The 144179-nt window shown below is 41.2% G+C and overlaps 4 protein-coding genes across 5 annotated transcripts in view; 2 read left to right on the forward strand and 2 right to left on the reverse strand.

The window, feature by feature from the left end:
* LOC111219559 (S-adenosylmethionine synthase-like) overlaps window positions 1–1696 on the forward strand; it is an 8095-nt gene extending 6399 nt beyond the window's left edge. Inside the window, exons 7-9 of the mRNA XM_022742277.1 lie at window positions 504–686; window positions 1364–1497; window positions 1594–1696. Coding sequence (XP_022597998.1) covers window positions 504–686; window positions 1364–1497; window positions 1594–1696 — 420 coding nt within the window. The remainder of the gene's footprint in view (window positions 1–503; window positions 687–1363; window positions 1498–1593) is intronic.
* A 1916-nt stretch (window positions 1697–3612) lies between these two features.
* On the reverse strand, window positions 3613–37297 carry LOC111219560 (transmembrane protein 150A-like). Of its 2 annotated transcripts, XM_022742279.1 has the most exons (8): window positions 37077–37297; window positions 35558–35641; window positions 30453–30500; window positions 24836–24922; window positions 17757–17824; window positions 13079–13206; window positions 5138–5315; window positions 3613–4797 (listed from the first exon to the last, which is right to left on the reverse strand). In XM_022742279.1, exons 2-8 carry the CDS (start codon window positions 35620–35622, stop codon window positions 4547–4549), a joined length of 825 nt encoding a protein of 274 aa, XP_022598000.1. In that variant the 5' UTR covers window positions 35623–35641; window positions 37077–37297; the 3' UTR covers window positions 3613–4546. The 2 variants fall into 2 exon arrangements, with proteins under 2 accessions (XP_022598000.1, XP_022598001.1); XM_022742280.1 differs by lacking the exons at window positions 24836–24922; window positions 30453–30500; window positions 35558–35641; window positions 37077–37297 and adding exons at window positions 20474–20560; window positions 22686–22727.
* Window positions 37298–47349: 10052 nt separating this feature from the next.
* On the reverse strand, window positions 47350–58136 carry LOC111220434 (elongation of very long chain fatty acids protein 6-like). Its single transcript, XM_022743522.1, has 4 exons — window positions 57864–58136; window positions 53149–53280; window positions 50112–50263; window positions 47350–48174 (listed from the first exon to the last, which is right to left on the reverse strand). The coding sequence occupies exons 1-4, from the start codon at window positions 57956–57958 to the stop codon at window positions 47744–47746; spliced, it is 810 nt and encodes a 269-aa protein (XP_022599243.1). The 5' UTR covers window positions 57959–58136; the 3' UTR covers window positions 47350–47743.
* Window positions 58137–87538: 29402 nt separating this feature from the next.
* LOC111219578 (PH and SEC7 domain-containing protein 1-like) lies at window positions 87539–142377 on the forward strand. Its single transcript, XM_022742296.1, has 18 exons — window positions 87539–88521; window positions 89119–89782; window positions 91491–91608; window positions 92503–93055; window positions 93366–93833; window positions 97663–97806; window positions 100086–100277; window positions 101231–101311; window positions 102436–102548; window positions 103866–103924; window positions 105314–105403; window positions 124956–124999; window positions 131889–132085; window positions 133934–134004; window positions 135733–135890; window positions 138117–138261; window positions 139702–139845; window positions 139962–142377. Exons 1-18 carry the CDS (start codon window positions 87539–87541, stop codon window positions 140223–140225), a joined length of 4488 nt encoding a protein of 1495 aa, XP_022598017.1. The 3' UTR covers window positions 140226–142377.
* The last annotated feature ends 1802 nt before the right edge of the window (window positions 142378–144179 follow it).

Raw genomic sequence — 144179 nt, forward strand, 5'->3', positions numbered from 1 at the left:
TGCAAACGGGGCTTGAGCCAATCAACCAATAGAAACGACTCATAACCAAACCGGATGTAAAAGAGTCCTTTCACAATTAAATCCACATTTCCTACTTAAAGATGCAGCATTGTGTTTTTTACACTTCTTTTTAGACTTTTTTTTCTCTCTCTCTCTCTCCAGCCTTTATTGGAAAACATTCAAATATACATACAATGCAAACATGTGCTACAAGAGTAATGATAGTAAAATAAATACAAGTTGTAAAAAATTATAAAAATAAGTATAATGGAAATAAGAGGATTTTAAGAAAAGTGGATAGACTCAATGTGCTGTTTGACCTCCTTTGTGAAAACCAAGAAGTTTGACTCTTTACCTGTAAATTTGTATTTGTAAATATGAAATTAGGCCAGTAAAATTAAAAGATGAATTCATGCTTCCAGAGTAATATAACATTGTTATAAACACTTCAGTTGCTGTTATTCCAAAAAAGAAATTCTCACACGTTCGTCGTTCCCCTGCAGGGCGACGCTGGAGTGACAGGCAGGAAGATCATCGTCGACACATATGGTGGCTGGGGGGCCCACGGTGGCGGGGCCTTCTCTGGGAAGGACTACACCAAGGTGGACCGCTCGGCTGCCTACGCCGCCCGCTGGGTGGCCAAGTCTCTGGTGAAGGCCAAACTGTGCAGGAGGGTGCTGGTGCAGGTGAAACCACCCCCCAACAAATCTTCCCACAACTCATAAGGGATCATGTTTATCTGATGTGGATCTTGGTTTAATGTGGCTCAGCTTTCACATCTTCTTGGTGATTTTGGAAGATCAAAGTGTATCTGCTGTATTTGCAAATGCCTTAAAGTCTCCAGTATTTTATCCTCACAAGATAATGTTAACCCCTGGAGCTCATCTTAGGATAACAGAGAAGTATCTCAGCTGCTTTGTTAAAAAAAATCTCACCTACACCCATTGACTGTAAATGTACTTTGGTCTGGGTTGTTTTTTGACAGATGTTCCCTGAACACCTCTCCTGCAGGCAATGGGTAGAGCTAGCTACAGCACACACCATCAGGGGCAACACTTGGGGCATTTTTGGGGCAGCAGCAGTGAACTGTATAGAGTCTTAATGGGAGGTTTAAGGGGGTTTATAGTTGTCATTGCAAAATGTGCCAATATGAGGGACCATCAGGGGCCCTTTTACCCCTTAGGGGCCCCAAACATTTGCCTGGTTTGCCTTTCCTCTGCCATGTGCACAAAGCCATCTCCATACAGAAATGGCTTCCCCAGTTTAGTGTGGAAGATCTGGTCTGCACCTTTAGGATGACCTGGTGCGATTCACAGATTCACTGATTCACTGATTCACTGTGTCTCTTGTCTTTTATTTTCAGGTGGCGTATGCGATCGGCGTAGCTCATCCCCTGTCCATCTCCCTCTTCACCTACGGCTCCTCTCCGAAGACGGAGACGGAGCTTCTACAGATCGTCAACAAAAACTTTGACCTCAGACCCGGCGTCATCGTCAGGTCAGTGTTAAAGTCATGAGGTTCGATTGGTGTGTTGCATGACAACACTTCACCCTGGAGAGCTGAACATGGCTTTGTTGCTTGTTTGGACTTTAGGGACCTGGACCTGAAGAGACCAATCTACCAGAAGACGGCCTGCTACGGACACTTTGGCAGGAAGGAGTTTCCCTGGGAAGTCCCAAAGAACCTTAACTTCTAGTGTATCTACTGTATGTACCAGTGTGTGCGTGTGCGTGTGTGTGTGTGTGTGTGTGTGTGAGTGAGTGAGTGAGTGAGTGAGTGAGCGTGTGTGTGTGTGTGTGAAGAGAGTGTCAGTGATTTATAGACAGCTGTCCTCGCGCTCCTGTAACCCAGTAAGAGAAAGGCAGCTGCCAGTGAACAGGGGAGGGGATGGAGGGATGGGTCGGGGTGGAGGTGCAGATAATCTCTGGTCTTGGTTCACCTGGGAGTGGACAGTGGGGAGGGGGAGGGAGGGGGAGAGGACAGGAGAGGGGGGGGGGGGGGGGGGGGGTTCATCTGTAATTTATGACTCTGCAGCCCCTCAATAGTAACAAGAAATATGAGAGAGCTACTTGGTATTTCTGTCCCGTAGATGCAGAGCTCAGTCACATGGCTGCAGGTTGGTTCACACCTTAACAGGTTTTTCTGTCCAGAAATAAGTGAATGACCAAAATCTGAAGGGAGAACAGCCACAAGTACTTCAACAGAGACATTTCACCGTAACGTCTTAAGAACAATCTGATAATCTAGTATTTTTATATGACAGATCCTGGACAGTGCGAGTGTCTGCAGGCGTTAGTGTTAAACTGGACGATATAAACCTTTCAGACATGTAACACACCATAACTAAAGTAGGTTTTTTTTATCAGTCTTGGTGTTTTGTTTCTCAGCATGAAATCAAACCGGTAGCCTGAATCTACTACTTTCTTATGCTGTTGTTTCTTAAGTTTAAGATTAAATTGCATACAAACCTGATCTGCAGACACTTCACCTACACAAACCACCTGCAAAACAAAGATGAGACAAGATCCTAGAAGGAGGAGAGGAAGATTCCCCAAAGAACTTAGAACCACGAGTTGTGAATCATTTTTGTTTCCAGAGCTCTTGTTGTTTCACTTTTCAGTAAGAAGTCAATGCACAAACGTGTGTTTTGAATAAACTGTCATAGCTTCTCTAAAGCCTCCTCCAAGCTCCATAAAATATTGTTTAGGTTTCATATTATTTTGTATGAAAACACAATGAATTTCCTCAGGACCTGCAAACACTTGATCTGCACCAAAGTCGACTACAAATCAAAGATGAAATTTTTTTTTTTAATCTAAAACCTTTAAATTTATTACATCCGGTACAAAAGGTCTTAATGTTTTCTTTTTCTGTAAGAAATCAATGCACAGATCTGTGTTCTGAACATTGTTCTTCCAAGGTTGATGTTTGAGGTGACACTGTCATGAGTTTTCTATGATTTGTTACAAAAACATCATCAACACCTGCAGACAGTTTTCAGAGGTCTTCATTCAGAAATAAATGCATAAACCTGTACTATAACTGTACTACTATACTCCCTCTAGAGCTTCCTCTAAGGTCCATGTTTAAGTTCGATATTGGGCGTTCAAATGGTTTCAAATTTTTATAAAGACCTGCAGAAAAAAGCAAAGATGAGATGTGATCTCAGGAGGGGAGATGAAGACGCCCTAAAGACGCTGTAGATGTCTGGCTGCTGGTAAAGTTTCTGCAGGATGATCTAACGTATGTTACAGTAGAAAGTCTTAATAGTTTTTAGAGCTGCGATGTTTAGTTTTCCATAGGAAATCGATGCACAAACCAGTGGTCTAAATATACTGTTATATTCCCTGAGATGATACAGCTGTTTCTCAGTTTACATCATTTGGTACCAAAACAGGGAGAATCTATAGAGACCTGCAGACACTTAGAAAAACAAAGATGAGGAGTGATCTCATTAAATGTCCCAAAGAAGTTTAAAAAAAAAACAAAAAAAAAAACTGTGAATCTATGACTTCTCATTCTGTTCATGTCATTCGTTCTGGAAAATGATGTAAATATGATTTTTCAACAATAAAACCTTTTAACAACAGCAAGTGTTTCATTTTCCCTGAAGGCTGCAGATACACGATGAAAGAAAACCACAAGTAATGTGAATTTTTTTTTTACTTATTTGCTTTAATTTGCTGTTTTCTGCTTGTTTACACTGCTGATCTTTATTTTCTGTATATAATCAAACACAGCGTGTTCACTCCCTCCTCTGTAGTTTGGTCACATTAAAGCTGTAACATGTCAGCGTTACTGACTGTTTAAAGACATATAACAAAATATACAGCAGAGCTTATTTAGACAATATGAGACAGAAAATGTTTCTGTGGATAATAAAACTTGAATTACAATTGAGATACACTTAAAAAAAAAAAAAAAAACATGACACATTTCTCAACATGAGGGCAGATACTCCTGCCGTTCATTCTGGGCAAAAACAACAGTTAAACCACTTCAAAATCAAACACATTATTCTTGGCACACAACGACCGTCAATCTATTGTCAAAAGGTTTCTGGAAAACTTCACCTTATTATTGAGGTAAAGAGCAAAAAGCTGATTATGTAACAAAACTTCCTGAGTGGGAACAATACGGAGCTCGATGTCTGAACGTCCAAACATGAAAACAAACAGCAGCTTGGCGAGGAGCGGCGTGTGAGGAGGCACTTCCTGGACGTTCGGTCTGATAAAAGGTCCAGAAATCAGAGGCCGATTGTTTCATTAAGAGAATTAAAACAAACACAGAGGACTGTGTGTGTGTGTGTGTGTGTGTGTGTGCAGAAAGGCACTGACGATATTGTGCAATGTTTTGTAGTGTTAGCCTGCAGGATCTGTAAAGTCTTTGGTCACTGCTGAGGAGAACAGCTTTGGCGTCGTGGCTGTGTGCAATAGTGAGCGTGCTGATATGCAGGATGCAGCTTCCAGGCTCTAGCTTTTTCTTTTTTTTTTTTCTTTTTTTTCCAGAGTGGTTCATATTTTTGCCCTTTTGACCTCCAGGTCAGTTATAGGATGGATAAACTCTCCGGCTGATGGTGGTTGGACCCCGCGCCCACCACCTCTGTCTTGTGCTCGGAGGCGGAGAAGCCCTGTACGCCCCCTCCTCTGGACAGGACCATCAGCGTGTCCCCCGACATGCCCCCGAACTCGAATGCGAACGTCCCGTAGAAGAGCATGATGAGCGAGCAGTAGATCCACTCGAAGATGGCGGAGGCGTGCTGCAGGGCGTAGCTCTCCTGGCAGAAGAAAACTCCACCTGGGGATCAGAGGTTAAGGAGAAACAATGGCAGGAGGGAGACCAGATCAGAGAACACATAAAAAAAAAAACTAAAATATCTGCTTCTTAGGAATCCAGAAATACCCTCAGACACCTGCTTTTTATTGATTATCTTTTATCTTTGCTGACTTAATGGGTCAAGATCTTGGAACTGCAATCAATATCACGTCTTGTTATCTCCTCATGACCTCTGCAGACTCCCAGAGGTTGGAGAAGATTCACGTAAAGGGGTGTAAAACAGTCTTTTCTCCAGCAGGGGGCCACGTGTCACATCACTCTTTACATGCATTAACTGACATGAGCGTCACAGGAAGGATACTGAGCACCAGGGCGATCAGAGCCAGCAGGGCCATCCCCACCCGCAGGTGACCCACTCGGTACTCCTCCTGGGTCTTGGCCAGTCTGTAGGTCAGAGCCGACTGCAGACACACAAACAGCATGCTGGACGGGAAGGCCACTCCAGCTCCGACGTAGTGGAGGACTTTGGCAAAATCCACCTGAGAAATAAAGAAAGAAACACAAAACAGGGTCTATTTAAACTCAGGGAGAATAAGTGATGTTGGAAGGTTTCATTTTTCCATTTAGGACAAAAACACCTCACGTATGTCATGATGCATAAACAGCTGTAGTTTCTGTCCCTCACTGTACTTTGGTTACTCTTGTTATTTTTAATTTCTTCCCTTTTTTCCCCATCTCATATTTCTTCTGCTGGTGGCAAACAGCATCTCTATAGAAGGTAATGTTGCTCAGTCCACCACTGCTGCCCAGGCTCAGATCTCTCTATTAGATATTAATGATGCCCAGAGGACGAATCCCAACCCCTTGACTTTTCTCCTAGTGCCACCAGCAGATCAAAGTTTCCTCTTACCCTGAGAAATAGCCCACAGCATCTTCTATGGGTTGGAACTAAAGTTTGTGCAGAACATCGTGGTTTCCAAAGAATGGATGCAACTTTGGAAACCACAAGAGCCACATTTGCAGTTTTGAATATTTTGACAACTTGTAGATGGATTTGCCATGAAAATTCCTAAATGTTGCCATTTTTGTTTTTTCGAGAAATGTCTCAACACGTAGATGGATTGCTACGACATTTAGGGCAGCAGCTCATGATTATTACCATTATCAATTGATTATTTATATATCACAATTAATCATTTTGACTATAAAGTGTCAGAAAATAGTGAAAAAAAACCTTCATAATTCTCCAGAGCCAAAGTCAACGTCTTCAAGTGTCTTGTTTTGTCCAAAACTCTAAGACTTGCAAATCCTCACATATAGGAAGCTGGAACAAGGAAGCATTTTCAGATTAAAAGGATTTTTTGATTATCAAAATAATTGCCAATAAATTTTTTTTTTGTTGATCAGCTAATCACTACAGCTCTAATGACATTTGGTATAAACATTCATGTCCCCGCAGAATTAATCATAACGTCTTCGATGATGATCTGACTTTTCACGTAGCGCCATCCTCAGGCCAACATGTTCATTTATTTCATTCCAGTATTGGTTTATGACCAAACACCAACAGAACTAATGACATTCCCATCATCCTCTGCTGCTCTTTGTGTTCAGAGATGGTGAACATTATACCTGTTTAATATCAGCATGGCTGTGGATCTCTTAATCTCTTTTCACAGAAGTATTAGCCATGAATTCTGATGCATATTTTTCCTTCTTTATCCAAGATAATTGTCTCACATGTATCTGACTATTGATAAGCTATTGATCTGGCTCTGATGAGAAGCTTTCCTCACTGATAGGATTCTCTTCACAAGCATTGTCTAAACACATTTTTAACCCTCAAACACATGTGCCAATAAGCTTCCCTCAACCTGAAGTCTGAATCTAAAAGACGCTAAACTACTTTTTCCTCATGAGATCCAAAATAATCATCACTTACATCAGAGCATCATTTCTTGTGGGAACATGTGGAAACAACACAGCTGATATAAAAAAAACAAAACACAAATGACACACAAACACGTATACACGGGTCATGGTGACCTAACACTGGAACTCTGGGTAATCAACTGTTGCAGCATCATCTAACAGACAGCGTCACAGGACAGGACAATCTGCACCAGGAAAATATCAGAGAGAGGGGGGAAAAAATTATGTGATACCAATTTGAAAAGGCAAAGAGCGAGAGGTGCAACACAGTGTCAACTTGAACTCAGCAGCTGATCAGCAGTGAGATAACTGAGGAAGTGAATTAAATCCTCCCTGCATTTATAGTTTTCAAAATAGTTCCTGTAATCTGCGCACAAGCACTCACACACACACACACACACGCACACACACACGTATTTTGAAATGCAGCAGCTGGTATGATGATAACACATCCTGCACATGGAGTTGAGTGAATGACAGATGCATTGCGAGGGACATCACAGCTGTTTAAGAGGCGTAATTACAGGGAAGAGACACAAAGAACAAGCGAACTGACTGATTTACACGTAAAAGTGAGCTGGGTGTGCAGGAGAGAGATGAAGTACTTTGCAGTGAGGAGGCTGCGTCTACAAAATGTCACAACACTTAAATCCAACATGGACGTTGGCAGAAAGAATCTACGTGTTCACCACTTCCTCCAAAAGAAAGGTTCAACTGCAGACCACAGGAAGAAAGTCAAAGTGCTGATGTGTTTATTTTTTTTTTTTTCTGAAGTGCTTGTTTCCGCCTACAGCCACGTGCCCGGCTTCTGCAGAACTCGTGCACCAGAGTTCAAGCAGCGAACCCTACCTAGCAGGGTGAGGAGTCGGACATCTCCCTCTGCGCCCAGCGTCTTAGTACATGGTGGAGTATGTGGAGGGGGCGGAGGGAAGGTCACAGCCGGTTATCATAGATGATGTGTGAACAATTCTGTCTGAGAAGTGTCCCCTCTCAAGAACGGTTGTATTACTGCAGCTCACACTAACAAGAAAACACACATATGCTAATCTCACTACACTAACCTTGCGCAGGAAAGCAGCTGAAAGCAGGGAGAGCTCCGTTTTTCTTTTGTTTCACTGGAGGAGAGACCACCTGTTGATTCAACATCTGTCTCTGAATCTCTTTTCTTTTAATTCTTCCTGTTGCTAACCAGCTATCCATTTTGATACTCCAGTTTTTACTGTGGATGTAAATTTTTTGCGCAAAATTAGACCGAGATAGAAAGTTGGAATTAGAGCTTCAATTATTTTTTGATGAATATGTTTGTGATTTACAGAAAATTAGCCAGAAACAAGTTTGATCATTTTGATCATTTATCAAAAAATGTCAAACACTCTACATTTAATTCAGCACTGCACTTCAACAGCAACACTTCATCTGGGATGTAAACGCTGGGCCTCGTGTGAGCGCGGCTGTTTACCGCCCGTTTATACAGTAACATCAGCCGCTCGATACCGTGTTTACTCTGAGGCAAACACCGAGGTTCATTATGTAAGATGGAGCGCAGACAGGGAGGAGGAGGGCACCGCAGCCAATCACCAAACCCCCCCCCCCAACCGCTGGTGTGTGGACTGGATGAAGGACCCTCAGACTGGATGTAGCTGAAGGGGCCGATAGAGCAGAGGGAATCTGAGACAGCCGCTTCACACAACCACACAGAGGAGAGGGCCTCCCAACAATACTGACCTTCAGCAACTCAAACACACGCACGCGCATACACACACACGTGACTGAGGATAAGCATTTATATCTGAGTGTAGTTCTGATGGTTGTTACATCACACACACAGAAAAACACATGGCACAAGTATTCAGGAATTTTTACTTCGAGGTCCCATATTGTATAAGGTGAGATTTCCTTGTTTGTATTTATCTTTATTATATAGCAGGTCTAGGTTCTAAATGAATACTGTGAAAGTATAGTGTTAAAGGTCTGTATTTTCTGTATTGTATTGTCTGTATTCAGAAACTGAGCCTCAAAACGAGCCTTCAGGACTTTATTAACAACACAACACTAAGCGGTCATTCCATCGTAGCAAGCTACAAGACAATCACTGGACGTCAGGAAGCCAGTATATCACTGCACAGCATTCCCAAGGACAGAAACATCAGAGACCAATGGCTAAAGTGAACTTTTATGAAATACCAGAGCATTTTTAGTCTAAATTTGACCGTCTGTTCAGCTCATGTTCAGCGTCAACTGACCAAGCTACAGCAGTGGGCTACACTCCTTTAACTATGTGGCCAGAAAACAGTAAGCCAGTCCAGAGAGATGCTCAGAGGCTGGTTGCTGGTTGCTCCGTAGAGAAGAGCGAGAGAGGAGATGTAAAACTACACTGAGATGGTTTTTGGTTCTTAAAACCACAAATATATCTTCACATCACAACATTTCACATAAAATACTGGCGATAACCCATAATTTTATAATAACAGTTTATCAAATACAATGGGTCACTCACAGTGATGAAACTACAGCTGAACCTGAAGCTCCCTTCAGCTTCACCCGGCTTTATAGTGAGATGCAACTCATTGTTTATGTGTCCGGCCCACACCTTTACTGTTCTGGCTCACTCTCACTGCTCTTGTTTTTGGCTGCAGCAGGCATGTTTTCATCTGTAAAAAGCCACAGTCCATGACCTGCCCAGCAGCAAACAGCAGACAGACTAAGTTAGAGATGAACTGGTGAACACAGTGGAGCATTTAGCAGCTAAAGAGCCAGATATTTCCCTGAAGAGCTGGAGGAGACCAAAAACAGAGCTATAAGAAGGGGGAATATTGGACACAAACAAATGAACCATGTGTAAATAAGCAACTGTACGCTAACACGTTCATCATATCAACTTCAAAATGTACTCAAGTGAAGCACAAATACTTTTAAAGTGAAGTGTAATACTTGAGTAAACGCACTTGGTTTCATTCCAGCAGTGCACATGTCTAAACACATAAATGTCACTGTAAATTTGAGGCTACATTCCTGGCAGAAAGCCCCACTGTCAGAACATGTTCAGTGCCAGATTAAACTCAGTCAGCACCTGAGGCCATGAAAACTCCCAGCACTGGAAGGGATGTGTGCAGAGTTATATGCTTGTGCATGTGTGTGCTTGTACTTACAGCATGTTCCTGTGCATTTAGTGTAGAAGCATGCATGTACTGAATGTGCATGTGCTGTCGCTCCTCTTCCTCACAGTAAATCTTTATCACAACCTACAGTAGTTACAACTACTACTATTAAATCATTCTGAGCCTCTTTTCAAAATAAATGCGCCCTTAAACTGAACTTCTCCTGAGCGTACTGATGGCAGGAACTCCAAACCTCTTGTTTTTAAGATCACACTACCACAGAGAGGCGGCCAGACGATTTCCAGACAGAACAAACGGAGCATCAAAAGAAATTTGCTTGGAAGGTCTATAAAGTGCTGAGAGGCTGCAGGAGAGAAGAACATCAGAGAGGCTCAGCAGCCACGACACCGCCGAGCCTTATCCAGCCAGCAGAAACAACACATGCTGTGCACATGCGCCAAGGAGGCGGCCTTCAAGACGCTAAATCCATCATCTGTGACATAATCCGGAAGATTAAGTGATATAATCAGATTATTTTAGTATTAAATTCAATTCTGAATGGTATTTGGGCTTCAAAGCAGGATGTAATAAGACTAAAGTCGTATTTATACTTGCATTAAGTGAAATGGTCCCAATGGAGCTGATGGAGCTCAGAAATACATGTATGTGCACCTTGGTGGAGGTATGCGCTCCTCAAGTTTGCAGTATTGCTTCATCTGTGTGTCTGATGAGGTATTTTCTTATGGTGATGGCAGCAGCAGGAGAGAAACAAATAAGAACTCTCCTCCTCTGGGGATCATGAATATAATGGTCCAGATGTCTCGCACACAGACGTACAGACTCACCAACATCAGCATCAAGAGGCCCTGCTGTCAGTTGTAACCATAGCGACCGATAATCTGGAAATAAAGCCTAAAAGGCATTTGTGTGTGTGAGTGCAGCTTTTATGTTTCATTCTCGCTTTCAAAAGTAGAAACCATCCTCGTCCCATGTTACCTCCATACTGTTTATATTAGACCACTGAGACCCTCTGCTTCCTGTTGCCATGGCAATGACCCATAAATCATGTGAAGTCTTATCTAAGCACATTGTGTTAAAGAAGAAAAACATTAAATGGGGAATAATTTAATATTTTTTAACTTGTACTTAATTCTAGTAGCATGTGGGGAAAAGCACAGAATTTAATTGGTATTTTAAAATCTCTGTTTCCAGTATAAAGGCCACATGTTGCGCTGCTACAATAACAAAAGGCCTGCTGACTGTTATTAAACCAGACCTGCAGAAAAGATCAAACACCCACCTCGTTTTCAGACAAAGTTTTACAATTGCCGGGGGCAGAGATAATCACAGCAGTGAGATAGCATCTCTCTGTGTGAATGAATACCATTTGGAAATTATGTAAGAAATTATGTAACTTACATTTTGAAAGTGCTGCATTTTTGGCAGGGACAAAAAATTCAGGTGATTGTTTTTATGAAATCAAATCCTTGATTGATGTTTTTTCAGTGTGCTCCAACTTAAAAAAAAAAAAGGTCATTTAAGTGATGTAAGAAACATTTCTTCTGAATACATCACTGCATTTTGTTTTGTCAACCTTTCTGTCCGACATTTCTCTGTCATAATCCCAGTTTTCTCTTTGGATCCCTGATTCTTTTGATTCTTTATCTCTGATCCTTTGGAAAAACAAAGCAGGGCTTTTCCACAAGAAATGCATTGCTATATAATTAGAGCTGCAGGGCAACAATGAACTGACTCTCTTGTCTCTGTTTATTGTGTATCTACCCAGTGCTCATCATGCACAGCAGACTACATGTAGCTGCTTCATTATATTTTGCCCAGAGACAGATAAAACCAGGACTTCTGTAATTATCCGGTTAATTAGAAGAAAACTGATTAAACACAAACTTATTTAGGAATATGCATCACATGAGCACAATATAAACTTCAATAATAAATGTTTGAAAACTATAATTGGACAGATTAGATACCAAAACTGTAGAGTCTACATTATGCCAGCGGCTCTGTGACGCTGTGGTTGGAGCTAAACTCTGTGTTTGGCAGGTGTAGTGTTTACCATGTTCACCATGTCAATTTAGTGTGTTATCTTGCCAACATTTGCTTATTGGCACTTAACACAGTAGTACAGCTGAGGCTGATGGTGTCATTGCAGGTATTTGGCACGGACGTACTAAGAGAGGGTAAATATACGATTCAGAGATAACTGGTTAGGGATGAAGCCAGGATCAGGTCAATGGAAGGGGAAACAAACAAATTTCCTCGAGGATCTGTTCCTGAGTGTTACAATCTGACACCAACGATCAAGAGAGCTGGATACGACGCTGCCACTGAGCCTCGCTGCCAATTTCCCCAGTGGCAGCTTGCGGTACTGCAGGGCTTTGTACTTGCAGAACTTTCCCAGAGCTTAGAGAAGTGATTTTTCTGTGTCTGACATCATCCTAATGCGAAATACTGATGCACAACATGGAAGCTAGACAACTTTTTGGGGTTATTCACTCCGTAAGCAATCTATGTTCAAGTGAGTAGGAGCCATTTTGTATGCAGTTATGAAGATACTGCCTTGGTATTTGGTCATGAACCAAAGTATTGGACAAACAAGTTTTGACCTGATGATGCTGCTAAAGGAAAAGTTCAGCAATGACCAAAGTTATTACAATTCATCCAGTAATTCAGACGAATTCAATAAAAATCACAAGAGTGAACCACAAGGTGGCGCTAGAGGGGAAAGTCACTTCATCCTCTGGAGAACCTGACTGTCTGTTCAAAACTTCATGACAAACCATCTGATAGTTGTTGAGATATTTCAGTCTGGACTGAACCACCCATTTTATTATTAGGCTATTTATAGGTGAATCTGGGACCACTGTGGCCCCCGAGGATGTGGGGCCCCAGACAGTGGCCCATTTGGCCCTTGAATACACCTACAGAATGTACCTGGGTGAAGAAGTTAACAAGCTGTTGCATCAATCAATATGAATCAAAATCAATAATAAAAGTAACACATCAGCTGAATAACCAAAGTGCTGCTATCACTTTCACTACTATCACCCCACAAAGTGAATTATTACACACACACAGTTTGAAGCTGTGTGCAAAGGTCAGTCTGAACACACACACATTTGTTCTGTCATTGTTTTTCTTGTGTGTGTGTGTGTGTGTGTGTGTGTGCGTGTGTCAGCTGCTTCTGTGAAAGTGGTTGAGCTGATATAACTTCCTCTAAACCTCCTAGAGCTTCAGTCACACTGTTGATTTACCTGGAAGTTTCCCACCATGATGAGACCAGCGGCACAGATCCATCCGGTGGAGAGGCCGGCCGTGTTGAGGACACAGTTCTGGTGTTTCTCTATGACGTGAGCGTAACGCAGCAGACCGATCAGCATCACTGCAGGGACAGGTACAACAGACATAAGGAGAAAGAAGTGAGAGATGAAGATGGAAGGAGGAGATTCAGTTTGGCCCAAATGTGCTCTCTTCCAGGAACCGTGCCCACACGACAAACTGTAACTGAGGTGTTTATAGTCTGAGTCTCTTCCTGCTTTCTGTTCATGTTAAAGGAGTTCTTTCTCTAAACAGAAGGAAAACAACCTCAGGGTTCCTGATGCATCCACAGACAAACACGTTTTGTTTCAGCAGTCACTCTTTACACACAGTCCACCATTCATCCTCTTTGTTTACTTAAAATTACCTTTAACAAGCTCTGGTTTCTTCCCAATTACAGTGATTCTCTCTGGATACAAAGGTGTAATCTCTACTGTCCTCCTCACCCACAGTCCACGTCAGAGAATGTCATCTACACCTCTGCTAACTTTTTCTCTTCACTCACAGCAAGTTGTTTCACAAGCAGCTGGAGATTTTCAAGTATTTTTTGCCCTAGGTTTTTACTCGAGGAAACCACATCTACCTGAATTTACTATAAGGTAAACTGGTTCACCCTCAGAGTTAAAACAGTTTGTTAAAGTTCACATTTTATGTGTTTTTATCTTTTTGTAATGCAGAGGAGAAAAGCCAGAATTATGCTCCCAAGATACGTAATCTAAACCTACGCAGAGAAGGGTGTTATGGGTAACCGCAGGTCACATGTACACCTTCTAATTTTCAGCTACATGTCTCGGAGATCAGAGACTGTAAATAGAGATGGAGGTAGCCTCCATGACATCACCCACAGGTTTCTGATGAGCGGTTTTGAAGCTCAGAGTGAGCTGCTCCACTGTCGCCATCTTGGCAGTGCCTGACTCCACCAATAACTCCCAGCTAATTCAAAAATGGTCAAAGAGGAGGGGCGTGTGTGGTGCTCAGACTTCATGATGCCAGTTTGTGGCAAGCATATGCTCACCCACCTGTCACTCAAAGAGGCCAAGCCCTCAATTATGTATAACTTTAAGCCTTAATAAAATGTAAACAGGTGAGTTCTATAAACAGTTTTCATGAAGGAGGAAATGAGCTCCAGAGACCAAAATTGTTTTTGTACCAGGCTGTAAACACGTTTATTTCGGCTGCAAAGTTGGACATTTTAACATGTGAGTCTATGGGGACTTTGTTATGCTGTGTATGTGTTGTCAAATTGGTGAAAATATTTTCTTCATTCGCTTGTGTTTTATATATTTGCAGGTGTTTTTCTAGTTGCAGTGCATTGAGCTCTCAGGGCCACCATACTTTTACATCCTTTACTATTCATAATGAATGCAATTCTCTTATTGTGCCTTTAAATTTTTATGCTTTGTCTTTGTACAAAGTTTCAACTCCAACCTCTCCTGCAGTTTTTTTGTATATATTGCTAATGCACAAACAAATAAAAATAAATTTACTAAGATTGACTGCAACCATGCTAAAACAGCTGAATAAAACTATTTCATAATTGCTGATGCTAAAGGCAAAGAGCTTTAATCTTTCATATCAGGCCGGTGAAGCAGCATCAAAGCCACATCCTGATCAGTGGAGCGATGATGCTGCAGATCTCTGTGTGAGCAGATTCCTGATGTCTGTTTACTGAACGCCTCCATCAAAGCTTCACAGCAGTTTCACACCGCTGTAACATCTGCTGCTCATCACGCTGCAAAACTGTTTTGATGCTCATGTTGTGACTCCTACGGCGAGCACCGGCGGTCAGTTTTTGATCGTCAAGCGTGTGTGACGATAAGACTCCATGTTTTTGGACTCTGGGTTATCTGCCTGCAGCACAGCCAGGGAGCAACTTTCTCTACAATCACCATTCTTCTCATCTCGAATCACACCACACCTCCAGGTTAAACAAACTGCCTCACAAACAAAAAGTGTGTATTGTTTGTGAGAGTGGAAGAAAAAAAAAAAGGGGGAAAGCTTTTGATGCTGGGGAAATTTCCAGAGTGTGAGCGTACACAAACCAACACCATGGCTTTCATTTAGAGCTGAAAGAAAGAAAATCTATCGGCAACTACTGTGGTAATCGATTAATCGTTTCAGTTGGTTTTTAAGTAAAAATACCATGTATTCAGCTTCTCAAGTATAATGCTTTTTGTGTCACGATTTTTGGATCAAGTTCCAAGTTGTTAAAATACCCAGATCTGTTAATCTCTCTTAGATCATCTCTTTGGCCTCTACAGACATCTGCAAAGAAAACAAGACCAGGTCCAAACCTAGCATGTGGCTGGACCGTGTGTGGTCAAATGTGTGAAACTGATGATGTAGTAGAAAACTATTGTGGAAAGATTGTAAACAACTACTTTCCATGAAAAGTAAAAAGTCACCAAATGCCACTCTCCTCCTCTCTGTGCTCACATGTACAGTATTTGAATACAGCTGAATTCACAATAAAGCTGTTCTCATTGACATGCCATTCTGTTCCTGTTGTCAGACAACGGAACAAGTATGAAACAGTGACGGAAGAACAGGCCACTAAGACTACATGTCAACCAGACGTTCAGCTGTGTTTACCTGTAAAAATGATCACTCAGAGAGAAACTCAGAAGCTCAATCACATCTGCTGCCGTATAGAGAGGTATGTCTGTGGAGGGAAAGCCCGACATCACGCTCGTGATGCAAAACTGATGACTCCCTTCTACGGAAAGTAGCTGAGGTTTGTCCTAAGAGTTGCTTGATTTGTTGCTAGATGCTTTTTTGAAAAATAAAAAAAAAAGATGCTTGAGGAGCCGGTAAGTCAGAAAATTTAGCATCAAAAGTTCAAAAACTAAGTTGACAACACAGCCTGTAAATGCCCCCTGGTTACATAATGGAAAGTGTTTGCACCAATTCATTTTGAAAGAGTAACAGCCGATGGTGTAACTTCATCACTCAGCCACTCAGTCATAACAGACATTTGTGTTTCTAAGGCTGGACTCACTGTTGTTGTCCAGGCAGAAAAACTCGTGATTTATCCAAACACATTCCGACTCACTGACACCGACCACCTTCACTTAAACTTTCCAAAGTGTGGATACAAACCAAAGTCAACAAAACAACTGTAAAATACAATATCTGTGGTTTGAAGGAAGGAGGGAACAACAGTCCCTTCCTTACCTACTGGTCATCATGTTAAAGTAAGAAATTTTTTGGTAACTTGAGAATGACAACTGCTCAGTCTCATCCTCCCACTGGTGTTACAACATCCATTTCACCTAACGTCAAGTGTATTGTGCATGCAGAAGAATTAATACAACTTCTATCATTTCCACTGTGTTGTTGAACTTTATTCTGCAGCTTTTGCAGAAACATCGGCCTGTGTCTTGGTGTCTTGGTTTTGTGAAGTCATGAAGGATGACGGGGCGCTCAGTGGTGTGTTAGAAGATAAATACCACACACACAGGAAAAAACCCCTGAGCTCAGACAAGTTAATGGGCTCGTTAAACGTCCGTGGATTCCAGCATTTTCTCAACAAAACCTATGAAAACCAGGTGTGTTCTGGTGATAGGTCGAATAAATGACACTGAGCAAATACACAGCTTCAGTCAAACAGTTATTGCAAGATAATGCATCAAGCCAGAGATACTGGACTATATATTTCCTCAGTATTGTACAGTTTTAATCTCCTCTCCTGTTGATGTTAGTCTGCTGTTAGCAGTGTGTCCTGCAGAGATGAGCCTACGTGATACGCAGCACTTCACGCTATATTCATCTAACAAACCCAGTTCCTGTGAAACACTACATCAAAAAGTTGGACAGCGCTGCTCAAACAAACAGATCCACATGAAGAATCACAAACACTGACTGTTGTTACCTAATGATGCCACTTTCTCTCTTCAAATGCAGGAGCTGAGATATCACTGCACCGCTCCCAGGTTTGAAGCTTTTTACTCTGCACAAACACAAAGGCTTTATACAGCTATAAATTTGTGACATGATCGCCCAACACATCATGCAAACTAGTTGTTTAGTTAAACTTTTGCTGCAAAACCAGGTGTAAAATCAATGTAGTGAGCTCCACTCTCCACCTGAGAGAACACGCCGCCGTCTCCAGTGTTGGTGTAGAAGACCCAAAGTCCTCCATGTTAAAGCTCAGTAGACTAAAGTTTACTAGAGCGCAAATTCTCAGAAAATTTTATTTAGCAAATAAAGGAAAAAAAATCAAAAGGCGCTCCGCACAGCGAGTGATGAACCCTGGGTAAACCACCCAAAATAGACGGTTCAAAGCAGGACTGGCACACAGCGGAGCAGAGCAGCTGCCCTCATGGTCAGAGGTTGAATGCTCGTGGGTCATGTGAGGCATAAAAATGCACCATTCATGGCAAAGGGTAAATTTTCTCCTCGGTGAGAGGGGGGGGGTGAAGCAGTGAATTCTGGGGGAACGGAGACTTGGCTGGAGCCACTACAGCTGAAAAAACAAGTCTGAGGTCTTGAGCGTACAGCAAAGAGCAGCATGTCGGGTAAATGTGTGTGAAGATGTACTAGAGCCACGTTCTGTGTACACAAATGTCTAAAAGTGCGCCTGACTGAATACTTTTACTCTGTACTGATACTCACCCATGAAGGAGCCGGTGCTGCATATGAGGCTGAAGAAGCAGCTCTCAGGTGGCAGAGTTCCACATTTACTGCAAAGAAAACAGAGGAGAGGAGGGTAGTTAGTCTGGGCTGGCTTCCAGGCTCAGTGGGCTAAAGTTCAATCAGGTTCTCAGAGTTCAAACCAGATCCTGCATGTTTCCCCACTTTTGGTTTTTGGTCCTATGTGTTTTACCGTGCAGCTCTCTCTCAGCCAGGAATGGCTTAAAAATAGTCATGAAAAAGCACAAAGACCTTATATGAGTCCATAGTTACTCTGCGGTATTAAAACCATGCCAGTGTTTTGTTTTTGTTTTTTTTCCTGGATAGCAGAGAAACGCTTGTCTATAAATGGAGAGCGACAGTCTCAGTGGGAGGTCGAGGACAGAACGACACTGAGATCTTTATCTGCAGATCAAAAGCTGCATGAAAAATGCTCCGCAACTAAAACATGAGGACCTAAAACAAGTACTAAAGACACGCTGACGACCTCTTCAGCAGATTTTTTCTTTAGTTGCAACTAAAGAAACGAGAGCTGTGAGTTTGTCCTGTTTGCATTTTGCGTCTCAGTGTGGCGACGGATCCGCTCCGCTCAACAAAAGCTCTTCTTCCTGTCCAGGTCAAGAGGTCATCCCTCCTGACTGTGAGCCTCTGTCGGGCAAGTGTGGACTCATCTCACAACAACTCGCAACTCTGCAGCTGCTCAACAATCAGAGAGATGTGTCCAGCAAGAGCTAAACTCAATCTGGATCTTTAAACGTGTGTCGATTTGACTTATAATACGTTTTTCTTCAACAGTGTTGACTGTTCAGACGTGGAGTATAAAACACTTTTCTCATTCAGACAGAGATGACTGTGAAAGCACATCCAGGTAAAGAGACAAAGTTTGCGTGATAGTAAGTGAACAGCAGTGAGGTAAAGTTGATATAATGGTAAAGAAGAGGAAGAGCGTTTTCTGTTTTTGCACCATTAGTGTCAGTTTCTCCCTCTTTGGATTCCTTCAGTGTCAGAGGTTCAGGATGTTTTTACCTGGAGCCGAATTATCCACAGAGGTCTCCTCCTCTCCAAAACAACCGCTAAAAACACTAAATAAAGCAGTTTCATGTTAAAAAAAATCTGTGATTCTCTCAGTGGAGACGGGACGTTCGGAGGGGCTGGGAGCCGAGCTGTTGCTCACCTCTGCTCAGCTTGTTTCTCTGATGTCCCATGACTAAAATCATTCATCTGGTTAAAACAGATTAGAAATAGATAGAAACTTAATTCTAAAAATGTATCTTCAAACTGGATAAAAAGCCAACTTGGAGCTTGTGGCAGACAAGCACAATGCCGACGCATGCACATAGGAGACTGAATGACAAGACGTTAGGTTGGGACTCTTGCTTGACGCTCACATGGTGTGTGCAAAGCATTTCGCTGCTGTTCATTTATTCATTTACGACTCTGGTGTGAATGAGCATAAAAATGAAGAGAGGGAAAGACTGGCGGTCAGATTATTACTATGGTTTTTTAAACTCTTCTCCAGGGAGGAGAAGATTGTTTTTATGGAGCAATCTGATATGAGAAGACGTCGACATTGGCAATATCATCGTTTATTGAACTGATTTTATTTTCTTTGTGAATAAGAGATGAAGATTGGGAGAATAAATGTGTTGCAGTGATGTTAGAGGTAAAAGGTGTTCGTTTCTCTCTATCTGTCTTCATGTTTTTGCTGCTGCAGCTTTTACCTTAATCTGAAGACATTCAGTTCAGTGATACAGGAAGTGACACAGAAACATAACTGGATTGCCATCGTACCTTTCAGGTTAAAGCGCTCAGGGTACTTATTCAGACATCAGGCCGATTTGTTAACTTGCCATCCGATAAAGGTAAAGGTTTGCATGTCTGACTGTCTGGTCTCGTCCAGCATTTTTGTTGCTTTACTTCTTGTTTTATTTTTGTGTTGCTCACCTTCACTTCTCATTTCAGATCCCTTCTTCCTGCCTTCGTGTGATTGTGTGCCCAGCCCTGAGGTGTTTCACCTGTGTCCCATTATGCCTGCCTCTCTTGTGTATCCAGTCTGTGTGCTCCAGGTTCCCTGCGTCAGTTCGTCTGTGAGTCTGGAGTTAAACGTTTCAGCTTTTTCCTCTTGTTTAGTGTTTGAGTCCATCTCTGTGTTTCGTCACTGTCCACAGATATTCCAGTAACAAAGGTGCATTTGGTCCCAGTTTTTCTCTCTAAACACAGGCGATACTGTGTGTGTGTGTGTGTGTGTGTGTGTGTGTGTGTGTGTGTGCGCGCGCAAACACAATGTATAAAACACAATGTGCTCTGACATCTGTCCTGTTGCCGTTTGGGTTCAATAGAAGAGGGAAAAACGACAAAACCAGACATGGTAGAACTCATAAAAATGACTGACGGAAACCACGGACCGCTGCTATTTCACGTTATTCGATACCCGTGGTCACATCGTGTGTACAGTGTGTGCTCTGTGGCGCTTCAATGAAATTGTTGTTGTTTCAAGAGCAGAAAGAGGATCTTCAGTCACTGATTTACCACCGCGGTTTCAGAGAAATCGCACTTTCAGCAACTCGATGTCAACTATGGTGATTGTTTGATTCACGTACAGAAACCAGATAGCTGTGACCTATGTTAAACACACAGCAGCAGCTTTGCTAAGTGAATAAAATGCCTCCTGTAGCACCTGCAGAGGTGGGAACACTCACCTGATGAGTGGTATGTTGTCCAGGGTGCAGCACAGCACAGGACCCCTCTGCAGTGGAAGCTGCTCCTCACACGACTCATTATAAAGCCTGTAAACACACACATGGACACGCTAACTTCATACTGTATGTGTGATTATAGACACTTCAATGATGCAAACACTCGTTTAAAAGAAACCCGCTCATCTTTAAAATAGTTCAAAGCTTAAAAAAATAATCCCCCATTTCAGGTCAAATTTTTACTTCTACCCATTATGGTTCATAATGAGCGTCTCATGATGCAGGACGACCAAAGTAAACAAACTCTGTTAATGGTTTGAGCATCAAGGGTCTCATGCGGGGCATCACGGCTCCTGCTCTACGCAAACCACGGTAGAAAATTAACCCAAAGTATTTTTAGGGTGAAAGGTCTGTTAAATGTTAAATAACACATAGTGCTAAAAGCTGAGTTGTGTGTGTTGTTGTGATTAGAAAACTGTGAGGATCATCTTTATAATATGAGAATCCCCACATCAGAATGCATTAATTAAAAGTAAATGAAAAGAGGCATTAATAAGCACATAGATGGGAATCAGGGTAAATAAATTGTGTTTTTGTTTTTTATTTTCTTTACATTTCTGGTCGATGGATTCATTTAAATATTTGTATCTCTTACACTGCACAGATTGTTTCTTGTTTATATTCTCTTATAACAGCTGCTAATGCTAACTTTAGCTTTGTAGCTCCTTTAAAGCCAACTGTATGCTCTAACAGTAGAAAATAAAAGTAACTTTGTCTTTTTTATTAAAACAAAAAACTAAATATCTTCATACCAATGGAACTAAAACTCATCATCTTGTATTTTAAAGACGAAGAAATACATCACGTGACTAAATCTAGACGTAATAATCTTATAAATCACAGATAAGGGGATAGTAATCTAATATTTTTCTTATATCATAACATAAGAGCTTTAACCTAAATTCACAAACCTTTTCCCCTTAGAAACTCTATGTTCTTTACACAGGTTGTTGCAGGGGTTTTGCAGAGGTTTTATGGTTCTGTACCAGCTGGGAAGGTGCTTTTATCAAAGAATCCAGCATGTGATTTTACTCCATGTTTAGGTTTCACATACCACACAAGTCACTCCACATCAGAGATGATACCTGACATGAGTTTGGATTCCTCCTCTTTCTATTTAAACCGATGTGTTTGTCTTTATCTCTGCAGAAACCATCCAAACTCCCACTCCCCCATCCCCCCCCACCCCCTCACCCCAACATACGCTTCTACACGTTAACATTTGCCCCTGCAGCACTTTATTTTCTTAATGCACCCCCCCCCCGTCTTGATCTCTACGTTCTTTCTCCGTCTCGTGCCTCGTCGTGTTTGAATTAAGACGGACGGACTTGGCAGGAAGTGGTGGAGCGGGGCCTCTGTGATGTAGGTTGAGAAAAGATTCCTTGGGCAAAATGAGCCTTTTCCTGGATTAATGCTACATAAACACACCAGCTGAGAGAAGTGGTGGTTTTCCTTCTACGGTTTTCACAGTTTCACAGCAGGCATCCGTGTGGTGATCACTCATGATCAATGAGCGACTTTTTTCTTTGTTTGGTCATTGTTTTGAGCTTCCCTACCCAAAAACTGTCGGGTCCTGTTTGAAAATGAAGATACGAAGAAAACTCCTCACAAGTTGTTTGTTCAGCTTATGTTTGAATCAGAATATGTAAATGAGAACAACTAAATCATGAGTTTGGTATATTTAACTACAGGGGTTTCACCAGCAGGGCACACTGGGGTGCGGTTGAGATGAGGATGAAGATATTTAGCTGTTTGAAGCATTAGTGTGGACACTAAATGATCAATATTGTGGTTTGAAATTTAGCCTTTTTAGCGTGGACATATTCTGAGGATTAAATAAACTTCAGGATTAATTGTGTCCAATTTAATTACTGGCGGTGTTAGGAAGTGTTAACTTTATGTTAACACTTGGAAGTGGTGACAGTGAACCAGAACGGTAAAGACGCGGTCCAGATAAACAATGAGCTGTGACTCACTGTAAAGCTCTGTAAAAGTCAAGGGGAGCTGATAATTCTCTGGAATAAGCTGGACAAAAAAAAACCACTTAACAACAACAGAGTCAGTCTCTGTGTGTGTGTGTGTGTGTGTGTGTGTGTGTGTGTGTGTGTGTGTGTGTGTGTGTGTGTGTGTGTGTGTGTGTGTGTGTGTGCTGTACCAGTTGTGCACAGGGCAGACATGCTGGTTGTACAGGGCCATGGCATATCTGTTAAAGCAGAGAAGAAGAAGAAGTGAACAATCAGTTGAACAAGAAGGAAATAAAGAAAATAAAAAAAGATGATATCTTGATTTGGTCTGGACACAAACTTTCACTGTCACAACAACCTCTCTAATGTTTAATAAAAATGATCTACAGTAGAAGTGAAGTTCTGTTTTACATACTAAAATAGAGTACTTGACAGCACCGTCACATAAGGAATCAAAGTTAATGTCAGTCCAGCCTCTGAAGTCACATGAATGAGCAGCGTTTCTTTCACAGACTGAGGACACTTGTCTTCGTCATACTTGTCCTGTGTGCAGAGGCTGGCTGTATTTTAACCTGAGCTCTGACGTCATAGGCTACATACCACCCCCAAGCATACCGCGATGTCTGCTCTCTCTCGTCCATAATTGTCTGGCAGTAAACCATTGTGCACGAAACCACCTTCCTATTCTCCTCCTTTCGGCCCCCCCCCCCCACATAGTCTGACGTTGTCATTACATTCTGTATATTTCGCCCCTCGGGACTTCAGCTCTTATATTGTTGTCTGTGAGATTGCATCCTCTCGACATTAAGACGGACGGACCCGTTTCTTGGAGTATCGGTACGTTAACTTGTTCAGGTTGCTACCGCTGCGTGCGTCGCTCTGTTGCGTCGTATGGTTATGTGAATTTAGACGGAGAACGAGATATTCTTGGTTGAAGGGCACAAGTAGATTGGCAAGGCGGGGTCCTTTTTTCTCTGTGTTATTCCGTATGGGTGGTAGTATAGAATTACTGATTCCCTATGTGGACAAACACATGAGCTCTCCATACGCCTGCTAGAGAATATAAGTATGGGTGTGGTACTTTCAAGACCTTACTAACCAGATCTTGAGTACAGCAAAGTTGGTTCATCAGTTTTTACGCGTCTAGTCCGCGGTTGTTTGGAGACAGTGGTGTATTCAACACCACGCAGGCTATGATCATGAGTGAGGCGTTTTGAATCCTATATTTCTTTCATTTTGTATCATTTGGGTTCCGTGATGTGTGTTTTTTGTATTGCTTCCTTGGTCTCACCCATTGTTTTCGAGAACATATACCCTGTACGGGTCCTGTCTTGAAACACAATAGAGAACAGTGATAACTACGGGTACCGAGCATAGTTATGCAATCAATCGCACAAAATCACGTAATTGAGATTCAAAGACTTTCTCAACATAGCTATAGTTAGATAACTATGATATTTCAGAACTTTATAATGGAAGATAATAATTATAAACTACGATGAGATATATAGTGTGATAAATGAGAAATATATTTAAATACAGGGAGGTATAACCAGGCGATGATAGGCACACTGGTGGACGGGTGTAGGTCGAGGGTGTGTGTCTAGAGAAATGAAACGACAGCAAGTGGAGACTAATTATCACGTGGGGTGCTGTTGGTTGTGAAAGACTGTTAGAGTGAGTGGAACAGAGATATTAAGCATGTCTTATAAGAAGTCGCATATCAGATTAGTGTGAGTCGCAGTATTGAAATGATAATGCAACTACTTTTGTGGTTAGCGTTGAGAATGTACTATAATGTCCCTGGTGTATAGGATTTATAGTACGTAGGAACACTATTCTTGAGGCAAATATGGAAAAATTTAATAACTTTTGTTCATGGATGTGTGTGTGTGTGTGTGTGTGTGTGTGTGCGCGCAAACGCAATGTATAAAACACAATGTGCTCTGACATCTGTCCTGTTGCCGTTTGGGTTCAATAGAAGAGGGAAAAACGACAAAACCAGACATGGTAGAACTCATAAAAATGACTGACGGAAACCACGGACCGCTGCTATTTCACGTTATTCGATACCCGTGGTCACATCGTGTGTACAGTGTGTGCTCTGTGGCGCTTCAATGAAATTGTTGTTGTTTCAAGAGCAGAAAGAGGATCTTCAGTCACTGATTTACCACCGCGGTTTCAGAGAAATCGCACTTTCAGCAACTCGATGTCAACTATGGTGATTGTTTGATTCACGTACAGAAACCAGATAGCTGTGACCTATGTTAAACACACAGCAGCAGCTTTGCTAAGTGAATAAAATGCCTCCTGTAGCACCTGCAGAGGTGGGAACACTCACCTGATGAGTGGTATGTTGTCCAGGGTGCAGCACAGCACAGGACCCCTCTGCAGTGGAAGCTGCTCCTCACACGACTCATTATAAAGCCTGTAAACACACACATGGACACGCTAACTTCATACTGTATGTGTGATTATAGACACTTCAATGATGCAAACACTCGTTTAAAAGAAACCCGCTCATCTTTAAAATAGTTCAAAGCTTAAAAAATAATCCCCCATTTCAGGTCAAATTTTTAACTTCTACCATTATGGTTCATAATGAGCGTCTNTCCCCCATTTCAGGTCAAATTTTTACTTCTACCCATTATGGTTCATAATGAGCGTCTCATGATGCAGGACGACCAAAGTAAACAAACTCTGTTAATGGTTTGAGCATCAAGGGTCTCATGCGGGGCATCACGGCTCCTGCTCTACGCAAACCACGGTAGAAAATTAACCCAAAGTATTTTTAGGGTGAAAGGTCTGTTAAATGTTAAATAACACATAGTGCTAAAAGCTGAGTTGTGTGTGTTGTTGTGATTAGAAAACTGTGAGGATCATCTTTATAATATGAGAATCCCCACATCAGAATGCATTAATTAAAAGTAAATGAAAAGAGGCATTAATAAGCACATAGATGGGAATCAGGGTAAATAAATTGTGTTTTTGTTTTTTATTTTCTTTACATTTCTGGTCGATGGATTCATTTAAATATTTGTATCTCTTACACTGCACAGATTGTTTCTTGTTTATATTCTCTTATAACAGCTGCTAATGCTAACTTTAGCTTTGTAGCTCCTTTAAAGCCAACTGTATGCTCTAACAGTAGAAAATAAAAGTAACTTTGTCTTTTTTATTAAAACAAAAAACTAAATATCTTCATACCAATGGAACTAAAACTCATCATCTTGTATTTTAAAGACGAAGAAATACATCACGTGACTAAATCTAGACGTAATAATCTTATAAATCACAGATAAGGGGATAGTAATCTAATATTTTTCTTATATCATAACATAAGAGCTTTAACCTAAATTCACAAACCTTTTCCCCTTAGAAACTCTATGTTCTTTACACAGGTTGTTGCAGGGGTTTTGCAGAGGTTTTATGGTTCTGTACCAGCTGGGAAGGTGCTTTTATCAAAGAATCCAGCATGTGATTTTACTCCATGTTTAGGTTTCACATACCACACAAGTCACTCCACATCAGAGATGATACCTGACATGAGTTTGGATTCCTCCTCTTTCTATTTAAACCGATGTGTTTGTCTTTATCTCTGCAGAAACCATCCAAACTCCCACTCCCCCATCCCCCCCCACCCCCTCACCCCAACATACGCTTCTACACGTTAACATTTGCCCCTGCAGCACTTTATTTTCTTAATGCACCCCCCCCCCGTCTTGATCTCTACGTTCTTTCTCCGTCTCGTGCCTCGTCGTGTTTGAATTAAGACGGACGGACTTGGCAGGAAGTGGTGGAGCGGGGCCTCTGTGATGTAGGTTGAGAAAAGATTCCTTGGGCAAAATGAGCCTTTTCCTGGATTAATGCTACATAAACACACCAGCTGAGAGAAGTGGTGGTTTTCCTTCTACGGTTTTCACAGTTTCACAGCAGGCATCCGTGTGGTGATCACTCATGATCAATGAGCGACTTTTTTCTTTGTTTGGTCATTGTTTTGAGCTTCCCTACCCAAAAACTGTCGGGTCCTGTTTGAAAATGAAGATACGAAGAAAACTCCTCACAAGTTGTTTGTTCAGCTTATGTTTGAATCAGAATATGTAAATGAGAACAACTAAATCATGAGTTTGGTATATTTAACTACAGGGGTTTCACCAGCAGGGCACACTGGGGTGCGGTTGAGATGAGGATGAAGATATTTAGCTGTTTGAAGCATTAGTGTGGACACTAAATGATCAATATTGTGGTTTGAAATTTAGCCTTTTTAGCGTGGACATATTCTGAGGATTAAATAAACTTCAGGATTAATTGTGTCCAACTTAATTACTGGCGGTGTTAGGAAGTGTTAACTTTATGTTAACACTTGGAAGTGGTGACAGTGAACCAGAACGGTAAAGACGCGGTCCAGATAAACAATGAGCTGTGACTCACTGTAAAGCTCTGTAAAAGTCAAGGGGAGCTGATAATTCTCTGGAATAAGCTGGACAAAAAAAAACCACTTAACAACAACAGAGTCAGTCTCTGTGTGTGTGTGTGTGTGTGTGTGTGTGTGTGTGTGTGTGTGTGTGTGTGTGTGTGTGTGTGTGTGTGTGTGTGTGTGTGTGCTGTACCAGTTGTGCACAGGGCAGACATGCTGGTTGTACAGGGCCATGGCATATCTGTTAAAGCAGAGAAGAAGAAGAAGTGAACAATCAGTTGAACAAGAAGGAAATAAAGAAAATAAAAAAAGATAATATCTTGATTTGGTCTGGACACAAACTTTCACTGTCACAACAACCTCTCTAATGTTTAATAAAAATGATCTACAGTAGAAGTGAAGTTCTGTTTTACATACTAAAATAGAGTACTTGACAGCACCGTCACATAAGGAATCAAAGTTAATGTCAGTCCAGCCTCTGAAGTCACATGAATGAGCAGCGTTTCTTTCACAGACTGAGGACACTTGTCTTCGTCATACTTGCCCTGTGTGCAGAGGCTGGCTGTATTTTAACCTGAGCTCTGACGTCATAGGAGCCGCTGCTGCTTTTTAAAACCCCTTAAATGTGTCGACTACACACTCACCACGAGCCTGAGATAATTCATTACACACACAAATACACAGTGAATCACAGTGTGGGAGAATGAGGCTGAGAGTCTTGTTCAAGGAGTAGGAGGGACCGAGCAGCAAATGTACAGAGTCTCAAACTTGATTCTCAGTGGATGGTTAATATTGGTCTGTTGGTCCAGACTGTAATATCTCACCAACTATTACATGAATTTCCATAAAATTTTGTACAGACCTTCATGGTTTTCAGAGGATGAATCCTACTGACTTTGGTGATCCTCTGACTTTTCATCTCGTGCCATCATGAGGTTTTGTGCGAAAAAGTTCACCAAATACTCGCTTGATTGCTATGAAATCTGGTACAGATGTTCATGTTTCCCTCAGGATCATATGTAAAAACTTAAGTGATCCTCTGACTTTTCATCCAGCGTCATCATCAGGTCAACATTTTTTTCAAAAAAAATACCTGCAAAACTAATGTTTGCAAGGCTAAAGATGGAGAACATTAAACATTATAAAAAGCCGAAGTGAAACCAGAACATCCAGGGTCTGTTTCAGATGTAAGAACATCAAACAAAGCCATTCTCAGTATGTCTTGTGGCTCAAATCATGTGTTTAGATCAGGACAGAAGTTTTTTTGAAAGACTATTTAAAGGTCCCATACAGTATAAAGGTAGCTGTCCATAATCTATGAGTATTAAAATTAAAAAAAAAATAATCCCCCATTTCAGGTCAAATTTTTACTTCTACCCATTATGGTTCATAATGAGCGTCTCATGATGCAGGACGACCAAAGTAAACAAACTCTGTTAATGGTTTGAGCATCAAGGGTCTCATGCGGGGCATCACGGCTCCTGCTCTACGCAAACCACGGTAGAAAATTAACCCAAAGTATTTTTAGGGTGAAAGGTCTGTTAAATGTTAAATAACACATAGTGCTAAAAGCTGAGTTGTGTGTGTTGTTGTGATTAGAAAACTGTGAGGATCATCTTTATAATATGAGAATCCCCACATCAGAATGCATTAATTAAAAGTAAATGAAAAGAGGCATTAATAAGCACATAGATGGGAATCAGGGTAAATAAATTGTGTTTTTGTTTTTTATTTTCTTTACATTTCTGGTCGATGGATTCATTTAAATATTTGTATCTCTTACACTGCACAGATTGTTTCTTGTTTATATTCTCTTATAACAGCTGCTAATGCTAACTTTAGCTTTGTAGCTCCTTTAAAGCCAACTGTATGCTCTTACAGTAGAAAATAAAAGTAACTTTGTCTTTTTTATTAAAACAAAAAACTAAATATCTTCATACCAATGGAACTAAAACTCATCATCTTGTATTTTAAAGACGAAGAAATACATCACGTGACTAAATCTAGACGTAATAATCTTATAAATCACAGATAAGGGGATAGTAATCTAATATTTTTCTTATATCATAACATAAGAGCTTTAACCTAAATTCACAAACCTTTTCCCCTTAGAAACTCTATGTTCTTTACACAGGTTGTTGCAGGGGTTTTGCAGAGGTTTTATGGTTCTGTACCAGCTGGGAAGGTGCTTTTATCAAAGAATCCAGCATGTGATTTTACTCCATGTTTAGGTTTCACATACCACACAAGTCACTCCACATCAGAGATGATACCTGACATGAGTTTGGATTCCTCCTCTTTCTATTTAAACCGATGTGTTTGTCTTTATCTCTGCAGAAACCATCCAAACTCCCACTCCCCCATCCCCCCCCACCCCCTCACCCCAACATACGCTTCTACACNAGCATGTGATTTTATTCCATGTTTAGGTTTCACATACCACACAAGTCACTCCACATCAGAGATGATACCTGACATGAGTTTGGATTCCTCCTCTTTCTATTTAAACCGATGTGTTTGTCTTTATCTCTGCAGAAACCATCCAAACTCCCACTCCCCCATCCCCCCCCACCCCCTCACCCCAACATACGCTTCTACACGTTAACATTTGCCCCTGCAGCACTTTATTTTCTTAATGCACCCCCCCCCCGTCTTGATCTCTACGTTCTTTCTCCGTCTCGTGCCTCGTCGTGTTTGAATTAAGACGGACGGACTTGGCAGGAAGTGGTGGAGCGGGGCCTCTGTGATGTAGGTTGAGAAAAGATTCCTTGGGCAAAATGAGCCTTTTCCTGGATTAATGCTACATAAACACACCAGCTGAGAGAAGTGGTGGTTTTCCTTCTACGGTTTTCACAGTTTCACAGCAGGCATCCGTGTGGTGATCACTCATGATCAATGAGCGACTTTTTTCTTTGTTTGGTCATTGTTTTGAGCTTCCCTACCCAAAAACTGTCGGGTCCTGTTTGAAAATGAAGATACGAAGAAAACTCCTCACAAGTTGTTTGTTCAGCTTATGTTTGAATCAGAATATGTAAATGAGAACAACTAAATCATGAGTTTGGTATATTTAACTACAGGGGTTTCACCAGCAGGGCACACTGGGGTGCGGTTGAGATGAGGATGAAGATATTTAGCTGTTTGAAGCATTAGTGTGGACACTAAATGATCAATATTGTGGTTTGAAATTTAGCCTTTTTAGCGTGGACATATTCTGAGGATTAAATAAACTTCAGGATTAATTGTGTCCAACTTAATTACTGGCGGTGTTAGGAAGTGTTAACTTTATGTTAACACTTGGAAGTGGTGACAGTGAACCAGAACGGTAAAGACGCGGTCCAGATAAACAATGAGCTGTGACTCACTGTAAAGCTCTGTAAAAGTCAAGGGGAGCTGATAATTCTCTGGAATAAGCTGGACAAAAAAAAACCACTTAACAACAACAGAGTCAGTCTCTGTGTGTGTGTGTGTGTGTGTGTGTGTGTGTGTGTGTGTGTGTGTGTGTGTGTGTGTGTGTGTGTGTGTGTGTGTGTGTGTGCTGTACCAGTTGTGCACAGGGCAGACATGCTGGTTGTACAGGGCCATGGCATATCTGTTAAAGCAGAGAAGAAGAAGAAGTGAACAATCAGTTGAACAAGAAGGAAATAAAGAAAATAAAAAAAGATAATATCTTGATTTGGTCTGGACACAAACTTTCACTGTCACAACAACCTCTCTAATGTTTAATAAAAATGATCTACAGTAGAAGTGAAGTTCTGTTTTACATACTAAAATAGAGTACTTGACAGCACCGTCACATAAGGAATCAAAGTTAATGTCAGTCCAGCCTCTGAAGTCACATGAATGAGCAGCGTTTCTTTCACAGACTGAGGACACTTGTCTTCGTCATACTTGTCCTGTGTGCAGAGGCTGGCTGTATTTTAACCTGAGCTCTGACGTCATAGGAGCCGCTGCTGCTTTTTAAAACCCCTTAAATGTGTCGACACTCACCACGAGCCTGAGATAATTCATTACACACACAAATACACAGTGAATCACAGTGTGGGAGAATGAGGCTGAGAGTCTTGTTCAAGGAGTAGGAGGGACCGAGCAGCAAATGTACAGAGTCTCAAACTTGATTCTCAGTGGATGGTTAATATTGGTCTGTTGGTCCAGACTGTAATATCTCACCAACTATTACATGAATTTCCATAAAATTTTGTACAGACCTTCATGGTTTTCAGAGGATGAATCCTACTGACTTTGGTGATCCTCTGACTTTTCATCTCGTGCCATCATGAGGTTTTGTGCGAAAAAGTTCACCAAATACTCGCTTGATTGCTATGAAATCTGGTACAGATGTTCATGTTTCCCTCAGGATCATATGTAAAAACTTAAGTGATCCTCTGACTTTTCATCCAGCGTCATCATCAGGTCAACATTTTTTTCAAAAAAAATACCTGCAAAACTAATGTTTGCAAGGCTAAAGATGGAGAACATTAAACATTATAAAAAGCCGAAGTGAAACCAGAACATCCAGGGTCTGTTTCAGATGTAAGAACATCAAACAAAGCCATTCTCAGTATGTCTTGTGGCTCAAATCATGTGTTTAGATCAGGACAGAAGTTTTTTTGAAAGACTATTTAAAGGTCCCATACAGTATAAAGGTAGCTGTCCATGTGTTGTTTAATATTAAGCAGGTCTAGGTTCTATATTAATACTGTGAAAGTATCAGACACAGCCTGTATTCAGAAACTGAGCCTTAAAACCAGCCGTCAGGACTTCTGTAACTCTCAGCCATGCCCCAAGCCCCGCCCACCTGGACCCACCATCCAACCTTGCAGGATTTGGTTTCTCTGAGTGCTTTCCTGAAATCTGCTAAATTTTTATTTGATCACTCAGCCAATCAGAAAAGAGGCTCAGAGCCTCCTCTCTTCTGATTGGCTCACCAACCTGTTTTTACTGGCGCTCCATGAAAGAAGCCTGAGAGAGGAGATGTAAAACTATATTGAGATGGTTTTCGGTTTTTAAAACCACAAATATATCTTCTTATGGATCAACACTTCAAATAAAACACAGGAAAAGTGTAAAATATGGGACCTTTAATATAATTGTTTATTCAGTATTTCTGTTTTTAGCAGCCTTTAACAAGCACAATTTCCTATAAGTCCTAGATGTTCATGGGGTAAGTGTTACAGCTCAACAGAAGAGATGAGTCCATGAGTGAGTCGAGCTTTCACACAGCAGACTACAACTAGAAAGTTGAAGGAGTTGGTGAGTTTTATGATTATTGACAAAACTAAGATACAATGACATAATCAGCCACTTTGCAGCACTTGTAAATGTTCATAGTAAATGTAGATTTTTTTTTCCCCGTACTCACAAAGTAATATTTGTTTAACCTTGTTACGATCATGAAGGTTTACCGTCGGCTGTGGTGGAGTTTCAAGTAAACCCCAGGAACAGGCTTGATTTTTCCAGAAAGGTCAATGAAATGCTGCATGAGAGATTTGCACTGCGTTACAGAAGGTAGTGGGACAGAGGCTAGTCCAGACTCTTAGTCACTGCATGTAAACATGTTATCTGATACTTAAACACACAGTGGGTAAAAGACAAGAGATTCTCAACCACTGACACAGACATGTTGAGCCACAGATAAGATACTGACAGGAATCGAGAAAACGAGCTGCTTAAAAAGTGAAAATCAAACATGTGATGGTTGGAGTGGATCTACTGATCACTGATAACAAGGGGACTCTCAGGTCAGAGAAACTGATCTGTGTTTGCTTGAACAAACAGGAATCACGGCACTTTGGTCTGAACTAGTGTTTCTGTGCAGTTTCAGTTATTTACTTGGATTTGGATCAAATGTTATTTTTGTTTTCAGTCTTTCCCACCAAAACTTCACAAGCCTCAGTTTCTGTTTCTGGGTCAACAACAGCACTCGAAAGGCTGAAGCAGGGCAGGTATCGACATGTATGAAGAACAACGGGACTGACAGAACGAGGGGGGGGGGGGACCACAGACTCATCTCTGACGGGCAAATCTTCAGAGACCTGCCGTGAAAAAACCCCGCGTCCACTTTAGCGAAGGTGTGAAAAGCTTCTCACAGAGCAGACTGTGTCGGTCCGTTCACACCGAGGAAGGAGAGGAGGAAGAGGCGAAACGGAGACCGGCTGACGTTAAACTTAAAGAAAAAAGTGAAGCATCTCAACATCCTAAATCTGCAGAGGGTGTATGAAGGTGTTGTTGTCGCGTGCAGCCGGCTGGGTTTGTTCAGGGGTTTAGCTCAGTGGATACAGTCTGAGTCTCTGGTTTGTAGTTTTAAAATCCCTGAGAATTAAATGCCTGAAACAATAACTGGAAAAAGTGACTGTGAGCAGCCAGGGGAGACTTTAAGGCGACTATCTGATTCTGTGGGACATGTATGTTGTTTTTGATAATTAGATTATCATTGTCCCGGCCTTTCTACTGCCCCTCGAATACACACACGTGAGTTATATGAATTGTAAATGAAGGTGTGTAAGATAGAGGGTGACTCCAGGACTTTAGTACTGAACTTCCATTAATGAAGGGGACTTCCAGAGACAGATAAAAACAGATAACAGTCGACAGTGATGCAGCAGAGACGGAGGTAACTTTGACTTCATGTCCCCCGGGCTGAGACAACATTAAAGGAATAGTTTTTCCAAAACAATGACGCAAACCCAGCCCAGAGTGTGAGGGGCTGCGTGCCACAGTATCAGTGAAGCTATGAGGATAACCTTCATAAAATACAATACAGCTGAACACACAGCAGAGCTCTCGTCATTAACCTATTTACGTCTGCGCCTCTTATCATCAGATGTTGGCTGTGAAGCAGTGTTGTGGAAGATTTAGCAGTCTTCATGTTGTTCAGGTGTTTCACTGTGGATGAAGGACCCGATGAAACCAACTTGAAAAGTGTGGACGCAAGCTGTTTTAATTTAAACAGCTTCATGTGGACATAGTCTCAAGGGGTGTTGAATGAGTGAACGGCAGACACAGCTAACCTGGCTCTGTCCTGTCGTCACTGTATGGTTGCTAGGAAACCAGTGGAGACTTCAGGAAGTCAACAGCCCAGCACTGAATTGTTACAACTCAGTTTATGCACAGGTTATTAAACAAGCATCATTTGTACTGATGATATTTTCTTACCTTTGGAGACAACCAGGCTAGCTGTTTCAAGTCAACGGATGATAATAGAAATCCAAACTCACATTACCTCCTTTATTTTTTTGTGCAATTCAGGATTACGGAGGCCTTTTCAGTCGTCTTCAACAGCTCTTCCAAAGGTAAAGATGATACTGGATGTGTAAAATAGCTGACAATAACTTCTTCTTCTTCAGTCTACCATCTCTCTCTTAAATCTTCTGTTCCACCTCCTGGAGAGTGGCAGGATTTATTACTGTTCTTGAATTTAAGTAAATGTTAAAGGTCCTGGAAAGCAGCCATCTTAACTGGATATTTTTATGTTATTTTCTGCAGAGTTTGACAGTTTTCTTGACCTATTTATGTCTGTATTGTATTTCTTGCCATAACCCTGTTTTTACGCTGCTTTATGGGGCATTAAATGAGCTATTTTTAAGCTTGGTGTTAGCAAGCTCACCAGGAGTTGTCTCCAGAGGTGGAAAGCAACACCAATGTTAACTCTTGTTTCTATCACTTTTTTTCTTCTGCTGAAGTTAGCACGCTAACAAGCTAGCTCGTCACTTCCTGATAGTGACTCACTGTAGCCTCCAGTCTGCCCTGAAGAAGTAGTGTTGTTCAGAGGGCATATTATAACCTCTTGTCATCTAAACGCAACAATGTCTGAAGCTGTTGTCAAGCGACAAGTCACCACCACCTGCTCCCGGCAAGAAACCATGTTCAGCGGCAGAAAAACTTACAAATATCCCCTTCAAAGTGAAATGTTTATCTCCATGAAAATTCTATATGTTTAAAAAAAGGAAAAGCAAATGACACAGAGCCAAGCTGTTTCCCCTTGTTTCCAGGTTTTACGCTAAGCTACGCTAGGTTTTACGCTAGAGTGGTATCAACCTTCTTGTTTAATTCTCCCAAAATATCAGACTCTTCCTTTGAGGATGTTTTTCTTTAAGATATCTCCCCTTGATTTTGTATATCAATTCTTGCATTACATTCAATTCTGTAGAAAACTGTTACAGATGTCGTTCATGTTTCCTCCAAATTGGCACTAAAGCAGCTCCCACCACCTGTTGCTGATGCTGAATGACCCTGTCTGCTCATTAGGACCACAGAAGAAGCAGCTCTGACTGAGTAATGCTGCTGCCATGTGAAGAGCTACAGATGGGACTGCTGTGTGTGGGCAAGTCACTAAGTTTAAAGCACAGGGACACACAGGCCAGACCAGCCAGAAGGAATTTCAACCATGACTGTTCTCCCACACAATCGCAGAATAAACAAGCTGTTGCTGTTTTCCTTCCAAAAAAGGAAACGCTTTTACATATATGAACTTCGTGCAGCCAGCAGAGGTCATCGCCATCAGTGCAGAGATAACAGGTGCTTATGTACAGACAACTGGAGCTCTGAGCTGCAGCACTTTGTACCTTGAATTTTGTCTACAAATGTTGAACATGAAAGACAAACAATGACAAGCTGATGTATATATTTACATAAGTCAGAGGTACTTACACAACCCATATTCCAGTGATGGTGAAAACAGGCAGGCTGACAGGAAGGATCATCCAAACGGACATGATGACCACCCGGAGGTCGCTACGGTCAAAAAATAACAAACACCACACACACGGTAAGTTCACCAGGGTTTAATCAGCACATCCTGTCAGGGGGGGTACAACCTGAGTTCAAAACTGAAATAATGAAGGCCTACAAAAGGTCATTCTGACTCAGGGACCTCTGATTCTGTGGGATCACAGTAGGCCTACATGGAGGCCCTCGTAATGTCAGTGGCTGATGTGTTTGAGTAAGTAAGTAATTTTCTAAGCAAAAATGGAGCCAAAGTTTCTTGTTCCAGTTTCTGTGATGTGCAGATTTGCTGCTTTTCTTTGCCGTAAATAACAGTCAAAGAATCTCTTTAAGTTTCTAGTTGTTGGTCGAACAAAAAAAACAATTTCAAGATGGTAATTTTCACGTTTTTTGACCAATTTTCGGTTTATTAATAAGAAAATTTTGTACATTAAAGGGTAAAATAATGAGAAATTCACTTCTCAAGCTGCCAAAAAAACTGATGCTATATCTTAAATTTGCTTATTTTGTCTGGCTAACCCTAAATTCAACTTAAAGTCCTATAAAAAGAAAAAAAAAAACTCATATTTGACAAGCTGACTTATGTTTGGTTTGAATTTGATCAGTTATTTTCTTAGGTTATTCTCAAACCTATCGTAGATTAACTTTCCATAATTTTCCGCTTATTATTTTCTTGATCAATTAACCATGTGGTCCACAAAATATAAAAAAAATTGGGGAAAGAAATGTGTTTTGCTTGACCAACACCGGGAAACTCAAAAAGATTCAATTCACTGTTTAAGACAAAGAAAAGCAGCAAGTCTTCACATCAGAGAAACTGGAACGAGAACATTCTGGACATTTTTGCTTTAACAATTAGTCGATCATCCAAAACAGTTGCTGATTTTCTTACAGTTGACTAATTGATTAATTGACTTTTTGTTTCAGCTCTCTTATATATGTTTAAAGCTGCATCTAGCTGCATAATTTAGTGTGTTAAATGTCAAATAATGACACATTTTCTATTCACACCCCCAGATCCTGAAGTGATGTCCTAATTTATTTTTATTTTAACAAAAACATTTCTATTTAATGTTGTATAAATGAAATATTATTATTCGAGAAGCTGTAGCATAGTGATATGTAGATTTACTTGATAAATTACTTAAATAACTGAATATCAAACCTGCACTAGATTAATTTCCTGTTTTCCAACATGAGGATTAGAACAGAGAAAAAGAGAAACAACCTGTTTTCCTATTTGTTCATTCACAACTTTCCATCTACCTCAATCTCTGTCCACCACTTACAAAACCGCTGCTAAAAATATGCTGTTTTTAAACTTTTTTAAAAGTCTTTATCTCCTTTGATAACACTGGTATTAGCTTACTTTGTTTTGTATCTGTAATGACTATAAGCCCTGCAGGTAAAGCAGCTGCAGCGGGGACTCATGTCTGGTCTTTACCTCTGGTTTCCTCAGTGAAAAAGCTTCAGTGTTTCATCTCAGCTCCTCCAGACTCGAAGGAAAGTTGTAACAAGTCGCTGCGGGTCCGAGCTGCTGTGTCTGAGCTGGTTTCATGGTCCAGATGTGACAAATATGATGATGAAGAAGATGATGATGATGATGATGATGATTTATCACATCAGGATCGCTCCCCTGTTTTCATCCATCCCACTCTCCCCCGACTCTCCCCCGTCTGCTCCTAGCTGTAATGATCCGGTGTCGAAGGAGCAGCTGGAGTCACTAACTTACTAACTTTTAACTCCTCCCAGCAGAGAGTGTGACCCCACCACCCCCACCCCCTTATTATAATATGACAGTGTGATGGTTTAAATCACGTTTTCATCCCATTATAGCTCAGAAATTACTCCATATGAGCCTGTGTGTGTGTGTGTGTGTGTGTGTGTGTGTGTTTGTGTGTGTGTGTGTGTGTGTGGACTCTGTTTATTCTCCACACACTGTTGATGTGGCCTGTGCGGGATCAGTGTAGCTGCTGCAGTTGTTGTTGTGGTGTGTTTCGGTCATTGTGTTCTCTGTCTAGTTCCTGGAAACAGGTTTCACCACTGAGCAGCAGATAAATGCAGTACGTCTGTGTGAGTGTATTCTGGGAGATTGTGTTTCATGTGGGGTTTTTTTTTTCTTAAACAGCTCGAAATGTTTCCGAGAAAACTACTATGCTGCCTTCAGGTGCCCTTTGTAAACTCCTGTTGCAAAGGTGGCAGTAAATTCAAGTCTGTGTAATGTGGGGCTGGAAAACTCTGCAGTAACTAAGTACATTTACTGGAATACTTGCACTTTCTTCGAGTATTTCCATATACTGCTACTTTATAGGACTTCTACTCTGCCACATTTTACTCCACTATATTGATTTAACATCATTTTCACATTAAAATCTTACATAAAAACATCAAATCCATCCATCCATTGTTAAAGATGGAAGCTCTTCTTTCATCTTGTGGCTTCTTACAGAAAAGCTAGACCTACCTGTGTCTCCTTGTCATGACTCAGATGTGTGTAAGTTTCATTTCACCTCTAATTCCTTTCAATAACTGTTGGAGAACAAATAGGGAAAATTGTCCAACTGTTTTACCAAAAAGCAAAGATTAGCTAAAAGTAGAAATAAAAGTTATATATATACTTATATATTATACACTGTTTATGTATTTTACTATGTATAGGCTACAAATCAAAAATTATTTTGGGATGAATAAAGTTATATCTTATTTATTTTATTATAATACGGTATATAATATTCCATCATTGTTCAAACAACATTTTACTGTTGCAGCTGGTTAAAGCGGAGTCCATTTAAATGAATTTATATTCTGTTAATATACTGTTTTATATGTGAACTTGTGTTTTATGTGCAACTATAGTAAAGTAACTAGGCTATTAAATAAATATAGTGGAGTGGTATAAAGTAAAATGTAAGTAATTGTAACCTGTACTAAAATTGTACTTGGGTAAATGTTACTTTACACCAGTCTCATTACAGCTCAGGTTTAACATATTAACACTGAAACTCTCCTAGAGCTATTATTGCTCTTTAATTAATTGATGTATCTCAAGGTCAGAGTTACCCGTTTTTTCCATGGGTTCCTGAAGGCAACCTCACGTGGTTGGTCGCGTGCTCCCCCTGTGCAGAGGTCCCCACAGCTGTTTCCAATTAACTGCTGTCGAAGTGGGAAATAAATGGAGTAAATGGAGTATAAATGGAGTGAAGCTGCTGTTGCCAGAGTTTCTCTGTTACAGTGAACCGCTCAGCGTCAACAACAACAACAACAACAACCTCCTCCTCCACATGGGGGCGCCACAGGCTTAATTATGAAGTCACATGTTAGTAGTTCAGTAGCAGCAGTGGTAGCTAATGACTGCAGCTGCCAAATGAGTGACAATGACATGAACTGCAGTAGAAGTATAAAGTGTATGTACCTCATATTTGTACTTATGTACAGTGTTGGTATGGAAACGTGTTTGAAGTATTTTATTGTTATTTATTATTCCATATTATTATTTATAGATTTATTATTATTATTTGAACTGCATAAATGTGTAGTGAGAATAAGTATCTGTAGTCAATGTAAACATGCGTAATACAGGAGCATGTAAAGGGAGAGTGGATACTACCACTTATACTAACATTACAGTGTGTAATCTTTTGGTATTTTTCGTAAAGTGTGATTTATAAATTGTGACAAAACATGAAGTATGAAATTATTACTCAATAATTGCAATACACTTTTTCAGTCAACTTCATTCCAGCTCATTACTGCAACTTTTACACTTTCTTTTGACCTCATTTGCATAAAAAAATACCTCATAAATGACATTTTGAATTTTGACAATAGTTACAATCAGAGGAACATACCGTATGTTGATGGATTATCACAGACAAGTATATGTCAAAGTTTAGTCAGGATACTGTCGAAACCATTTCAGTAGTGTGACCCATCACCCCATAGTGGCCGGATCACCACAGATGCTATAAATTTGAATAAAACTTTAATTAATTACATTTGCAAAAAGTGTAACAAGGAAGCATCCGTGTTGTTTTCAGGCAGTTACGTGAAAGAAAACCATATTTCTGATTTAAAAACATTTGAAAATGGGTCAAATTTGACTGGAGGACAACAGGAAAGTTAAGTTGTTCAAATGATTTCATGATTTAAACACCTGTGCGACTTATATTAACCCGTTGTTTGTTAAATACTGGAATTTGACAGTTTTAATTTGTTCTTCAGTCCATTACTACACTGATGTACGTTTGTATGTTTGTACTGAACCTTTTCATTAAGCATCTGCTCTGCTGCAGAGGTCAGACTGAACAAAGACATCAACGGTGTCACCAAGGTACCAAAAACACTTCACTTTAACACCTCCCGTGTGACATTTATAAGCAGTTAAGTTGTTTACAATACACTTCATTACACACACACACACACACACACACACACACACACACACACACACACACACACGAGAGCGTGACAGTTCAGTTGCTGGGTTCTTTCAGTGAAGTAGCCTGAGGCTGTTTGGATGTTAATTGGTCCAGACTGAAAATATCCAAACTACCATTAAATGGACTGGCAGGGAATTTTGTACAGACATTTTTGGTGATTCCCATAATGTGCTGCATGAAAATAAAACATGTTAACTCCTATATATATATATATATATATGTGTGTATGTGTATATATGTGGATTACTTGTACCATCATGTTTTACACCCCGGACACAATCTTCATGAGATTTTGCTGCAGAGAAACAGACTGCAATATTAAATATGATCATAAAAACATGGTTTCATGTGGAGAAAACCTGCAGTCGTGACCCTCATCCTTTAAATTTATCATTCAGTTCAAAGCTTTAACACTCAGCTCCTCACAGTGTGTCCGTCCTCCATGTCCTCTGGTGTCACCACCCACGGCTGCAAAGACTAATGTGCTGAGCAGAGCAGAGCTTTGTCCTCTATCAACCCACCGCCCTCCCAGCACTTCATATCTCAGCCCAGGACCGGCTGTGAGCTGGGGGAGCGGGGCGGTGGAGATGCTTGTTTTAAGAGCGCAGGAGCCTGGTGGGGTTTTAAACTGTGTCACCGAGACAAATTCCTGTAGTTTTACTGTTACTCTGGGATTTAACTGGTCGTGACGGTGGAGGACGGTGGTTATCAGAGAGATGGATTTACCACTCCGCAGAGTTCTCGATCTATTTATCCTCAGCACAGAAGATAATCTCAGGGGGCAGGGATTTCTGCTGCAGTGCACAATGACACAATGCTTCCAAAATACCACAAAACATAAACGTAAAAAAAAACTACCGTTCATCAGAGGAGCTTCAAGTCTGTTAAAATGCTGCAGGAAGAAGTGGAAAATAAAAGTGACATCACTCACTAAACTTCAGTTTAGATTTTAACAGTTTAATGAGTGTAGGTTTGTTCATGCTCTTCTCATCTGTGTGTGTACACTGCATTTGACTGAAACAATGGTTTCTCTGTGCTGGGAGACACATTTTAAAGGCCTGAACTGAGGCGCCTGCTGTTGGATGGAAGCCATGAAATTTACAGTTTTTCATCTTCCCCTCAGGGTGAGCTGTACCACTTCTCATCCTGCACCAAAGTTGTTGTTTTTGCAAGTTTAGGATGTTTAAAAAAAAAGAAAAAAAAAATGTATTGTGAAAATATCACACTGTTGATGTAATATTCCAAATTTCATTTTCAAATTTCCGGATCTCCACCAAAATTTAACAGGTTCTTTCCTGGTTCATGCCACATCCCTCCACTAAGTTCAGTGCAAATCAGGTCAGTTCTGTGAAATGAAGACATGCATGAACACGTAACCTCCTTGGCTAAGGTAATAAAATAAACATGGTTTCAGGAATCCCAAATCTTGAGTCTGAGTCAAGTCTTTTGAGGATGAGTCTCAAGTCACTGCGTGCGCGACTTAAGAGCGACCGGAGTCCAAGTCTTAAACTGAAGTCCCCATCTCTGGTTTACAGGAGGGGTGAGGGGCGTTGCCGCGAAATTTGCTTTCAAACCGTTACCAAGTAACATCACATCATCGTCACAGATACTGATACAGATTCATTTTTTAAATAAAAGTGTATTTTATCATTAAATAAGAGAGAGCCACTTCTGAACCGGTTTAAATGACCACTAAATGATTTACCAAACATTAAGAACAAGTTTTATCACTCTCTGTTGATTGCTTTTAGCAACAGTTTCTGTGGTAAATATGAGGAGAGCAGCTACTTTTCATCATCCTTTCTTTTTCTGCATCAGCTCCAGATCTTCCTCTTCCTCTCTCTCTCTCCCTCTCTCTCGTGGTTTTTGTAACCAGCTTAAACTAATTTGTGGTGTTACAGTCACCAAAGTACTACACTGTAGAGACAGTGGAACAGATATCCTACTGATTTGTACCCAAAACCAGATGTGGTATTGGCTGCATCAGGACTTTAGTCTCAGATCTGCCTGGAAAACTATAGAACCTAATGTTCAAACATAGTTTTGATCATTGTAAATTGAGTTTTTGAGTTTTGTTAAACCTTCTAAGGTCAAATAAAATATTTCTATTAATATCTTTGTGATAAGACAGCATAGAAATGTGGTTTAAATGTTATTAGAATTAGTAGACTCTCCAATCTCTGATTCATATTCTTGCACGATCATATGTGACTCACAGCCGGAGCTAGAAGGCCAATAGGCAGGCCTCTAACATTTACTTCATTTTAGGCATTTATCATACATTATATGTATTTTTAGAAATCTAAGACTTTGATAAAACCCATTCCAAGCACCAAAACAATTCAACCACATCAGTAAAGGTTCGTTTTCATAAGAGATTTGAAGAATTTCAAAAACTGGGCTTCAATTTTTCAGCATTTGGGCCAAATGATCTGTTCACACAGTACTGTAGGACAAGAGGGAGCCTCATTATAGAAGGAGCTGAGATTGTTCTGAAAATTGTGATATAAAACACTTGGGTGTTATGCTGTGGTATGTTATGTAAGTACTTTTTAAAAAGGTGAATTAAAGAGAATATTTAAAAATCAAGAAAATACCCTGCGACCTCAGAGGGTTAGTAAAAGTTACAAATAATTGAACTTTTAAGGGATTTTCAGCCAAAATCTTCGGTGAGGGGAGGTGCAGAGTAGATTTGCCTCCTGGTGACTAATGAGACTCATAAACATGATATTTCATCTCAGACACAACGACCGGAGACATTTTAAAACCAGGATGAATTTATTGTAACAACATTTTCAACATCAAAAGCCCTTTAACTGTTTTTTCCTTCAGCTGCAGTTGACAGCAGAATCCACAGGGGTGAAATCGGTGTGGAGACTTAATGCACAGAAGAAGAGTGCACTCACATTAACCCATGTTAGCAAAAAAAAACAAAAAAAAAAAAACATTGTTTGGCACACAACAAATGACTCATAAGTTCAAGTTTAACAGCGTCACGAGGAGGCTCGTCAGCTCTCACATCCTCTGTGCCGTCTTAAAATGATTTAACCGTAGCAGTGAGTCGTACTGAAACACCAGTGACCTGTGGCAACATGTTGGTGGTGATGATAGTTCACATGGGAGAACTCCTTTTTTATTTCTATTTTTATTTTTTATTTTTTTAAAAGGTCCCATATAGTATAAAGGTAGATGTCCATGTGTTGTTTGATTATAGATCAGGTCTAGGTTCTATATTAATACTGTGAAAGTATCAAAGCCTCAGTCCACAGAGAAATGCACACAGCCTGTATTCAGACACTGAGCCTTAAAACCAGCCGTCAGGACTTCTGTGACTTTGTGATGTCACAACAGAGAGAAGCCTGAGAGAGGAGATGTAAAACTACATTGAGATGGTTTTTGGTTCTTAAAACCACAAATATATTTTCTTATGGATCAACAATTCAAATAAAAGCGTAAATATCGGACCTTTAAAAGCCACGCCTGCAGCAGGAAGGCGAGTCTGAGACAGATTCTGTCAGCTGGAAGCTTAAAAAAAAAAAAAAAAAAAAAAAGATCCTAAACAACCTACAGTAATTTCAACTACATCACTGACACAAACACACACATAACGATGACTGCGAGAAGACGAATGTAAACCACAGCTCCTCCATGACAACGAGACACAAGAAGCTGCCACGGATTGAACAAACAGTAATAGTGGTTAGAGCCGACGGCAGAACAAACTTCGATGTGCATCTGTAAACTGCGTCTTCTGAACTTCTTCTGAAATGAGCATGAGGACATAAAACACAGGACATGAAGAAAAAAAAAAAAAAAAAAAAAAAAAAAAAAAAAGGACAGTGTGAAGTTATACAGATTAAACACATCACCTAAAACCTCTCCAGACATTGAGTATTAATGGCTTTTGGAGTCTATCTTTACAATTATCCTCCTTCTCTTTAGATTAAAGAGGCAAAATGGTGTTGGTGTGGAACACAATTAAGCACAGCTAGAGTAGCTACACGTCCTAACTAAAAAATATCTAACATCTACCACATCAGATGAGCTGGAGAGTGTTATATATTAAGAAAATAAATAGATTCTCATTATTTACAGCGGTCACACTGCCTGGTTTCTTCCTTCTTAGCAGCACAGATGATCACAGCAGCTCCGTTATTTCCTCTTTAAGCTCATCGTTTCAGAGTCAGTACCTCAGAGTATGTGAAGCACATTAATGCAGAAGTATCACTGAATCTCTTACAAGAATATTTGCTGCTGTAATGTTCAATTTTTCTCACATTTTGAACCACGTCAGCTGATCAACCCCGCGGGAATCTACAGCATGCTGGGTGAAAGGGAGGGGAAGGGGAAAACATGTGCTGTATGTTGCTGTTGTTTTAACACAAAATCCAGGGGCCAGATGTAGAAACAACACGTACAGAAACCCATTCCCAAAGTATCCTGACATATATCTGCAAGGTCTGAGGAAGATCTATAGGATATGAAAAGAAAATTTAAAATTTTAGCTTCTTTTCCCACTAATTTTAGCTTCTTTTCCTGTGTTAAACTGGACACTTCCACCTCTTTTGAGCCTCTAAAAAAAATCCTTCAAATGAAACCATCTGAGAGGGAAAGTCACTGTAGAGGAACTACAGTTACAGCCTGTGATGAGGGGACACACACCGCTGCTTCACACCATGAGTGCATATAGTTTTCTGGACTGGAGGAAGCCGAGTGTAGTGCGATAAGATGGAGGTTAGACATAAGATCAGACAGAATCAAAAGACACAGCTATTTGTTTAGATTTGGTCCAGTTTCACTGATGACAATCTCCAGGTCATTCCCACACCTCTGCTGCATGTCTGTCTGTCCAAAAATGGCATAAAAGGCCCAATATATACATATGTATGCGTGTGTGTGTGTGTGTGTGTGTGTATATATATATATATATATCTGCTAACTGAGAGCCTGCTGATCTGAATCTACTGCAGATAAATACACCAACTACGCATGACTACCTCATACAATCCCACGTCAAATAACCCAAACTACCCCTTTAAGACATAGTTTGATTCTGGCTGGAGCAAACTCCTCTTCCTCTCTCCCTTCATTTCCTGTCTGTCTCAACTGTCACTTGGCCAATTACAGCAAAAAAGCCTAAAACATGATAATAATAAAAAAGAGAATAACAATTATGTGGCTGAATATATCACGTATTAACTCAATAAAGTTGATGTCCTGTTAAGTTGCTCTTAGGTTTTGGTTTAGTGCTTCTTCATTCTAAAATGTATTTTTTATTTACAGTGGCTTTTTATCCTTCATTTCAAAGTCTGTTTTAATTCATGTAAGTGCTATAAACTAAGTCACTGATTTATTTCTGATGTTTTATGATGTTTCTGAATGAACTAAAAGTGTTAGAAATAAACACAGCTGTGTGTACTGATCACACAAAATGACGACTTCTCTGTGATAACCTCCTTCTCTGCTGTTCTTTTCATTGACTGGTAAACAGAGGTATTCAGGTGCAAATATGTGGTTCAGGGTGTGTTTGCATCTATTTATGGATCATCTATTCATGACATGAGATTTATAAAACAGAACCATGAGAGTGTTACTGTGTTTGTCTGCACACAGAGGTTTACACACCTGGCCCCTGGTGTGTACGACCAACACTATGTTTGCACCACCTCCTCATTCATAAAGGTGGAGACGCAGACTGGTGGTTGTTCAGTGTAAATTCTCAAGCGAGGCGAAGAAGGCAGAATGTGCACAGTGTGTAAACATGAAGATGGGGACCGGAGGACGTGTTCAACGTGTCTCAAAACCTACTTCATGGACGTAATTAGCTGCGGGACGGAGGAATGTGTTCGTCACTCAGCCTGTAATTCATGTCCTGCTCATACCACATGAGCTCTCTGTGACATGATAACATCTGAGTTCAACTGATGTGTGTGTAGTAAGTGTAAATAACATGCACACACATACACAGCATTTAAAATGTGCACTTCTTTGGTCATGTCACATCACCCTCCCTCCCTACACTGCTCATAAACCACATAGTACGTAATATTTATCAGGGTGTGTGTGTCTCCAGCAAACCGAGACATGTTAACACACACAGTGTGCACATTTTAAATGCTGTGTGTGTGTGTGTGTGTGTGTGTGTGTGTGTGTGTGTGTGTGTGTGTGTGTGTGTGTGTGTGTGTGTGGTGAGTGCTAAAACTAAATGCGTGAAAACATCTCTCTGTTGTTCAGTGCATGTGAAGTCTTCATTCCCTTTTGTTAATCCTAGAGCTACGATCCTGCAGGTTACAATTGTGCTAAAGGCTAAAACACACATGATTTTAAAGGAGTAGTTCAACATTTTGGGAAATAAACTGCGTTAAAGTATGCAGCTGAAGTCAGGGTGTGGTTCAAACTCAATATAAAGGCTGGAGGCAGGGGAAGACAGGTAGCCTGGAAAAATATAACAACCAAGACCTCAAAAACTCACTAATTAACATGCCATATCAGCTTTACACAAACATTGATATGAAGAGAAATGTAAAAATGACAATCAGTGCTTGAACTATTTCTTAAAAAAAACAACAGCTGTGAATGTGCAGTGACCCGCACTATATCTGCAGATACCACAAAGATGTCGTTGGCAGATAGATAAAAGTGAAGAAATAGTCCCTCCAACTGTTACATCACAGTTCATGTGCAGGTGAAACAAATAGATATAGCATTTAAATTAGTCAGCTTTATAGGTGTTGCACAGAACCAGGTTAGCCGTTTCCCCTTGAGTCGTTATGCTATGCTACGCTAACCACCTCCTGACTCCAGACATAAGACCGATGTGGATTTTCTCATCTCACACTAGGAAAGAGTGCAAAGAAGCGTATTTCACAAAATGTTGAAGAAATCCTTCAAAGCCATTTGTAAGTTTTGCTATTGCTACATAGCCAACATTAGCATCAACAGCTGTTTACTTACCAGTGTAGAAGAAACGTTGGGAGGTCAGCATCAAACATCACATCTTGTCTTCTACTGAAGTTAGCATGCTAACCAGCTAGCCCAAGCCAAGTCGGACTCTTATGGCACTTTCCGATACCGAGTCACTGTAGCATCCAAGCTGCCCAGAGGAAGTAGCGCAATGATCGGTGAAGCTCTTGCCAAGACTGGTAAGTAAACAGCTGTTGATGCTAACGCTAGCTATGTAGCAAGAGCAAAACGTACAAATAGCTCCTTTAACAATTTAAAATTCTTATGTACATTTTTCTAGTTCAGAGCTTTTAGATGCACATACAACATACAAACATTTGCTAACCACCTCTGACAAATATTTGGCCCTCATATGGCGGTTTTTTTTGTGAGCGCAAGTTGCCAAGGCAATAAATTAAATGAAGTGAGTACTACGTTAGTCAAACACAAACATGGTACTCGCCCTTATGCTTCTATGATCATTTTACATTGTGTTCTCCCAACTAATCACGAGATCATATTAAACTGTGCTGAGTCCAGACTGGTCTCCTCTCTCCAACTGTGTTTTGAGCTACAGATGCCGATAAAAAGTCAGGTGAGAACGTCATAACAAGAGGAGGACCGAGCAACCGGGTAACTAGCTGTGACTCACACCCTCATGGCCCCTTACTGTTGGTCATTTCTGCTTATGGCACACTTTAATACGACTGTCGAGCACAGTGCAGACGTGCTACTCTGCCTTGGATCCCTTGTCCCCAGAGGAGCCTCTGAGGTAGGTGTTGTAGAAGAACAAGGCAAACAGGATCAGGTAGCTGAGGTACATGAGCGAGCCCCACGTGATGTTGTCCAGGTTGGATGGACAGCGCACATCGTGCATCCAGTGGTACACCAGGCCCAGCACGGCCAGGCCCATCACCATCTGAAGGATCTGGGTGGCCGTAATGACCATGGCGCAGGGACGGGGCACCCGCAGGCCGGCCGCCCGGGCTGCGTAGTAGGTGTACATGAAAGAGTGAACCATGTAGTTCATGGTCATGAACCAACCGCCGCCCGCCACCTGGTCCTTATAGGAGTACCAGGAGTAGAGCAGCACGGTGATGTGGTGGTACCAGTGCAGGAAGATGAGGCGCTGCTTCCGGAGGACGATAAACACTGTGTCACCTGAGGGAGACAGTGGAGGAGGGGGAAGTCATTCACAAGGGCTGGAAACTGAACCTTCATACTTTTTTTTGTATCAACTGAAGCAGGAAATTGAATGTCTGGTCGGAATTACAATCTTGTTTTCTTCTGAGCAGATAATACGTAACTGAAATTACAACTTCGTTAACTTTTAAATGTGCCACCTTTGTCTTATTCTGTTAAATGGCCCTGTTCAGACCTGCATTTACATCCGTCTTCATGGGTCATGGATCATGGGTGGACAGCTCTAAGTACGTCAGTTCATACCTGGCTTTAAAATGCGTCTCGAGTGACCGTTTGTGATCACATATCCTCATTGCATCTTGGGTGCGTTCACACCTGTACTTAAATCACCCGAGACAGATGTTAATACCAGGTCTGAGCAGAGCAACACATAAGGATTTTTTTTTTTCATGTTTTACATGTTCATATTTCTCGATGACAGGTTATTGTTGACGTTTGGGGTGCGTGTATTTGATACAGTCTTTATTGAGCAGACTGGGTTCTGGTCATGACGTGATGGATCCAGTTTCTGATATCAGTGACAGTCATTCAGTCACTGCCAGCTGCTGACCGCAGTCCTCATGTTTACATTAGATAAACTGATTCCAATCATTGTTCCAAATCTAGTATCAGTTCTCTGAATCAGCTGATAACCTGAGTTCAAGTGTTTCATTTTTAGCATCAAAACCTTTTAAACACTATCCAGGTTTTAGGTTTGCTAAACTTCTCTGAAGGAGAAAATGCAAATAAACAATAAAATTATTACCCAAACTATCTGCTGTTAACATTCCTCACAGTTAGATGTCGACAGCTTTGACCTGCTGCATTTACCATAGTTGTGCGTGTGCAGTTTTCCTGTGCCGTGAAGAATTATTATAATCATCTAAGCTGCACTTCCTTTCAGTTTTACCTCCAAATAAAGTGGTTTCATCCATACATCTGAATAAAAACTGTCAGTCTGTTTACAACCTGTCTGATCATGTGACTGCTTGTTTTTCTTTGCGAAGTCTTTGTCCTCAGTGAGAACAACGTTGGAATGAACAGAAACCTATAAAAGTAAAACAGAGGTTGTCATAAATAAACTGATGTATAAAGCTCATATGCACAGACATATACACAGCGTGTGTCCTGCAGTAAAGTGAAGCCCTGACCAGCAGGGGGATGAAGACACACTTCCTGTCTGCAGCTTCAGGAAATGTTGTCTGTATCCATCATACACTAATAGAATTTTCCTGCCATCTCAGCATCATTTCCCAGAGCGATTGGCCTCGGTCTGTCTGACAGAGACCACGGAGAGACGAGATTAACCGCGCAGACGCAGAGAAAGCATCTCCATCCAGAGAGGCAGCTCTTAAGATAATTGCTGATAAATTTACTGGAAGGTTTAAGAGCTCCGAGGAACATACCTCAAGACTGAAATGATTTGGTCGTGAAGTTTATGTCTGGAGTGAAGATGCCTGTGAAAATCCAGGACGTCACTACTGTTTCTTCTGCTGCAGGAAATCTAATCTTTAATGGATTTCATTTTAAATCAATTTGGATGAGGGATTCAAGAGACATACTTAACTTCTTTACCCTTTACACAGAGAGAAATATAAGCATTGCATCTTAAACTGACCTGCTGATTTGGTAAAAGTTTTTTAGAACTCTTTAACACCATTTAAATGCCTCTATTTCAATGTGCAATCAGGACCTGTTTGACTTTGCAATAATGTAGTCTTTTAAAATATTTTATGACAACAGTTAAATGTAACCTGCATCTAAAAAAACTAACATTTCACCTCAATTCAGCCCAGTTTTATCTGAGACATCTGCACTTGAAAGTTTTTGGTTAGGTGCTGCAGGAGTGTGTGAACTGCAGCTTTCAATCAGTCATCACAAAGGGCTGTATCAGGACAGGTTTCAGGAGGACTCACCCAGCTCGGGGGCCTTGCTGAGAACAAAGGCGTAGGCCCAGAACTTGGTGACGGGGGCGCTGTAGAAACTGATGTCACACACCGACTGTCTGAAGCCGCTGGTGGTGAGGACGTGCATCATGTAGAGTCCAGTCCTGAGAGCTCCGATGATGCTGCAGCGAGACCACACCACATGCACACACATTAGTTTAAACCACACTCGGAAATCATACAATTCATAAAGTGTCAAAACTGATCTTTCAAGAAATCAGGACATCAGGACACAGAAATTTTCAGTTGAATGACACTCCTTAGAATCTGTGCCCTAAATAAATATGTATATTGTCCTAAGGGTTATGTATAGGCTGTGATTCCTTCTTATCAATGGTACAATTTAAATTTTCTTGGTTGCATATTTTGGTGCATTAAATAATAGTGAAAACTGTTTCCATAGAATTCAAAAGCTCCAAAAGGTTTATTTGTCTCTTATACCAGAAATATGTGAAGGGAAAAGCAATGCAACAGGCTCCTGTGGCTGTTTAGTAAAAAGAAAAAAAGGGAAAAAGAAACACAAAGGATAAAGAAATTGAGATTAAAAATGATAAATGTGCGTATGTCACAAGTTCAAATATGCAATGTGCACAGGAGGATTCGCTGAAGACAACATGCCAGACGAGGGCGTGGATACAGAGAGGATAGAGTTCACCAGCAGTAATGAAAATAAAAATAAATCCCTGCAGCACATTTTATTTAAAAAGTCTCATCTTCCTTTTCATTGTTGCTATTTAACAGCCATTTTCAGTCTTAATGTTCTACTGTTTAAAGATAATAGACACCAAGTTAAAACACACAATTTTATCACTATCAAGGCATCTTTAAACATTTGTCATTATTTTCTTGTTGAGACCTGATGTGTAATTATTCAGTCAGTGCTGATTACAAAACTATATTTTATATACTATATTTTTCTCCAGACGAGAAAGAAACCATTTAAATTTCAAACAAATCTTGAACTTCAGCCTTAAAAGCTCCAGTTTTACAACCCATGACGTAAAAACATCCGTGGACCAGACTCTGTGCTCCACATGTTCATTGTTCCAGCCCTGCTGCAGCCATAAAGACTCAGTGTTACTCATCTCTGTGACGTCAATAAAAGCCTCTCAGAGCTCTGCAATTACAGTATAGTGCCATCACACATTGATCCAGAGACTGCAGGAAGGAATAACAACACTACCACACACACACACACACACACACACACACACACACACACACACAGATAGGCAAGTTTCAGTTGGTATTTGTTTTCCATATTGACTTTAAAATGTCTAAAATATTCATTTGCAGGAGAAGTCGCTCCTCTGTTGTGCAAAAAACATGAAAATCTCATCATCTTCCTCGTTATGTTTTCTAATTCATAAGGCTGTGTAAAGAGTTTTGTGCTAAAGGAAGAAACAAATGATGTTCTAGATTTTTGTTATTGTCAACAAATCCAAGATGGCGGCACACACGGTTGCAGGAGCTTTGAACTCGCCTAGACGACGTCGTTTTCTTATTTTCCTGGTAGTTTTAAGAGTTATGTTTTGTGTTGTTTTACTCAGGGAGCTGCTTCGTTGTCTTGTTGTTTTTGACAATGACAATAAAGATACTTCACTGTCTGTGGAGCACCAAACCCGCGGGTTACTGCGGATGTAAATCTTTAAAAAAGCAGCTCATAAATATGTAGTGTCAGTTTTTAAAAAGGGGTCAGTAACTTCCCAAAACGGCTGCTCCCTCTACTTTTTAGCAATCGTTACTCAAACAGGAGTAAATAGTGCATTTACTGGGGACTATTTTCAGCTGCGGATGAATAAATATTTAGTGCAATATTGAGTGTTACTACAGTGTGTGTTTAAGTGGTAAAGGAAATACATGGGACTGGGTATCCGGTTACCGTGACACCCAAAAGTCACACTGTCATGCCCTGAGTGCAGACAGCTGAGGGGTGGAGAGGGCGGGTTATACCCACTGCTCGGAGGGATTAAGATTAGAGCGAGGGCTCAGTGCACCACACATCCACCGGTGATGGAGCTCTGAGCTCAGGACGGCAGCACCGCCCGCTGCGACCTGCCAACTGGGTCACAATCTCTACAAACGCTCCTGGCAGCGATTACAGACAGAGTAGGCACCATGTTTGGAATTTTTTTTTTTTTTTCAGCAGTGTAACACTTTGAGTTACATATAGCAGCACAGGCTTTAAATATGTAAGTGTGGTTTTCATATGGTAATTGGATTTCATATAAATGACATAATTCTCCAGGGTATTACTGTAATCTACGATCTCTCATCTAATGGCATGTAAATAAAATGTGGACATCTAATTCAAAAGGGCTTAAGTAGAGGCAGAGAAAAAGAGGAAATCATGCAACAATAGAGATGCACTAATGTTTTTTTTTTGTTATCGATTAATATTTTCTAAATTACCTGATTAATTGTTGGTCTTAAGTGTCAAAAAAATATGACAGAGGATAGGGGGTTTTAGCTTGTGAGGTGTAAAGATCATTGTCATCTTTCCTTTGAGGACACGGCACACGGCTTTAATCCAGTGAGGAATGTGTTGGTGATAGTTGTGTCATCCCACTGGTTTCAACGTTTTGTAGATGTAATCGCGCTCTGTGAGCTCAGTTCCCTCCCTGCACTCATCCAGCAACCGCCTCCTGCAGTCTGACTCCGGGCTGCGTCTCAGTAACTTTAAACGTCTCCTCCCCGCATCTCAGTCAAAACATGAGGAAGGGATGAAAGGAAAAGATGTCGAGTTGAGGAGACGCCATCAAATCAGCTGCCAGTCTATCTGCACAGATAATGTGATGTATTACCCAAATAATAATAATAATAACTACAGCGAAACGAAGAGATGCAGTGACGTCCTCCAACATGTGAAATCTAGATAGATAGATACTTTATTTATCCCCTAGGGGAACTTCTCTGACTCTAAAATGATCCACGACACAGGTTAAAATGGGAAAATGACCAATCATGAAAAGAAAAATCTTTGTGATGTATTAAAGTTGTGACTCACCTGAAGACGGCCAGGCTGAGTGACCACAGCACTAACGGGCGTCGCAGGTTCAGCTTCGGCCTCTCCCTCATGAAGTGCTGACCCCCGAACACGAACGCAGCATACAGGCCACAGAACATGAATGACTTGCTCCTGTGGAGGACAAAACACAATAATGCACTAATAAGCAACGGTGAATAAAGTAGAATGGACTTAATTAGCCAGCCTGATAATTAACACAACTCACTTCACACTGTGCCACCTTAAAAAACATGTACTATTTATAACCTACAGCACGAAAATAACAGGAACACTTGAGCTTTCAATGCTCAGTATGTAAATTTGAGAATGTAGTGTTGTATTACATTGTGTGGTGTTACTATTTTTTGGTCCAGGTGTAATAATATCTGTCTGTTCAATAAATTTAAAGTAAAAAAAAAAAAGAGAGAAAAAAGATCTTCATGACATAAAATCATTATGCACAGAAATACACAAATACAGAGAGAGAAATGAAACATCAACTCTCAAATCCAGGATCTTCAATATCATATGTGGACCTGATCCACACTAACACCAGCAACAGAACAGGGACCCAAGTAATCTGGATTTCTGCTGAAGAGTTTCTAAAGGCTTAAAAAGTTTCACACAGAAGCGTGTCAGAGAATAATAGAATATACAGGTGTGCTCAAACTCCACCTTCTCCTAAAGGAGAACATCTGTAGTCAAAACTCTGTGAGCAGTGTGCAGGTTTTTGTTTTACTTAAACCTTGAGAAGTGAAGGATGTTGTTTTGTGTGACATTTAACAGCCGCTACTTTGGGGAAATTTCAGTGTTAAACGTTTGATTCCACCTGTAAAGTTCAACTGATAAAGAGGAGAAAAACTCTCTTTAACATGAAAAGTGTCCAAACAGCCGATATCTTAAAATCAGTATTGAGCTTCGCTGAGTGAAATAACCTCCAGCGTCACCAGCCCTTCATGTACTTCGACCCCTGTCAGACGACAGAAAGAGGAAGACAACGACTTCCCCTGACAAACAGCATGGCGGCTAAACCCTGGATCACCTCATCAGACCCTGAAACACAAGATGATTATACAGATGTGCTGTGTGCTGTTACGTAAAGATGTTACACAATTAGGGTGAACGAACCAGACGACTGCAATTAAAAACAAATGACATGACTTCACCGTCTGCTTCGTAGGGCTTTTTGGCAGGTCAACACATGATGTGGACATCATGGGTTTTTCAGTTTTATACAAACCCCTCCTTCACCAGCTCAGACTTATTTACTCTGATCATTAAGACTGCAGGTCTGAGTGATGAGGCAATTTTCACTGGGCTCTGCTCCACCTGGCTTATCAGCCCCCACTGCTACAGGTTCAATTACAGCCGGCAGCATGAAATGATGACAGGACAGAAAAGGTGACTCCTGAGCTCAGGCAGAAACAGCTGAGCTGAAAACTGAACACTGGAGGGAAATATTATATTCCTGCAACAAAAAAAAAAAACACACACACACACACTGACCCTGCCTGATTTTTTTGAAATCCTGTCTGTCTTTACATAAATGAAGAGTCTGTGGAGGCGTGACATCTGTGAGGCTGTGTGCGTGTGTCTGAGGTGGTTTGGGAATCAGCCAGATGACAAATCCAGATTGGCACAATACATATTAGGCTGAGTGGATGCTGCTGCTTGACCCAGTTAATGCTGCCGGGGTTTCTGATAATCGTCCCTGGTGGATCCCAGAGTGGCAGAAAAACCTGCATCTCTTTGCATTTAGTCAGTCTAGCTCTGCTCGTGACTACCTGTCTAAATAAAGGATTATACTGTATCTATAATACTAGTTATTATAGCAGACTCCGGTATCTCCTTGATTGATCGATTAGTCTATAAAATGTCAAGAAATGAAGACAACATCTTCATTTCACTTGTTTTGCAAATTCTCACATTTGAGAAGCTGGAACCATCATTTCTGCTTGATAAATGTCTTAATGATTAATTACTTAAAACAATTTTGACAATTAGTTGTCTGTCAATCGCTTAATACTTTTCCCACGCTGTTCTGAACTTTTGTCCTCAGGCAGAGTGAGCAGCATTTCCACAGGGCTGCAATATACAGGTATGTTCATTTTTGGGGGTATTTTTTGTCTGTATTGTGATAGCACAATGAGAGAGAGACAGGAAAGTCAGGGAGAGAGAGAGGGGATACCATGCAGCAAAGGCTAGCAGGTCGGACTCAAACCCATGGCCACTGCGGCTAGGACCAAGTCCATGTGGCACGTGCTCTACCAGGCGAGCCACCGAGGCGCCCCACAGAACAAAATGTCAAATGTCAAAAATTTGGCAACCAAGTTAAATAAAGCTGAATGGAATAAGAGCAACATCGTCAAAGGAAATAACTGAATTATAATTTGCAGTATTTCTGGGGACACCTGAGGTTCAGGTGGTTTGAAACAGACCACTTCACCTCCAATGAAGACTCTATCGACCAGATGTTACCAATCCACATTAAATACAGGTACTTTGACAATGTCATAAGATTGTGTTTTCCCTCTCAGTTACATCCAGCTGTTAGCATCATGGCTACGCGAGTATACAGAGCTAAAACTCAGGAGAACAGGGCTCTGGTATCAGATCAGTACTCTTTACTCTCTACAGATACTCCACAGAGTCGAGGTATCAGTATCAGGAGAGAAAAGGCCGAACTGGTGTGTCTCTGATAAAGACCACCTGAACTGAAAACTGTCAAAATAAAATCAGATAACCATCAGATGATGCTGAAGGATTAAAGGAATCTGACTCTGGTGTCCAGCAGCTCTCAATACACACACTTCCAAGAGCAAGTGCACTGAAAGAGATATGTGAGAGTGTGTATATATGTGTGTGTGTGAGAGCCAGATAAAAGGAGGAGAGCTATTGTTGCAGGCTAAAGGTGTGCAACTCATTAATACTGCCTGAGAACAGGAGCTGATACAACAGAAGACGCCCCTCTCTCTCTGCAAACTGCAGCACCACAATGCAACACGGTGCATGTTTCACTTTAATTACACTCCTGTGTAACTGCGTGTGTGTCCTATGCAAAAAAAGGGGAAATTGAGGAGAGACAGGTGATAGTTTGGGCTGAGTATCAAACCTTTATATGTATATATTTTTGTACTGACCACAATGAGTCAAATCTGAATGTCTGATCAGATTCATGATCTTGTTTACTTCGTCTCAGATCCGAAGAAGATTTCAGAAGATTTTGCTTTTTTTGACTAATTTTTAGGCAAAGTTCAGGTTGCATTTAAACATTTAATATTTGAGATGTTTGATATATGTTGTTAAAGAAAACAGTGTGGTTTACTATCAGTTAGTGGATTAATCCATCAGTGGAACAACAGAAAATTTATCTAATTAATCAACGATTTTCATAATTTTTCATTTAAGTCATTTATAAAGCTAAAAAGCTCCATGCTCTGCGGCCGTTAATCACTTGTTACTCTTGAAGGTGTCTATATTTTTCATGCTAAGTGCAGAGTGTGCAGCTCCTGGACAGAGCAGAGGAGGAGGAATGGGAAGCATTTGGCTGCTGCTGCACCTTTTCCTCTGAGCTTTATGACTCTTCATTTGACAGCTCACTTGCCTCTGTGACAGAAGCACAGCTGTACAACGCTGCGGTCATGCACGGCTACATCAAAGTGAGGCTAAAAAATGCAGTCTTACTAGGTTTCCCTGGTGGAGTTGCTCAATGACGGATCACTCCCTCTGTTAGACTTTTTATTGGGCAAGCAGAAAGTGTTTATATGAGAGGTGGAAAGTTATTAAATACAGCTGCTGCTGCTACTGCACAACAATTCAATTTAAGATACTAGTTAATCTGCAGGTTCAGACTAATAACACAAAAATAAATTCTGATGCATTATTATGGGTTAAGATAAGGAAACAAGCTTCCATGTAGCATATAACGTGGTAGTTGTTTTTGTCCAAATACCCAAAAATATTTAGTTTGCAATGATATATGAGAGGAGAAACAGGTTATCCTCTCATTTGAGAAGCTGGAAATCAGAGAGTATTTGGCATTCATTCAATATTTTAGCATGAAAAGTGACTGAAATTAGTAATTGTCTTATAAAGTCTTTAAATTTTCCCATCTGCACTATAATACACATTATTCTGAAAGGGACTACTCTGCAAAATTACTACTTTTACTGATATTGATGCAAATACTTTTGTACTTTTACTACATGTTTGTACTAAATGTTGAATGCATGAATTTTGCTTGTAATTGAGTATTTCTACACTATACTATTTCTATGTTTATTTAAACAGCTGTTAATTAAATAAAATCAAGTCCTTCATTTAGACCATGCCTGGCCTATGGGAGCACAGATGAAGTCATTATCATTGCATCCTCAAGGACATTTGAATTAAAGCGGGTAAAATTGGACTCTTCCGCTTCTTCAGATAACTGCATAATATTAATGAGTTTCAGGCTAAACTGTGATGCATCAATGTGCATTATAAATCATATTAATGCAGGAAGATGTGACCAGTTTTTAAAAAAAACGGGAGACACCGGCGGGTCCGCATGGCCAGCAGCCCTGACAGGACATGAAGTACAGACAGAAGCCCACCACCCACCACAGTCTGCCGCGGGAGAGGAGGGAGGAGGAGGAGGAGGTGGAGGAGGAAGGCGTCGACATTTTCAGTTTCTCTTCTGGTATTTCTGTAAGTTAATTTTCTCCTCTTCTTACCAGTTTTCCTGCATCCATTCCAGGGCTCGTCGTTCGTCGAAACGCCGCTCGAAGTCGTACTCCGCCAGCGGGGAACTGAGCTCACTCTCGTTCATTTTTAGGAGCTTTCTCTTCCGTTAAATTCCCGGGCTCTAGAAGTTTCTGGAGGGAAGGGACGAACACGACCGCGCTGAGCTGGTCGACTGACAGGGAACAGTGTGGCTGCTGCTCGTATATCCAGCTGATATTAGCTGGATTATCACCGGTTAGAGTCCGGAGCGATGGGAGGATGCGGCTCCACCAGATGCACTTCCCACAGTCACTTTCGTCAGGGATACAAGGTACCTATCATGAAACGATGAGCTTCCGCTTTAAACTTTCAAAATAAAACTTGTTGCAGCTAAATAAGTTACTATTGTTTTTAGCCTCTTTGTAATATTATTTTATTTATTCATTTATTTAACAGCCTAGCATATGTCTGCTTCCTGTCTGAATAATAATATTAATAATAAAAATTAATTATTATTATTATAATACATTAGCTGAAGCTGTATCACTAAGAATAGAGTAGATGTAGTCATTTATTTAGTCATATTTAGTAAATTTAGTTATTATTTGCATTTGAACTTCTTATTCTTCTACTCTTTTATTTTTTGGCATTTACCACAGCTAAAAGCTGTGTCTGTAAGGGTCTGCACTTGTCAGTGTGGCACTACATTCTCCTTATTACATGATTTCTCTGACGCATCTCATCTACTAAGAGCAGAATTTTGATTCAATTTCAGACAATTTCCTATTATTTCTTTCTTATTTATAGATTTATACATTATAAGCATATTCACTTGCAGTTAATTTCACATTCTAAGTAACGTGACAAGTCATTTTATAAATTAAAGATAGATTAAAATAGAAAAAAGCCAATTAACAAAGTATTGAGAAAGAACCAATAAAGAACTCAGTAAATTAATTAATAACTGGAAAGAATAATTTAGCACACTTTGCAGTCCTAACTTTTATTGTGAAGGTAAAAGCCGTGATTTCCGCTATGTCTCACTCTGTCAGTGAGCGGGTTGACGCAGCGGGAGCACGTTCTCGGTCTCGAGCATGCAGTGATGGAGGCAGAGGGGGCGGGGCTTGTGTGTGACGTTTAGCGTCAGGTGGAATCGTGAACATTGAGACTGTTTAACCTCTGAAGAAACTCTGAGACCAGTCTGAGACCAGTCTGAGGCCAGTGCATGCTATTACTGGTTTGTTTTATATGTTGGAAATATAGCAAACTGGTAGTGGTGGAAAGTAACTAAGTACATTTTCTCAAGTAGCCTACTCTTCTTAAATACAGTTTTAAGGTACTTGGACTTTACTTTTGTATTTCCATTTATATTACCGCATACTTAATTGTACTTTTGAATTCACTATATTTATTTAGTTACTAGTTACTTTGCAGATTCAATTTAAATAAAAAAAAAATAGAAATATAATAAACTAATAAATTATTAGTAGGTCTATAGATAGATAGATAGATAGATAGGTACATACATACATACATACATACATACATACATACTTTAGTTATCGCCTAGGGGAAATTCATGTGTCCATTAGCTCATGAGTTAATAAATGAACAATAATAATTAGATTGATCCACTTCCTTTGGCTGAGGTGCTGTTTAGCCTGATGGCAGTGGGAACAAAGGATCTCCTGAACCTCTCTGTCCTGCAGCACAGTGAGATGAGACATTTGCTGCAGCTGAAGCTGCTTCTCTGTCCTGCCAGAATATTGTGGAGAGGATGGTTGGTATTGTCCAAGATGGCCTCCATCCAACAGTCCTGAGTGAGTCCAGACTCCTGCCAAGCACAGACCCAGTCTTTCTGACAAGCTTATCCAGTCTTCTTGTGTTCATGTCTGACATGCTGCTGCCCCAGCAGACTGCAGCATAAAAGAGTACACTGGCCACCACTGACTGATAAAACATGTGCAGCATTTCACTGCAAACGTCAACGGACCTGAGCTTCCTGAGGAAAAAGAGCCGGCTCTGCCCCTTCCGGTAAATGGCATCCGTGTTCAGGGACCAGTCCAGTTTACTGTCCAGGTGCACAGTTAAGCTACCAGGCAGTAACCTACATGAAGTAGTTAAAATGAGCCCCAACTTCACAGGCTGCAACATTAGCAACTTGGATCAATAATTATGACCTAACATTATAATATATAGAACTGTACAATTTTGTGTTATTGTGTGAGAAGAACATCTAAAACATTTGCACACTATTTACAATATTCAGGGCCAACCTGTATAATAAGTACTTTTGCTATTTTTGATAATACTTTATTTTGAATGCAGCACTTTTACATGTAACTGAGTTTCTCTGCATTAGGCTATGTTATTGCTACTTTTAATTAAGTAAATATCTGATTCTTCTTCCACCACTGTCACCAGGACAACGAACACTATTTTACGCTTCAATTTTATGCACAACACCTATGTAGCCTAAGGTTTATCTTATCTGATTTTACTTTGTACAAGTGTGTAATGCTGTATATAGGCTGGTATGCATTTTCTTTTAAATAAATCAACAACTAGGCCTACTTTGATAACTATTCAATCATTTAAGTAATTTTTTCAAGCAAAAATACTATGAAAAAAACAAAACACTGACTATAGCTTTTTTATTTCTGGGTGCTAATCTGAATAGATGCTAGTTTTAATAAACTGAATATAGGTTTTGGACTTCTGATCAGATAAAACAAGATATTTTCTAACATAAAGCCCTGGTTAAATATGTTCAAAAAATATAGTTGGTGAATTTTATAAAGTAATAGTTTCATTGCTTATTAAGTCACTTTGATAAAAAAAAAAAAAAAAAGTAGGGGAAAAGTCTTAGTGTAAGCCTTTTATCTGTGTTACTATAAAATCCAGGTATTGCCTTCTCACACCTGTGCAGTGGACGGTTCTTTATCTTTACTTGCTAATCTTTACTGTAATAACTCACTAAAATTGAAATTGCTCATTGTTGGAATCTGTGCAAAAGGGCAGTGAGTCACTTACACTACCTGTGAAGCAGCGAGGTGTGTAGTTACATAACACTCCACTGAGTTGCGCCAGAGCAGTGCAGGACACGATCAGGGCCGATTTACCAACAGGTCAAAGATAATCAGGTTCATTATGATGAAACTGATGTCTGTGACTTTGTTGAGCAACGGGAATATGCACAACAACATGATAAGGGTCTTACAGCCGGTCCTGTTTCATTACCTGATCTTTAATACCTGTGTCAAAATCCAGATTTAAGACCTCTATCATTTTAGCTAATATTATATCCAACTTTATTTACTGAGACAGAAAATCTCTTTATACAGCCATGTTTGGACCAAGATAGGAACAGTACCTTAAAGATGGTGGTTATAAAACATATAGGAGAATAAACAAGATCAAGATATGATTAGAACTAGTGTTTGAATATGATAAAATAACAGCAATAATTACACCACTACAAGGAATACAAAACACAGTAGATTCAATAATATATCCTAATGTCCCAAACACTGACAGCCAGATTAGATAATCCCAGATGTGAAAAAATATTGTGCTTACATGATACATAGTCATAATGAATTAGACTGGTTTCAGTACATACTGTGATGTACTGCAGGAAACTGATGCTCATTTTTTTGAGGGACATAAAAGTTAATCATATTTTTGTGAATAGTTTAATTCGTTTGTCTCTTTGTCTGACTGCAACTGCTTTATGTGACTTGCTAACTTGTATTTAATCAAATTGAAATAAATAATATGTGCACAATACCCCGAAATGGGGAGAAACAAGCCAAACAAGTCCACATCCAAACTTCTTCTCATTTGGAAATGAGAGTAAATTTTGCTGCACTCCACATTTGCAGTCTAGTTAGATTATCTTATAAAACAGCTGTGAGATGTAATATTTGAATTAAACTACTCAACATATCTGTGGGAGTCAGTGATCCAACACTAATGAATTCTTACAGATTTGTGCATGAATTGATCTTTAAATTTGTTTTTTATACAAATCCAAAGGATGACTGATGGAGTCAGAAATTTTCTGTAAGGTTAAAAATTAAAGAATGAACATATGAAGGGTCATCAGCTGGACAAAGCATTACAGCTGTTACTGTTTCCAAACAAGGAATTTATCACCACGCCAAAAACCCCAAGAATCCGGAGATATCCTTTTGAGATTCTTGCAAGAATCTGGATCATATCTGGAGCATGTCTGGAGATTTTTTGATATGACATCTTACAATGCCGTGATTGGAGCATTTTGTGAAGTGTAAACGCAGCGGACTTCAGACTGATTGACATACTTTAACCAGAGAAGACACAGTGGCACTTCAGTGTCAAAGTGGAGCAGCTGCTGGGGAAAAGATTTGTTAAGAGCCTGTTGAGGAGACAGAAAAGTGAAAACAGCTCAGACACTGAGAGTCTTTCAGCAGCCGCCTGGAAACAGCTGATGCCCTTTGGTCCACTTCCACCAGAGTGCATGATGCTCCTCTCTGCCAGCAGGCGGCAGCCAAGAGCAACATGTTTCAACATGCTGCATGAGTGCAGTGAGGCAGAAACTGGATTCAAACCAAAGGAAAACACTTCTGTTTAAGGGTATGTAATCAGAGTTTTGTCAGTTATTTCTTAACTCATTAGTTTCATTTATTCCATTTACGTTTCCTAAACAAAATTTTGCTCAAAATATAAACTACATTGTGAGACAATATAATCACATCCCATGATCGGAAGGGAGAAAAGAGAACAAAAAGTTATTATTTATTTATTGACTTAACACAACAACACACAATATAAAACAACTTTAAATGATCAGATAAAGTCTTTGGGTCTGAACAGCATCTTATATTTACAATACAGCTCTGTCAGCACATCAATTAATTTAGTAAGTTAATAAGTTAAAGAGCTTCAGGTAGAGTTTAGTCGTATGATCATGTCAGTCAAACTCACAGCAGCAGCATTAAACCTGTTGTATTTTGTAGCAGTGGAGGCTCAGAGAATTAAGAGATTGTATGGGGATGAGGATGAAATTTAACGCTTTGAATCTGAATACTGACAGTTATGGAACATGCCTGGTACATAATACGACTGAATCACCCCTCTCTTGATTGTAGATGTCTCTAAATTATTAATTTACTTGTCAGCGCAGCAGTGGGACTCCATTTAGAGTAGAACAAGATCCAACGGGATGATAGCAGGAGTTATAATGAACTCAGTCTTAATGCATTTCAGACCAGTGTAGTACAGCAAATTGACATTAATGTCTCTGGCAGGAAATGAGGTCGACAGTTTGGACAAGCATGAACATTGGCAACAGTCACGCCCATCACTGTGGTCTGAAAGGACACAAATTACAGCAGGAAAATATCTCTTGAGTTTATCTCACCTGCCATGCCTTACAACATCAGCAACTACAGAAACAATGAAGTTCGAAGAAAGGGGTTGAAGTTTGAGGGCTGTTTGCTAAACTGTGTAACAGGTTGTAAAAAAAAAAAATTTCATACCTTTCTACCATCGTCACTTGAACGTAAAAAATCATTTAGATACCGCACTCTACAAACAAAATACAGACTTGTTTCTTCTTCATCTTTGTCCACTAGAATTAACAAGTTATTTAAAAATAATAAACCTTAATGTTTTATATTTAAATTTGTGATTAAACCACATCAAATAACATGAAGTTCATTAGAGTCAGAGGCTGCAACTGCTAAGCTAAACAGCGACTCTTTTCTCCCCTGTTAGATGCTGTCTTATTATTATATTTTTATTTTATTCTGTTAATATTATATGTGTTATAAAAAATATCAATTATTAAGATTTTGGAGCATCAGAATTGATTTTTCAGTTACAGGAAACTGGAAAAAAGTGTGCAAATTTCTTTTAGCTACAGCTATCTTTTTAGCTAGCTGTATTAGCTTGAGTTAGTTTTTGCAAATTTTAAATGTCTTTAATCAAAAATTACACATTTCTATTTCGTTAAAATTTTGATGGAGTAAAAAAGATGTCAACTCAGTTTTGATCAAATATGCAGTGACTGTGCAGTTCGTTCCTTCAAAGTGGTTCCCAGCTTTATTAACATTCAGATCAAACTGATTTGAAAATGTATTCATTATTTGACAAAAACAGCAGCACTCCAGAGAACATCGCGAAGAGATTCATGGACATCTCAAGGTGTTCCAGCGTTGGTTTAATTATACAGGAGTGTGTTTGTTTCCCTGTGGAAATTATTGATCTCATTATTGCCAGGAAACAACACCTGAACAGATTTAGTACTCTGTGTTGTTTATGCCAAAGAAATTCAGTCCATTATCACCGTCAAACTAAATCTCTGTTGGATGGAGAGCAAGTAATTTATAATGTATGAAAGTAACTGTGGATCTAACACAACACAATTTTGTCATTGTTTACATTGTTTATTACTGAAGATAAACAATGTTTATTTCAGATTTTATTCATATATCAGCGCTGTAGCTTTTAATTCTTGTGTTTATTCTGTTTTTATGGGGGATTTTAAATGCCTAAATGAAAACAAAGAAACAAAGAAACAAAGCAAAAAACAATACACACTATTATATGTATTTCCTTTTTATCTATGCATTTGCAGTGTATAACAACTTTACTAAACAATTATTTAGCTTTTGTTAGGGGTCAACTGGGCCAAAAAGATCCTCCTATAAGCACAGTCCATCCCAACTCTTAATGTGAAAGGCTGTCTGTCATGGCTGCCATCAGTTCCTGTCAGTGCCATGGATGCCACTCCATGTGCCACTCTGCATTGCTGCCAACTTGTCCTAGTGGCCATCCAAGGTACTGCACCAAAAAAAATCCCCTGAGGCCCAAAAAGCATTTTCCACACAGACCACCATTACAAAACTGCTGAGACCTTCAACTGTAAACAAGGCCGGTTTTTACTCTTTTTATAATGAAGTTTTAATCTAAAAAATAATGCTACTCTCTGCTGGTCATCACTGAAATGCAACACACATAACTTTTATTTTCTGTGTTTTGTTTTGATTTTAAACTGCCATGGAAAATTCATGTCACAATGAAAAATAACCCATTTCGTTATTGAAGACAAAACGCTAAATAATTCCACTTTTAATGTATTTTTTTCACCAAGCACCAACCTCTGAGGCTGAAAAATGAAGCCAATACAGAAGTACCAAAAAATGCAGTTCCTCTAATGACCACTAGAGTCTGGCTCCAAAAGTGAGTCAAACCCCATAGACTCTCATGTTAAAATGTCCAACTTTACAGCAGAAATAAACATGTTTGCTGACTGGATGGCAAGATGGCGACAGTGGAACAGCTCACTCTGAGCTTCAAAACGGCTCCTTAGAAACTTGTGGGTGACATCAGGGAGGCTACGTCCATCTTCCATATATTATATTATATTTTGGCTAAGTCTTTACTTGTTTTTACATTACTGCCTTGTATATTTTGGCTCAATGCCTTTTATATCTAATGTTAATTACTTTGAATCGCATTGCAGTCGAAATGTGCCTTACACTTCAACTTATCCAGACTCCTTTTCCTTGATAACACAACTCTGATCAACCTGAGTAACTCATTCCTGCAACTAACAAACTGGTGCTCATGAAGGAGGCAGAGACTGGGCATGCCCGAGCCGGTGGGGAGGGAGAGGAGAGGAGGCTGCATGGGAAAGACGGAGAGAGAGAGAGAGAGAGAGAGAGGGAGAGAGAGAGTGTGTGTGTGTGTGAGAGAGAGAGAGAGAGAGAGAGAGAGAGAGAGAGTTGAGATGTCTGTGAGCTGCAAAAAGCCCGACGAGGATCTGTCCTTTTTCACAGCATCACGTCCGAGTCCACCTGACGTGAAACAGACCGTCCCCCTCCCTCACATATCCTTCACACTCACACACACACACTCACTCACACGGACACACACACACACACACACACACACACAGAGAAGGAGCTGGAGAAGCGGTTAAATGTGGACCGCAGTGGCACCGACAGCGTGTTGCCTGCAGCAGACGGCGATGCAACAGCATCTCATCATCTCTGGCACCGGGGAGACTAACGCTGCTGCTGCTGCTGCTGCTGCTCCAGAGATAACATCATATTTAGTGGTGAGTAGAAAAACCTCCTCGCTGTGACTGTCGCCTTCGTGTTTGTGCAGGAATGACTGGAACATGGTGCATTAGCTCACATAGCGTTGTCAGTGTTGCTGTGTTGCTGCCGCCTCGGATCCATAAGTGCATAACAACTTGATCCACGTACAGTGAGAGCACTGCATCACTGACACATCCAGCCGGACCTGTAGGATAGAAAGGTCATACACCTCACAAACACCCGCTGTCTATTGACGCATCTGTGCGTGCCGTTCACCGCACTGCCCGCACACTGTTCAGCTTGAGTCAAGTTTTGCCCTTGGCAGCAAAAGTTGGCGCTGGAGTGTTTTATCTGTAAAGGTGAGTGTGTACGTGAGAAGATTTCAGATAACTTAGCCTGTACCTGCACTCCAGAGACAAACAGGTGAATGCAGAGCCGCTGTATTTTTAGTCATATACAACAAGCCAGGTGATGTTGGATGTTCTCATTTCCTCAAAAACACACATATTTGGCAATTTTTTCTTGTCTGCATGCAACATGAGATTCAACACTGAATCAAAGCAGAAGCTGGTGACATCTTGCTGCAATTCTATTTATTTCATAATTTATTTGGTTTATTAGGCTAAAGCAGTGAGCCAAACAAACTTTTCTATGCATTTTGGGACTTTTCTGCTGTGATCATAAGATTATTGATTGGTTGATCAACAAAAACTTCATCTGCAATAATTATTCGAAGCAAAAATGTTAATGTTTTCTGATTATCTTCTTCCTCTGTGATAGTAAAGTGAGTATCTTTGGACTCAAAACATTTTACCAGACATGTTGCACATCAAGGAAACAATTTATTGAGAAAATATTCAGTAGATATTCAATAATCAAAATAATAGTCAGTTGCAGCCCCAGTAAAATGTAACCATTCATTTGTTTTCTCTGTAAATAGAGCTGAATGTTTGACAGGATCAAGTTTGACCGTATGCTAATGCATGCGCCTGGTGACAAATTGCACTGCAGAAAAACTCAGGTCTCCTCTGCAGCTCAGACGGGGACAGAGCTGCATGACCGGCTGAGGACCCTGTCAATCCCCCCCCCCCATCAGCCCGGGAGCAGATCCACTCCCCACCGCCAAGGGCAGCAGGAAGCATTTTGTCTTCATTTGTTGCAGTTTATGAATCCCCCATCTGGGGCTCAGTCTAGACTCTGCCTCTGGGTCTCAGTGACCGGACGGGTGGGGGTGGGGGTGAAAATAGGCTCTATTCTTCCCACCTTTCCTGGGCAGGGAGAGAAGTGAAACACACACAGAAACACAATATCTACTCCATCACATTTGCAGGGCTGCTGGTCAGGGCGGTCTCTGTTTGTGTTTGTTACACTGCAGATATAAAACTCCATGCTACTATTTTTAGCTGCAGATTTATACACATTTGTTGCTGAATGAGGGTAGCAGGATGCTATACTGGCCTGATAATCGGACTGAATTGTCATTGTGTTTCACAGTTTTGTTTTTCCCAATCAGTCAGTAGCAAGTGACGTGTTCATTACTGCTTTTAATTGATATCGTTGCAATTTATCAAATGACAGTGTGAAAGGGGTGAGAGGGGTCATTTGTCGTGAAGAACCTACAAAAGTGAGATTACTACCTGAATCTCCAGCTCCTCTCGTCTTCACTGAGCTTTATAGTGAGTTTCCACGCATCAGGTATCTATCCAGACCACAACTTTACTGCTTTGGTTCAGATAGCGTAGCATTTAGCAGCTAAAGACCCAGATATTTCCCTCAGGACCTGGTGGGGACCAAAAACAGAGCTAAACATAAGAGAGGGAATACTGGACTTAGATTCATTGGATTCACCAGGCAGACACAAACATGACTCCTGACTGACTCATTAACAGTGCTTATACAGATTTAGTTTTGTACTGACAGTCTGAATCATCATGTCACTGCAGTATAAACACTGATGCTTGCGTACATAGTGCATTTGAACAAAGATGCGTTCGCTTAGCTTAGGAAAAATCTAACGAAGGGTGCAGCAAATCTTTGATCTGAACTGAATGAAATGATTTTAATCAGCACAGTTATTGGTCATGTCCACACACAGTGCAGTACTCGTCCTGCCGAGTCATTTGAACTCAACACAGAAGGCAGATGCAGTTAGCTTTAGCATTTTTCATTACAATCAAAAACAAAATGGCTATTCAGGAATGTTATTTCTATGATTTGACGTACAGCTTCATTGATCTGATCATTGGTTTCATTTCAAACCAGAAAAACAACCATCAATAAGCACAATATCATACATATAAATATATGTATATTTATATATACATATATATATATTTACCTACTTGTTAGTAAGATATGTTCATTGTGGTATTGTTGTTGGCTTTTCATGCAGTTTATTGGCAATAAGGGAAAATATATACAATATCAGCAGCCTTATTCTTTAGTTAGAGGATAAAAGGTTGTTTTGTTGGCAGCAGGACACACACAGATGCCTTGATGGCCTGTGCGAGAGCTGCAATAACAAAGTGGTTAGTGCTAACAATGTTTGGGCTCCTATCAGTTCTTATTGGAAGACTGAGATGGTCATATCTCTCTCTATTCTCCTGGTATTAATGGAGCAACATTAGTGACCAGAGCGGTCTTGAATTGCTGTTTTTTTTTTTTCTTCTTCTCCTTCCCACGTCTGGTTTTATTTCTTCCTACACTCCTCGCTCCCTCTCACTTGCCCATGGTTACTGCTTCTGTGTTTTTTGTTTTTTTTTTTCATTTTCTCTCGTTGCCTTTTTTGTTTCAAAGAACCAGCAGGTTTTGCAAGTTTCCAGTCACTGTAGCTGTAATGACGATCTGAACGTGGTGTATTTTAATATCCAGCACTGAAAGCCAAGAATACGTTTCGGAGGTGTGGTAGTGGGAGTATTTAGGAGGTGAGAGTGCTGGCAATGAAAGGGGCCTTTTAGCATTTGGATAGGAGTGAGCTTGTGTGATGATGGCGAGCATTAGCATTTTACAATCCTGCTGTGTTTCCCTATAATGAGTGGTCGTCTGCTGTCGGCGGCTCCAATCTGTGAGGCTTTTTTCTGTGCGTTGGCTGCGGTGCAGATGGAGCGCTTTGCAGTGGCCTGGATCCTGTGTGATTAATGAAACACAAATCTGTTAGTAGAGGCGCTTTTCTCCTTGTTTCATGCTTAGGTTCTCCTTCTCGTTTTGTCATGCTGGTCACTCAGTGAAAGTGCAGTGTGAGTATCGGGATACAGGCTTCACTCTTGGCTGTTTGGTAACATTTCAGTGCCAGTAATTGATTTTCCCCGATGCTTGATAGCCCTCAATGCCCTGCTAAAGTGTCCAGCAGCAAGTGATATCCCAGTCTATCTGACTTGAAGGGGTTTAATTGAGGAGTAGAGTTGCATTAATCACAAGCTCTGTGATGGACTTAAAAAATTTGGGTGAAGAAATCTCTCAGGTTTTATTTTCTTAAAGGAGCCATATGTAAGTTTTGCTTTTGCTACATAGCCAGCATTAGCATAGGCATCTGTTTAATTGCCAGTTTTGCTAAGAGCTTCAGCCATCTTCCATCTTTGTGTTTACAAGACAAGAGGTAATAATACGTCCTCTGAGCAGCTGCTTCTTCAGGGCAGACTGAACACTACAGTGACTTGGTATCAGAGAGTGAGGAGACAGGGAGTCTGGCTGCATTGGGGCTAGCTAGTTAGCATGCTAGCTTCAGTAGAAGAAAAGAAGTGATAGAAATAGAGACAAAACAAAAAGGTTGCAGCTCTGAAAACAGCTCAAGGTGAGTAAAGGAATGAAGTTTGATGCTGAACTCGCAACTTCTCCTCTAGGCTGGTATGTAAACAGCTGCTAATGCTAATGTTAGCTAATTTACAAATAGCTCCTTTACAGTAAAAAAAAGAGACAGTAAAATGTTTTTCTAAAATTTCAATAGTTATTTTTTTGTTTTCCAGGAGTACAGTTTGATTTGTTTTAAGTTGTGAGAAGTTCCTCAATTGCCTTCACACACTTTTCTTCAAAAAACAGTTTTTCCCACGTGCACTTAAATGTGTCACTCCAGTGGAAATGCACCACAGACAATAACTGCTACAGTCACCATGGCAAAGTCCATCAGAGCTGTGAATTCAGTCGTTGATTTCTCACACCTGGGATCAGTGTTACCGGCATCTAGATATTCTTAGTCTACGATCAACAAGTCCTCCTGCAGGATTTCTACCTCTGTCCTCTTCCTTATTGCATTTGATTTAGCTCCTCTTCTGGTTCAAAAAAGTACGGCCATCAAAATGAAATAACTCTAGCTTGTCTCACAATAAATCATAGATAACCAGTCATTATGGTTACTCTTCTATTTGACCAATAATGCAAAATCCTCACATTTGAAAAGCTGGAACCAGTAAATGGTCCTTGATAAACAGCTTAAAAATTGTTGTAATTGTAATTTTCTGTCAATCAATTGATAAATGAATGAACTAATCATTATATCACTACTCAAAATGTAGACTTCTGTGTATTATTGGCCTTACATATGTGGAAAAAGACAGTTGGGAGTGAAGGACAGGTAGTGAGAACTAGAGAAAGAAAAGAGGAGATCCAATCTTATCTTCCTCCTGTCACACCGCGGAGTTTATTTTTAAAACCCCATCGATCAATGAGGGCCATTGTTTGTCTGTGTAGGACTCTCAAGTTCACCCGCAAAGGTCGCCATTAACCGATAGAGGCAATCAACATAATCTTCTAACTTGATTGTCCTTAACATTATTTGTCTGAAATAGAACGGGATGCGGGATAAGAGAGAGCTGCTGTTGTCACACGAGCTGCTCAAAACCTCCCCGCTTTCTAAAAACTCTCATCCGCATCCGCCTCAGGAGTGCTGACACTGCTGTAAGGCGAAAGCTGGCTCGCTGATGCTTGGTGCAGTCTGCAGAGATGTGCTGCTGCTGCTGCTGCTGCTGCTGCTGCTGATGGCTGCCTGTCATTTTCACCTGTTTCACCTCGTGCACCTGCGTGCGCAAGGAGGGACAAGCGGTGCGAGTGTTCAGCTGCCAAACTGTTGACTTCAGGGCTTTTATTAAGCCAGACGGTGACTTTGAGGAACAGATTTTTGAAGAAATACAAAAGGATGATGAAGGTATGTCGCTGTCAGACACCTCCAAACTCTTCAAGGTGTCGGTATGAGCAAATATAAGCTGCTTTAGCTGTAAGTTTGTCTGATTGGTTTTCTGTCTTCTCAGAGAACTGGATTAGCTGGTAGCGTTACTCAGCCTGACGTGATCCTTGTGTTCAACACTGGAGGAAACTGTGTGTTGAGTGCTGACGTTTCTGCCGTGGCTTTATTTAGATAAATGAGCTGCCTGCTCCAAGGGCTAGGGGGTCATAGATCTATCTATCTATCTATCTATCTATCTATCTATCTATCTATCTATCTATCTATCTATCTATCTAGGCAAATATTAGACCTTTTACTCCTCTACATTTATTTAATAACTTAAGTTACTCTGTACATTCATATTAATAATACAAAATAAATAAATCTGAAATAAATGCAGCATAAGATAACATAAGGCTTTATTGATCACTGAGTGGAAATTCAGAAGATGCCCAGTATATGAAGTAGTTGGAATGAGTACCACCGTTGCCACCTGCAACATGAAAGTGACGCATTAATAGTCCAATAATATTCATTATTCTTAAATGGCCATTTTGCATAGTGAGTATAGTAGTCTATTAATATTAGTCTAAGTATATTTCACTTCACTTCACTTCACTTCAGTTTGTATATGTAAAGACAGAAATAAAGTATAACATTTTGATTGTGTGGTATTTTGATGGTGATATATTCTGTAAATTCAGGACTTTTCCTTGCACCAGTATTTGAGTATTTCTACACCATACAATACTGCTTTTACTTGTATATATTATACTTGTATAATCTTTACATAATGTTTCTGGAGTTTGACAGGTGTCAATCCACTTTTACTACTTTTAATGTAACTGATTTTCCTGGTTCTTGATTCAGTATGCCTCCAGCATATTTCACACAATAGGACTGCAACAATTATTTTCATTATCAATCAATCTGCCAGTTATTTTATTCTTGATATTTACTTAGTCTGTAGTCAAAGACAAATGTTTTAAGCCTAAATAAGTTCAATGTAAATCATTTTTGAAATTTCTTAGAAACGTGTGCCCTCACTAAAACTTTGATTTGAGGGTCTGTCGTGTGTCACGTTTCTCTTCAGTCTCCCAAGGATGTTTATGAGAGGCCAAGTTTACCATCACAAAAGATAAAGATTGCAGAATTGACACCAAACTCCATAAACATTTTGTAAATTTAAGTCATAAGCTCTTATATGAAATATAATGCATTTTTGATTGTTCCTGCTGAAAATTGCGGCGTAATTTGAAGTCAAAAGAGCCTACACTTGCTGTCAAACAGGCAGCAAATGTTACGGTTTTATCAGTTTACTATATCTGACCTTGGGAGCAAATCTCTGCAGTGTGTTTAACATCTGGTTAGAACCTCTCAATGTAGAAAGCGGAGACTGCTAAAAAGTTCTCCGCTCACTAAAAAGTTTGATTTGAGGGTCTGTCTGTGTTAAACGTTTTCTCTTCTGAGTCACGAAGGTCGTTTTGGGTGAGAGGAGAGGGAGAAAGTTATTGTTACGAAGGCCAGAGTTTCTCACTGGCTGTAAATCTGAGAGGGATCTGGGACCTCGTGGCCAGTCACCCTGACATTAGACATTACAGAGATAGATGAACAGGGGAAGAAGATAGACAGGCACATCAGAGAGATGCCAAAGAAGTGTGTGTCTGTGCCTCTGTTAAAGGGTTTTGTCTAGTATTTTACACCCTGGGTCTTATCAGCACAGTTTCGTTATTATATTGAGAATAATATTAGTTTATTTACCACCGTTGTTGTACACATTTTGGATATAAGCACTCCGCTTTTTACAGCTTTATAATGGCTAACAGACGTCAGCTGGGCCAAGAGAAAATCTGGGAACCTGTGACAGGCACATTTTCTGATAATCAAAATATAGGACCACTGACAGCTCAACTTGCAGCTATGTAATTCTGGACGGGACAAACAAACAAATAAAAACGAGCCTTTAAGCCTCTCTGTGCTTGATTAAGACCGTCTACCTCACTTTTCATCTGGTTTAGTTTCTCATTTTTGTCAGCCAGGTCGTGTCCCTTATTTCCTTTCTATACAAAACACCATGAAAGAACATCAAAGTACTGTGAGTCTGCAATGAAGAAGAGAGTCACAGTGAGTTATTAGGCAAATAACTTCATCCACCAAATAGCTGCTTTTTATGGTTGAGCTGTTTACATACAAACTGTCTGACACTTGCTGTTACTTGGTCTTATTTTTTGCTGTATAATGAAAGAGGTTGGCACCATTTTATTATTTAACCTTTTACTCAAACTGGATTAAATAGTGCTTTTGTTTGGGACTATTTTCAGCTGCAGAGTGATATTTACAGAAGCTTGATTTGTTGACAATAAGGAGACGATGCAATATCAGCATGTTTATCTATGTTAATGTGAATATGTGTGTGAGCCTGTCTCTTATCTCAGTCTCTATCTGTTTATGTCTGTGAGTCAGTTTGACCTTTAACCTCTGATGATGTGAATCTGTTTGGACGCAGACAGTCTGAGTCTGGGGGTCTGTTCTGTCTCCCTCTCTTTTACCTTTGACCTACACTCTCACTGCATTCACTCTGCAGCCAAATAACGGTTTTACTAACGTTCATTCATTCATTTAGTCAAAGAATTGGATTTAGGCATGTTGTTAAAATGTGAGCTACTTTTTGTATCATTAGGCACATAAAATATACTGATATTTAAGTTCACGTGTCTCTGACTGAGCTACTTATTTAAAAAATTACAAACTGAATCGATGTTTGTCTAAGTATTTTCCAACTAGCTGCTCCTGGATGCTATTAGGCTTTAAGCTAGCAGCTACCCTGGTCTGTATTGGTTTTGGGAAAGTTTAAACTCCAGAAATGTCAGGCGTCGTTACCCCAAGATAATGTTTCTGTCCTCATCTCAAACAGCCCTTTGCTCTTGTAACATTAAAAGTGAAAAGCTGCCACTGAAAATTTAACATATTTGAGCTAAGCAGCCAAACAGGGACATTTTTCTGTGTCACAAAGAGAAGTAGCTACACTGCATTACAGGAGCAATGTTGTTTCTTTATTGCTATGTCTTCTAATGCTGATAAAAATCTGCTAGCAACAGTTTTCATTTCAGCCACCGAAATGAATCATTGGCTAAAAATGAGAAGCCTGTTTTTGTTTACCTCTGTCTAAAATCGAGCATTCTTTTTTTTTTTTCTTAATTACCAAGAATGTGTTAAATTATATCATTCATTAAAATCCTTCAATAAATCAGATATTAGCAGTAGTTTCATATATTTGAATCAACCCTCACAGCTGTTTGGGTACCTGAGTCTTGGTGTTTGGTTAAAACATATGTTCACATGGAGAGAAAATGTGAGTGAGTGTTTTTTGTCCATTCAAGGCTTCCGTACTTCTCTTTAATATTTCAGCAGAGTGAGACTGAGCTTTCACCTGCTTCTTTCTCTCTCCATTCAGCTCCTATAAGAGGTCTTTGATAAATTGCTGCTGGATCTCATACATGTCTCTCTTTCTTTTTTTCTTCATATCCCTTAAAAAACTTTTTTATTGAATATCTCATGTACAGTTTTCGTCTAATACGTCCGCTCGAGCAGCAACTACCCTAATGTCACTCTGTGTGTGCTATTGAATTATTTAAATTAAATAACATGGACTAAAACAAACACTGACATGACTGTATGAACCAAATATAGATGCTACACTACATGGCCAAAAGTATGTGTACACCTGAATACTACACTCTGTGTTTTTACTTAGAAATGTTTATTTTTCTGCTACATCATACCTCCTTTCACTCCATTTCAGAGGGAGATATGGTACTTTATTACTTTTTCATGGCTGTAGCTCCCAGTTACTTTACATATTGAGTTAAATATTTGCTGTTTCCAGCTTCTCAAATGTTTGGATTTGAAGCTTATTTTTTGTCAGGCATGATCGTAAACTGAACTTCTTTGGATTGTGGACTGTTTGTCACACAAAACAAAAAGGTTTACTGTCATTTTATAGACAAAACGATTAATCAATTAACCAAAAAAAAAAGGGAAAAAGAAAAAGATAAAGTGTAGTATGTTATGTAGTGACCAGCTGGAGTTCTTCCTCACCTGAGCTGTTTGGGGGAAGGGGTTCACACATGCTTGTTGACGCCCTGCAGATCAGACCACATGTCCAGTTTTCATCCTTTCACATCTGCTACTTTTATTTTGAACTGCATCCCACAGGGAGGGGTGGGGTGGGGGTGGGGGGCCGGACCAGATTGTACTACTGCCTGGTGTCTTTTAACACATCACACACACACACACACACACACACACACACACACACACACACACACACACACACACACAAGCTTTCTGTCCTGCATGTTCCCTCCTTACTGCACCGCCCTTACCCATACTTACTACTCCACACTGACTCAGCATGTATGTGAAAGGCAGAAAAGGGGAGGGGAGGGGGCAGAGCTAGGTGATGCGGGGTTGCTAATTGGCTGAGTGTGAGCATTGCTGCCAGGGAGGGAGGGAAGGATGGAGGGAGGGAGGGAGGCTGGCAGTGCTGGTCGGACAGGTCTGCACTGACTGCTCTGCTGGAGGGAAGGAAGGAAGGTGAAGATGAGAGGGAAGGAAGAAGGAATAACAGAGAGGATGAGACAAGATAAACCATGTAGGAGGTGTAAATCCTGTATGGATGGAGCGGCTGTGAGAGGAGGATAGGTGAGTGTGAGATTGAGATGGGGGGAGGAAAGATTTTATGTGTGTGTGTGTGTGTGTGTGTGTGTGTGTGTGTCTATAGAATAAATGTAGCTGTTGTTGTGTCTCTGGCTTCTGCTGACAGCTCGGGGTCGATCAAGATAAACAACCACTGCTGCAGCTGTGCTCGACAATATAAATGATCCAGATGTTTGTGTCATGTTGTGAGACGTGAACATCAGACCAGCAGACAGAGGAGAGTGGGACTCCACAGTATACTGTGTGTGTGTGTCTGTGTGGGCGGGTGAGAGTGTGAAGGCATGAATGAGAGAACATGTGTGAGGGTGTGTGAAATGAGGGACTGTGTGTGTGTGTGTGTGTGTGTGTGTGTGTGTGTGTGTGTGTGTGTGTGTGTGTGTGTGTGTGTGTGTGTGTGTGGGCATGTCAGTGCATGTGATGCCACCTCTGTTTAAGTTGTGATCAGCAATGTTATTTATACCATTAATCAGCTGCTGTATAGTTGAGCTTGGTGATTATTATTGATTGTTATTAGTGCTGAAACCAGTGATCGATCAGTCGGTCAACAGAAAAATAACATGAAACTACTCTGATAATCTGATGATTGTATAAATAGTGCAATATCAAATATTCCCGCCTCACAGATGCTTCTCTTTTGTCATACATCTTTGCAAACTGAGTATTTTTAGATTTTACACTTTTGATCAAACAAAACAAGATATTTGAAGTCGTCACATTTGGCTCTGTGAACAATTTTGTTGATCGATTAATCTTAAAATGAATGTGCAGATTGATCAATAATTCAATACTCTTTTGCGATTAATCATTCTACAAATATCTACAGTCTAATTTAATGATTGTGAGCAAACTGTACTTCAAAACTAACAAAATTCATCATTAAGAATTTCATTTTACGCACATGAAGAGTTTGTAACAGAAAAACACTGGAACACAAGTCCTTGTTGTGAACTGCTTTATCATGCTATGAGTGAATTTGCTTTAATATTGATGTTGGAAAAAAATGTTGTAGGAAAAGTCTGAAATCAGTAGCCAAGTTTCCATTTTAATTTAGTGTCAATTTTAACTGGATATCCAGAAAATTAGCAGAAGAAAATTAGAATTAACATTAACGTTTCCATCCACTACTGTTACACAAATATGAAGAGCTGGTTCATGTAGATGAACTGTTGGTGTAACAAGATGATGCTTTTTCATGTTCATTGTTTTTTAACTCTTCAGTGACGAGTGACATTTAAGTTATTGAGATTTATTCACTATTCACCAGTATTCCTCTGGTAAACCTCTTTGCAATATTTAAACTTTTTTGAGATTCCTGGTGTTTTTAAATTGACAATGAGCATAAAAACAAGTGAATGGAAACACACTAAGTGAATGTCGTATGAATAAACATCTGAATAAATGGAGGTAATGGAGATATGGTAATTAAAACACTGTCACTCCATGTGCTTAATTGTTTATTATGTGAAATAAATGGATCGAAGATCAGTGCACCGTTAAAGTGCTGGAGTCCCAGGGGTTGAGGGTGGAGCAGCGGGTGGGTAAAGGTTAAAGTAAAAGTCCATCTTGTGCATTTTTCACGGGCTGTGATCTGCTCTTTCCTGTGAATGTGAGTCATTAGAAGAAGCTTTTACTCTTTATATATTTTGGTTTGATACTGTCGTTATTCGGACATTGTCGTCTAATTCATCACACATCCGTTTGGTGTCGAGTTGGAACGATGGATTCACTGATTAGTTGATCAACAGAAAATTTGACAGTTGAATAATCATAGAAATTTCAAACATCTTCTGGTCATTCCTCGTTCCTTCGTTTTGAACTTTTGTCGGACAAAACAACCACCTCTGTCACCGCTGAAGGATTTTTTGTCGGGATGACCGAGAAAATCGAAATGATTGTGGATAATAGATAGAATAGATGGAGTCTGCACCAGTGCCACCGAGCTGCTGTTCTCTCTCAAGTCTTGACTCACTGACCCATCCAGAGGAACTCGGCCCTGCAGCAGAGACAACAGGGTGAGCGGGGTCACCTGCTGAGAGCAGCTTTGAAATGTGAGTTACTTCCTGAGAGGGCGCAAAGATGTCGCTGCTTCTGAAACACTCACATACTGTAATCCAAGAAAACCAGGGTTCTCCATGGTTGTCCTTACTCTGACTATCATCCGCAGTGGCAACAAATCCTATCCGCATGTCTATGATGTAGAGGGATAGGCCTTGGCCAATATTCAGTAATATCAAATATCATGATATTTCCTCCCATATGCAATAGTTTTCATTATATTGAGAAAAAAAAAAGCTCCTGAAACATAAAATACAATAATGTAATCATATATTATAAAAAACCTGCAACATAAAAGATAATAATATAATTATATGTTATAAAAAAAAACTCTTGAAACATTAATTATAATAATGTAATCATATATTTTAAAAAAAGCTCTGGAAACACACAATACAATAATATAATATAATTAAATATCATAAAAAAAACTCTAATTGTAATTATATTATAAACCCCACCACACCCCCATGATAATTTCATATATCGCGATATTTTGGTTGGAGTGTATCGAGATATGAGTTTCTGGATATCGCCTAGTGATGAATCAATAAATGACAGCTGCATGTCTGTGATCTAAAAACAGCCTGAGGTTAGTTCTTGCAGTTCGGCTGCTGTTGGCTGAATACCAACACGGTCAGCAGTTAAAGCTGCAGCCGCATGACATGCAGCTCATGAAGGCAGTTAGCGTAATAAAGGCTGAAACTTTTAGTGCCTGATTGCCACAATTTGTGTCAGCAATTGCTCTCCATCTCCAAGTCGTAACTCCAAGTCAAACCTGAGCACACAGACCTGATTCACCTCAGTGTGAATTACACCATTATCTCTGAGATAAACAGCAAATAAAGCTCTGGCATTAAGCTCAAAGCACCGCTGTGCCTCACAGAGCTGCTAGCGTGGCTGAGGACTCTCAGCTTGTGTTTGCATGGATGGTTCTGCACAGCAGGCTCACACACAGACAGGAATAGGCTCTGTGGGAACCTGAAGAAATGAAATTCTCAAAAATGTTTCAGCAGCATTTGTAGGGTTCTGGTTGTGAGTCACGCTCCATTCAGCGAGTGAAGGTAGTGAGTAGAGGAGTTGTACAGGCGGCAAGGTCACGGCCAGTGCGGTCTCTCCCTTCTCTCTGCATCTTCCTCCTCTCGCTCAAACACACACACACACGTTTTGTGCCTCTGCATGACTCAGAGGACTCGTCTTCTTTAGTCTGAATGTGTCTTTGAAGGCAGCGTCTGAAGGAAAGAGAGGAGAGCTGCTGCAGAGCGACACAGCCCGGCATCAAACGCAAACAAAGTCACATTTCCTGAGACAGCTCCGACACTTTTCTCTTTAATGTCAGTTCATCCTCTCGTAATTATGATTCAGTGGTGATGAGTGGAAGTTCAGCGAGTTTGAGTGGTGTATTTTGGGTGTGCCATTTCTTGGGAATTTGCATGAGTAGGCAGCTGTGCCAAATTCAGTGTGATGTAACTTAATATTACATGTAGAGGAATCATTAGCGGCTTTGATTGGATGATTGGAGGTTGGATGGTTCGTGTTGCACCGAGAGTGTCCCTGAATATCCCTCTTAACCTCCCCAGGCTTCCATGTGTTACTACCTAAACCGCACAACCTGTCATGGCGCTGAAATCATAGCTGCCGGTGCACAGCGCCAGCAACAAGCAAGCTGAGAGCTAATATTAGCATGCCCCCCCCCCCGGTCCCACCCCTCCAACCCACCGGCACCGCATCATATTCAACTGATATTAGCTAATGTGAGAGCTGCACATGCTGGCTGGGGTTTAATTACCTGTGTGATTTGGCTCGTTAATGCTCAGCACAGGGACCCAGTGGAGTTAATACATATGTGTGTACAGTATGTGTGTGTGTGTGTGTGTGTGTGTGTGTGTGTGTGTGTGTGTGTGTGTGTGTGACCCAGAAGGACAACAGGACAACAAGATGAGTCATCAGTATTGAGATTTTGTTTATGACCAAAGGTGCTGCTCGAGCTTTATACATGTCGTCCTTCAGCTGCACCTCTTTCCCATCAGGCCTTTCACCGTTTGCTTTCTCTCCAAGGTTTATTTATTGAGCACGTTTGGAACGGTACAAATAACCATCTCGCAAAAGTTCTGCTTTTCTTGTTAATCCAAAACCCGAGCACCAAGCTGACAGAAGACACACACACATGCATACGACTTAAACCTGCACACACAATCACACATTAACGACAGCGATTATGTAAGAAAGTAGCAAAAAAGAAAACAAACACAATATTAGAAAAAAATTGCAATAGTTTATTGTGATTTTGATAATAATTTTTCAGCCCTACACAATATATAGAACATGGAACTGAAAAAGTAATAATAATAAATAAAAAAAGTAAATAATAGTAAATAAGTAATAGATGGAAATTTTTGAAATAAGAAAACAATCTCAGGTTTCTCAAAAAGGATCACTTTACTCCCTATGAAACATATTCACTGGCTCTTGAGTGAAATTAACATTATTTTGCAGTTTCAAACACATATAACCTGATCCAGTGTGGATGGGAGGGAGGGGCCGAATAGGAGGAAGTGAAGGCCTGTATACATTGTCAGGTTTTGGGCAAAATCAATTCTTATAGGTACAGTTGTAAGATTATATATAAAAAAGGGAAGGGCACATCCAGAAACATGTGAAAACACCGGCAGCAGTCTTGATCCCTGCAGGTTTTGCCTGAAGTGACCAGTTTTGTCTGAAATACAGTTTTTGCAGTGAGTAAATATGTTGCCGTAGCGGCGCCGCTCGAAGGTCACGCTGTATATTCTTTAAATCACCAGCTCTCACACCGTGTTTGAACGCACAGTTGAACAACCAAGGATTCTGCTGCTGAGGTGCAAATTAAATAATAGGTTCACATTTTTAAAGTAAAATAAGATAATATCCACATGCCCATATTAGGGCTGAACGATATGCAAAAAAAAAAAAAACTGATTTGAATATTGCACTTGGCCATTATGCGAGTCATTGGTTGGAGTTGTTTTAATACAGAACTGTGCAAATGTTTTAGGCATTTAAGATGTTCAGATGTCTGATCCATCACACAGTCCCATCAGGAGGCGTCTGATTGGTCTCAGATTCATCCTGCAGCAGGACAACGAGCCCAAACAGTGTCATGACTGAATCTTTTTTTCTTTTCTTTTCTTTTTTTTTTTTAAAGTTGTCTGGCCTTTTTTGCCTTTATTATAGTTACAGTGAGAGAGTGACAGGAAAGTTGGGGAGAGAGAGGGAATGACATGCAGCAAAGGGCCACAGGTCGGACCCCAACCCAGGCCGTTGCTGCAAGTACCGAGCCCAAATGGCTCCACCAGGCGAGCCACCGAGGCGCCCCATGACCGAATCATTTTTACTGATGCTTTGACGTGACAGCCACATTTTTAATGGTGAAGCTGGTTACGGTTGTTTAATCCTGAACAAGATCATCATACGTTTAGATTGTAAAATCTTAATCTGTTACCAGTGAATATATCCGTCAGAGCACGACAGCACCTTAATGTACTTCGTCACCTCGCACCACTCTTACAGTCATCTAAATAAAACCTTCTACAGTGGAGAAACACTTTCGTCTTTCTAATGGAGCTCAGAGAAGTTTCCCTGTTGATTCATTTACAAGTTTAGTAAATTATGTGATTGAAGTGTTGTGCTGTAAATCAGGCCGAGCATGGCAGGTGGCGAGTGGTAATGGTCTGTTTCCATTGTAACTCCTAACACAGCAGTGACGGTCCCAGCAGAGCAGCTGCCAAGTTGGACAACTGTCAGAAAACTGGGTACTGGAGGGGAAACGCTGGAGCAGCCGGGATTTCAGATTAGAGTATGGATCAGGAGGAAAGGACAATGCTTACACCAACATCTCCTGTGTAACGTCTTAAAAATCCACGTTTACCCTTTTATTTCCTCTTAAGTAGCTTTAAGGTTTAAAAAACACTTTATTCCAGTATCATAGATATTCTCTATCATCTTTTTCAATTATGTTTTAACTCCATGTTTTTTGTGTCAGCATCCGAAGGCGTATGTATATATATTCATACACTCACACGTGTACAATATATATGTATTTGCTGCATTTATATACATTAAAACAATACCATTGGTTATTGTGCTTTTCATAATAATGGTATTCAAACAAAAATTATATTTATAGCTCTTTATTTTATTATTTGTTAACTAATCCTAAATCATGTTGAGCTTCCTTCATTATTGGTCCCATATTTTACACTGTACCGGCATTTTGTTTGGATATAGCCAATCAGAAGAGAGGCTCTGATCCTCTCTTTTTAGCAGCACATTAACTATAAATCAAAATATTACTCAAAAAAACTAGGTTTAGCCCTGAGTCATGTCTTCAGGTATTCTCGCATACAGCTGCAGCCTCCTTTCCCTGCCTGTGTTTGTCGCCTGAGTGGCAAAACTCAGGGCAAATAAAAACCCACAGTCAAGCACTCTCTGCTGCTCCTTAAGCTGAATGCTTTGAGTGCGCATTAATAACCGAAGGCGACCCAGATGAGCATCAGCTCAGATCTTCTCTCATGTGGACTGTGGTAGTAGAACAACGTTCACAGAGACTTAAATCAACCTGAAATATACACATTTATACATGAAAACGTAAGTGTTGCTGAACGGAGCCTTTAAACAGCCTCCTTGCTGCAGGAGAAGAGGGTTGTGTTCGATCTTGAAACACAAGCCTTCCTGTAACTCTACACTCCCATCACTCTGGCTGACTGCCAGCACAGCTCTCTCTCCTTCACATTCCCAACACCCTCACACTTCTCTCTTTTGCTTTCTCCATCTCTCTAACAGCCATTTGTCTCTCGTGCTCTTTCTCTCACCTGCCTTTATCTCTCGTGCTCCCATCAACGTCTTGCGTGATGAATTCCTGGATAAAAAGGGGCACAAATGAAGTTCAGGCTCATCGCTTCTTTCCAAAAATCGATCCTGTATCACAGGCTTCCTCTCTCTCCGTGGCGACAAAGATGACAAATAATATCTAATGATAATCCCTGTGGATCTGTCCCTCGACCATATTGTCACATTTATGATGTGGCCAAGGCTACGTCTGCACTAAGATGGTTAAATGTGAACATGTGAAAATGTTGCACGTGATTGTGTTAAATCATAAAGCGCTCTGTCCACACTAAAACACCAAAACAATAGGAAAACCGTTAAATCTGTAATTTGTTTTAGTTGGAAACATCACAACTGCGCAATCAAAGTTTCAGATGATCAGTTCAGTCGTACGTTCTACCTCCTGTTGTCTGTGATCACCTTTACTGCGTTTTAATTCTGCTGAACTCAAGATTTATTTCTTCTGATTTACATATTCCTGTTTCTGTTGTCAGACAATGGCATCGAGGCATACGGTGTTTTCCTTCTCCACCCTAAAATGAAAGGAGGACAGTGTTTTCAGATCTATCTAGTTTTGAGTGTCGAAACAAGAAGAAGAGAAGGAAAAAGAAAAAGATGCATTTTCAAATTTAGCCACCTCAGGCTGCGTTCAATAGACAAAAAAAGCTTTTCTATACTCAGGAAACAAACCATGCAACAGAAAGTGAATCAGTCTTGTGTGTTGTACGTCAGAAAACAACTGTATAATCAGAGCAGAGCTTGAAAATTACATGAAGAGCTGCAGCCAGAGATGTAAAATCCTTCTGCATAATATTATCAATCACTATGCAACGATTTACCTCTGTGACTCCAGCCAGCACTTTTTTTTTTTTTTTGCCATTTCCTGTCTGAATGACCGCTTAGTGTGCAGCACTTATAGTCTCAGAAAAAAACAAATCTAACCCTGTGGCTTCATTCGTTCATCAGCTCTGTCACATTTATGATGATGCAGCCAAGGAGCCACTTCGTCTTCCTCACACCTTTACAGACAATGGGGCCCCGCGTGGCCACCAACAGCTGGACAAAGGGCTGTTTTTGTGAATGGTGTAGCCGTGGGAACAGTGGCCCTGAGGTGTGAACACGGCAGAAAGATGTGAGTGTGACAAATGGAGAGGCAGTGAGAGTTGTTTCCTAATTAGAGACAAAGAAAGAGAAAATTTTTTTTTATTGCATTTCATTTTTTACTAATGTTCTTATCACAGTGAATAGAAAATTAATTAGACGCCATTAGTGGGTGTCAGGGTCATACTGCTGCAAACAAATGTCGCTGTGACTCCAGGCAGAGAGGCTGGGTAAAATAATTAAAGAGCTAAAGGGAGAATTTGCTATGCTGGAAAGATCGGTGGGATTGAGTTTGGTCTCTTTGAAGCCGGGGCAGAAACATCAGTTGGGGTCAAGGAGGGAAAGTCGATCGCCTTGTGCGCCAACTCCCTCACAAGTTCCCTTTGTTCTGTCAACTTCAATTATCGACACACACGTTCTCTCCCACCGCCACCATAAGGCAACTCCAATCTGTCGCTGCTGGCAGCAGTGTGCAGCTCACCATCCTCATTTGAGTAATTCTTTACTTCTTCTTACACAAGAGTTCTGTTGTGTGCGCTGGCTTTATTGGCGTGGAAAGTTGCTCTGCACGAACACGTAACAGAATGGTGACAATTGGGAAAGAATTCAGCTCGGCTGAGTTGAGTCAGAGCCAAGGGGATTTAGCTCGACAAAGAGAAAAAAGTGGCTCCAGCAAAGGATTTAAACGCACAGCAACAAAGACGTGTCTGTGATGAGAGTCGGGTGTTTGGTGCATGATGTGGTTGAGCGCTGCGGGTGTCCTGGATCTGAGTGAACTTGAGGTCTGACAGATCCGGGTAGAGAGAGACTAAAGCGGCGAGGAATTAACTAAGCTGTTAGTCATTTGAATATGTCTCAGTATCATTGTCACAGCTGTACCCAAAATAAAATCAGATCAGGCTAATCTGATTTTTCAAGACTCGTTCATTCTCTCAGTCCCTTTAATAGATTCATTTCTGGCTGGACCCTGAGTGTTGAACTGTTTCATTCACAGTTTAGATCCACCGCCGTCACCGGGTCTTATCAATGGCGAGGCAGAGAGGAGGAAGTGAGGGATATAATGTCGCTCTCTGACACCATGAATCAGCTGCACATCTCACTACATCCTAGAGAAAATGATCCGGACAGGAGAGTGGAGGCACAATATGTGCACCTGCTGAGTGTATTGTAGTTAGGTTGTAGGATGACCTGCAGTAGATGACAAGTCTTTTAAAGGAGAAGTCTCACTTACAGGACACAGTCATTCAATGCATTTACAGTTAAATCCACTTAAAACAAATTAACTTAAAGTCTGAAGTTGTAAATAAAAGTTTGGGGTTTCAGTGTACAATATTCTAGCCAAACCTGATTTGTCTTTAGCTGACGTCAAGTGAATGTATTTGTAACAGCGGTGCCCTTATGTTGCACATCTCTGTAGCAACAGGCACCAATTTGCTCTAATGACACAGAATCCAATCAGTTGGCCTTGAACAAGTTTTAGTGTGTACAGTACACCCTTATATCTATACTTTTAATGAGGTGTAAAATAGCTGTAATGATCTAAAGCGAGGCTGTCCCCCAGTTTTTACTGCTGCACCTTGGCTAGCTTTAGCATTTTGCTTCTCTTTTGTTTTTGGCAGAGGGAGCACTGTTACTCTGCTCAAAGATACAGGATTACAGGACTATTATTGTCTATCAGCCGGGAGTCGATTAACACGTCAAACAGCCCTCGGTTTGTGTGTTCATGTTATTTATGGGGCTTTAAGGAACAAGCTGCCAGGAGAGAGAAAAATTGCAGCTGACTTTGTTATATTTCTCTTATTGCAAACAAATCCCCAGTCGGTCGCACATACAGTCCTGCTGCTGGGAATATTCTCTACTGTAAATGCAGTTATTCCAAAGCAAAATTCTTAACTCACTTTTTTATATTCTGTGCTAATAATAACATACGTATAATAATATAATTTATTTGTTAGCTTGCTAGCAACATGTGCTCCGACCAGTGTGTATGGAGTGTGTTTGTGTGCATTAATGTGACTCTCTGCATTTCTTTCTTGCTTTCTTCCAGTCCCCCTCCTTTTTTTCTTCTCGTCTCTCTAAGTTCATCAACTGAAATTAAAATTTAAACATTTTCAAACATGCAGACATGTCTTCGCCTCAGTTCACGCCATCCAGGGCAAACTCATGACTGTCTAGGTATACTTGCATCTTTACATTGACTATATTTGAGCACACCTTTACCTTTTTTATTTCTTAAAAACTAAGGGGTCCAGCTGTTTTAGGAAACTACATGTTCATAATAATTAAAAATATGAATGAAGTATTGAGAGGTGGAAAAAAAGCATTGTTGGTTTTGGTCTTTTCATCTGAGTTGTTGACAAGAGGAAAAATTTCAGAATTTTGTAAATTGTAAATTTACTTTATTGGAGACCTGCTTCTGTCTCAGTGCCATACTCTCGCAAGATCCGTCAACTGCTGACATCGTTTGCCAACCGATAACCAGAAGTTTAGATGGACCAGAGTTATTTTTGGATTGACTTACTTATACGTGAAACCATGGATTAAACTTTAAAACTTAAATAAAACTTGTTTCATTGGTTACCAATTGCTGAAACAGATTATTGGCCTATTAAACTGACATGACTTTGTACTGGGCTGATCAGATGTCATTAGTAGATTAAAAAAACAGTACTGTGTCCATGTTGTGTCATCTATTGTTGTATTCTTTTGGCAGGGACAAGTTATCCATAAGTTAGTGTTAAAAATGCCCGAGACAGGGATAGATTTTAATATTAGCTACTGTCACATTTCATGCTAGTTGCCTTGGCTTGAGGGAGGGGTTGAGGCACAACGCCCACTTAGGAGACCGGAACTGTTTCCCAATTCATACCATTGGCGTTGCCTGTGATGCGGTATCTTCTGTATAGAGGATCTTTGATGACATGTTTAAAGTCAAAGGTGTTTATAGCAGATCTGAATGGACACTCAAAGGGGGCATGAAAGTCTGGCTGTCGTAGAGATAGATAGCGATAGATACCGTTTAGATACGGAGATAACAGTACATATTTTTTAGATATTGTTGTTCACATGAAAAATGACAGAAACAGTTGTGTAGTTAACAAAAAAAAGGGAGCTAGAGAGTTCAGTCCCTGGATCCTTTCTCACCTCTGCACAGCTGACCAATCACGGCTTGAAGTGGGTGAGACTGTCGGACACAGCCCAAAACCCCCAATCCGACATCAGAAAGGTGTGGAGGAGGTTTCTGGAGCTATTTGACCATCCGACAAGCAGTTCTGACATAGAACACTGTCACCTTTATACTTAAATATCAGTGTGGATGTTTGCATCACAAATACTCACACATCCTGTGTGTATCTTGTGTCCTCTGAGAATAGAAAAGATAACAACTCCTCCTTTCTTTCATTCACAGGTATGAAGAATAGGGAGCTGTTAGAGGCGTCCCACGGGCATGTTTGTCCTCTGGCCTGTCCACCTGTGTGTCTCTGCCCTGCACACACACACACATACTCTGGAAGGGAGAAGAAAGACCGTCTAAAAATAAACTGACAAGCACCACCAGCAGAAAAACACAAACCAAACCGACAAATAAAAGAAGAAGAGGACAAAGAAGAATCTCTCCTTTGTTTTGTCTCTTTCGCTCTGTTCAACACACTCCCTGTTCCATTTCTGTTTCTCTGTCCTCATTACGAGCCCAGAGGAGGTCATGTCCCAGTCTGGAAAAGTCCTTCATCTGTATGTGGAAGTGAGGTCTGCCCCAGATCAGAATGGAGGGAAAGGGACATTTGGGGGAAATGAAGAAGGGATTGCTCAAGGGCGTGCACTTCAGGACAGTCCTGCAGAGCTCCTGTCTCAGCTGGCGACCCAGACGACCTGCCAGGCAGTCACCAAGTCCTCCGCGGCTCATCGTCTGGTCCAGGACTGCACACACAGCCAATCTCCATCTCGAAACACCGTCAGCTTTCAGCTCCAGCAAGCCAGCAGCTCACCGACGGTCAGCAAACGTTGGAGTTTACCTTGTGATGGAGCCTCTGCCAGCCACTCTTCTCCAGGAAAGGTCACCATCCCTCACACGCCTCCCAACTGTCGGAGGCTAAACGAGGAGGAAGTCAGCAGCGGGAAGCGGTCAGTGGTCACCTTCAGTTATGTTGAGAAGTCCAATGTGCAGACCGTGGGCAGCCCACGCAACTCTGTGCACGAGAGAGGGACCAGAGAGGAAAGATCCACCCCCTCCCACTTTCGGAAACGGCTCAGTGACCCAGTTTGGTTTGGGAGTCCTGATTCATCGTGCAGCTCCAGTCCCAAACTGACTTTCCGGTCACCAGGAAGTCACCAGCAGACGTTCTCTCCAGGCCTTCGCCAACCACCCTTGGACCCCATCGGCAGGGCAGCTACCCAAAGGGCTGTGGAGGAGTTTGGCTCCCCTTTACTGAGGATTAAACTGGCCCATGCACTTGAGCACACCTCATTCTCACGCTACAGTCAACAGCCACGCTGTCAGTCCTGGGCTGGGTCGCCTGTTCAGCGGCAAAACATCAACGTAAACCCCAAAGACCACGTCACAGATAGGAGCCAGGCTATTTGTGGGCTGCCTCGCAGCCCGGCGTCAGACCAGCTGTCCTCCCAGTCCAGGCAGTCTCCTCGTGCGAGGCCTGGGTCCTGTGTGGAGCCCCAGAGCTTTCTTCACTGGTCAGGAGAGGAGAGAGCTGTGGCCGGAAGCCCAGCCACCAAAAGACACATTCAAAGGAGGACATTCAACAGGAGCACTTCACCGCAGGGAGCAATTCTTCAACTTGGCAATAATGTAGTCGAGGGCTTGAACCAGTTAAGCGACAGTAAATCCTCCTCTCCAGCTCACAGCCCCGAAGTTGCTCGTCGGCTAGCAGAGGAGGCTACCAAAGTATCTTCTATTTTCACCGAGGCAAGAAGGTCCTCATTGCACAATGCTTTAGGCGAGCATGCAAGCAGCTCGATCTCTGGAGAGTTTCACAATTCGCCTCCAAATGCACAACAGTCTAAGCAAACGCTTAAGATGAACATCCCTTTAAATGATCAACACACGCCAGCAACTGACAACACAGACTCGCACCAGCCTGAAAACTCGATCTTGCTGTCACATTCACATAATACAAACTCCCTTAATAACTATGACACTCACCAGGAGGTCTGCGTTCAGAAATCCCAGCATCAGAGCTCAATTTTATCAGCAGCTCAGAGTTCACCCGCCCTTCCTTCACGTTTTCTCCGTCCCTCTCATCCTCCCACTGAGCTCAGCTCTCCCATTAGGGACCCCAGGCTATTCCAAGCTGAGCTCCGAGCACCAGATACCCCCACCCTGCACCGCCGCCAGACCCCACAGTACACCGGAGACTCATGGTCCCCGAGCCTGGACAGGAGAGGAGACCTGAGCTGTTTTGAGAAAGGGGATTGCACTGAGCTAGCTCGTAGGCTCTTTATCAATCAAAGTGTTGAGGAGGCGCCGGTCAGCTGGACCACCAGGCAGCTGTGGGGGATTCATGTGGAGAACAGCCCAAGGCCAAGCCCTGAGCCTGGATTTGGGTCCAACAATGACCGACCTCCTAATCGTCAATTAAGCCAACGTCGCAGGCCACTCAGCCCCACGGCTCAGCAGAAACGGGCCGAGCAGAGGAGGAGAGCGATCCTACTTCTGGGACCAGTGGTGCTGGACTCCCCAGAGGAGGACGAGGGCTGTGATGAAGAGGAAGGAGAAGGCAATGAGGTGGAGGGATATAGGGCTGGGCAGCAGCCTCGCCTGCAGAGGATTGAGGAGCCTCCAGAGGCAGAGCAGAACGGAGCGATGGGAGGGTCGTCCTCGCGGAGCTCCAGTGGGGTGACGGGCAGCCTGGGGGACAGGGACTGTGTATCCCCGGAGTCCAGCCAGTCCAGTCACCAGAGCAACGAGACAGGGGCTGCCACCTCAGGAATACAGGTGAGTACTGGGTGAAGCTACGAAGCTACAAAATGCACTTTTTGTTTTGATAAATTGCATAATTTTATATAATGTAGAAACTGTAGAGTTAAAGAAATAGTTTCATATTTAGGGAAATATGCTTATTTCACTTTTATTGCTGAGAGTTGATTAGAATATTAACACCCAAAATCCTAATCAGGGGCTGCGTCCTTCAAGGGCTGCAGTTGAAGAGCGATTGCATCACAGTGGTGCAAAAAGCTGTCCCATTTCGAAGGCTCCTTCAAATGCAGTCCTTCTTTTCGTGGTCAAAGAGAAATCCAACAGGTGGATCCTTTAAGGCCCAAGAATCATTGCCAATGATGAAAATAATATGGCAGCAAAAAAACACAGACAGAGAGCCTGAGGATTTCACTTTTAAATGTCAGATGATTCATGGGTTTCAGCTTAGTTAAACAGCTAACGGTACAACTGTTGAAACCAAGGGCCTTAAAACATCGAGTTTTTGTGAAAAAAGTTACATGCTGTCAAGGTTGCTAGGCGACAGGAGCCGCACTTTGCGACACAACGGTAAGGCCTAAGCCTAGTTTAGCTTAGCAGTTAGCATGGATCTGTCCAACATTAAAAAATGTACCAGCTCATCTAAATCTTAGGCTGTATTACTTTAAAAACCACAGTTTACACATCCACTGTACAGTTTGGTTTGTGTAGCGACAAAAAAAATAATGCCTTAGATGTGCTGGTAGGTGTATTTTTGATGTTTAGAGAGAGCCATGCTAGCTGTTTCCACCTGTTTGCAGTCTTTAAGCTAAGCTAACTAAGTGCTTGCTGGCTCTAGCTTCATACATATGCTTAATACTTCAAAGACAAGTGAGAGGTATCGATATTCCCATCAAATCAAATTAATATCGGACTCTCAGTTAATTCTATCAAAAAAACATTTGCTTTTCTTTCTGACTTTGATGAGAAAATGGACACCACTCTTATGTCCGATCACAAAGTGTGGGGATAAAGCTAGGATATCGTTAGTTTAGAATAGCGTAAAGACTGGAAGCCGGAGGAAAACTGTTAGCTTGGCACATAACTCCCTGTAAAACCACAATGTGTAACTTTTCTGTCTTTGTGTTGATTAAAGATGCATCATGTTAGCTTTTAAGGTGTTGGTAGATGTATTTTTAAATTTAACTCTGGAGAGAGCCAGGCTAGCTGTTTGCACCTGTTTCCAGTCTTTATACTAAGCTAACTGAGCACCTGCTGGCTCTAGGGAATGGTGTCCATATTCTCATCAAGTCAAATTTGTATCAGACTCTCAGTCAATTCAAGCAATAAATATTTTAAGTTTTAGTTTTCCAGCCGAGAGTTTGATGAGAAATTGTACACCACTCTCACGTCTATGCATTAAGTATGGAGATGGAGCCAGGAGGTAGTTAGTTTAGATTAGCAGAAAGACTGGAAGCAGGGGGAAACAGTTAGCTTGACACATAGATGCATCATGTTAGTTAATAGGCTTTTAATGTGTTGATATATATATATATATGTTTTTTAATTTAACTCTGGAGAGGACCAAGCTAGCTGTCTCCCCCTGCTCCCAGCTCCATACTTAACACACAGACATGAGCGTGGTAATGATCTCTCCTAACTCTGCAAGAAAGTGAAAAAATGTAAATGTCCGACTTTTCCTTCCATGCTGCACTGCAGAGCTAGCCTCTGTTTTTTCTCTGTCTTTCAGACGGATAGCGCCTGTGCGGTGCCTGTGCCCTCGCTCCATTGTCAGAGGATCGCACGTGCCAAGTGGGAGTTTTTGTTCGGGACCCCTGCTGAGGAGGCTGCTAGCAGGGGGGAGAAAAGTAAGAACATGACCACCTCAATTTCTTGTAGTTACTGCACATAAGCTTAGAAGAAAATTGGCTATATAATATACTGTCTAAAATTTACATGATTGTTGTTTGTCTCTAATGGTCAACAAATCCCATGAAAAACCCAAAACAAGTATAGTGTGTATCCAAAGCCTGATATATCTTATTCCTCTGTGCCATAGAGTTGCATGTTGACATGTGACATGTTCCCTCATCACCATGTGTGCACACATTGTAGTTTATTTTGCCTCACTTACACACACCATCCTGCTGCCCAAATACTCATTAGAACGCCAAATGTGTATTAATCCACTGCTGAAAATAGTCCCCAGCAAACGTACTATTTACTCCTGTTCGATTAACGTTTGCCAAAAGCTACAGTGACTAGCTGTTTTAGAGTATTACTTTGCCTTTTTTGTTTGCCTTGTCACTTGTTTTTAAAGAATTGTATCTTGAAAGGACTTTGGGCTGACAGCTGCACAGACAGGTTAGAGAAAGTTTTCATAGATAGACTAACACATTGTTTGTTTTAGTATTTTCATGGGATTTGTTGACAATTAGAAAAAGACAGAATATCACCAGCCTTATCCTTTAAATTAAGCAAAATTATATCTGAGGTTGTTTCTGATTTCACTATACAGTCCAACAATTTGTTATAAATGCAAGGAATTCAAAACATTATGATCATATTATCAAAATACAATAGATAAAAAAGGTTTCCAAGAGAGTCAGTACCAAAAAAAAGTATTAAGGTTCAATACCCAGCCCAGACTTTTACTTGTCATTTAGGATACTGGACCTCCTATTAAAGGAAGAAAATGATCTAAGTACAAGTCAAATCTAAGTCAAATTATTGAGTTTATATTTCATTTTCTTTATCTGCAGACTCTCTGGAAAACTCCACAGCTCCTCCCAGTGGTAACTCCAGTGAGTCTCCCACCCCGACTCCCCCTACCTCCCTGCCTCTGCTTTCTGCCAATCATGAGGTGCAGCATGTGGAGGTAGAGCTGGTGACCCCTCCCCCAGCCATCATCGGGACATCACCCAAAACCGGGATAATTCGCCGGACGCTCAAGTATTCAGAAACCGACCTGGACGCTGTCCCGCTGCGCTGCTACCGCGAGACGGACATAGACGAGGTGCTACTGGCTGAGCAGGACGACGCCGACTCTGCATTTGGGAGTAACCGAAGCGTGCAGGGCACCTCAGGGACAGGCAGCAGCCCTCTGGGGGGTCTGGCTTATCGGAGGACAGATGGGGAGGGGGTAGAGGAGAGAAGAGGTGGAAGGGAGGAGGAAGAGGAGGAAGATGACGAGGAGGAAGAAGAGGAAGAGGAAGAAATGGTGAGCTGGGCCAGTGTGCGGATGCAAGGAGACAACAGGAAGCAGCAGTATGCAGCTCAGGAGAAGCCGGAGGTGTTTGGACACCTTCTGAAGAGGTGAACAGAAGCAGTTGAAACACACACACTCAGTCATACTCAAGCCTGTAAACACATACAAGTGCAACAACACTGTGGTGGAGGCCGACCTATATTTAGATCCAGAGTTTGGCTCTCACCCATAACCTATTTTTCAAGTAGATAGTAAACATGTTTGGTTGCATTTTTGCATAAATTAAACACAAATCAAAGATACACAACAACTCAGTGCTGTTGGAGGTTCCTTTTTCTAGATGTTACACATTTAGTCTCTTCTTTATAAACACAGCTGTCTTCTTTCAGTGTTACTAAAACCTCCCTCCCTGTCCAGGCCAATGGAAACGTTTTTCGACAACCACCACCCAGCCCTGAAATCCCCCATCTTGGTCTCTGGTCCTCGATGTGCTGCAGAGGACACCTTCAGCCGCCACTTTGAGAGCATCATGGAGTCTCACCGAGCCAAGGGGACGTCATACAACAGCCTGGACAGTGAGGAGCTGCTGACCTCGAGCACCCAAACAGTCCTGACCTTTGACCTGCCCACGCTAACCCCTGCCATCCACGGGCTGGTCTGCCATAGTGCCAGGCAGATCGTGCAGCTCAGCTTTGCCCCGCTGGCACACGACGAGAGACCCAGTCTGTCCGATTCTATCTTTACCATGACTGGGGACTCGGACGCCACCAGAGCCCCCTCCAGCGAGAGGCTGAGCAGCGGCTCAGATGACACGCCGCCCAGAGGACGAGAGTGTGCACAGCTGGGGAGCAGCTGGTACAGCAACCCGTCCTTCTCTTTACCAAGGTGAGTTAGCACGACAAGTAGTCACAGTAAATATCAATGTGTCTGAACAGCACTAAAACCTGTGTTCATTCTTTTTTTGGCAGCTTATAGCTAGAGCAACAAGATATAAACACAAAACTGATTGTGCTGAATGTAATAGCAAACCGTTGCTTATTTAGACATCTGTTATCATTCATTTGAAGTCGTGTTTCCTACCATCTGGCAAATCTGTCAAGACCCAGAATTCACTCTCCTTTTAGCTCTGTTTTGGTCTCGACCAACTCCTGGGGGAAATATATGGCTTTTTAACTGCTAAATGTGTAATTTGTTCCCAACATTCTCCTTGTCTTTCATTTGGTGCTGGGGAGGTAGTGTAAAGATCTTCTGATGGAAAAGATGCTGATCAGAGCGATGACACTGAAGCGGAACAGTAAAGTTGTGGGTTGTAAAAACCAAAACAATGAGATGAAAGTTGTTCAAGCTGCAAAGAGCTGAGAGCAACTGCAGAGTGACCCCTTTCACCTTCAACCGGTGAAATCAACATGATTAGAACAGATTCAAATTCGCCATCACAATTACTTTAATTATAAACCATTGTATGAGTGAAGAGAAAACAATGTTAGTTAGGTGTGGGACGAGTTAGTGCAGCACATTAGTTCCAGTACATGATACTGTATTGTGTCTCAAGATACAATGTCAGTGGCGGTACGGCGTTACTTTCTGTTGTGTTACAGATATTTGAACATTGAACTGTTCTGCTTTCTGCTGACAAAGCCTCAAGCTGTTTCAGGTTTTTAATAATACACAATGTATAGAATAAGTTTGACTCCTGGTTCCTAAAAAAGGACAAATATACCGTTTAAAAAACACCACAACAAAAGCCTGATGTTAGCGGCTTTTAGCAGGTTTTTTGAGCAGTGTAGAAGGGCTTCAGAGGCCAAAATCACCTGTGCTCAAATACACCAAATAACCAGAAGTATGTGGACAGGGTTGTGCATTTGGTCCTGGGCTGTTTTTCGTGGTTTTTGCCCCTTTATTCCAATTATGGGAAATCTTCTTATTCGTCTTCTACATCATACCATGATATTTTAGAGTCTTGACTTCAACCCCATCCGACACTTTTAGGATGAACTGTAACACAGACTGTGAGCCAGACCTCACTAATGCTCTTGTGTCTGAATGGGAGCAAACCCCTGCAGCCAGGATCCGAAATCTGGTGGAAAGCCTGAAACCTGCGAAAGCCTGAGAGTGGAGCAGCAGATTAATGCCCGTGGCTTTGAAATGACATGTTCTACTATCACATGTGGGAGTAATATTCAGGTGTCATCCTTTTTTTTCCTGCACAATTAGATGATTGTATTTTGATGATTAGATGCTAGTCCCCAATGCAAACAGGACGTGAAATATGTAGCTGACAGTGTTGACAACTGAAACACAGGTGACCTAAGCTGTGATGATTCATCAAGAATCTGGGTCATGTTTGTGGTTGAATATCATTTGTCATCATGTCTTTTATTTATTTATCTATTTATCTCCAGTCTGACCTGAAATAATCATACAGGAAGACTAGTTTTATGTCGACATGTTTCCTTAGAACAAACTGTTCACACAGCTGTTACAGAGAAAGCAGCTCCAAATGACAGTTCTGATTTTAATCCAGTATTAATGCAGTTTTTATTGCCCCCTGTCTGAGGTCAGGATCTTGTTAATGGGCTGTTGTCAGTCTCCAGACGAACGAGTGTCTCTGTCTGTGTCATTCTCCTTGAACGGAGCAGTGCTGCAGTGCTATTCTGGAGTAGCTCAGAGTGAAGGTCGCTAGGAGGCAGCTTGTGGTCCAACTGCTGTCTGCCGTGTGTGTGTATGTGTGTGTGTGTGTGTGTGTGTGTGTGTGTGTGTGTGTGTGTGTGTGTGTGTGTGTGTGTGTGTGTGTGTGTGTGTGTAAGGTGCAGGCATGTTAGACAGTGGCAGATGGCTGCTGCAGCAAAGAGGGATTCACCTTGACTGCTAGAGTCCCAAAGACTTCACTCTGACTCTCCTCAGTTGCAGTTGAGGAGGCTTTATTTCATACCCAGAATCCTTTGTGTTTTGGTTGTATACAGTATATTACTTTATAGCAAAACAGCAGCTTTCCTAATCCATATTATATCCTCCTTATTGCAAGATACAGTGTATGGCAGACAGAGAGAGAGAGAGACAGAGAGAAATGCGGGACAACAGTCTGTGTCTGCTAACTCGTGAAAATGTCTGTCACAGTGCTTATGTGTGACAGTGAGGAAGACTCCGGGCTTCGTGAATGTCACCCCAACTTAGTGTGACAGCACTGCAGAGGTAGAGTGACTGCACTGGGTCACCTTGTTGCTTACACCACTAGATGGCAGAAGAGGACAACAATAATGCAGACAAGTGCCCCCCCCCCCCCCCCATAAGACTCAATCTAATGCAGGTGGTCAGAGGTATGTTAGTGGTGTGTGTGTGAGAGAGAGAGAGAGAGAGAGAGTGTGTGTGTGTGTCTCAGAAAGGAATCCAGTCTCAACTATCAGCTGATTCATGTAGAAATATTCTCTGAAAGCTTAAAACCAAAGCTGCTTCATTTTCTTCTAATTTTTCTGTTTGTGTATAAACACAAACTCACACTTAAGCTTTTCTTTTCTCTGAACTTCCTGATAAAACTCTTTATACAAGAACCAAATCTCACTGAACTCGTGAGTGTAAATGTTTGCTCAGCACCGGTCTTATCGCACTTTCCTGAGCAGCCTTTGAAGCGGTGGAATCCAGGAGTGAGAGGAAAATATTTCTGAGGGCTTGTCCATACTTTGATAAAAGTTGGAATTTCACTCCCCTACCCCCTCCTCTTCTTGCTCCTCCCCCCTCCTCCCTCCTCCCTCCTCCTCCTCCTCCTTCCCTCACATCACCCCTTTCAGATGGTCTGTACCATTAGACAGTGGCTCATTGTGCAGAGCTGCCCAGTGGACTGAGAGGGGGTTCGGTTTAAAGCAAGAGGCTGACTCTGGGAATTATCTCAGGACCTCTTGGCATTGTGCTGGCACTTAGACAATGCCACCAGGTGGCGGAGCCTGAACCGGAGTGCCGGCTTAATCTTATGATTATGAACACTCCTTCAGGCCCCAGTGAAGTGTATGCTCTAAACAGACTCCACAGTGGCCTCAGACCTTGACAAAAGGCCACCTATTCTCCCCCTCAGGGCAGTTATAGTTGTGGAGGAAACAGTTTAGAGGCACACGCCCAGTGGATATTGAGTTTAAACCTGACTCCTCGTATCTTTGTTTTCTCTGAAGGTGTGCTAAAAGCTCAAACCAGAAACAAGGTGGACTAGAATTTGTACAACACCCAAAGGATGGGCAAAGTGAGTGTAGTGAGTATAATTGGAGACTCAGAGAGAGATAGAGAGGAATGAATGGAGGGTAGAAAGACAAGGGAGGGGAATTTTTTTGGGAACAGACAAGCCAAGTTTCATGCCATGCTTCGAATCCAAGGTCAGCAGGGGACAGTTTGAGTTTACACAGTGGAACAGGGAGGGAGAAAGAGAGAGGGAGGAGTGAAAAGAAAGAACAGAAACAACAGCAAACAGACGGGGAAAAAGATAGAGAAGGAGAGGCATTGCAGGACAAACAGCTCGTCCACTTTGGGGGAAGGAGGCTTGCTGTGAGGCTCAAATGACAACAAACACAGAGGGAGAGTGAGAAAGGAGAGAAGAAAGGGGGGGGGGGGGGGGGGACACATGAAGTCTCAGTCAGACTCAAAACCAAGCAGAGGAATGTCAAAGTCTGCCGGCCTCTCGGGAGCGACTACAGGTGCTGCTCTGCGCTAGCTCGCGCTCTCTGGACTCCAGAGGGATGCGTTCCGGTTACGAGGCCAGGAGGAGAGGAGGGGGCAGCCGGGCGAGCAGTCTGAGGCGAGGTGGCGGTCAGGGGACACCAATGAGGACGCCATCTGTCTTCTGCTGTCATGGTTCCTCTGCAGTGGGAGAGGAGAGGTATTTGACAGTTAGGCGGTCTTGCCACAGGTAGGTGTCCACCCAGGAACCTGTTTCACCTGTCTGACATGGCTCTAAGAGGATGTGAATATCACGTTCGGGCAGAGGGAAAATTCAAATGATCTTCTTAGGTGTACGGAGTATAGATGCAGAGTAGATCTCATTTGGGAAAACTAAGTGACTGTACTGTACAGATATTCTGTGAGTCTGACCCCCCTGATTAAGACTTGAACCCCCCCCCAAAAAAAAAATATTGTGATACGATTGCATTGCACAAGCAAATTGAGACACTGTAGGTAAATGTAAGTAGCAGTAACTTTTTAACTTGTTTAAATTGATATTCTTTACTTTCTCAGCTTCAGAGTTTCTGAATTAGACTGTTTCTATGGATGGACGCTAATGTTAGCCAGTTTATTATTTCATGTTAGTAGTCTTTAGTGATGGTTTAGTTAGTCTTTTACCTTTTCGATATTAACCTTTTAAGAGGCACCCTCTTTGTTTTCAATCAGGAATTCAGTAGTTTTATCTGGTTGGGTAATTGAACAATATTAAAATACATGTGTACTGAAGGCTAAGTAATTGTATTAGCAATGGTGAAAAGGAATTAAGTATTTTTAAGTACTATATGCAGTACAATTTTGAGGTACTTGTACTTTAGGAATATTTCTGTTTTACTCTACTTTATACTTCCACTCCTACATTTCACAGGGAAATGTTGCTCTTTCCACTCCACTTCATTTATTTGACAGCTTTAGTTAGAAAAGCAGGATACTGTAATGACTGTAACACCTGAAGCAGGTGCCTGCACTGTACTGTGTTCCCTGATTGTCATTTTATAATTTGCAGTCTGATGCAGACGTTCATGTTCCCCAGAGGGTAATCCTCTATATAACAATAATAATCATGAATATGTTTGCCAGATTAAAAAGCTATTATAAGAAAGCCTCACAATGAAAGTGAGTTTTCCAAGTGCAGCTTAAAACAAGTCTGATCCCATTGACCTTTGAACCTTTGTAGCTTTTCTTGGCAGTCAGCTTGTGTTATTAATTACTGTTTGCTCCTGTGTGATTTTTCCTGACTCATATGCAGTATAAGGATGTGTAATTGTGGGAAGCAAAGCTCTGGGACTGTGGGTTTTCTTGGCTTGTTCCTCATGCTGTGAAATCCAAATGAGAGCTTGGCTTGTTGAGGAAGTGTTGCAGTTTCTTGCCTTTCGGAGCACAAACTCTCAGCTGTCGGACTCTCATTGTTTCCTCTGTCGGGCTGGCGCGACTCGAATGGTCACACGGCTCTCGACGGCGGCGGGAAATGTCAGCATCACGTCGAATTCTAAGTGAATGAACTCAGAGACCTCGTTTCTGTCTTAATCCATATTCTAGCAGAAGGCAGAAAAGTAGTTCTCTTTTAGCTCAGCGTGACATAACATGCTTAAATTATAATCACAGAATAATTCAGATGTAATAAGTTTGGCACTTTTGAACCGGTTAATGCTTTGAAGGGGCTTAATTAGGGAGTGATAACCAGAAATCCAGGAAGCTGGAAGAAAACAGATTTTGAATGCAGTTATTAAAGTGTATAATCATGCCAAATGTTGCGCTTAAAGGTGAAATGATTTGCATATGTTCTGTTATACCTGCGGCTAAATTCATGTGAACATATAGGCTTTGTTTACTCCTGCATATTCGCACTCATTCATTATTGTTCTCTCCACTTTTATTATAATCTCCCACTGCGTTTCATCTCTTCATCGATATGTCTTTTAATCCTCTTTTATCTCTGCCCATTCATCATGCATGTTTTCTAATCTTATTTAATTTGACAGATCTTTATGTTTCTGCTCAGCGACTCTTTCTTCCTCCGCCTGTTCTCATGTCCCCCCCTATGTATTTTACTATTCTTGTCATAAAACATAAGTACAGCTGGAAACTGATCAGTGCTGCATAAATCAGATATTAGTATTAAAGGTCCCATATTGTGTGAAGTTAGATTTCTATGTCTTTTCTGATTATTAAACAGATCTAGGTGCTAAACTAATACTGTGAAAGTATCAAAGTCAGTGCAGGGGAGGTCACTGACTTCTATTGTAGCTGTGTGGCCCACCACTTCCTCTCTTGCTTTATCAATTTACCAATCTATTGTCCTCCTCAGTCCCTCTTTGTCCCACATTCCACTCCTGAATTTCTGCGACATTATGTTCTTCATTTCCCATTTTTCCTCCCCTTCCTTCTCCATCCATCTCTCTGAGTCTGATTTTAACCACTTGTTGTTTCTCTTAGCAGGGAGAAGGCCCGCCTGGCGACAGATTCGGAGCTGGACCAGGACCTCAGTGACAGGCTGGGTCTGGGCAGCAGCGACACCCTCACCAACGGCAGCCACCGTGCCGACATGGCGGCCGCCAAACGCCTTGCCAAACGTCTCTTCAACTTGGACGGCTTCAGGAAGTCTGACGTCGCACGCCACCTCAGCAAGAAGTGAGCTACTAGAGAATAAAGATTTAAGTGTCGGAAAATTTTCTCAGGGTTTTGTTTGTTGTGCAGTGCTCAACGGCACATATGTAATATTACTATTCTGTTGCTTTATTCTTATCGTTACCATCCCAAACACCCTAGTAACCACCTAGCAACCAAGTACAAGGGTGTCTGGATTGTCCCCAAGTTGAATTTGTGTGCTTACATTTATGTTACACTTTTGTCAGTATTTCTCAGTTTTATAAAACAATAATATAATATTTAAACCCGTAAATTCAAAGTCAATTATTAATAGTAAGACCAGTAGTGCTTCTGCTGCTGTTACAGCAGCAACAATAACAATAAGAGGTGATATAGGCCTCCTCAAACCAACATGTTAAGTACTAAAAAAACTGTAGTCTAATTTGCATGTTATTGAAAAAAGTTCCTTTCTGCTGCATCTTGTCTTTATGTAATGAATGCTAATCAATGAGGGCCAGTGCACATGCAGCTTCCTGTGCCTTTACTGTACGTCTCTTTAAATTCTGCCTACAAAGTGCTGTGTTCTGGTAGATCTGCATCTCCATGCTGCTCCATCAGCCCATCAGTCTGTCAGCTGCTTGCTCGTGCTGATGAGAAAGAATTTGGGATTAAAGGGTTTCCTCCTCCTCTGACAGATGCACCCTGGGAATCTCTCTCTTTTTTTTTTCCTTTTTTTTTTTTTCTTCTGGCCTCCGGTCTGCATCACGAGCTGACTGTGCCAGTGCACACTCAGTGACTGACAGCACTAACTGAGGCCATTCACTGAACTGAGAAAGCTGCCATTTGAACGTTTGATTGACAATTTGCGCTTTTATGGTTGCTGGAATTTTTTTAAATTTTGTGTCTTCTCCCTATGTTCTTTGTCTATTATTCATATATTCCTCCTTATATGTTATTTTATAGCATATATATTTTTTTTTTCTGTGTATCTACAGTAATGACTTCAGCCGTATGGTCGCAGAGGAGTATCTGAGTTTCTTCAACTTTACAGGCCTCGCTCTTGACCAGGCATTGCGGTGAGGACTCATAGTACAATACATTAAATATAAATAGTTATGTAACTGGTCATTTTTAAATACCTATAATTACGATACACACACATATTCAATATATTTCTTATGTGAAGTGAAGACAAGACAGTTAAATATTCCCTGCCAGCTTGCTTATCACACAGTATAATGTTAAATAACTGCAAAATGTCAAATGTGTGTGAGTCAAACAACCAGGTTTTGTTTGAAAGTTGTTGCATTTTCCAAAAAATAATATACTTTTATGGTTAAAGAATAAATGTTTACATTTTTAAATTGTGTCTCTGGTTGAACTTTTAGTATATTTTTGTCACCTGACATGATTTTTCACACAGAATTATTGTGTCTGTGTTATGGTTGCTATGGTTGCCTCAATCAGATGAAAAGCTGCACTTTTGATGTCTTAATACTGTCTTGATTAGTATGTGGTGAAAGCTCTCCACTGTGAAACGCTTCCCCCTGGAGGGCAACTTTGGTCCTGCAATCAGAGTGACAGTTAGCACAGTATCTAAGTAACCGTATACACTCAGACATTACTCACACTGAGCTTGCATCCTACATCCTATACACGTTTTACTCACCTTCAGATTTATACATTTGCTGAGGAACAACATCTGCCATGAGTTTTAAGATCTGCTTTTTCCTCAATAGAAGGAAAAGTAAAAGTATCCATTATGTAGACTCCTGTCACATTGTTATATATAATATATATAATATATAACATATAGTATAATATTTTATATTTTGTTGGGTAGTTGTACAATTGTACAAATTCATCATACTATATAAACACTTAAAAAAGTAGAAGTACCTCAAACTGTACTTAAGTACAGGGCTTATTATATTTTTACCTAGTTGCTTTCCATCTCTTGCAACTAATTACATCTGATTACATAAAATGATCATTTTATTTATCATAATTTTATTCATCACATAAAGTAATTACATATTAAAATTTGATTTAAATTCCTGAATAGTTCTGAATGCTTATGTTTTATATGACATTTTTCTAGTTGACTATAATGTTATTATGATTTAAACCAGGTCATCTTTAATCTGTAATAGATAAACATGTGGTCTGGATCTGGCTGTCCTTGTGTTTGTGGCTGCAGGACCTTCCTCAGGCAGTTTGCCCTGATGGGGGAGACTCAGGAGAGGGAGAGGGTGTTGTCACACTTTTCTAGGCGTTACCTGGACTGCAACCCCAAAGTCATGCCATCAGAGGGTGAGTACTGCAGGGAAGTGCTCTCACTACCCGCAGTGAAAAAATAACAAAATCTTGCCCTGAATATTTAATATGTCTGGCCATCTTTAAGTACTGAGCCTGGATTCCAATGTTGGAAGAGGAATTGGTGTTTGAAGACAGCGTGCATCATAAATAATGTACTATACATTAGTGGACATTACTCAAGGACAGTGACTTATACACATGAAACATTAAACAATGCACATTAAATTGAAATATGCATTGAGTTGTAGTTTCAAGGCAGTGATTGAAGAAGTATTTAGATCTTTTACTTAACTAAAAGTATCAATACCACAGTGGAGAAATACTCTGTTAAAGGTAAAAGCCAGGCATTCAAAAATGTATTTATTTATTTAATTTAGTAATTCATTATAAAAATAATTAATCATATACAACAATAATAGGTACAAAATTCTAAGCTTCAAAACGTACTTAAAGTACCAAAAGTACAAGTACTTATTTTGCAGAAAGGCTCATTTAAGAATAATATAAATTATATTATTGATTTATAATTAGGCATAATGTATTATGGTGCAACACCTTTATTTAATAACCTATAAATAACCTGACATAGTAACGTTTAATTAACCTATAATAATACATCACCATCATTTATTTGTTGATTATATTTTGTATTATTAATCTGAATCTTTACAGTTACCATAGTAACTAAAGTTATAAAACAAATGTAAAGAACTCACTGTCGTGGTGAAAGCTAGCTAACATTAGCTATCTGTTAGCTAATATAGAACTAACAGATCTGTTTACCACTTTATGATAATTAAATATACTGTAACTAACTGTAGTGTATTCACAACATCTGTTGAATTAGCATGGATTAATTTAATTAAGATAATGGTCAACACCAAAAATGTGCATTGGTTTGTGGTCTCAAGGGGATGCAACAAAACAGCCAACAGAAGTTTTCACTTTTATCCGAAACAAGCTTAAGAATAATACAATTCTAAATGTCACTAATGTTTTATTATACTCAGTTCTGTCTTGTAAGCCATTAAAATAGTTTCTATCTATCAGGCTGGGTATTCTTAGCTAGCGCAGCAACATCATCTGTTAACTTAGCATGGACTCATTTAATTACCCTCATGGTCAACAGTTTCGAGGGTTACACAATGTGCAGCACCTTGAAACGCTAAAGTTAATCATTTTGGATCATTTACAGTTATTTTATTCGTTTTAGCTTGGTGTAAGTAAAAAAGTGGCTAATGTGAGGAAGCTAAAAACAAAACTAGTTTTATATTTAAGTGAGGAAGCTAACACACTGTTTTCATCCTTTAGATGCAGTTCACACTCTCACCTGTGCCCTAATGCTGCTGAACACTGATCTACATGGCCAGGTGAGTGGTGTGTGTGTGTTCATGTGTGTGAATGTGTACATCAGTGTGTAAAGGAGAATCTACTTTATAGTAAAGTATTAAAAGGGCCTTTGAGGAGAATGCAGTTCTTAAAAAACTCTGGAGTTTAGAAAGTATAAGACTCAGCCCGATCACCAGCTGATCTGGGTCTGCAGGTCCGTCTGCTGAGCTTCTTTCACCATCATTAATCTGTTACTGTTACAGTCAGAGCCTCCTTTTGCAAATCTGGGCCATTGGGGGCTCATCTCAGTGATAGTGTAGCTCTGTGGATGAATGATTAATTCAAGTGACTATAGAGGTTACTGGACGGAGGATCAGCTTTTTTTTGGGGGGGGGGGGGCAAATCAGGAAAGTTTCAACTGATTTAAGTTTGACTTTTGTTGTGACTGCGATCGTCTCAATGAGAGAAGATGCTGAGTGATACAGGCTGTGGCATTTTAAACAGGATTAAGGTCGATTATCTTTTTATTAATCTTATTTTTTTTAAAAACAGAAAATTGTGAAGAATGCCAATCATAATGTCCCTGAGCCCCTTCAAACTGCTTGATTTGTCCAGCCAACAAAGAAAAGACGCAAATCCTCATATTTGAGGAGCTGGAAGGTGCTACTGTTGAGGATTTATTTCATAAATGTAATGAATTATTACTTTATTATCAAATTTTCAGCATTCTAATTGCTTAATTAGGTATAATTTGAAATTTGGCAACTGTAGTGTCAATATAATCCCTGAAATTCAGAATCGATATCAAACATTATCGTATACCTCACTTTGACAACTTATTGTTTTTAAAATATTGTGTTTAAATGTCTAAACACAAGTAGCAGTACAAGAATTTTGTTTGAATAAAATTGATATAAAATTTAGATTTCTGTTATTTGTCTGATTTACACTGTCTGATCAAAGAATAAGTAAACAGGATTATAAATATGACCATGCAACGAGCACCCTGATAGTTTATTTAAATATTTAGCTGTTCCGTCCCACCCCAACTGCAGAACTCCACTGACCAATCATTTTATATTAACCATCATCATCTTTGTTGTTTTTGTTTATTTGACCTCCAAACTGCTTCTATTTAAATCTCTCCAGTCTGTGTTCACATTTGAGACCATGACTGGGCTTAACTGCCTGCTCTTTTAATTCATCATTCACTTCATTTTCTCTCTTAATAAATATAAATAAATAAATAATTCTCTCTTCATAGGCAGGCTGTAAGACCTTTTCATAGAGAAAAGTGAAAGCTTTTAAATTAGAAATGAAAATGGGATAAAAAGTTAATTGAAATAGACCACATGAAGGGGGCAGGTTGTGTATGAGGAATGTGTTAGCATGAAATAAAAGTGCATTTCTAATTATTTCTGTGTTTCCAGAACATTGGCAAGAGGATGTCGTGCACACAGTTCATTGGCAACCTGGAGGGACTGAACAACGGCCAAGATTTTCCCAAGGATCTGCTTAAAGTAAGCTACTGTCAAGTCTAAAATAGCACACACACACACACACTCACACACACACACACACACACACACACACACACACACACACACACACACACATGCACACACACACACATGCACATGCACATGCACATGCACATGCTGTCATACACAGACTCACATCCCAAATGAGAGCAAGCAGACTGTGTGTGCCAGCATTGTATTGTCCCTCAGATCTGTGCGACTGAGCCTGGCTGTCTGGCCTGCGCTCACTGCCAGCTGGCGTTCGCCTCCTCTCCAGAGGCCTCCGATCAGAGGCCTGCCCGGGCCCGCCACTTCCTGCTGCACTCCGGCTGCAGCGCGGGCTGGAAGACTAATTGTTATGTGATCTGGAGACGAGGAGAATGAGACTCGGCGATCCTCGGGGTATCTGTGTGTGACTTCAGCAGCATTAGATTAGGGCTATTAGCTTAACCCAGTTGAGTTTGGTCGCAATAGATCGCGAACCATCAGACGGCGGGTTCAGACAGAGGCCTCGGGCCACATGATGTGGTGAAATAACCCAATCAGTGCAGGTTGCCTGTCCATTGGTGCGCCTAATGATGATGCTGTTGATTAGTTTTGTCTGCAGAGTGGTCCGTCAACATGCCACAGGGCCTGCGGAGAGCAAGTCAACAAGTTGTAATGGGGTATTTATAATGCATGAGGGAGAGAGGGGGAGAGCGGGAGGGAGGCCACGTCCTTCTCCTGAAATGACGGGAATGAATTCTGAAATGAAAAGCTGCGCCTGTTATTAAGGGCAGATAGTATCCACACTGCAGCCGTGTGACCGCAAGCAAAGCAACGCCCGGAGAAAGAGTCTCACAGACGTGCATTAGCTGCTTTATTAATGCTCGTAGAGATTCAGGAACGGTCGTTTTAATCATGCTCTCCACTTTCACTCTTTTATTCTCTCTCAGTGAGACTCACTTCTTTCTTACCCTTGAGCCACACTCTCCTTTCTCTCCTTTCTCTCATTCCTTTACTCTCTGAATCTCTAAATGCTCTGCCTGCCCACTCTCATTTGCTCCTTATCTGGTCTCTGTTTAGCTCCGGTGCAGCTTAATCTCTGTCTCTAGACTGTGTCTCGCTGCCACCTTTATCTATGCTCTTTCACCTCCACCCAGATCTGCTCTCTCTTCTTCTTGCCTCCTGATCTGCTGTCTCTGTTCTTGTTGTTCTCTCCTTTGCCTTCTTCTTCTCCTTTCGAGCAAAGTCCTTCCTAAGGTCTTACTATTGGTCACTTTAATCATTCTTCCTTTCCATATTGTCCCTTCCCAGTACGACTACAATATAAGAGGTGGATACAAAATCCAAAGTCCTCATCCTGTGCAAAATTGCATTATAAAATCCGGCAGAAGAATATGAGTTTTTGAGTAATATGAGAGTTTAGCTGGGTATCCTTTCCCTCCTTCCCTCAAACACAAACAGGAAATTCTGTCTAAAAAAAAAAGTGAAGCTATCCTTAAAAGAATGTCCTACATAGTAAAGATCTTAGTAATGAAAACATCTGTAGCACCAGGAGCTGTAACCTAACCCGGGTTATTGTTGACATTCTTTGTCACAGTTTGAAAGTTGAGCCGAGACACTGTAGATCTGAAAGAGGAAATACACATCAAAGCCTGTTTAAAGGTCTGAAGAAGTTAAATAAAGGCTTTTGTGTCTACAAAGGAAATGTCAGCGTCGGTTGAGTCTGAAGACTTAAAGTTTGGAAATGAAAAAAAGATCTGGGGGTGTGATGAAGAGACAGACAGTGAACGATCACTCAATATTATTACACAATATTCAAATCACACTCCTGTACAGCAGCTGTTAGTGCAGGTTTTTAAGTTTGTACTGTTTGTACTTGCTGTAGTTGCTGTGATGTTCTTTGAAGAAATGTGGCCTTTGTATGTTTGTGTTTGTTTGTTTCTATTTTGCTTCGTTAGTGTTCATTGATTAAGGAAGCTGGAAATCTCCACTAATGACAGAGAAGCATTAGCAGAAGAAGACTGACAGCTGTCGTCTTGAGTTGTCCCACGATCGTTGTAAACATGGGAATTTAACCATCACCTCCTTACCTTACACGTGACGTGAACGCGGCACAGTTGACGGCGGCTGAGTTGCATTCTGGGTAATGTAGGCCCCAGGTTTTGAGGATGAAGAATGCATGGAATAAAAAGAGGATATCTCTATTTCTGCTGCCTCAGCTGTTCTATGTTATAGGAGATGCTATACTAAATTAGCGACCGACAGCGATCACTGCAGGTTGATGCAGGTGAGCTCCTCAGGGTGACACACTGTCCTACTTCCCAGCTTCAAGTCGTCACATAAACAGCAATTTTATCACATCCGCTCCCCGGATGTGGCCCATTTCACACTATAACATATGACATAGTTATTAAACATTGTTTCAAACATTCGTCAGGTCAGTTATGTCAGTATGTGGTCACATATTAAGCTAGCTTTGTGTAAATATTGAACAACTAACCTCTACAAAAGAGCTACTTTTTATCTTGCAACCCTTTCCTTTCCTTTCCTTTCCTTTCCTTTCCTTTCCTTTCCTTTCCTTTCCTTTGTTTTTTCCTCTCCTCCCTGTTTCTCTGTTATCCCCACCCCTATCCCCCAATCCTCCTCATATCTCTCATTTCCTCCCCTCATTTTCTTGTTTTGGCATTTCCCCCTTTGTGACCCTGTGTCATCTTCAACAACATCACACATGTACTGTATATTTCACACACTATCCCAGTCTCTGGGCTTGTTTCCTTTGTCATTATTTAACCATAGCATCATAGTGACCAGTGAGCTTCTATGACATCTCTCCTTTCATTTTTCTACCATCCCTCTCTCCTTCTGTCTGTCTTTCCTTCCTTATCTCTGGGTTTAAAGTTGTTTATTTCCATCTGAGTACAGCAAATGTTCCTCTCAGGCATTTTCCTCACTTCCTCTTACTTTATCATGTAATTAAATGAATTACGCAACTTTTGTTTTTTTTTTACAAAATCAATACGAATCGTTAACTAATTATAGTGTTTTTCAAGGTATTTTCATTTTTTTATAAGAAATTATTTAATGACATTTAATGATGCATTTCAGGCAGTCACTGAGATTTGACTTATACATTCTGGAGACGTTACAGTGTGATTATTTAAGCCATATTTTGAAGCTTTACTCTGAGGGACAGGAAACAGTGGAGCGGTGCTGAACTGCTGAGCCCTGTAGCTAAAACAGAAATCAGCTGCCTGGTGGACTGGAAAATAATGAGAGGGGCTTTTCATCCCCATGACACAGTCTCTCTCAGCGTCTCTCCCTCAGGTAGACTACCCTCCCTCTTTTCATCGCTCAATCATCAGTTCCTTTCTTTCTATATTTTCTTTTCTTTGTCATATTTTCTAGCTTCTTTTCTTTTTTTTTTGCCTCGTGTATCTTCATCAATAATTCTCTCAATTGTCACAGATTCTCCTCGTGTCTCAATTATTCCCTCTCAACTCTCCTCTCTCTCTCTCCCCGCTCACCAGTTCAGCCTCTTGATTAAACTCTGTGATATGTTTCCCATTACCACCACAATAGAGGAGCAGAAAGGAGCAATCTCCTGAACTGAGAGTGCGAGTCTCTCTTACACACTGTCGAACACACCGCAGTAATACCTGCAAAGACTTTACCTTTTTATAATGGCAGGAAAGTGGAGAAGTTAGAGGTGTGGAAAAGGTGCTTGAAATAAGTGTGACAGCGACATTTTACAGTAAACGCCACATACTTAAATGAATTTAAATTCCCATCCATATATTAGGAGTTGGTGCATTGAGAGAATCAGTTAGTGCCGATTCTCCAATCAGCTGCAGAAGAAGAGGTCAGAGTTAAAGCCGCTATTTATAAGTTTTGCTATTGCTACGTAGCTAATGTTAGCAATAGCAGCTGTTGCTAAATCCGCATGTCTGCTGTTTGCTGCTGGGTGAACAGTGGGGTTTTTAGAGACCTGCTGCAGCCAAAAACAACGCTGGATTAAAACAGTGAAGCTGTTACAAATATGTTGTAGACTTTCAGTGTAAAGGTAAAATGTAGTGGATGGGAGGTTTGACTTGGCCACTGAGAAGGTTTGAGCAACATGTCTGTCTAGCCTGAAGTTCTTTTTGCTTTTGCTTCGTCTTTGTTGTGTTTTTTTGCTTCATTTTGTTTTTGTTTGTTTGTTTTGTTGCCCAGAGCAGAGCATTAATTCATGCATTAGTTTCAGCCCATATGTTCAGGAGACTTGATAGAAAGTTTATTGCAGCAAAGTTTTACAGTAATTTAACAGACATGACATGAAATGAAATGTTCTTAGAAGATGGACACTGAAACTTATTATGGTTGCACACACGTCACTGTGTCCCACCAGGATGAGGATGGATGGAGGTTACACAGAGTGTACATGCAGCACAGCACTCGTCCATTCGAGTGCTGAGGCTTGTTTGTCTCCATCAGCGTGTTCTCGTTCCAGGATTCATAATGAGGCCATAAACTATCATAATGTACTCCTGAGGATATTTCCTCCCACAGTTACCCACTCCGGACCATCAGTCAGCAAAGATGTGACAGGCTGACAGGCTGCTCAGCTCCAGCACACAAACCAGTCAACAACTGGTTTATTATGAGATGGATCTAATGTCCCAAGTGTTGGTCATTGTTTCTATTAGTAATAAAAGCACTGTAGTTAGTTACTCGAAATCTGGTAACACCAGAAAAAAAGAAAAGTGTTCTGCAGGAGAAATGTACCAGGTCTCCCTAATCCCCTAGCTCCATTATGTAAACCATGTTTCCCTATTTAAACCAGGTTTACTGGAGACAGTCGTCTGTAACCTTTAGTGCATGTAAACACACTGATTTAGGTTGTAAACAAACCTCCTGGCAGGCCAGACTTATTTAGAAGAGAAAATAAAGGTGAACTTCAGTGTCACTTTGACGTACTGTACTTGCCGCACCTGTGGACGCACTTTTCCTGTGCAATTAGCGATTATTAGCAACATTTCCAGTCTGCTCACCTTCAGCTTTACCTCCAAATAAAGTGTTTTAGATTTGGGCTGCAACACAAATGATTATTTTATTATAGATTAATCTGGAGATTATTTCACAATGAATCTATTAATTTGCCGATAACGTTTATTGAATGATCAGTTATTCGAGTAATCATTACTGATGTGTTTCCTGACCTGTTGGACTTGGACTCTGGCAGAGATTCAGACTGACTGAAGAAGATCTTGATGAAGATAGATGCCACTCACTCATATGAAGCTATACAGATAGGAGATGTTAGCTTAGCTTAGCACAAAGACTTGAAACAGGGAGAAACACCAATCATGGCTTTTTCTGAAGATAAGAAAATCAACTTACTTGCAGCTCTAAACTTGAATAATTAACATGTTACATCTCATTTATTTAATCAGTACAAAAACCACAATGTAAAGAAGTATTCTGTCTCATAACCCCCCAATGAACAAACAAGATATAATGTGTGTTACGTTCCCCGATGGGGCGAGGGGATGAGGGGAAGTGACCAATGTAAAAATGTGTCCAAGGAGGAAAGAAAGATCAGGAAGCAAAACAATGTGTGAGGGGAAAAACTAATGACTTTTATTATCAAACTCAAACACAACTAAATCACTGAAAGAGGTAACTAAAAGCGCTGGTTTGCAAATAACTGAGAAACACTAAACAACCAAGAATCAGACAACAAAAGAAAACAGGTAATCGGGACACCAAGCACCCTCCTTCACGGCAAGGAGTAAGACACGCACAGTCGCGCAGCCATCTCGCTGCCACACACTGGGCCACCGGCCCCGACTCAGCTCCCACTCTCCACCATGACTCCTGCCGCTAATTAGTAACTGGGTGCAGCTGCGTGCAGCCCATCTCCCCCATTAGGAGGAGAGAGAGAGAGAGAGAGAGAAGAGAGAGAGAGAGAGAGAGAGAGAGAGAGAGCGAGAGCAGCACACCATACAACACCACTAGTGTTGTAACAATGGTAATTTCTGTTACCACTGGAAAGAGCCAGGCTAGCTATTTCCACCTGTTTCCAGTCCTTGCTCTAAGCTAAGCTGAGCTAAGCTAACCAGCTGCTTTCAGTGGCCTTATATTTAACCAACAGATATGAGAGTGGTATTAATCTTCTCATCTAAATCTCCAACAGGAAGCAAATAGTATTTCCTAAAAGATGTCAAACTATTCCTTTAAGAATTTGACTGCAAAAGTTTATTTATTGACTCAATTATGTCAGAGACTTATCAGTTTATATCAGCTGTTCCTTCAGTGTTCAGACTAAAGTCCACAGCTGATGACTGGTTCACTGTTTCTGTTTGAGGTAATTACCACAAAGAGTAATGATTAAGACTTGTGGTCCCAGCGCCTTGGTTTTTAAACTTTCAAGCCTTCATAACCACTTCATGTTCCTTCGCCCCTCTACACTGTGGCAGCTTGTATGGAGAACTGAACTGCTGCATAGCTACAACAGCTCCCTGCAGAGCTGGGAGCTCTGGCTGGCGGCCCGAGCTCGTGCTTTAGAGGAAACTTTCTTCCTTTATTGTGCGGCTCAGAGACACATAGGTTTGTACTTCCTCTCCCTCTCTCTCTCTCTCTCTCTCTCTCTCTCTCTCTCTCTCACTCTCTGCTCAGCTCTGCTCAGGGCTTGAAGCTTGAAGTGGGAGCTAATGATGCACTGAAGTAGGTTACCAGCCCGCATTAGAGCAGGAGAACAAATTCTGCTGAAATGAAAATGTTGTACGGCTCAATCAGACGCCGAGCCGCGCTCTTCAAGCAGTAATTAGACGCACTGATGTTATCGATTGCGTAGCAGCTTCGATGGCGAAAGGGAAAAAGACGGATGACTTATTTGTTTTCGTAAATGAGGGGGAAGAAATCATTCTTGTCGCATGTGTCCCCGCTGTTGATCCAGGCCGGCTGAGCTTCAGAGCCAGAGCTCGCCAGCCTGGGCCAAGACAAGGAGGTCACATCTGAGGAGGGAGAGGAATCAGAAGACAGATTTACACACAGCATCACCGAGTCACATGTTCACTCTGTGCAGAGAGAGAACATATCAACATGATTTTTATGCCTCCACATCTCAGGAGCGCCTTGAGGGAAGGTCTTCAAATTTGGCACAAACGTTCACCTGGAATCAAGGATGAACTGATTCGATTATGATGGTCAAAGGTCAAAGGTCAAGGTCACTGTGACTTCACGAAACACTTTTTTGGCTTTGTGAACGTAATATCTCAGTAACGCCTTGAAGGAATTTCATACTGTGGCACAAACATTCACTTGGACTCAAGGATGAACTGATCAAGGTCATGGTAACTGCATTTGCCAGTGAACTGCAACCAGACTGGTTGGTAGTAATTCTAGTTTTCAAAGAGTCTGAAACTCACATCACTTCAGGGTCACGGGACAGTTTGTCCTCGCTGCCTCAACACTCGACAGAAAAATATATTTTTAACTAATATTTTCTGCTATTTACACTTGCTCTCATACAAGATACGGTCCTGTGCGTTTAGTGGAGTAATCTTTGATTTATTCATGGAGAATGACAGTTTCCTCCTTGTCAACGAGACAGGAATCAGTCACATTAAACATCATGGAAAAAAATCACATATCTGTGCTCCTTTTACCTGTATAAAGACACATTTTAGTTATAGGCGAATCAGTCAACAATCATGTCAATTAATCACATAAAAATGTTCTCAAAAGTGCAGAGACATTCCTAAAACATATATTTGTGCTTTTCTTTTAATGTCTTGTAAATCTCTTGTAGATCTCAACCGCTCATCCCAGTAAGACTTCAAGCTTTGCGCGTGTACTGCGGAGGACTTGTAGATGTGCAGTGTTGACTGTGAAGTGTTTTGGATGAGCGGTTTCCGAGAAACATAAAAAGAGAAACATTGAACGCCAGTCGGTTCAGGCCGGGGCGACACATCCACGTAACCTATGTCATCGATTAGGACAACGCTGCATTGCAAAGATGGTTGAGCCTGGTCAAAACATGCAAGCTGCAGCTATAAGACCTGCACAGCATCATCTGAAGTGTGGGAATATTTCAGACAGAGGCCCAAGCTTATGGCCTATCACTGCAGCGCAACAGCTACTGTATGCATGGTCACTTGAAACGAAAGCAGCAGTAACAGTAAGACAATGCTGTTTTGTTCACTTTTTATCCCCACCCAATCATGATATTTTATTCAAATTATTAAAGTTACACCAAGCTTCATCTAACATTGTTATTCGGCCATTGTATATTTTTCCATTCATATTTTCAGTATATGTTTCCTTTCACGGCTTAAATTAACATCACATATTGTTGTTACATTCTGTACAAATAAGATGTGGAAATTAGAGGATGATGATTAGATTATTGAATAAAATATTAACTATTAGTGACATAACAAACACATTTTGAATAAATGCTGCACTAGCCCTTTAAATCTCAAATTAAAAAGCTAATTTTAATGCCTCAGTTTTGCAGCCTCGCTCAAAAAATATCACTTACTAAACTGAGAGGCAAAAAAAAATTTGTACGCACATGTAAAATAAAATTCAAAGCATGCAGGGAGCCTTAGAAAATTGCCTCGCCAGCCAAATCTGTCCAGTAGTTTAAGTGCTCAGTGCTGTGGTGTTTTTGCATTTCACTGCTGAGAGATCAACTGTAAGTAAAACAGTGCAGCTGTCTTTTTCTAGTCAGTAAACAAAAATGTGAAGGTGCTGCACTGAAGCAAGAGCTGTGGAAAGACGATGACTGGAGTCAGTACGTTTGTCCAGAAAGATCCCAACTGGTTTATTTATTTTTATTTCTTTGATAATTCAACCTCACAGGTGTTTGTCAAGTTAGAAAACCTCCCTAATAAATCCAGAAAAATAAGATAATAATAAAAAAAAAAAGATAGAGATAACAACCTGGATATATCCTTTAAAATAATGAGATTTTCTCCACTGCAACACAAACCAAACACCTGCTGTCCAGAGCAGCAGAAACAGACACTGATGGAGACTGAAATCTCCCACTCTGGAAATGAAAAGAAGAAATGTGGAGCTATCGGAGGGGAAGGGGCAGAGAGAGACAGCTGCTGAGGTCAGCAGAGACGTACTCCCCCTCTCCCCGAGCTGTCTGGACTCTTCATGAGGGACAGAGGCAGAGATTTAGACAGGATGTGAAATATTGAGTGAGAGGGACGGAGCGAGGGAGGGGGAGAGTGACAGACAGGAGAAGTGATAGTGGGCATAAGGTAACAGAAACGACAGATTTATTCAGCTTTTTACCATTAGCAGGTGTTTCTCTGTTCTTCGTCGTACAGCCGGGTGCACTGACCTCAGCTTCATCAGAGTATTTCAGGGTTAAGTTCTTTGCCCAGAGGCACGTGGACGGTTTTCGTGGGATTCAAGCTTCAGGCCACAAACCTACAAGCTGCTGCTGCTGCTGCTGCCCACAGAGTGAAGTGAGGGAGGAGGGATGAATGTCAGAGAGAGAGAGGAGTATAAAAACAAACTAACACCACAGCTCCTGGCTCCTCTTTTCCCTCCTGCTGGAGTCACCGGCGCTGGGGAGGGACACCACTCACATCACGTCCGCCCTCACAGACAGACGCCGGTCATGAGGGAAGAAGTGTTTCTTTTTCTGAAACAGCCTTCACAGCAGCCATTAAACTTTTATCATGACATTTTAAATTTAACAAAGGACACAGGATACAGACGGAGAGGAGGAAGGGGGCCAGAGTGAGGTCGTCACGTGGACACAAATATAAACACGGTTACACTTCTTTACACAAAGGTTTAAGAAGTAAAAGCAACAGCAAAGAATTAAAAAAGTAGAGCTATAAATCATGGCTGGATTAACTTGTTCAGGGTCAAAATTGACGAAGTTCCTGTTAAAGGTCCCATATAGTCTAAAGGTAGATGTCCATGTGTTGATTGATTATAAAGCAGGTCTAGGTTCTATATTAATACTGTGAAAGTATCAAAGCCTCAGTCCACAGAGAAATGCACACAGCCTGTATTCACAAACTGAGCCTTAAAACCAGCCGTCAGGACTTCTGTAACTTTGTGATGTCACAACAAAACAGTAAAAAGCCACACCCGAAGCCCCGCCCACCTGGACCCACCATCCAACCTTGTAGGATTTGGCTTCTCTGAGTGTTTACCTGAAATCTACTATATTTTTATTGGATTACTCAAAAAATGGTCAGCCAATCAGAAGAGAGACTCAGAGCCTCCTCTCTTCTGATTGGCTAACCAACCTGTTGTTACTAGAGTTTAGATGGTTTTTGGTTCTTACAACCACAAATATGCATATATCTTCTGTAAAAGTGTAAAATATGGGACCTTGCAGTCCTGCAACCAGACCTCCTGTGTTGAGACTATGCTTAATACAGTGTGTCTTGGTTTGTGGTAATATGATTAAACGCAACTTTATTTAGGAAGAAGTTCTACATGAGGAAAAACTCAAACAAGACAGGGCCAGGTCATAAGCTGATAATAATTCAGGGCTCATCTTAGTGGATATTGTACTTTAGTGGTGCAAATTGCAAAAACACAATTTTAATTCATCCCAACTTTTCTTTATGTATTTTCTCGTGTTTTGCTCATTCAGGTGATACTCTTGTTCACTTGTTAGTTTTGAATTGTATGAGATAGCAAACACAAGATTTTGCACAGCTGTGCAGCACTAAGTATTATAAGATGTTTGTTTGTAACATGTACAGGATACAAGTTGAATGGATGAGAGTTTAAATCTTTAAACCACTTTTACTTTCTGCTAAAGACAAAATCATTGGTTCAGATTTAACCAGCGTGTCCTGGGATCTGGTTTGTTCTGATTATAGATCTCATAACGGTCCAGTCGATGCCCATCGTCTACAATTGACACAGTCATTTAATCTCCAGTCACACTCCTGTAGCTCCAGTTTTTTTTTCTCTTCACTTCGTCCCTGTTACTCACTCTCCAGTCAATAATCCTATTTGACCGATTTCTCCGGGGGAAACACCTCATTCATTTGTCTTGTAAGCAAAGGTTTTTGTCAGACGCTCGATCTTCTCTGCCGCCTCCTTTTTCTATCCTGATTTCACTTGGCCTCATTATGCTGTTTTTTGTTTTTCATGTTTATTTCTCTGGTAGTTGTAATCATGAAGAGGAATCTGAAGATCTGGCTCCATGTCAGTTTTATCTGTGTCTCTTGAATCGACACTCACCCTGTTGTTTGGTTGCTTTTAGGGCAGCGCAGATGAATCTGTGTGCTGTGATGAAGTGGTTTGTGTCGTCATGTTGCTGGTTGTTAGGCTTTTTTAGAATATATTAAATCACAAACCCACTAATCTACCTGCTGAGCAGCAAACGGCAGACAGACTTGGTTAGAGAGCAGCTGGTGAGCATTTAGCTGGACACAAATATGACTCCAAATGAATGATGATGTTGTTGTGTATCGGCCGGATGTGCAAGAAGGTAACTGTTTGCTAACAAGGTCAACTTGAATGTTGATGATATCAATATCAGTGTTGTTTAGTTTCACTGCCCCCTAGTGGACAAAACATCGGTTAATGCAGGTTTAAGTTTGATGGGGCTTTCAGACAGAACGCGACAACGGCATCACTGCGCTCTGAAACCCATTATTTCCAATGGCTTCGCTGCACCTCAGCGGTTTGTCGCTGCACCAAGCACAAGTGCACGCACTAGGTTGAAGTTTGACCGCTGCACACTGTGACGAACACCCACGCAGCCAATAGAAACGAGGCATCCAGCCAGGCACGGAAAGTAGTTTCTTGCTCCTCCCCTTCTTCTTCTTCTTCTTATATTAGCGGGGCTAGTGCTAACACTTGCTTCTTAGGCACCGATAGACTCTAAACACAGCGGGAGCTTCTGTCTGAAAGCCCCACGAGTCAGGGCGTGTTTAGCCTAGCTTAGCTTACCATGAAGAGTGGAGGTAGAGGGACGTAGCCTGGCTAATTGTGTCTAATATTCAAAGTCACACCTACCAATTACAGCTTTTGTTTTGTTTAATCAATCATCGTAACTTCACAGAGCTGAACATGTGTAATTTGAATAATGTTCACAGTATGGTGAATAGAAGAGATCGAGGTGAATGAACAGGTTGCCAGATCTAGTCAGTGAACACCGGTTTTGGAAACCTGGAAACCTCGCTCCTCAAGCATGTGCCTCTAAAATCACAAACGTGTATGTATTTATGTTTGTGTGCAAAATACAACAGGTTAACTAGAGGTTAGCTTGACTGAGAAGTGTTAGTAGATGTATTTTCACATTTTGGCCAGAGTCAGGCTTCTGCATCTGTTACCCCCTGGCTCCAGTCTTCTTTTTTTGGCTGTCGCCTGCATGTAGCTATGTTTTCAGGTTGTCCGTTCCATTCTCATGAACGCGATATTTCAACAACGCTTTGGCAAATTTCATCAAATTTGGCACAAACGTTCACGTGGACTCAAGGACGAACTGATTAGATTCTGATTATCGAAGGTCAAACGTGAAGGTCATGGTGACCTCACAAAACACGGTTTTGGCCTTGTGAACACAATATCTCAGTAACGCCAGTAACGCCCTGAGGGAATTTCTTCACATTTGGCACAAACTTTCACCTGGACCGTGGTCAAAGGTCAAGGTCACTGTGACCTCATGAAACATGTTTTTGGCCATAACTCGTGAATTCATGTGCTAGTCAACTTCACTGTGATGTCATAATGTTCTGCATAAAAAAAAAAACTTCTCAGAAAGAGAACTAACTCAGCTGGATGGTGGAGGGATACAACCACAAGGAAGTGATTCTAGTGCGCAGATAATCATGTCTCCGGCTCCATGAGACTGACGGATCTTCTAGTCTCAGTTTTTTCCCAAAATGTCGAACTCTTCCTTTAACCCACAGTTAAGTGACGGTGGGCTGCTTAACACGCACACACTTCATCGTACACACCCTCTCCTCCTCTCACCTCACCAGTCTCTCCCACAAGGCCACCACTGAATACTAATTGCAAGTATATTTTTAAAAAAAAGTGTGCATAACCTCAGCTGCATTTGTGTATGTGTGTATGCGTGGAAGAGGCAGCTGGGAGACTGTGATTTGCTGAGAGACGGAGGGAGGGAGGGAGGGAGGGAGGAAGGGAGGGAGGGATGAAGGGAGGTACGCATTGACGAAGCGAGAGAGAGGGAGAGCGGAGAGAGGGAGAGCACTGTCCCTATCAGCTTCTTTTTTGCTCTGCGATTCAGGCAGCCAGCTCTCCTTTCCTCCTCCTCCTCCTCCTCCACCTCTTCCTCCGCAGCAGTATCAGCAGCAGGAGGGAGAAGGGGAAGACAGAAGGAAAAAGATTGGACGGAAAAAGATTGCAACAGATAAACAAAACACACAAAGACGAGGAAGATATGAGAGACAGCAGCAGTGGCGGCGGTGGTGGCAGGAGAGCGGCGTTTTCTCCCTCAAACACCCACACCCGCTGAGTGTGCAACGGGAAGAGACTATAGCCGGTGCAAAGAGAGTCTTGAGAGCAAATTGTGACTGAGGGAAGTGGATCACAGAGGAAGGGGATAAAGGAGTGAAGGATGACAGTGGACCTCTGCACATGGACAGAGAGCAGGAGGAAGGAGTGAGGCTCTGTCAGTCAGTCAGCGCTGTGACTGTAAAACTGATGGTATCCATTTTACAGTGGGAGCAACAGGAACGCTCACTCCTCTCTGAGCTCAGTCTCAGCTCCTCTACTCCTGCATCTTTTTTGGATTCTTCTCTTTAATTTATTTTTGTTTGTGTCCGGCCTCGTGACGAAAACCGAGGGAGCTTTTTTGGAATCCCTTGCTCCGGAGTGCGACGGCGGCTGAGCCTCCCTCCCACCCCTCTGTATCTCCCTCTATTGTGTGTGTTTGTGTTCATTTCAGCAGAAAGAGCTTATTGTATGCTCGTGTGTGTGTGTGTGTGTGTGTGAGTGTATGAGTGTGTGTGTTTTACCTCCTCATTTCCGCATTTTGCACCCATCTGTTTCATGCTGGCTGTCCGTTCACACCTATGACAGTGTTTCATACCATCTGTGAGAATGTCAGCAGCGTGTGTGTGTGTGTGTGTGTGTGTATGTTTAAGGATTCATCATTGTTGTGTGTTGTCACTGGCTTTCGCTAAAAGGTGGCAGCTGGACAGGTGTCACCTTTGGGTAACTTGGCTTCCTGTTGTGAGAAGGTGTGTTTACAGTCGCCTGGAGAAATCACACTTCAGCGCATCAGCCTGCCCTGAACTGCAGTTTATTTCTGTCTAAACTTCAGCAGACGGAGCTGGATTTAACCACACCGCTGTGACCGGTTCTCACCTGCAGAACAAAGTCCGGCCTTCTCACAGGGAGTCACTTATGTACATGTATAATACATGGCTGTCTTATCAATAATTCAGCGTCAGGTGGGCACCCTGGTGTTGCCTGGTGAGTGTTGATCAAGGCATTCAGGGCAGCGTCACAGTTGGGGGTTTGATTTCCCGCTGATAGCCTCTGACTGACGTGATGATGTCGCTGAGCACCAGCTGCTGATCTCACCTCCAGCTGTCTGTTGGCACATCAGCCTCTCCCACCATTTACTGGACCACATCCACACTTTTTTTTATCTCTTTGAAGGAACTTTGAAGGATTTTTTTTTATTTCTTTATTTGGCATCTTCGGCTTCACCTTTCCTTTTGGAATTGAAGCCCAGTCCTGCGTGATCCTCTCTGACCATGATCGGTGTTAACAGCCTGCACTCGGCAGGGCGCCTACGCTCACGCTCTCTCTGCACCGTGCGTTACGGGAGGGACTTCCGGATGATGGACCCGTTCCGCTATCCCAGAACCCCGCGCTCGCGCTCCCTCAAGCCCCTGGTGTTCCCAGACCTGCTGGGCAAGGCTCAGGACGGACAGAACCACCCACAGGCCAGAAAGAGGAGGAAGGTACTGAACACTCGTCAGCTGTTTCCTGTTGCTTTTACTTTCATGAGTCACGTCATTTATCACCAGCTTGTCAGTCGATCTTCAAAACTAATCTCCAAACTGGAATGAATCTTTTTTTTCATTTTCCTACTTCATTTCACACCAGTGTGACACATGTCATAACAAATCACATTTATCCATCATTACACTGATGATAGCTCATTGTCGTTCACAGCCAGTTGGCCAGATGGTCTGGTAGGTGTTTTTTTTTTTTTCTTCCGATGTTCCACATACAAAAAAACCATTATTGTATGTGTTTATTGTTTGATTTCCCATCATCCACATATGGAGTGTAGATCATCTGAGACTGGTAGATTGCCACCTCAGCTCAGTGCGCCGTGTTTCTGTAAAGCCGCCACTCAAGGCTGATGGCTCTCATTCGCTGGCACAATTCGGTGACGTTGATGAAGCAAGTAGATGAAGGTGATGAAGATCCACCCTCGTCTCAATGAGCCTCCAGACTGACTGACTTGAGTCTGACTGATGCTCTGATTTATTCTCTACCTCCTTCTACCTTTGTTTTAAATCCACTTGCTTCCTTTTTTTAGTCCTTAAATCCACAGAGGAGTCGCTCCGCTGGTGAGACTCTGTGTTCCCTCAGGATTTACAGTAAGGACGGATTTTCTTTTTTTTTTTTTTGTGCAAATAAAAATATTCTTCAGGAGAAAGTCTCTGCTGGAAGATAAACTCAGCTGTGACACAGTTTCACTTCCACTTATGTTGGCTTAGGAAGAAATATAGACATACTGTATATGCACACTTGCACATTAATTGAAACTTATGAAAGAAAACAGTAATGTGCACTATTAAATCTACTGTCACTACAGACTAGAGCTGAAACAATAAGGCAATGAATTGAAAACAAATTTAACTAATAACAAATCTTACTATGCGATTATTTTGCAAGCACAAATACTGTCGTTCTATCCTCTAAATTTGCTGCTTTTATGCGTCTCATGTAAACTGAGGGTTGTTGGTTTGATATTATCACACTGCTTTGCTAATTATTAATCTATTAATCAAGAAAACGTTCTGCAGATTAGTCAATAATAAGCCTCAGCCCTGTTGGTGCCTGTGTGTACAGTATGTTGGCTGCATCTCCTTTAATTATAAGATTCACATCCTTGATTGTTGGCATTTTTTATTTTTATTTTTTGTTTGGTTGCAGGGTAAAAGCTCCGGATCAAAGCTCTAAGTTTGGTTCTTTTTTTAATTATTTATTTCTCTTGATTCACTCGCAGCGTTCTGCAGAAATAATCTTACGAATGCAGCTGCAGAAGTGAGACAACAAACTAACAAAGAGCGGAGAAGAAAACAAAGCAAAGATATAGAAGGAACATAATAACAGAGTTGCATTATGACACATTAACATTCACTTCATTTTGTGACATTTTTTTTCCCAAACATTTTTGTCCATAGTTTTAGTTTGTAGGTCATTTTGCCTTTTCATCCACTTCCTTTTAATCCACTTTTCTGCTCTCCTGTTACATATTTAAAAAGTATGAGGGATTGTTCCCAGCACTGCAGTCATAGGGTTCATTTTCAGGAATACTGTTTATCTATAAGTCCAGTAGATCAGTGGTTCTCAAACTCATGTCTAGAACCCTAAAGTGACACTAATTAGACCACAGACCCCCATCTGAAAAGATTTTTACTTTTACTTTTTATTTTTATAACAGAAAGTGTTTGACCAAAACAGTCATACATTCTGTCATTGTGTTACTTATTAATGGATTTATAGTGAAAATAAATGATTCCCCTTTTTGCCGGGGACCCCCTAGGAACCCCCTTAAGGTTCCTGGAGAACCTTCCTGGTTCTGTGAGAACTGTAGTAGATCATCATCTTAAGACATGACCAAAAGTCATGTAGGTAGTTTGCAGATTTTCCTCCATGTTTCCTCCTCCTTTAAGCTGTTGGTCTGTTCCGTTTGGGGCTAAAAATATCAGTTAATAATTCTCCATTGATATTCTGTTTGCATTAGCAACAAGGACGTTCCTATATATTTATTTCCATGTTTCATCCTCAGTTTCTTTCTCCAAGCTCATTTACTTTTAATTTGCTCGGTATGATCTTGTGACTGAGTTTTGTTTTACTGCTGATCTTTTAAAAACTCAGCAGTTTGTACTGGATGAGCCTCTGTAGGAGGAGCACAACGCTGCTGCTGCTGCTGCTGCAGATCAGTATACTTTCACTTTTACAGCTTACAAATTCACTGTTAATATTTGATGTTGGCCAGACTCGTGCTACAGAGGCAGTTTGTCTTCCACTCCTTTGAAACATGGCGGAAGCTCGACTGTATTTTCTGTCGGTCGTGATTATTAAAATGTGTGAACGCATTTAAGTTTGAATGCTGAGATTTTTTTTTCACAGTAGAATGTATGGAAACCAGAACTAAATCTGTAAATGTTCAGGCTGGGCGGTGATTAATATTCATGACGCTTTGGACGTTTTTCTGATCAACGGGAAAACGCTGGAAAAGAACCTGATTAGACACAGAAATCAAACCCTATTATAAATCCAATTTCATTTGAGTAAAAGTCACAATGCAACACCATGATACTCATAATGGGCTGGAAGTCTAAAACAGCTGAACTCAAAGCGAAGACCATTTGCGGCAGCTCTTTAATCAAAGGAATGTAATGGAAAATGATCGATTTCAGCTGAGTATGAGGTTTTCTTCCGCCACAGAGGACGTGCGGCATCGGTCCACCAGGAATTCGGAGGTGAGCGAGGTGGCGATGAAGTGGCTGTAAGTGTCCTCTCCATCACCTCCGCTGTCACAGCTTGTCCATCAGCTGCGTCCAACTGTCCACGTGTCTGATGGCTTCACGCTGTCTTCTCTGCTCCGCTGCAGAGCACGCTGTGAAGCCGGGTCGCTATATGTCACATTCAGCTGAAGGTCTCGACTTGTCACTACGGATTTTGAAGGAGTTAAAGTCAAACGTGAAACCTCTCGCAGCAGAGACGCTCCCTCATTAAAGCGTCTTTGATCCTCTCTGCTGTGTTGTTCAGTAGGTCTGTTTTTGTTTCGCTCGATCATGATGATAATGAGAGTAAAGGAGTGGTTTTTGTTTTCTGTTTTTTTCCCTGAGAGTGGAAACAGTGACCCAAAAAATGATTTAAAAACTGGTACAAAAAAAGTGAATCCAGGCGCAAACGAGCTGAAACGGATCTGGAGTTGAAAAAAACATAAACATAACCCAATTAAAGTTGGAAGAAATTATGCAGATACAATCATGGAGCACTTTATGATAACACTGGGTAGTTCCTCCATTTGCTCTCTTCATGTCATTGATTCATAAAAATGTAGGGAAGTTTTCCTTTTGAAATTCTGCTCCATGTTGCATCACATCATTTCTGCAGGTTTATCAGCTGCACATACCAGATGTGTTCTACTGGATTCAGGTCTGGAGACTGGGGGGGGGGTCACTGGAAGTCACTGTCATGCTCATGAAACCAGTTTGAGATGACTTTAGCTTTGTGACGTGGAGCATTGTCCATTAGAAGATGGTGAACTGTGGCCTTAAAGGGAAGCACAGGGTCAGATCGGTATCAAGGCTGGCTCTGGTTTTGTCCAGAGTTGTTGAGCCCACTGCAGCCTCACGTTTCTGTTGTTGGCGGACAGGAAGTGGAACCTTGACGTGGTCTCTGCTGATGCAGCAGCATCCACCTCCAGGTTGGACATGTTGAACATTTTGACATACTTTTCTGTTCACCAATAATATGTTACGCACAAAATATAATTATCTTGATTATCTAAAATATGATATGAGGTTTTAGGTTTAAGGAGCAGCACATAAGTTAGCTCTACATTAACCAAGGTCAAAAGTCATTCTGCATAATGAGTACTTGTATTCAAGTACTTTTAATACTTTTGTAGTTTTGCTTAAATCTAATTGTGAGTGTTTTTTTTTTTACCATGTAGTGTTTCTTTTTACTTCCGACACAGCATTTAACTAATTTGTTATTCTTTTTAAATGATTAAATGATTAATCGCTTAGAGTCTGTAAAATGTCAGAAAACATGGAAGATGTCCAAGCTCACATCTTCAAATAGTTGCTTGAAAAAATTAGTGGAAAAATGAACTGATTATTAAAGTCTTTGGCAACATTTTTTCGTCACTGCAGCCTGTAGAAAATGACGTGCACTGTCCTCATCGTGTTGTTTTTTCATCGTTGTGTTGTCGTTCATGTTCCTAAGCTGTAACTTAATTTGGTCCGTGCCGGTCAATGCGTCCGCGTCAAACTCTAAATTATTTATTGGCTGATCGATCGGCCGGTCTATCCATCGACGGGCCGGCTGCGTGGTGGATAATGGCTTCGTAACTGATGTAGTGGCGGCGGCTGACTGATTGGGTGATTGATGGATTGTTAGGTGAAGAAAATGAGTTAAGCTCAGGCGAAGGGCAGTTTGAGCAGCGAGAGAAGGGGGGATGACATTTCTCTGAGTACAACTTATTGAATGAGGCCAGCTCGCTCTGCGCAGCCTTCACAGAGAACCACAACACACCTGCCCGCCCTCTAATATCTGATCAGACCTCCACCTGAACACGCAGCTGCTGTTTGTCGTGTGTATCTGAAATGTTTTTTTTTTTTGTTTACCTCCACAGGCTCTCTACAACTCCATCAAGAATCAGAAGCTTCAATGGACACTGTAAGTGATTACACACACACACACACACACACACACACATACACACACAAACACACATTGTCCTAAAGGGAAATAATGAGGGATATTGATTAGCTTGTTAGCTTCCTCATTAATGACGTGAGTGTTGTCTGGCATGTGAAGGAAACATTAGTGTGTCAAGGGTTGCTATTCTGGATCACAGTTTCAGAGTGCCTCAGCGATGCCAATTAAGTCACCGGCTTTCCAAGCTTTGTTGCCATGGCGATGGCACCATGGATACGACTCCATAGCTACCGCATTGCTCTTTCCTCCCTGCGTTCTCTCAGCAGCAAACACACACACACACACACACACACACACACACACACACACACACACATATACGCTCACTGATAGATGTACTGTACGTGTAGATATACGCATTGGTATGAATGTATGTGTAGATACATGTGAACATGAAACGCAAGGAAAGACAGAGAGGAGAGAGAGAGAGAGAGAGAGAGAGAGAGAGAGAGAGAGACAGAGCCAACTCGTTTTAAATGGCTCTTTACCTGCATCCTGTACAAAGGTGTGACCACAGCCTCCCACTACCTTTCCAAAAATAGCAGCAGCAGCAGCAGCAGCAGCAGCAGCTCCCGAAGCAGCTGAGTAAAAGTGGTCAGAGGAGCAGATCGAGGAGGAGATCCACAGAGAGGCAGGCAATCCAGTTCAAACATCTCCGCTGACATATAGACGGCTATTTAAACACCGCGCGGCGAGGCCACGGCGGGACGGGGAGAGGAGAGGTGTCATTTTTAGACACGTAAACACCATCAAGCAAAAGGAGAATCCATCTCCGAACAAAAATGAATTACAGATTAAGAGATTCAGCTCACATGGCTCTGCTTTTTTGTGTGTGTGTGTGTGTGTGTGTGTGTTTTGTTTTGTTTGTTTTTTTGGCAGATAGTTGCACACGTTCATTTTTTCTTTAAAATATCTCAGCTGGCCGAGATCACTGGAAACAGACTAAATTCTGTCTGTGCTGGAGTTCTGCTTCGAGAAGCGAGGCACAGTGTCACTTTTTGCCACCACTTTCACACCCCACTTGCTCGGTTGATGCATATTTCATCACACTGAGGACGTTCTTTCACTTGCAGACTCATTGACTTGAGTTCACAACACAGGTTCACTAACACCCTGTGACAGATAGACCTCACGTCTGCGTCGATTCTGCTGCTTGTGCGTCTCTTGATGGGAAATATTTTCGGTTTGAAATTGCATATATTCTATTCTGCTCTATTCCTTTCTATAAATAGGTCAGCCTCAGCGTCGATTTATTCATTTACTCCCAGATTGAGGTTTAAAAAAAGAGAACTACTCTCCGTCACCTCCGAGTGTAGTCGAAGGCCTGCGATCGAGGTGTGATTTTCAGACACTAAAACAAACTGCGTGTTGTGATTATATGAATACAGATTGTTTGTGTGTGTGTGTGTGTGTGTGTGTGTGTGTGTGTGTGTGTGTGTGTGTGTGTGTGTGTGTGTGTGTGAAATCGGGCATGTGCATCTCACACACAGGTGTGTGTTTGAAACATAACGCAAAAAACAGGGGCCAGGGATGTTATTTCACACCCCCACAGAGAAAGGCACGCACACGGCTGCTCTCAACTGCAGTTAGAGGCACCCACATGTTCTTCACTTACGCACACACACACACACACCCACACACACACACACGCGCACACACACACACACACCCACACACACACACACGCGCACACACACACACACACACACACATACAGCACAGACATATACAGTACACGCATGCTTCCTCGTTGCTTCGGGAGCGGGGGTGGAGAGCAGAGGGAGAGAGGTGGTGGGCACAGAGAGACGCAACAAGTCGGAGATAGAAAGCAGGTAGAGCAGGATGAAGATGTGAAGATGATGAGTGTAGATTGGAGCCTGCTGTACGTGCAGTGAAGACCCATTTGCTCTATTAGTCCTTTTATTCTGCTAATCCCCTTTTCTCCTCCTCCCTCTGTGCCTCTAATCATCCCCTCTCACCTACAGCAGAGAGCAGAGAGCATCGCCTGACATTAAACAGTAGAGGCAGACATCGCCCTGGAACACTGACAGAAATGTGTCTGTCACCCTGAGTATTGAAACCTGCATAAAAAAATGTTTTTGTTTGTTTTATCTAAGCAAAGTTCTTGTGTGTCTGCTTGTGTTTCGGCAGCATTTTCCATTTGAGAACTTTGGCTTCTTTTGTGAAGCGAAAAGTAGTTTCTGTAGATAAACAAGTTTATAAACAGCATAAACTTATGACTTATGAATGTAAATGCACATCTCTCCAAGTAAAACGTAGGGAAAAAACTGATCAATTTGGTATCTGTAAAACTCAGGTATATCCTGGTACTAACAAAAAAATATCCAGCCCAATTTAACACTATCCACATATTAGATTATAACGCTTTAAAAAAAAAAAACCCCCGCTTGTTCTCTTATTTAGGTAAATAAATAAATCAGCTGTTATCTGGATGGTATGAAGGTAAAAAAAGAAAAGAACTAACACTGCAGCCTGTGTGAATGAGGAGAAGCTTTGTCATGTACAAGAGGATGTGTGTGGATGAGTGTCCTCTTTCACTTCACTGTGTCTGGAGTGTTTTAGTGTTTTTGGTGCAGAGACTCAGTGACACAGGTGACAGAGCAAATCTGTTTCTATTGGCTGCTGATGCAGCAACCTCAGCACAAAGAACCCAACATAACCCCAACCCAGCAGGTGACATCAACATCCTTTCCTTTCCTTTCCTTTTCATTTCATTCCTACGATTTTCTGTCCTTTATTTTCATCTCCTCTCCTCTTCTTGTTTACATTCTTTCTCTCTTTTCCTTTACCTTCATTTCTTTTCTTTCACATTCATTCCTTTTTATTCCTATATTTTTCTTTCTTTTCTTTGCTTTACTTTTCCTCTCCTCCCCCAATTTTTCTTTCATTTCTTTTCATTTCTTTTTTCTTTATTAATTTATTTCTTTGCTTTCCTCTCTTTTTCTTATCTTTCTTTTCTGTTCTTTCTTTTTTCTTTTCCCTACCTTTTGTTTGCTTTCCATTCATTTGTTATATTGTTTCTCCTCTCCCCTTTTTCCTTCCCCCCCTTTCCTTTCTTTTTTGCTTTCTTCCTCTCCTCTCCTCTCCTCGTTTCCTCTATCACTCATATTATGTTGATGATGTTCTGCCATCTGAGAAGGATGAGCTTTGTCTCTTTTTCCTCCCTCTCTACCCCCCTTTCTCTTTCTCTCTCCTCCCTCCACCCCCCCTCCCTCTCTCCAGCTCCTCCACTTTGTCTCTGTGTAGAAAGGGATTCAGGCAGCCCGGCAGTTACCAGGCAACAGGCTACATGCTCATTGGCTCTGTCTCCGCCTCACATTTTCTCTCTGGCTCCTGCATGGGGTTAACTGCTGTTATGTACTGTTGGTTACTCATAGCGTAGTCTCGGGGGGGTTCGGCATCCAGCCATTTTTCTATTTTCAGACTGAACTTTTACATGGGTGCCGCCTGGTGAGGTAACAAGTGGAATTGCCATGTTACCTCACCGGGCAGATGCAGAGACAGTTGCTGTTGTAGCCCGAAGCATCGATCATCTGCTAATGTGACAAATCCCTTTAAAAACACTAAGAGAATAGATACAGCGCTTTGTGGGGGATTATTGAGAGGAGAATGGGATTATCACTGCTGCAGCTACATGTGTTGTTAATATTGTCTTTCATTCAAATACAAACCCATACTCTAACACTTCAATATATTGTTAAATATATATTTTTATGTGCAGCATTACTCAAAAACAGAGGTTTAACATTTATAAACAAAAATTTATATAGAATTGGATGAAAAATACTTTATAAAATTGTAATAAAATGATAAAAATGGAGCTAGTAGACATGAATATAAGATAAAACTTATAGGAACTATAATAACTTATAGGAAATACACTAGACAAGAATATACAGCCAGATAAAAATAAAATTAAATGATAAAACATGTAAAACTGTAATAAAACAAATAAAAACAGATAATAATGAGCAGTAAGATTTAAAAAATAACCAGATTAGATGATAAAACATTTGAAAATTGTGATAAAACTGTAATTAAAATAAATAAAACAAATCAACATACAAAGGGGGCCCACAGACAAGAATATACAGTTAAATAAAAGACAAAATTAGATGATAAAACCTAGAAAACAGTAATAAAATAAATCAATACAAGACATTAAAACAGAAAAATGAGCAAGTAGACATGAATATGAAATAAAAACAAAACTGAAATACAGATCACAATGAAAAACTCATATAATAAACAAAAACACAGTGTTACTTTTCACGTCTTTTCCGGGAAAGACACACACACACTTACACGCGCACACACACACACACACACACACACACGCGCACACACACACACACACACGAGAGTAGTTAGCTCGACATAAAGCTGCAGTCAGAGACAGGCAGCACTCAGCAGCTCATAGGATTCCTCATTTTCAGAGATGGCTCCTCCAGGCCTGTTTCTAATGAGCGATGAAGACTTCAGTCCACAACTCTTCATCCGAAAACTCCTCTAATGAAGAACGGAGTCTGGTCAGTTTCATTCAAATCTGAGAGCTGCCAGTGTTGCAGTTTGAACATTAAGTGACCTGGATTCAGAGTTACACACTCTTCTCCCTCTTTAAGTTTTATAACCAAGAGGAAATCTCCACTTCATTTGTATTAGCTGTCATGTTTTGTATTCGTTGTCTGCAGTGGAGTTTTTAGGTGGTGAAATAACTTCTCCGGACAGATGCTACACTAGAAAATGTTTATAACGCAGACAAGTTGTAAATGAGCCACTGGTTTGTCCTGAAAAATGTCAAATCTGAACAGAGACAAAAGAGGAAGGAGAATGAATAAATATACAAAAGAATTAAAAGGACAAAAGGAGATGATGTGTTCCTCCTATTCCAAACCAAACCCTGTGAAAAAAGGGGAAATAAAATAACACAACCCCATGACAACATGACAGGTGAACAACAACAGTGTCAGGGTGAAGTTAGAATTTTCTTATTTATAGTAATGAAAAAGTTTATTCATGCAGAACTTACCTGCAGCCTAGATTACTAGAAAACTAATGTGATGCTGTTGAGCTCAAACTCAGTCACTCTGGCTTTTATATCCATAACATTAACATGTGTGAAAATCCTGCTGTTTCCTCAGATTATACCAGACCCTGGATATCTGCCAGATGTGCTACATTACTGTAAAACAGACAGATGTTCACTCCTGACAAACTGTAGGATTCAATCAGTATTATTGATCGGACACACAGGGTCATGAAAAGAGACTCTGTTTTTTCTTTAGAAATGTATAACCATAATAATAACATGACACGTCTTCCATCCACAGCATCAGTCTGCTCCTCCAATCTGCTGTCCCCAAACCGAGAATCTAAACACTCTTCAGATATTCATCAGACAGGCAGCACAGTGAGCTGCTCTGCCTCAAAACAGGCCTCAACACACGTTTAGCGTTTTCGCTACAACAGCCTGAGCTCTGACCAGATCACTGCAGCGCGTTAACTCACTAACCTTTGAGATTTTAGAGGTTTGAGGGACAAAACCAACTTTTCATCCTGATCTCCTCATAAACTCTTGTCATTTCAGGCTCACCTCACTGATGATGTCGCTCAGAAACCACGAAAACAGACGATTACTAACAGCAATCTCTCAAATTTAAATGAGGCCTTTTCCATCCATATTAGCCTATAAGTCAAGAGTCATATTGTCTGTTGTGTTATTCTTGTATTCTCCCACCCTCTCCCTCCCTGTGAAGCAGTAGTTCCCAACCGCCGCGATGATATTGCAAGTGGGCCGACAAATCATTTGCAAAAACTAAAAGTGTAATATTTTGAAATATTTTGAAACAATATGATCTTTAAAAACATTTTAAAATGTATGAGAAGGCCTGTCACTGGGATAAGATGAGAGAAAACATCCAAAAACTGGAGTATCAAAACAGAGAGCTGGGTAGCAACAGGAAAAGAAAAAGAAAAAGTCAAGAGACAGATGCTGAATTGACCAAGTGATCTCTCCTCTGTCAAACAAAAAGGAAAAACTGAGCTTCCTCTGCTCTCACTTCAGTCCTGACTGTTTATCGTGATGATTAAAATGAAAACGTCAGATGTGGGCCACCAACATTTTTGAGAGTGCGCCATGAGTTGGAAAAGGTTGGGAACTGCTGCTGTAAAGATTCATCTATCTGTTGCAATGAAAGCCTTCCTGTCTCACCTCTATGAGGATCCTTGTGAGGAAGAGTAACTGTGATGTGTCTGCGTCTCTGAGAGAAGCTGCCCCCCTCCCCTCCCCTCCCCTCCCCCCGGTAAAGATGCCCCTGTTTTTCACCTCGCTGGGTTGGAACAAGATAGATGGTGTCACTCTTGTTGCTGTGGTGCGTTTTTGATCAAGGAGATCGGACGTCTTCTCAGGAGAGCAGGAGACGAGCACAGGGAGAGAGGAAAACACACACTTAAAGCTTTGAAGGAAGAAGACGCTTTCATTCACGCAGGTGTCCCCCCCCCCCCCCCCCCCCCCCCCCCCCCCCCCCCCAGATACACGGCGCTTTGTAAATGTCTTGTGCAACAAAAGCTCTGCAGAGGCACCGGCAGGAGACGGCGGTGTTACTCATGTGTTACTGTGCGACATGAAAGTTTCCCAGTGAGAGTGTGAAATCTCTGGACCTCTTGTTCCACGTGTAACAACCACAGACTGAGAGGCAAATGGACAGGATGAATGATGATGTGTTTGTTCACGTTGCTAATGAGACATGACACATAAGTGTTGATCACCATGGAGTCTGTGTATTTAATTTATTTATTTATTTATTTATTTATTTTGTCTCCATAGTGACGAGGAAGAGCTGCGGAAGTCGTTCTCGGAGCTGGGGGACAGCCTGTGCGACTCCAACACCTCCAAGTCCATGAAGAGGGTGGGCAGCAGCGGGAAGCCCCTGTCGGAGGAAGAGACGCAGCCGTCGGGAATGCTGCTATACAAGAACGGGTTCCTGGTTCGCAAAGTCCACGCCGACTCAGACGGCAAGAGAAGTACGACTCAGACACTCTCACTCAATCAGACTGTGGCCTTTGTCATGATGTGAACCAACAGAGTATGTAGGCCAGGTGCAGGACAACAGATTCAGTTTTTTTCCCTCTTTCATGAGGTGAGAACATTTTTCCATAGCAACTGACAGAAAAAAATCTCACCTCACAGGTCACACAGTAGCTGCTCTGAAACTAAAATTTGCTTAAATGTCCCATATTTTCCTCTTCTTCTGTGTTTTATTTGAAGTGTTGATACATAAGAAGATATATTTGTGTTTTTAAGAACCAAAAAACCATCTCAGTGTAGTTTTACATCTCCTCTCTCAGGCTTCTCTCCAATCAGAAGAGAGGAGGCTCTGAGCCTCTCTTCTGATTGGCTGACTGTTTTCTGATGCAATAAAAAAATTAGCAGATTTCAGGTAAAACACTCAGCTGGGGTTTGTTGTGTGCATTTCTCTGTGGACTGAGGCTTTGATACTTTCACAGTATTAATATAGAACCTAGACCTGATCTATAATCACACACATAATCAACACATGGACATCTACCTTTAGACTGTATGGGACCTTTGATTGATCTTGCTTTGCAGTATACATCCCCAATGTCATAAATTAAATAATAAAATCTTAGATTCTTCAGTTGGACACAAACAGGACTCCACATTAATGACCATGTTGCTCTGTAACTACTGGGTGCAGAAATTTGACTCAAAGTTGCCAAAAACAAGCCAGTTATTGCAGGAGTTGAAGTTTTCAATGAAATGTAGTTTTAAACAAAAGCTTTCGACATCTTCTCACCAAAAGCACCAAATACACACTGTCTGCTCTGTTTAGACCGACAATAAATATCAAGTCCAAACAAAAGAAAAGGCAAAATCCCCACAATCCTCTGCTCCATGAAATTCCTTTTGATTTTAATTCATCTCCATTAAATCCTCGTCTTTGCGTTCTGACCAATCAGGGAGCAGTTTTCCAAAGTCCTGTGTCATAACCGGTTTCACACTCGTAGTTCCACATTCACATCGACTGCTCTGTTGAATCAGCTGTGATCCAATCAAACATCTATGTTTTCACTCTCAGTGTGAATACGGTCTCTCCAACTTACATAACGCATAAATCAGCTGCTGGATCAGTCTATATGGATAAAAAGAGATGTAACAGCCAGTTAAACACAAATAACAAATAACAAATACCAAATGTTATCACAAGGTATATACATTCTGATATTATTGAAATTCATACAGCGGTTTCTGTGTATTTTGAACAGTGTATCATAGCTTTAAGAATATAGGTGTATATATTTTTGCTATAGAGTTTAGGAAGATCGGGGCACTAGGAGGGTGTAGAGCTGCAAAATCAGATTGAAACAAGCTTCTGACTGGGTGATGGCATGTTAGTATTAATAGAAATAGAACATCAAGTCGATAATAGACCAGTGTGAGATGTAACTTTAGGATAAGAATACCGTGACATGCTTCAAATAAACCCTCTGCCTCCTGGACTTGTACAGTGCAGTGGTTTAATTCACAACAAAGTTGGATTTAATTTGGATTTAACTTAAGATAATATGGAACATGCTAGAGCTCCCACTACAGGTACAACAATGTAGATTATGGTACATGTTGTATATAAGCAGAACATGATGCTCTGTTTATTCTACGTGTCTCTGATTTTGTGTCATGTTTTTTATATAGTTTTTACTCATCATTGGAGAGAGATTAAATGCATACACTTCTGCTATAAGTTTTTATGCTGCTTGTATTAGTGCAAATTAAAAAAAAAAAAATATATATGTATATATGTGTGTGTATTACTACAGGTTTAATGTGAACATGTTTTCTCCTCCTCAAAGCACCAAGAGGGAAAAGAGGGTGGAAGACCTTCTACGTCATCCTGAAAGGGTTAATTCTCTACCTGCAAAAGGTAAGTAGTTCAGAGTATATTTTATGTGTATATATAAAATACTTGTGTACTTGTGTGATAAAGTAAGAGTAAGTATTCAACCTTTTACTGTAAATAACAGGTGACTGCATCTCTATAAACATTCTGGTTAACTTTCAAACCAGAAGGTGTATCTTCATCCTCACAGTAGAAACCAAACAAATATGTTCTTCACTATCATGTGACCTGTCCACACACAGTCTCCTGTAAGGCTTTATGTTAACGTTTGCAATCACAGCTATCTTGGGAAGTCGTTTTATTTTGACGCCTGTTTCCTGTTTACATGTCTTAGAAGTGTTATTACATAATGTCCTCAGCCAGTCAGGCCCTGGCAATGAGCAGAGGAGCCATGCACAGTGGTGGGCCTGGCTTTGATGAGGGGCAACCTCTGCCAGCGTCACAGGCCACCGATGCTCCAACTTCCTCCTGAATGGAGAGAAAACAGACCATCTGCTCGAGAATGAGCCTGTAGTGACACAGCGGAACTGTATCCAGCCACAGTGCTTTTTATGTGACGACCAAAATCTATGTGAAGCAAAAGGTCGAGTACTGAAAAGTTGGCCTTGAATGTCGAGTCAGCCTCTTATTTATAATAGCATAATAGCATTCTCCAAACTGAGGGGTAGAAATAAGAGGATTTTCAAGTCAAGTCAATTTTTACTTGTATAGCACTAATTCACAACATAAGTAATCTCAAGGTACTTTCCAAATAGAGCAGGTCTACACCTTCTCTTTATAATGTTATTTACAGAGACCCAACAATTCCTACCAAGAGCAGCACTAGGCGACAGTGGCACGGAAAGACTTTCTTTTAAGAGGCAGAAACCTCGAGCAGAACCGGACTCAGGGTGGACGGCCATCTGCCTCAACTGGTTGGGTTGGGAGACAGAGAGAGAGAGAGGGAGAGAGAGAGAGAGAGAGAGAGAGAGAGAGCAAAAAGCACAAGCATTGACAAACTTAAAACTAAGCCCAGGCCTAAACTTCACTAAACTTGGTCATGTACGATATCAAAGAATAATAAAAATGACTTCTACTAGCTTTTTGTTGACATGATTTGCTGTGATGATTATTTGTCCTTTAGTCAAACCAGCAGCATCACAATGAATGAATGTAGATTTTACTTTTTACAATATTTTTTTACTCTTCTCAATGGAAGTTTGTGAAAAGTTCAGGGAAGTTTATATTTCTTTCATGGAAACAACCTGGTTTGTATTTATTGTATTATTCAGGTGGTAGAGTGAGTTGGCTGCTGAATCCTGGGTTGGCGGTTCGATTCACGGTTCCCCCGAACTCAGGTTGCGTCAAACCTATGCCAAATCAAAGATGCAGATGGTGATCTGCTGATGATGACACTGTGCATTTCTCATTCTCATCTTCAAGTTATTGGTTCTGAAACTCAGGTCCCAGCTTTACTGTTCTCCAGTCCAGCACTGGATCAGTTTTAAATCCATCTGAGGGTGAAAACAGAACTCCCTATTAATCCAGTTATTGCAATCCAGTTATTGCTTTATAACTTCCAGGTTTTTGCTCATCAGTTGAATTCAATAGGGATGGTTGCCGTGCTAATGTTTGCTAGCGCGTCTTCACCCTCCTCCCACTGCTCCAATAAAAACACTGAATGTCCTTAGTCAGCTCACCAACTTTAATAAGTGTTAAGACCCTTCTGCGTTCACCATAGCAACCATTTCTAATTTGTAATTGTCCTGTCAGGGGGAGTACAGGCCTGATAAGCAGCTGTCTGACGAGGACCTGAAGAACGCCGTGTCCATCCACCACTCTCTGGCCATGAAGGCTTCAGACTACAGCAAGAGGCCCAACGTGTTTTACCTGCGCACCGCCGACTGGAGGGTCTATCTCTTCCAGGCACCGTGAGTCCCAGTTACTGCTCCTCACTGAGCTGACATCATGTGGAGAGAATCACAGAGTGCACACAAACACTAAACGCTGTACGATTATCCACTCACACAGTTTACAGCGTGTGTGCAGGTGCACCTGCACAGCGTCTGACTTCTATCCAAACAATGTGTGGTCAAAAGTATGTGGACACCCCTGTACATATCCTCATGTGTATTTGATGGTTTAAGGTGTGTTTCATTGTTTCTCATTTCTAATTAAGGTCAAGTTTAATGCTACAGCAAACAATCAGTACTTTTACATGCATTTAAGAGATCAGATCTATTCCCTCCCCCTGACCTGACCTTTGGAGACAGACAGAGCAATGAGACATTCAAACATCAAGTGGGGGAAAGTGACGTGTTCAATTCCAACTCAGGCCTTTTGCTGCATGTCCTCCCCTTCCTCTCTTCCCTAACGTTCCTGTCTGTCTCGATCCCAAAAAAATAACTAACAAAAGAAATCTGTACTCTTTAGCAGGTTTGTCTAATCCTGGATTAAATGTACCTGGTTTAAGAAATCATCTTACTGGAGAAAGACGACTTGTATGAACAGTTTGTGGTTGTCTCTTTCCTGTTTCATCATGATAATATCTGTTTGAATTACACTGTGGCTTTCAGGGTCAGATCAGACCTCCAGATTCATCTGCCTCTAAAAAGAGTCTTTGTAATACTAAATATTACGAAGAGAAATAAAAAGACGCACGACTTAGTGAGAAGTTTAGGCCTGTTTCTAGTTTCATTTCATGTGTCACTGCATGAAAAAAAAAAAAAATGCGATGGGAGGGTGCACTATTTCAGGGTACTTTGATCCTGCTCTAAAATCTTGTTTTGTGGCTGACATCAAGGAGAAAGCTGCAGGTTACTTCATGCTGACTGACAGACTACTCAGCTTTATTTGGCAGAAATGATGAGAGCGGCAGCTGAACTGGATTCACTGTCGGGACGTGAGCTCCTGCAGCCGGTTGTCGAGAATCGCTGATCTGAGACCAAATCCATGAACAATAATTACGCAGAGGTGCACAAAAAAAAAAAAAAATACATAGAAACAGTTCATGAGCAGCGATGAATTGTTACGGGCCTTACTGACAGCAGATAAAAGCAGAGCTGTACACACGTTACAGATGATAAGACATTAGATTTTAATTAGGATTTGTTATATAATTCATTGTAACATTGCTCTGGGGAGCTCAGATCTCTTTTGGGGGAAACTGGTCCCTGTGCACAAAGCCTGGCCTGCCCTGAGCCGTGACCTCAACCCCAGACCTTATCACCCAACATCTGTGCTGGTCTCACTGATGCTCTTGAATTCGACAAAACCTCTGCAGCAGGTTCAACATCTGGTGGAGAGATGGAAAACCAGGAGAGTGGTTCTGTTACAGCAGCAGATTAATGATCATAGTTATGGAATGACATGAGTGTAACACTACTGTGTCCACATACTTTTGGCCATATGGTTGATCACAGCTGAGCATCCAACCTCAATTAACAGCATGTGTGGCCAGCTGTGCACATGTGGCCCGCGGTGTGCAGAACACATGCTGAGAGCACACGGATCAATGACACACACACACACACACACACACACACACACACACACACACACACACACACACACACACACACACACACACACACACACACACATGTTGAACAGGACGTACAGTATGCTGCATGCGAAGAGCAAGGTGAAGGTGTGTGTTGTTGTGTGTGTGTGTGTGTGTGGGTGTGTGTGTGTGTGTGTGTGTGTGTGTGTGTTAGCAGCATCCAGGAAGTGGCACATGAGTGGCCACATGTTTCAGCCCCCAGGAGGACAGGCTCTGTGCTCCAGTTGCAGCATGCATTTGTCCCAGATACTGTACCCCTCTCTGAGTCTCTCTCCTCTTTCTTCCTCTCTCCTCTTTGTCTCTATCTCTCTCTTCCTCCCGCGGGATTTAAAGCAAGGCTGTCTGATTCAATCTGAATTTCCTCATGGGCCCCTAATGGGTCTGTTAGTGTAAAACAGGCCCTTTTCTCTCATGGATTAATTGGCTCCAAAATAATTTCTTTGTCAACAGCAAGGCTGCATTTCCTGATAATTATTCCTTTGATGTTGTAAGTTAGCCGCGTGCTGCTGTGAGAGGGGAACTGATAAGTGTGTTTGTACCTACTGCATGTGCTTTGGAGTTGAAGATATGTCTGTTGTGTGTCTTCGTGTCACAGGAACGCGGAGCAGATGCAGTCCTGGATCACACGGATCAACACAGTGGCCACCATGTTCTCGGCTCCTCCTTTCCCAGCAGCCATCGGCTCTCAGAAGAAGTTCAGCCGGCCGCTGCTGCCGGGGACGATGTCAAAGCTGTCCGAGGTAACGTTATGTTAACAGCTGCTTCACAGCTGGGTCCTGGAGGGGATTAAATCTGGTCCGAGTCAAGTCAAGGGCCCTGTGAAATGAGAACAATGATCCGTGCTGTGCCGCCATTTCCAATAGGCGTTGACACATAACTTTTCATAATATAAAGGCAGAGTAATTACAATTAAAATTAAAATTTCATGAATAAACACTCGAATAAACACTGTAATATATTACTAATGACCACTACTGGCAATGATTTCAGATATTTCATTTCTCATGTCAAACTGTTGTGAAATGTGATTTTAAATACATTCGGAGGTCTGTTTACTTCAGCCCAAGACACAAATTAAACTAGAATGACATTCAGTTGAGCGTATACCAAACAATCCTACACACATCTGTCTAGTTCAAGATCCAAACATTATCTCCTGAGAAATGTCACAATGTCTTCCACACCAAAGTTTAATGGTTTCTTCACTGACCTGTGACACATCCCTCCAACCGGTTTGGTGCAAATAGACTCAGTAGTTTTTGCGTAGTCCTGCTGACAAACAGACAGACAGACAGACAGACAGACAGACAGACAGACAGACAGACAGACAGACAGACAGGGGTGAAAACATTCCTTTGAAGAGGTTGTAGGTAACATTTGAGTAAATACCCTGAAAGCAATCACACTGCCATCGTGAGAAGTTTAGTTGTTTTAGTTATGACAAGACGTTTTTCTTCTTATAACAAGAATGTAGAAGGTGCATCACCAGGCCTGAGACACGTCCCATGTACTGGAGGAGACATCTGTTGCTTGTTTTTCTCTTAATTTCCTGCCTCCTGTCTCTCTACAGTGCACTGTTTAAAAAAAGGCAAAAATACAGAAACAACCTAATGAAATGATGTATTACGCAAATTATGTTATTTTAACGTGAGCAGTTATATATATGTGTATGTAAAATATTGAAATCGTAGAGAAATTACATAGAACTGTATTTTATACAAGAAATATCAAGACAATATTCAGCTTTGGCTGCAGAGGAACATATGAGACATGACTCTATGACAACAACAAAATAATATTATATGTATTTATAAGAGCTCAGTGATACAGGTAATGGACTCAGACAGGAAAGAAAGGAACAGAAAGTGTTTTTGACGTCCGTCACTCGCCGGTCTCATGTTTGTGAGATCCAGACTGTCATTCAACACAAACCAAACTCCTGCTGTTGATAAGTCGTGATCTTATTAACAGTATTTGTAATGAGTCATTAATAAAACCAGTTTGGTCGATGTGGATTCAGGTGTATATGATGGAGAGCTGATTAGAGGATTGGGAACAGGTGCACAGGTGTGTGTGGGAGTCAGTCATGTAGTGGGATAAAAGATTAATAATTATTCAGGCAGGTTTTTATCGTTCCCTCCATCCCCACCCTGATGGCAGTGTTGACCTTGTGTTTCCAGGAGGAGCAGGTCAGATCCCATGAAGCTCGATTCAGAGCCATCTCCACTGAGCTGGCCGAGCTGCGCTCTTATCCTCCTGACCGCAAGGTCAAAGGTCGCGAGCTGGAAGAGTACCGCCAGCGAGACGAATATCTGGAGTTTGAGGTGAGATGAACTCAGATAAAGAAAGAAATGGGAAAATCAGTGAAGCATTAAATCATTATTACAGTGCTGCAGCTCCCAATTGTCTGTCTCTCTCTTACACACTCACGCCTCTATAGAAAACACGGTACGGGACTTACGTCATGCTGCTGCGGGCTAAAATCCGGAGCGGTGAGGAGGACCTGTCTGTGTTTGAGTCCCAGCTCCTGGAGGACAACGGGCTGCAGAGGGCTCACTCCAGCCCCACGCTGCAGGACAGCAGCCAGGCCAGCCAGGCCAGCAGCACCAGGGACGGCGCCAACAGCAGCAAAGCCAGCGGCTGCAGCAGCAAAGTCCGACAGGAAGGCCAGAGACACAGCTACCGACAGGCCGTCAAGAAGTGAGACAGGGCGGGGGCGCCGGGAGCGGCACGGCGTTGCACTGCCAGCGGCAGGCTGTCTCCCTGCATAGGTTTTTATTTGAGATCCAGGAGCTCTGCTTGACGGGGGAGCTGGAGTGAGGGTCTGCTACCCCACGCCCTCCCCCAACCATGACGCCCTACCCGGCACCCCAATCTTCTCATCTACCAGAGGAGGTGCAGATCCTGTGACTGGCAGAGCGGCTGGGAAAAGACACCAGCGAGGATGTTGGTGCAGGAGGTGGGAGGAACAGCTGGGGGGTCACAGATCTGCAGAGGCCAGGTGTCTTTGACAGCTGGGTGCGGTGGCAGACTGAACTGTGCACTGAGATAAAGGGGGTGCTCACAGATTGAACAGGGCACCACACAGGGACCTACATCCAGCATCCTTTCCTTTTTCTCTCCCCTTTTGTTCTTTGGAGGCACCTCTCCGGCCGCGTTCTCCCACCTTTCTTCTCGACCTTTCACTCAGTTCTGGGACCAAACTTGTTTACACATTTTAAAACAAACATCACATTTTAGACGAGTGATGATTTGATTGCAGTTGAGCTGTTACCGCCTCTCTGATTCAGAGAGCCGTAATAGTCACTGGACCTGTCAAACATCACCAGGTCTTTACGGAGCCATTACATTCCAGCTCCTCTTTTTTTGCCACATCGCCACGGTGTGTTCACATTCCATTACAGGAGCGGGACGTTACAGCTTTTAGCTCCTGCTTGCACATATTTCACTGAAGGCGGTATCAGCTACGGACAGTGCACAAACACGTGATGAAGAAGTGTGATGAAGAAGAGGGCGAGGCTGCAGCACACAACACGATGAGATGCTGCAGCTCGGCGCGGCTCGTCTCTCCTCTTTCCTCCAGTCGCTGACGTCCAGTTGGAGGGCGGCAGCATCAGTAGAAGTCCACAGTACTCCTGATCAAAAGAGGTCTTTTTCTTTTGTTTTTGTTTGTTTGGGTTTTTTTTTGTTGTTGTTTTTTTTGTTTTTTTGTTTTGCTCTACTTGAACCGGCGATCTCTCCTCGAGTTGCTTTCGCTTCTGTCCCGTGATGTGCTTCTGTTCTTTCTACTTCTTGGCCGAATGTCGTTGTTTTCTCCAGTGATCCGCATGCCTGCATCCAGCACAGCTTCTTTTAGGCCTTTTTACTACGTCGAAGGCGAAAACTGAGAGCAGCAAAGTTATTCCTCTAAGGTCATGTTTCGTCCTTCTCCTCATGCCGGTGCCATATCCCAACACGTGTAACCTTTGTCTGTACTTATAGCCTCTCTCATTTCTATAAACCCTATTTTAACACTCACCAGGCAGACCCTGAATGTTCTTGTTTTTCAATATTTTTACAGTATTTTACAGTCGTTTGTTGATGTTGAACCTACTCCTCCTCCTGTGTACGTCAAGTGTATGAAGAAATATGATATTGAAACTGTAAAAGGAAATATGTTACCCATACTCTTTGTAAACATCCAGGATATGTTGTGTATATATATAACGCACCATCTGCTGTACGCTTATATTGTAGGATATATGATAGTATATTTACAATATATTCAACGCACTGTTGTGAAGACGCATTAGGTACACGCAGAGTTGGCATCTTGTAAGTCCCAAAAGCGCTACACGATAATCATATGTTTTTTTGTTTTTTTTTCTTATATGGTGGAAATAATTCAGCACAATATGAGTATTATAGTAAAGTCTATGTACCTATCAAAGATTAGTAAGTGATCAAAGGGGGTTTGTGACAAGATTACGCCACATGGAAGAGAAAAAAGTTAAATGCTGCTGTGGAAAATGGCCTGATAGCATGATTGTTGTCAGAGATGCATGAAAAAAGGTGAAGTATGTAAAAAAAAAAAAAAACAAAGGTAAAAGAAAGAAAGGCTGTGAGGACAGGTCTGGAAACATATAATGTTAGGGAACGTATGATTTTGGTAGCCATATACACCTCATAGCATTATATGACGTATAGCCATTTTCTACTCAGGCTTTTAAGCGACACCTTTGAGCAGCTGCAGTGCCAGCGTCCGACCAGCAGGGAGAGCTGTTCAGCTTTCAGTTCCCTTCTTTCAGCCATAATCACACCTGCTGCACCTGCAGTGAATATGCATGGCATCACCCACTCACCTGAGGACGAGGGGGGAGGGGGGATGGGTATCGCAGGGCTAAATGAGTAAGAGGACCTGTTTGTATAACTATGGATGTCAAAGTGTGTGAGTGTGAGTGTGTGTGTGAGTGTGAGTGTGTGTGTGTTCAGAGATGGCTGTACAGAACCTTCCAGCCAGTGAAGTGAAGGAATATTCAGGCTTAATCAGAGCATAGTGTTTTGCCTCTGCTGAAACTATTGTTGATGAATCAATCAGCAGATTGACAGGAAATGAATCTGCAAGTGTTTTGATGATCAATTTAATGTTGAAGTCATTTTTAAAGCAAAAAAAAAAAAAAGCCAAATATTCCCCTAAACTAATTTATGTAAGATTTATATAAGATTTACTTCTGTCCTTGTCTTCTGTGAGAGTTAAAGTGAGTATCTTTGCATTGTAGAGATCTTGTCGGACTAGAGAGGTGGAGCTGCAACTAATGATTATTATCACTTATTGATTTATCTGTTCATTATTTTCTTGATTAATCATTTTGTTTCAGAAAATGATGAAAAATGTCATTTTTGGAGTCCAGCAGCCCATAATATTCAGTTTATAATTGTAGAAAACTAAACCAGCAAATAATCACTTGATTGTTGGATTTTTCTTTTTTGTTTGTTTGTTTGTTTGTTTGTTTGTTTCCCCCTAAAAAAAAGACCCAAATGAGTAATCAGATACCAACTATCTTTGTGGGTCCAACTAATCAATTACTCAACTAATCACTGCAGCTCTAAAACGAAGCTGATTTTCACTGGTTTTGGGACATTTTGTCGATTGATCAATTAATCCATAATGAAAATGATAATTACTTGTGGCTCTGCTGCAGTTTTTATTTTCATCCACATCTCATCTGCTTTTCTTGTCTGCACTCTTCCGTCACCTCTGTCCATCACTTTTCTTTTCAGTCTGGTGGTTTTTTAAAAAAAAAAAAGTTTATGTGTATATTTGTTTCAAAACTGAGCTTGATCCTGCACCTTTTACCAGTTATTTAACATGACATTACCGCTGTGTATTTATTAATAGTTGAACCTGCTGTTTATGATGTGGCCAAACTGTCAAGGAGCAGCCAGACTCAGCGTTCAGTGTTCATGGTCTATTAAGAAGAGGGACGATGAGTTTTGATTCATTCTTGAAGATTCAGTCACATCAGAAAAAATCTCTCAGAATTTATCCTGAAAACTTAAATTCTTTTTATTCCACATTTAAGCAGGTATCACCTACGTTACCTTTTGACTAGAAATAACTTTATAATCATTTGATTTCCACACTGCATCTCTAGCTGCACCATTTACAACAAGCAGCCACAGATCACACGCATCATTTAACGCAAATTTAGCACAAACACATTGTACAGAAAATGTGTCCTGGAGCTTTTGATCATATCACACAACCTTCTTCAGCACATAGAGTTCATCCAGATGCCGTGAAAATGTAGTTATTGAAATGTCCTATTGATCCTTTCGATCTCAAACTTTCACCAGGGTCAATGAGACAGAAGGAAATTCATAAACTATTTTGATAGTCATTTTTCAAGCATTTTCTGGTTGTAGCGTCTCAGATGTGAAGATTCTTTGACATATACGACAGTAGAAGAAATCTATATCTAAATCAAACGATTTAATGATGTCACCTGAACTTCGGAAATTCTATTTTTGCACACTTCACAGACTAAAGGGTTAATCAAGGAAATACTCAGCAGGTTAATCAATAATAATGTGGAAAAAAAAACACTTCCTGAGATTTTAAAAATGAAAGAACAACTGAAAAATCAACATAAAGCTTTTAAGATACACTTTGGCTCCT

The sequence above is a fragment of the Seriola dumerili genome, unplaced genomic scaffold (genome assembly GCF_002260705.1).
Source record: "Seriola dumerili isolate Sdu_G_001 unplaced genomic scaffold, Sdu_1.0 BDQW01000068.1, whole genome shotgun sequence".
Classification (NCBI taxonomy): domain Eukaryota; kingdom Metazoa; phylum Chordata; class Actinopteri; order Carangiformes; family Carangidae; genus Seriola; species Seriola dumerili.

Excerpts from the sequence above, each read along its gene's own strand:
- LOC111219560 (XM_022742279.1), bottom strand. The coding sequence starts at position 35,622 with ATGTCCGTTTGGATGATCCTTCCTGTCAGCCTGCCTGTTTTCACCATC. Across the intron at positions 30,501-35,557 it reads ATCACTGGAATATGGGTTGT|ATATGCCATGGCCCTGTACA; the intron begins GTAAGTACCTCT and ends CTGCTTTAACAG. Across the intron at positions 24,923-30,452 it reads GTCTGCCCTGTGCACAACTG|GCTTTATAATGAGTCGTGTG; the intron begins GTACAGCACACA and ends GTGTGTTTACAG.
- LOC111220434 (XM_022743522.1), bottom strand. The coding sequence starts at position 57,958 with ATGAACGAGAGTGAGCTCAGTTCCCCGCTGGCGGAGTACGACTTCGAG. Across the intron at positions 53,281-57,863 it reads GAATGGATGCAGGAAAACTG|GAGCAAGTCATTCATGTTCT; the intron begins GTAAGAAGAGGA and ends TGTCCTCCACAG. Across the intron at positions 48,175-50,111 it reads CAGCAAGGCCCCCGAGCTGG|GTGACACAGTGTTTATCGTC; the intron begins GTGAGTCCTCCT and ends TGTCTCCCTCAG.
- LOC111219578 (XM_022742296.1), top strand. The coding sequence starts at position 87,539 with ATGTCCCAGTCTGGAAAAGTCCTTCATCTGTATGTGGAAGTGAGGTCT. Across the intron at positions 100,278-101,230 it reads GCACGCCACCTCAGCAAGAA|TAATGACTTCAGCCGTATGG; the intron begins GTGAGCTACTAG and ends GTGTATCTACAG. Across the intron at positions 138,262-139,701 it reads CGATGTCAAAGCTGTCCGAG|GAGGAGCAGGTCAGATCCCA; the intron begins GTAACGTTATGT and ends TTGTGTTTCCAG.